Below are 144,179 nucleotides of genomic sequence, written 5' to 3'. Positions count from 1 at the left end.
ACCAGATTTCAAACTATATTGCAGAGCAATAGTGACAAAAACAGCATGGTACTGGTACCAAAACAGGCGGGTGGACCAATGGTATAGAATAAAGGACACAGAGACTAATCCACAAAGTTACAACTATCTTATATTTGATAAAGGGGCTAAAAGCATGCAATGGAGGAAGGATAGCATCTTCAACAAATGGTGTTGGGAAAACTGGAAATCCATATGCAACAAAATGAATCTGAATCCCTTTCTCTTGCCATGCACAAAAGTTAACTCAAAATGGATCAAGGAGCTTGATATCAAATCAGAGACACAGCGTCTGAGAGAAGAAAAAGTTGGCTGCAATCTACATACTGTGGGGTCGGGCTCCAAATTCCTTAATAGGACACCCATAACACAAGAGTTAAAAACAAGAATCAACAAATGGGACTTACTCAAACTAAAAAGTTTTTTTTTTTTTTTTTTTTTTCTCAGCAAGAGAAACAATAAGAGAGGTAAATAGGGAGCCTACATCCTGGGAACAAATTTTTACTCCTCACACTTCAGATAGAGCCCTAATATCCAGAGTATACAAAGAACTCAAAAAATTAGACAATAAGATAACAAATAACCCAATCAACAAATGGGCCAAGGACGTGAACAGACACTTCTCAGAGGAGGATATACAACCAATCAACAAGTACATGAAAAAATGCTCTCCATCTCTAGCAGTCAGAGAAATGCAAATCAAAACCACCCTAAGATACCATCTCACTCCAGTAAGATTGGCAGCCACTATGAAGTCAAACAACAACAAGTGCTGGCGAGGATGTGGAGAAAAGGGTACACTTGTACATTGCTGGTGGGAGTGCAAATTGGTGTGGCCAATTTGGAAATCAGTTTGGATATTCCTGGGAAAGCTGGGAATGGAACCACCATTTGACCCTGCTATTGCTCTTCTCGGACTATTCCCTGAAGACCTTAAAAGAGCATACTACAGGGATACTGCCACATCGATGTTCATAGCAGCACAATTCACAATAGCTAGACTGTGGAACCAACCCAGATGCCCTTCAATAGATGAATGGATAAAAAAATGTGGCATCTATACACAATGGAGTACTATGCAGCAATAAAAAATGACAAAATCATAGAATTTGCAGGGAAATGAATGGCACTAGAGCAGATTATGATTTGTGAAGCTAGCCAATCCCTAAAAAACAAATACCAAATGTCTTCTTTGATATAATGAGAGCAAGTATGATCAGAGCAGGGAGGAAGATCAGGAAGAAAAGATTAACATTAAACAGAGACATGAGATGGGAGGGAAAGGGAGAGAAAAGGGAAATTGCATGGAAATGAAGGGAGACCCTCATTGCTATACAAAATTACATATAAGAGGTTGTGAGGGGAATGGGAAAATAAACAAGGAGAGAAATGAATTACAGTAGATGGGGTAGAGAGAGAAGATGGGAGGGGAGGGGAGGGGGGATAGTAGGGGATAGGAAAGGTAGCAGAATACAACAATTACTAATAGGGCATTATGTAAAATTGTGGATGTGTAACCGACGTGATTCTGCAATCTGCATTTGGGGTAAAATTGGGGGTTCATAACCCACTTCAATCTAATGTATGAAATATGATATATCAAGAGTTTTGTAATTTTGTGAACAACCAATAAAAAAAAATACAAAATAGGGCTGCGGATGTGGCTCAGTGGTCAAGTGCCCCTGAGTTGAATATCCAATACCAAAGCGGGGAGGGGAAGAACTGGAAAGCATAGTTTTTGTAGAAAATAGATTGGAAGGAAATAAAGCACATAATTAGGACGCTGGAAAATTTAGGCAAAAGATAATAGTAGAGTGAATTAGTCAAATGATAACAGAGTTGGAATGTGGATAGTTATATGTGAGAGGTGGTGATGGTTTGGGGTAATAATGTATACAGGTCACCAGGTTGAGCAACAGAGTAGAATTTTATACTATTTCCTGGTTTAAGGATTGTGTAGGAGAAGAGACTAATGAGAAAAGTTAATGGGTACACTTTTGAACAATTTGATTTTGAAATGCTGTGAGATAAACAGGTAGATAGATGGTTGGATAGGGATCTGGAGATCAGGAGAAAATCTAGAGATATATTTTCAGACATATGACTTTTTAGTGTAGATGTAGCTATCCAAGCCACAGAAGTTCTGAGATAGTCTGGAGGTCAGTGTGTGCAGTGAGAGAAACTTTGGAGCAGGAACATAATTTCCTTTCCCAAGAACCTTCATTTTTTTTTTTTTAAATCATACTCTTTCCTAGTTGGCATGGTGGAAAAAGTCACAAAAAGCATCAGATATATAAGACTTTAAATAACTTTAAAGAAATATGAAGAGAGTACAGAGGGAGGATGATGCCATAGGACAGGGACCAGGATTACACACATAACAATGGAATGGTTTGAGAGAATTTTTTCTAATGTGGACTTGGTTGAAACTCAGAGTCCTGTCTCATCAAAATAGTGGTTGGTATAAGTAGGAGGGAACAATTAATTTTTTTGTCTCTGGTGGAGATGCAAATAGTCAAGTTCTGAAGTTGCTTGTTGGTCTCTAATTGTAGCCTTATGTTCTTTAAACAAAAAAGACAGTATTTTCAGGGTTTGCTATTGTTGGATTTACGATATACCTGAGTGATCTAAGACATCCTTGGTTCAATTTCACAAAACACTCATCCATTCATTCAAAATTTTTTTTTTTTGGTATAATGTAAAGATAACTTTGCATATTTTATTGTAGATTTAAACTAGACACCTAACAAATACTTCCAACTGGCTGCATTGTTTTCTAGCTCCAGAACAGTCTTTCTCCTTTGGAAATAGCTTGCCTGCTATTCTAGAAAAATGTATCAAGTATTTGGTGTTTTATGAGAAGCCAAAAGACCTTTCATTCTTAGGCAATAACCACTTGATAAATTAATGTGTATAGTGACAATGGAGCACATGTAGTACAAATGATCATAGTCCTGCCTGGCGTAGAGAACACATGCAGTTGGAGTATAATTTATGTATTTTATTTGAAGAAGTTATGATAGAAATAGCTGTCATGTAGGCATTAGAAAATGTCACCAGAGAAAGATTTCTGCTGCACTCAGACCTTAGGCAATCAGCTCTGAGTGAATTTGTTCTACCCATAGGGAGGATTTGCCCTGCCAATCAAGCTAAAGGAAGGCAGTGATCAGGGCTTGGCCTATATTGAAGTGAAGATCTTTTGGAAGATTCCATTATTGTCCTCTTTTATTATCTTTTTGCTCTTTTTGTTTGTGTAATGTAACATTTCTTATCTCTAAATGGAGTAGTCTCTTCCTTTGTCTATTCCCCTTTTAGAAGGAAAAATAAGCTTCTCGTCAGTTTGGGACATGAAAAGATAAAACTGTCAAGAGAAATGGGAAAGCATATAATGGGCAATGATATTGTGTCTTTCTTCTGGGGTACAAACAAGTCACTTGACATGCCATTCACTGGCTTGTGACTCAGCAGGGGTCCCTAGAAGTTTGCTAGGACCTCTCATTCCTGCTAACTCCTCACTCAGATTGTCATGGGGACAAGGGCTGGCTCCCCAACTCCCACCTCAGAGATTCCAGTGAGTTGAAAGTAAAAGTGAAAAATACCCTGTTAATCAAGAGAGCATGCAGAAATAAGCAAGAGAATTTTCATGTAAAATGATTTATATAAAAACATCCCTTGGTTTGGTTTGAATTTCCTTACTTTTAAAGGAAGCTTTTTGTTTTACTTTGTGTTTTTTTTGTTACAGTCTGTTTGGAATTGCTATGGAATAAATATAGGCATTTGAGAAGAAATTAAGTAGAACTTGTAAGGAATGGAATGAATGCAGATAGTTACTGGTTGATTTTATATTTGCACAGTGTTGTGAATGTTCCAGATAAAAATTCAGGAGAAGATATTTTCTTATAGATTATGGAGTCCCCCCCTCCCCCCACAAACATTAGAACCTTTTCTAGGCAACATTCACTCTATTACTCACTTTTATTTAGTTGTAGAGAATAAAGCTTTTTCAGAAAATAGAAAAATAAAATGAAAAGAAGGAAAAACATTCAATCAAATGGGTGTGCCACAGTTGGCTTTATACTTAGTTTATCCACATACATGAAAAAAATATCTCATGTTCAGGAAAATAAATGAAGAAAAAGAAATAAGTGCTACGATGGAACTGATGAAGCCCTTTGGTATTGAGGTAGTTGTAACAAAAATGAAGTGAGAGTAGTGGGTCTGCATTAGTATTTGGAGGTAGGTTAACATTGTTGCAAAATATGCTTTACATAGGTGGAGAAGATGGTACTCCAGTCAAGGAGGAAGGGTGGATTTTTTTTTTTATTGGTTGTTCACAACATTACAAAGCTCTTGACAAATCATATTTCATACATTAGAATCAAGTGGGTTATGAACTCCCATTTTTACCCCACATACAGATTGCAGAATCACATCGGTTACACATCACATTTTTACATACTGCCATATTAGTGACTGTTGTATTCTGCTACCTTTCCTACCCTCTACTATCCCCCCTCCCCTCCCCTCCCATCTTCTCTCTCTACCCCATCTACTGTAATTCATTTCGGAAGGGTGGATTTTTGAGAAAGAATCTAGACGTTCAGGCTGGGAAAAGCCTGGTGCATATTGTTGAAATGGTATGGAGGGAAAAACAAGATGTTTTACTGGATGGTAAATCATTGGTGCAAAACCTTTTGGGATATTTTACATTATGCATATAAGTGGTGGTTCTACTAGAATGCGTGGTTCTACTAGAATGCGATAATTCTTAAAATCATCTATCTACTCATTCACCTTTATTTTTGAAAATGAAGGAGGGCTGTCTTCATTTACTTTCAAATGTCCTTGAAACTATTCTTTTCTCAGAACTCTGTAGGAGTAGTGGTTCCGCTGGTTCCTTTCCCACACGATGGTAAGTGGCCCACAAAGTATAGATATAAAAACAGTCATTTCTTACCTAATGTGGGCTTTTTAGCAGTAGTCTAAAAGAAATAGTGCAAATTTGGTAAAAATTTGCCAAAAGTGTACAATGATTAAGAAGGCAGAGTATACAGGAGTGATGACCAAGAGGATTAGCTGTAATTTCAACGTGTGAGGATGTGTCTGTATGCAACACATAAAATACTATGGAATGCATATTTTTCTAAATCAAATTCTATTGTGCAGCTGAGGTATTTCCCCTGATCCATCTAAAGAGTATTTTAAACTTTTTTTTTTTTTCCCTGAAACATTAGGGCTGAGAAGCTTAATTTGAAAAAATACTGATTTAAGCAGAGAATCAGACTATATGACTGTCAAATGCAATTAAATATCTTTCCTATCCATATATGTGATATATTCTACAGAATAATAGGTTTTGCTTAGTAAAATCTAGACACCCTGTAAAATGTTCAATTTTCCGAGTCTCAAAATTCCATTTTATATAGATGGAAAGTAAGTGAAGCCATATGTGCATTTTGTTTTTGTGCAGTATAATTAGATTCTGAATTCTAACCTGATTTATTAAGCCATGGAATTTTGAATCATAAATTTGAATGAAAAGCCATAGCACTTCTCATTTCGATTTAATTTATGTACATATATATAATTTACATATATACATATATAATGTATAATAATATTATTTGCATGTGCCTCAAATTTGTTCATAGAAATAGATAAAAAGTTAATCCTACTACGTTCTCCTACCTCATCCAATGGTTCTCCTTGAGCATTAGCTTGAATTCACCTAACAACTATAGCGAACTTTCTTGAAAGGTTCAACTTCATCACTGTGCTCAGAATGGACACAGATTTCAGCAATGTTCTGAGCAGAGTAGAAGGGGATTCTCAGCTCCAGTATTTCAGACAGCACATTCAGCTGATAAAGTTCAAGGTTACTCCAGCTTCATCAGAAGTAACTATTTCATGGTAAAATAAATATCCCAAACTTTTTAACATGCTTGCATTTCCTCAGGGATGGGGAACAAATTGATGTCCTCTTAAAATCAGTTCAGTTTGAAATGTAATAAAACTCTTTTCAATCTTTCATAAATATTTATTATAATTATATACAAATGTTTAGTCCCAGAATTTGAGGTGATATGTAAGGAAACAATCAGGAGAGAGAGTGGGCTTGTAAGCTGTTTCTAGAATTAAAGAATATATAAGGAACACTTGGTGTTTATGGATGAGGGTAGAAAAAACTAAAATGTCAAGTGTTTTCACTTTCAGCTGGAATCATATCAACTCAATATTATGCTGCTTATTTTACACTGTTCTGAGATGTATATGTGTGTATATGTGCATATATATTTTACATTTGCTTAATAAATAAAAGAAGATAAATGAATGATTTTTAAATGAGTGCACCACATATGTTCCAAAATTTCCAACAGCTGCATTTTGGAATGAGTGTCATTAAAAGGTAGAAAATCTGAAAATATGAATATGTTTGAAGAGAATTTAGTAAAACTCCTGGTTGGAAATGACAACCATGGTTGTTAAAATATTCAAAGCTATTCCTCATCCACTGTGGCCGACAGTATATGAGCTGGAAGAACTATCTATATAGAATACTAATTTTGTGTCTATTTCCTCATGTGTGGGGTTAAGCTTATCTTTGAGATCCTGACAGATAAAAACTTTTCTGCACTTACCACCTAAAACACTCCAAAAAGGTCTTTTCTCAGTTGTCTTTCTTTCTTCTCTCTTTCTTTCTCCCCCCTTTTTCTTTCTTTTTTTTAACACACTTATGAACAATTATTTCAAAATTTTGGAAGAATAGCAATTTTTTCAGTTGTCTCCCCAAATTATTTGCTATTTTCCCTCACTTTAGTGGAGGAAGATTGAAAAATTCTATGATACCTAATTTAAATTTCAGGTAAATAGAGAAAACTGTGAATTTGCAATTCAGAAGTTTGTTTTGTCTTTGTTAGCACTCCAGCATTCCTATCAAGCGTTAGTGTCACTTGGTTTTAGGATGTGTGTTCAACAATGCTGGCCACCAGAGAATTCTCTTGCTCAGGGGTCCAACCCTTTCTGGTTGGGAGCCATAACATCTGCAATTCTGCTTTTTTTTATTGCACTGGGATCCAGTCACCACTATTCTTTTTTCTTTTAGTATAATCACAATATGCTAAAGTTATTATTCATTTTTTGTATATGTTATTACTCATACAGAAATCATTTATGACCATTGGGAGTAGCATAGGTTGTTTTGAAATTTTTTTCATCTTATTTTATCATTAATTACCTGTATCACCATTTTAAATTTTATGTCAATACAAAAGTTCTTATATATGTGCTTCTTTTTGCCTATTTGTGGATATCATTGTGAAGTACCATGCAATGATATATTATTAAAAACATTAAAGGTAACTAAATGAAATCTTATCTCAACAAGTAAGAGTTCTTTTCAAACTAAAAAATAAAATTTGACTTTTTTTAGAAAAAAAAATGTCAAGTTTTTAATTCTATGAATTATGTACACCTTCAAGCTACTCCTCTAATAGCATAGATTGACAGGATTTCCTTCTGTTGAAAAAGGATGCCAAATATTCATAGCCATTCATAGTGGCAGTAAAGGAAAAATGAATGGCAGGAACTGAGTCTGGAAGTGGGAAGTGACAATTGCAGAGGATTTTTGGGATGCCACAAGAATCTTCATCAATACTGTTAAGATTTAAGATTTGATTCTTCTGACTTTGAAAGAACTGAACTGCATCAGTGTTAAAATCACTTAAAAACACTCTTAAATCATTTTTGATGTAAAAGTGAACCTTATCTTTTGAGATTTTACACCAAAGGTGAGTAAAATAAAATATAATTTATTAAACAAAGGTCTTTTGTTTATGTTTTGAGACTTTTAAGACATTTTCAAATCTCCCCCCAACCCCGCCCGATTTCGGGGATGAAACCCAGGGGAACTCTATGCACTGAGTTATATCACCAGGCCTTTTTATTTTTTATTTTGAGACAGGGTCTCACTAAGTTGCCCATCTAGCTTTGAACTTGTAATCCTCTTGCCTCAGCTTCCCTAGTAGCTGAGGTGAGTCCCACCATGCCTGGCTTTACCTTCAAATGTTGAATTCCATTTTGAATCTCTATAAGTTATCATGACATTGGTATCTGCTCTTATCTATGCAATAACACAGATTGCAAGCATAGTGCGGACAACTGGGTTGTTAAGGACTTGGGGCTGTTCCTTGTGAGAAAAAAGACTAGCAAATTGAAACTATCTGTGGTGTTCATATGTGATAATGGACTTTTCATATGAAGAAAGTCTATTTGTAGATTCTAGATGGCTAGACTTGTTCAAGGCAGATCCATGTTTCATGACCACTTCTGATTCTAATTGTTCTACCTTCTTTGATTTCAGTTAAATTGCTAAAGAAATAGAATCTGTACTCAAATCCATGTTATTTATTAAATTCATCTGTTGTCTTAGAAATGCTGTTTATTTCATAGGACACGGCTGGTGTCTGTGTAGCCAAGGTGCTAGTGGTAGAGTGGGCAGTTAGGACTTAGCACAAGTAATCTTTACTTCGGACATGTTAATTAAGTATACTGGAACTTTGTGTCAGCTGAAAAAAAAATTCAGACATGCAAGATATTTTAAAGTACATCCTAAATTCTTTTTCTTCTTTCTTCTTTGTTTTCTTTGGAGAGTTACTGTGAAGTTTCTTTCTTTGGAGATATTTTCCTTTCATGTCTTTTGATGTTCAATCTTTTTAAGTTTAGAGGCAATTGCATTGCCTGTCTTTATTTCATTTCTTTTCTTTCCATCTACTTCTTCCTTTTTTTGAACCTGATTTCCTCTTGATTGTAAATTTGTCACCGGGGAATCCTTTTCTTGCTTTAGGCCAAGCAGCTGCTTTTTATTTTCTTTCTTTCTCCCTTTTTCCATTAGGGAGGTCATGTTCCTTTGGGGGAGAGAGAAACTTGAGTTCATTATGTTCTTTTATATCAACATGCACAACATCAAAATACAAATTGCTTTTGGTTTGAGAATTCCTGTATTTAGTAGTACTTACTTAAATGTTTTTGCGTTTCCAAATGGTAGCAATACTTCCAATCCTCCAAGCAGAGTAAATAGCTTATTATTACTAATTTATTATCATCTGTGATATGGAAAATACATTCTTATCTATGAGCTAGAGGGTTGCTGAAAAGAATGAAATTTGTTTAGCTTTTATTCCTAGTTTATTGTGCTTTCACATTTTATTTATGAGAACCTATGTGTGATTAACACAAATAATTAATCAAAAGCACATTTCTTTCAATCCCTAGTAACACACACACACACACACACACACACCAAAAAAATAAATAAACAAACAAATAAATAAATAAATAACCCTCTCAAACAAAAAAGAAACAATAATACACAGACCTATTTAGGTAGTGTGGTATATTACATAGTTTTCAATATCTTTAAATTGCTCATTGTTTCTGGTTTTGAGAACCAATGGGCTTCTTGAATGAAACTATGTAATCAGAATTAATGACTGTCAATATGAATTCTGTTCAAGAGCAGAGAATGTTTAGAAAATTACCAGGATAAATATTATTTTATATTTACCAGACAACAAAGACATGAATAGTGGAGCTTATGGAAGTTTGTCATATAGTTTCAAAAGTCAGGGTATTGTCCAGGCCTAAGTTATTTGACCTTCCTCTTTATACCAAAAAAAAAAAAAAAAGACAAATATAACATCTACTGATAATGATTTTTTTTTGTTCTTCCTTCTCACCCTCCCAAGAATTTGACCTGTAGATTAATTTAGTTCACTGGGATGTGTTTAATAGAAACACAAATATATTCAGTTGCAAATTGGATGGAAAAGTATATTTCAGCTTCCTGTACCTTTCTAATCAATCATACCTCTAGATTTGAATATAGGCAGAGAAATCAAAGGTGTATTAGCTACATGGAAAGACCTTGCTTTTTCCCTATTTTTTTCTTTGTATAAAATTCCAGAGTTGTAGATATTTCTAATTTTAAAAGTTTGTGATTCAGGAATTGTGAGAAATGATGTGATCATGGTGATACATGTATGGTTCATTACTTCTTTCCTCTAAAATATGAACCAAGAGAAAATATGCATTGAAACCATGGAAGTCACCAAATAGGAATTTTTCAGGATTTGGGCCAGATACAAAGTATATAAAAATCAGGCTAAGGAAAGGCACATGCTCATTAGATGCTATATTTCAGGTGATAGTTACACACAAAGCTATCTCAACAGTGTTGTTTACAGGTCAAGAAGGATGGGTTACCAAGTTGGCTTGTGGCAATTCTATTAATTGTGCTATAAAGTCATGGCACTGGAAGCTTTTGTAAAAGATGGCATAGGTATTGTGGAGAAAAAGTCACAAGAGTTGCTTTAATGAGCTTCTATCACTAGATAAATTTGGTTTTAGAAGTGACCAAGCTCTTGCAACATAAGGAGAGAGTACTAGTATTCAGGATCTGGAATTTCTACTGTGCTTCACAAATTAAGCAAAGGCACAGAATAAATTAAAGAAAAAATAGTGCAAAAAGACATGTAATTCTTCATCTGAAATTATTTCTGTTTTAAATAACTTTTTTCTTTTTGCAAAAGAAAACATGTACATTAGATATGTATACATCTATCTATCTATCCATCCATCCCAAATCTCCCTCTCCTAAACAAAAGAAGACAAAAATTTCTCTATGTATCAACTTCTCATGAACAGAGAAAAAGAGTTCCCTAAGAACCCAAGTAGATAAAAACAGATTAATCTTTGCTGGGGTCGTGTATTGGAGCTCTTTTGTCATATCTCTGCCTTACCTTGATTTCTTAACTATTGATATAGATGCAGCAGCCAGTTGCTTATTAAAATTGAACCAAATTGTTTCTCGATTGGAGGAAGCGGCTTGGACTGCGAGTGGGTATTTTAAAACTTCCTTTCAACATAAATTCATACACCCAGGTAGAGATGGACAGCTGGACACCCTATACTTTTCTTAAAAGGGCCTGAACCTGCCCTAGTGACATTATCAAGCAAAGTGGAAATCAAGGAACAAATTTCACATTTATAATCAGGCCCCTACAAAATAGCAAAAACAGTTGTTCTCTTACAACATGACACAGGTGAGCAATGATCTTCCACATACAATTCGCAGCCAGCAGAGGAGACAAAGGATGCCAGTCTTTTCAGCTGCCTTTTCAAAGGGTGAGAGTGACAAAGGCAGAGAGAATGGTAGAAATTATTTCCAGAATGTTTCATTGAGATGACATCAGTGCTGACTGAAGCTTCTCTTTTATGCATACATGCAGAAATATGATAACTGGAGTAGATCTATTTCCTTTTATCATGCTGGAGGAAATCTTGAACTTCAAACACTAAAGCAAAAATAACAACAACAACAACAACAACAACAACAAAATAATAACAAAACCCAGCTTATTTATATAAAGAGAGTAAAAAGAAGGCTGACTTCAGATTCGGCTAAATTAGATACCATGGGGCAACGAATGATACAGGGTACAGAAGATTCAAGAGTGTGCTGTTCATTTCAGTAATTTTCAAAAGCAACAAAAAGATAATACCATGTACTTCTGGTGAAGGAAGTTGTTTTTATATAAATCTCTATCTGAAATTACTGAGATAATCAAAGCCAAATAATACTCTCTTTAACTATAATAAAGACTTATTGTATCACAAAAGTACATACTACCTTTTTAAAATAATATATTCATTTATTTTTATATGGTGCTGAGGATCAAACCCAGTGCCTCATGCATGTGAGGCAAGTGCTCTACCATTGAGCTACAACCCCAGCCCCATACTACCTTTGAGAAAAAGTGAAAACCTGGGTCTAAATGAAGTAAGGTGTCAAGAACTAATGCATATCTCTCCAGAAACAAATTTATGGCAAATTTCTTTAAAGAAGTAATATAGGAATCCTAAATGTCTCCAATCAAGAATTCTTGGGTAGCTGAAGATTGGGGAATGAGCAGGGATCCAGTTCCCTATTACAGAGAAGTAGGGAAAAGAGGTACTATGAGGGGAAGGGCTAGGTTTTAGTTCCTTTGAGTTGGAAATAATCCAAAACCTGTGGTTGTGTTACAATCAAAATTATAATGCCAGTAAGCCCTCATAACATGGAACTACACAGAATGGAATTAAATTTATTAATCACTGAGCATAGAAAAAAAATTTAAATAGCAGGAAAAACAGCATAAGAAGTAATCAAAGGTATTGTGATAGAAATGAATCTAGGCTAGTGTGGAAGGAGAGATCTCATAACAGGGAGTGTCAAGATATGAAGGGCTTAAAAGATTGAAAAATTATTGCTTCTATATCCCCAATAATAAAGGAAGCCTGAAAAGGGATTGGGAAACAGTCCTTATGAATTTCTCACTTGAATAAAATGAATTGGTTCCATGAAGAAAAGGCAATTGAAGATATTATATTGTCTAGTCCACACCTGTTTTTTTTTTTTTCAAGTGGCCTCAAGGTAGCAGCAATGAAGTTGAGAGGGAGTTATAGTATCTAGAAAAAAAAACTTTGGTGTGGAAATTAGTATCCAGAACTGACTAGAAAGTGAGGGAACAGAAGCCTAGTGAGCATTTGATGGAAGAACATGAACTGGACATACATTTCCCTTTTTTAATGAAAATAATGTTTCACTGCATAAACCTTACAATAATCTTTGGGTTCCTTAAATGTTAGCTCGGGAATATTTCATATTTTCTACAGACTAGCAACTGTGCTGCTTCTCTTCTAAGGTTTTCCAAATGGCATTTCTTTCCCTCTTGCAGTTGTTTCATCTGGGAAGCAAGAAATAATTGGTCTTTTTAGTTCTTAGTCACTGGAGGTATGGGAACCTCATTCTAGATGTGATGCAGAGAACTGTCCTTCATTTAGAGTTTCTAGGCTTTAAGATGGGCATTTTGGTGGGAGGAGGGGGTGGGCATATGCTCTGTTTGGAAAGAAAGGTACAATTTGAAGATACAAGAAGAACTCATGGCAGTGACAGAAACAATGGTTTGGTGAACAGTTTCCTTTCATCCAGTGCATCTAGCTCAGCCATGGTTCCAGCCTCCCTAACAGTTATGGGTGGTCATGTGAACAGTTCCTGCGACTGGAATCTGAACTGGCCTGACATATTAGACCTCATTCAGGGCTTTTGCCTTTTGCCAGAATGAGACTGACTGGCTTCACTGGAAGTCATGGTTTAGAAATAGAGTCAAAAGTCAGAAAGAGCAAGGTCCTTAATCCCGAATTAGTGGAGAGCCGTCTCTAAACAGGAACACTTGCTTTACACTTTATTTACAGAACAAATTATTTTATATCTTCAGCATTGTATCTAGAGGGGTTACTTCTTCTTGAACTCATTTATCAATAAATGGTACATAACATTTTAATATCTTCCACTATTATTTTTCTTTTTCCTATATGAATAACTTATTCTGTGCTATTCTTGATCTGAATATCTAACTCTTTCCTTAGGTCTTCTATACAGGAATTTGCTGTATCAAATGTAGAATTAAAAAAAAAAAAAGATTTGCTATGTATCGCCAAAATTCATTCTAGAAAGATTGTGCCATTCTTATAATCCCATAAGAATTGAATAAGGGTTCAAATTTTTTTAGTCTAATATTCTTTCTACTTATTTCTGATGAAAAACCTATAACTTTATTTTTTTTTGTTCTAATATAATGCTTTGTCTGGTTCAGGGCCATGAATTCTTATTTCTGTGCTCTATAGACATAGTTCTTGCTTTTACAATTATTACTATTTTTAATAGTTTTATCATATGTCTGAATACGTGTTAGAATAGATCTCATTCATTTTCTTTTCTAAAATGCCTTGCTTATTTCTAGCCACATGTTCTTTCAATGAACTTTGGAAACACTTTGTTAAAATTCTTAAAAAGTTCCACAGGGAATATCAGAAGAAATGCATTCATTATAAATATTTTTCAGGAAATTCAATGTATTTACAATATTAACTTTTCTGAGCAAAAGGATATTTTGACATTTGTTTTGTTTATATACCTCAGTAAAATCTTGTACTATTTCATATATGTCTGCATGCTTTCTATTTATACTTTGAGTTTAATATTTAATACTTTAAGTCAAAGTATTTTATCATTTTATTGCAAGTATGAGTGGAATGCATGAGATTTAAACTTACAGGATAAACATATGTTTTACAAATCATGGAACTTGGAATAATTTTCAGTGCAAAAGATTTTTCTTATGTTTTCATAACTTCATATGATCCAACTATGACTAAAATGATAACAGATCCTTCTCTTCTATTTTTAAGCTAATCATCATTGCTTTATAGTTTAAAATACGGGAATTAGTAGTTTCATCACATTTTCACTGCTCAAATAACGAATATACTGTCTATCTATGGTGCCACAATTTATGGCAGGTTTTGGAAGGGAAAACTTGTTTAGGAAAGGAATATAAAGATTGTGAAAATCCTGGAAAATTTGCCAAATGTGAAATAAATAGCCTAAAAGAAACTGAGAATGTTTAGCCCAAAGACAGGAAGGCTTGATATAATAGATACAGCAAAATATGTAAGGAGTTATCCTGTGGAAGTAGTAGATATTTTAGGTCTTTGGTATGTGACAAAACTAAGACCAAGAGATATAGGTCGAATGGTAGAAATTTTGGTGTAAAAAGTTAAGTAAAACTAACTTCTAGAAATGTCTAAAAGCAAACAGGGCTATTTTCTAAGGTACTGACCTCTGGCTGGAGCTTCACCGGCCATCTGTCAGGGACATTCTTAAATTGGACTCGGGCCTGGCCTCCATGACCCTAGAGTCCCATCCAGCTGTGATTCTTTCATTAGAGTGTCATGCAGTTAAGGTGGTCCCTATGGTGGTGGAACTTCATTTTAGCCATCTCAGCAGTCAGTGCTGCTGCCAACTATGATTTTATTCCTCTCTTGATTAGTTCTGTGCTGTAAAAATTGTGTTTGTGCAGAACAGCTCCTCATTCCCTGCACCTGCATTTAGAACGGAGTTGCACAATCAGGACTTTCCTTCTTATGTTCAAATGGTTGTTCCAACAGCAACACCATTTCCTTTGCTACAATTTATCGTATTTAAAAAAAAAATTCTACCCTGTCATGTAGCAATCACTTAAATATAATCTTAGGTTCTTTGTCCAAAAGACAAACATTTTTTTTAAATTGTGAAATCCAGGAGAAAAATTATGAGAATAATAACTCTCCCATTTGAGAGCATTTATTATATCTAGTCCTTATATAAGAGCAGCTTATATAAAAAAACAATATGTTATGGGGCCATTTCTTCTCTACCTAAGCTTAAGATTTTAAAAATAAATCAAATCTGAAAATAATGCATTGAGTGGAATATTATGATTTCTATAACACTGTTTATGTCCTAATTTGGAGCACAAATAAAATGAAGATCTTTAGGAATTGTCTTATTGAGCTTGATGTAGGTATTTGTTGCAGGGAGGGCTGGTAGCATCCTTCACTACAAACAAACTCATTCATCATATGTGTTATGTGCCCAGGGCTCAGGATTCACCAAAGCAGCACTATGCTAGTATTGCTTTATCTACCAACCCATGAATGAAAAAGGCATCATTATTCTTTTTTTAGGACTTTCTTTTATTTCTGGTACTTAAAAAGAATACAATTTTGTTGAGGTTCTGACAGGTCTGGAAACTGGGTGATAGCACATTATCTTGGACTGTCATGCATGGCTCTCTGAAGAAGGAGATGGACATCCTTCCTGGATGAATGGGAAGAAATTCTGTGTTGCCTCCCCTATGATGTTTCTCTATTCCTTTTCCAGGTCTCCTTGCCTGGGACATGCCTCTTGTGCCTGGGTTCACCCTCCCATTTTGACTACATCGTTTATTGCCTTTTTAGCTTTAAAATACATTGAAATGTACAGACTTGTTCAAAAGCAGAAATTATTTTTAATTATTGACACTTTTTCTAGTAGTTTATTTTGGTAATGATATGCATCTCACTTTGCTATAAAGTGGATTTTATTATCTCTCAGGCCAGCCCTCCCTCACTACTTTTCACACTCGTACTTAACATTCTAACAATCTTTGCTCCATTCAATATTGTCTTATAACTGTTTAGTTTGGCCAGATGTGCAGTCTTGACCTGACAAGGATTATATTATCATTCATGGATATTTAAAAATAATTCCAATTATTATACTGATCCATTTTTGTTTTACTTTTGTGACTTCATAGGATGTATCTCTTTTTCAAATTATAGTTATTTTAAGAAATTAGCCTTTTATTATTAATTTCTAAACCTCCAGGATCAGCCTTTCCCTGCATCTTTTTTAAGAAAAAAATTTTATTGTAATTATTAGCATATACAATTGTACATATTAATGGATTTCATTGTGATATTTCCATACATCGATATTATGTGCTTTGTTCATATTCACCCTCTCTGCTATGTTCCCTGTCTCTTGATGCCAATGTGATATGGTTTCTGGATCCTATAGCATCCTCTGAAGAGTCTTCACACCAATAACATCCCTTTGGACATGCTTCATTGTATCACTCATATGTAACTTTGAAACTCATTCCACTAAACTCAGTATTTCAGAGGGAGACTTGTTTTTATCACTCATGCACTAAGGAATTGTGACAAGTTTAATGTCATAAGGATAAAAGTGCATGAATTGAGTTGGGAGGAAATAACGTTAGAAAAGTAAACTGGGGACATGTTATGAATCATCTCTTGTGTCTAAGCAAAGAAATCTTGGATTTATACCTATGCAATGAGGTTTTATATGGAACTGGCCAGCTCCCTGGCTCCTTCCTGTAAAGACACTAATCTTGATTCATGAAGTCTTCACTGTCATGACCTACTTACCTTCCAAAGGCTAAACTTTCATGAAAAACTGCAAGTAATAATCTCTTGTCATTTATGAATTATTATCCCTATTTGTAATTATGTAGTTTTTTTTATTCTTAAAGCTCTTTACATTTTTTAATTTCTTTTTTTTTTTTTTTTTTTTTTTTTTTTTTTTTTTTTTTGGTACCAGGGATTGAACCCAGGGGAACTCAACTACTGAACTACTGAGCCATATCCTCAACCCTTTTTATTTTTTATTTTGAGACAGGGTCTCACTAAGTTGCTTAGGGTCTTAGTTGCTGAGTCTGGCTTTGAACTTGTGAGGTTATTGCCTTGGCCCCCTGAGCCTCTGGAATTACAAGCATGTGCCACTGTGCCAAGCCATTTTCTAACTTTTCTGATGAAGTAAAAATGTGGCTTATTGAATTTTGTTTTATGTGATGAACTTATTTTATAAATTCTTTGGTTTAAATTACCAACCACCCATTTTTTTTTCTGGCGATATATTAAAAGCAAGCACAAGTCTAGTTTAAATAATATTTCTTCCATTTTAGGACACTTGAGTTGAGCTGTTACTTTGGTCTTTCCTCTCCATTCTCTTGTTCCCCTCTTTGGGAGCTACTCTTACATGTGTGTGTGCAATTTGTCTGCCTTTCATTTCTTTCATATTTGACGTCTCATCCTGTTTGACTGCCTTCTAGGGAATCTTTTGGCACTACACACACAACTAATTCGCTCACTAGTTTAATCTTCAAATGCATGCTACTTTTTGCCCTATCTATGATTTTTTCTTAAATATTAGCAATAATTTTTGTAATTCTAATTATTTTTTCTTCATGACAATATTTCTAATGATGATACATTCTATCCAAATTTCTCTGTGGATGCTAATAAATAGAATGCAGTTATTTTTTGTTTTGTTTTATTTATAATATATTTCTCAAATATAGTAATTCTGTTGATTATTTCATAATGCCAGTTTTCCTCAAATATTTAGAGATTCATAATATACTTTGTTTGGTATGTAAGTGCCTATATCAATCAGTTTTTGTAGGCTGGATATTTATTCTAAGCACCACTTAAAATTATGTTTTTTTTAAGCAGAAGAAATAATTTTTGTTTCTATAGTTTTGCTACCTCTTTACATATAAAGTTATTTATTTTTTTAAAACTTTTTTAAATAAATGAGATTTTGCATACTTTTTTTCTGTCACATTAGATTCTTCTAAGACCCATTTTTTGCCCAATACGCTATGATTAAGAAAAGGAGACTCTTTGCCTGCCCCCCCCCGTGTGTGTGTGTGTGTGTGTGTGTGTGTGTGTGTAGTATTTTCTCTACATTGCAGCCCTAGTCCTTGATTTTGTTTGTAAACTATTTGTCGCACTATATTTATTCCCTAAATCATGCACCAATTTGTGATTTCCTGTTCAATCACAAAACTCAGTTCAGCTTTTACCTAAGGGCCATTCTGACCTCACTCATCATGAAGAGGCAGAAAGCATTTGATTGACATCTCCAGATGAGAGCCATAATTCACTCATTTTCCAGGGCAATGCTGCCTCTGAACATTCAGGGACTTTGGATTTACCTGTCATGGAGCGTCCCTCTCTGTGTGTATTCCTCTGATCTATAAATTGGTTCTGTCTTTCAGGCTCTATCTGTTTTGTATGATTTAGGAATTCTCCACTCTTCTGCTCAGCTGAAGGCATGCTTCCAGAATTTCCAATTCTGCTATGCTTCTGTATTTCATATTTAAGTAGTAATTTGAAAGATATTTTTGAAATTCATGTGTTTATTTTATCAGTATTGGTAAATGGAACTGAATTTGTCTGATATTTTTACCTAGTAAAATACATTTTATCTTTGGTGATAATGGTAATTTCAACATGTTCTGATAATACAAGCTGTTTTTTTTTTTTTTTTCCTGAATGCTTAAGTGGTTTAAATTACTACGAAGGTACTTTGCCTCTTATGAGGCCTCTGACTGAAAAATCCATTATTCATACTACCACAGGAATTGTTCTAAGGCTGATCTGAATTTCCTTATGTTTCCTCAGGAATAGTATTGTAATGATATTAGACTACAAATGAAGACAAAACTTTCATTTGTAATAAAATGATCCTGAGATTGCCCTGCTTGTGTTGTGTAGGGCAACTTGCTAAGTTCTCTGATTTTTTTTTCCTTTTGGGTAGACCAGGCCATACTTTTCTGACTTTAGAATGGAAATAAATCAGCGGAGTATTCTGTTAACATGCTGATTGTATTTGCACACCTGGAACGCAGCCTAATGATCTGGATTTCTAGCAAGCAATCAGGTTATGGCATTGGTCTCATCTTTAACTCTTTGGAGTAGCAAAGATCTGAGAAGTAAGAAGTAATTGAACATAAATGCACTCTTAACTTTCCTCAAGCCATACACCATTGTCAATTAGAGTGAGCACTTAGTAGTATACATAGGGAAATTCAGAAATGGTTACCCTAATTTCTCATTCTCTGATGTCTCTCTTTTGTTCTCAGGGCAAGATAGTTTATATGTGGCTGGTGTTAGAGTAAAATAAAGATGTATCTTGGACCATCAGTTGATTTCAACCAACATTCTATTACAGTTGTGTTTTTCTCAAGTGATTATGTGAAAGAAGGAAATTCATTACCTATGGATTTTTCTAAGTTCTGCTCAAAGCACTACTGTGTCTTACTTTCTTTTGGTCCAGCAACTTCATCTTGCTACGTGACAGATTTTTCCATACCTTAAAATACTTGCTAAGCATTTCAAAAGTTTTATCTATTTTTTTCCATCAAGGTCCTTCTTGTCTGTAAACTTCTCTCTCTCTCTCTCTTTTTAATCTTTTGACACAGGGGAACAACAAACAGAAAAGGTAAGATTTTACCTGTTAAAACACTTTAAAACTCCAGTTTGGTAAATAAATATTTTTCATTGATACTTCATTGCCTCCAATTACAAAGAGTGATGAATAATTACATGCATAGCAATGATTAAATTGTATTAAAAGGTTCTCCTTAAACTGGTTTGTGACAGAAAAAACAAAAAAAACTAGAGTGGTTTACATGATGATTAATTGCTTATGCCAGATATGACTTACCTGTTTGTGTATGAGAAAGAGAGACAGAGAAAGAGACAAAGGAAAAAGCATTAAAAAAAGGATGAAGTCTAGAGAGTAAGAATAAGCAAAACTCTTTGAAATAACTCTTTCCACATGAGATATTCTCTTTAAAATGATGAAAAGAATGTTAAAACAGAGCCTCTGATTTTACAGACATTTATAAATGTAGTAATTAAAGCTAAAATGAAGTTTCCAAATTCATGGGCAAAGTAGAGAAAATAACAGCATATGCAAAAATCATTTAAAGTAATAATAAGATATAAAAGAGAAAGAACATTTTTATTGGGGACAATAAGACTCTACTAAATCCAGCAGAGTCTTTCAATTATTTCAATGTCAATTTCTTCAAAATCTACACAGAATATTCCTAGATATCACATCCTATAACTATTCTTTTTTTTTTTTTTTTGCGGGGAGGTGGGGGGGACTGGAGATTGAACCCAGGGGTGCTTAACCACTGAGCCACATCCCCATCTCTTTTTTTATTTTATTTAGATACAGGGAGGGTCTTGCAGAGTTGCTTAGGGCCTAGCTAAATGCTGAGACTGGCTTTGAACTCACAATCCTCCTGCCTCAGCCTTCCCAGCCACTGGGATTATAGGTGTGTGCCACTGAGCCCAGTTCACATCCTATAACTACTCTTTTAAAAACACATAGAGGTAGTGAATTAAAAATGCCAGCAGTTGGATAATCTTGTTTTCCAGGTCTTCCTTTGTATTTGATGGCTCCAAATAATCACTAATATCTTTTTTGGGGAGTGAGGGAGTGGGGGTTGGGTACTAGGGATTGAACTCAGGGGCACTAGACCACTGAGCCACATCCCCAGCCCTACTTTGTATTTTATTTAGAGTCAGGGTCTCCCTGAGTTGCTTAGAACCTTGCTCTTATTGAGGCTGGCTTTGAACTTGTGATCCCCCACCTCAGGCTTCCCAGCCACTGGGATTACAGATGTGTGCCACCGCACTCAGCAATGACTAATATCTTTTATTATTAAAACATCAATATGCTAGAAGGATAATAAATTGGATAATAACATTGGGCAGAAAAGGAAGGTAAAGAGAAATAATAGAACATATCTCTCACCATTAACTCTCTTACTAAGTATATTTTTCGCTGATATGGAGCAAGACTGAGTTTTCTGCTGAGCAAGAACAAAGAGAAAAAAATGTCTGCATCAAACTAAAAAGTTAGACAAAGAGGAAGCAACTGGGGGGAAGTACAGTGTTTGCTGTAATATGTCCTTGGTGAAGGAGTGCTTGGTCAAGATTGCTGACTCATGAGCTCATTGCCTTGAAAGCTTGGAGCCCATGGGCCTGACAGGAACAAGCAAAGTCTGTCTGCGATGCAGGTCAGTGCAAATCGAAGAGTCTGAGGAAACATACTCCCACGTGCCACCCACCCCTCTTCTTCTGGTTGAACATCTGTTTTTGTCTTAGAATCAGGAGAGCTAATATCACAGGAAGTAAAATCTATTTCCTAAGTAGTGTGTGGCCCAATACCACATCCTGAGGTGCTAAGAGGTGAAAGAACAGCTGGGAAGGTACCAAGCCAATGGGAGCCTGATTCCATGACTTTCATAATGTAAAGGAGGAGACTGTGGAGGTAAGAGCTTCACAGAGACTTGACTTCCAAAGATTTCTTTAGGAAAATAATAGAAGCAAAAGGCATATTTTATGAGGAACATAAAGTAAAAATTGCTTTCTAGTTGGACAGGGAAATTATTCTGTTTTTCATTTTGTAAATGTTTACCAAACCATGTGTAATCAAGAATTTATCTTGATTTTTGCTTTTCTAATACAGTCATCCCTCAGTATCCATGGGGGATTTGTTCCAAGACCCTCCAGTAGACATAAAAAATCTGAGAATATCCAAGTCCTTAATATAAAATGGCATGGTATTTGCATAAAATCTATACGCATCCTCCTGTGTACTTTAAATCATCTCAGTTTACTCTTAATACCTAATACAATGTAAATAGATGTAATCTTATATTCATTTTGTTTGTATCCTTTGTTGGGTTTTATTGTTGTGTTGTTTTGTTTTTCAAACATTCTGGGCCTGCAGTTGAATTCTCGGATGTAGAATACTTGGATACAGAAGGCCAACTGTATTGGTTCTCATCTTAATAAGAAGAGTTTTTGTTTTCTTCCACTTAATGCATATATTAAAAACCTTGGAATCATCTTTGACTCCTCTCTCTGACATTTTAATATTGACTCTTTATCATCCTTATAAGTTTCCTTTGGATCTATCCTTACAGGTACAATCATTTTTCTTTCTTCAAATACTCTTCGACACCGTTATTAACTAAATTTTTAAAAAGTTGTACTCTCCACTTTCTGGCTCAAAATTTTTTTTCAGTGACTTCTCCTTCATATTCAGATAATGTATAAATTATTTCACGGGCAAGGTCCTTCAAAATTTGGTACTAATCAACATTCCAATGAAATCTATAACTTATGTACATAAAGTCCATGTTATGGCAAAATGAGAATATTTAATATGATAAGGACAGCTTTTCAAATGACCTTCTGTCTAGTAATAACACATCCACCCTCTGCTCCAAATGAGGGAAACTATCTGATCTTCCTCTAAGGCTCCTCGACAATTGATACATCTGTGCCTTTACATCATATTGATCTTTCTTTTTTTGTTTGTTTGTTTTTGCTGTTTTGAAGATGGAACCCAGGGCCTCTAGCCACACAGGCAAGTTTTCTACCATTGAGCTACCTCCCCAACTCTCAGATTGTTCTTTCAGATTTCCCCTGTCCTTCCTATATTTGAATTATACATCATCTCTCTCAAATCCCAAAGCATGCTTTGGGCATTCTATCACATCAGCCAAGCAGAGATAACCATTTTGGGTCATCTGCATATGTGGTTCATTCATCTATAAACATGCTATAACAATGTCCCAATGTAATAACTTTCCTCACTTCTTTCTTCTCTCCTTTTTGGTAATCTATTTGGGACTGAAAAGTCCTAAATATTTATTTGTTTTTTACTTTTATTTTTTTGTAATGGGGATTGAACCTAGGGTTGCTTTATTACTGATCTATATCCTCAGTACTTTTTGTATATTTTATTTTGAGACAGGGTCTTGCTGACTGGTGGAGGCTGGCCTTGAACATGTGATCCTCCCAAGTTGCTGGGATTATGGACATATACCACCATGCCTAGTCATTTTATTCATCTTTGGAAGCTCGAAGTTTCAGCAGAGTTCTTGGAACACAGCAGCTTCTCAGAAAGTTAATGTTAACTGCATGAATACCCCTTAAACTTGAAATGCATTTTAAAAAAATTCTGAAGCCATTATTGAAGTAAATTTTTCTTCCTAAATGCCCTTTGAGTCCTCCTCTTGCTCCATTTCTGCTTTCAGCTGTTGACAGTAAGAGAATGCATGGGCATCTAATTCAAGCAACCTATAGTTTGGGGACCACCCTCTACTTGCAGCTTGAAGTATGTACTCTCCAAGTATCCTGTGCATGAATTTGTCGTTGTACTCAGTGTCTGACATTTTAATTCCTTCTTAACAACATAGTCCTAACCACTTCACTGGTGGTTACATTAATAAGAATTACGTTTAAAAAGAATCTCTATAATTTAGTGCCCTGAATATAAGAGGTGTTCAAGAACTGCTAATAAATATAATTTGGTGACTTTTTTTCCCCATCAACTTGACATTTCACTACCTAGAACAGCAATGTGATGCTGATCACATGAGAGATTATATTGTGCACTCTGTCTTTACTACGTGTATAAACTGTAGGAAATCTACTTGTTGAGATATTTATATCTTGAGAAAAATCTAGTTCTTCTCTTACCCCACTCTTCAATTCTATGACTATACAAAATTTCCACTTTTATATGTTCCCAATTTAAAATAATCTTTCATCTGAACTCATGTCACTAAACTTTTGAAAGTTTAGTCAAGTCTTCTTCACTGATTTTTTTTCCCATACATATATGTGTATATTTAGTTATTTCTGAAAAAAAATCCCCATAATTTAAGCATGACTTTTTTTTTCTTTACAGTAACTCTTGGTCTTTTTTTACACTATGTGTGTTCTATTGATCCATCCACTGATATAAGCACTACACATTTGCCAAGTAGGAAATTGATAGTCTTTCATCTATATTTATAAGTCTGATCTTTATGATAATCTATTTATTTGATTTGTATTAACAATGTCAGAATCTTATACCATGATGGAACAGAAATAATAAATTTACCCTTTAACCAAGAATTCCATATTTTCATATTTGTATTTTTAACCACTTTTCATGAATATTAACCTACCTTAAGAAATTCATCTGATAGACATAGTGACTTTTAAATCTGAGTATTTTCTCAACTGTAAATAAATATTTAGAAATAGGTGTTTGTCATATATTCTCCTCAATGAATACCAAGGCATGAAGTGAAATACCAACATCCACATGCCCAGCTCTCCTCTATTCCTCTTTATTTTCCATATGAGATATACCAATCTCCAGCATACTAAATAGTTCTCTTTTTATTATTTTTTGTTACCTTTTTCCTCATTGTAATATAAAGGCTTTATAGGCAGGGATATGGAACTGCTTTTTTCATTGATTTTTGTATTTTTTTAGTGTAGAGTCTAGAATTTTACTTCTATTAATTCTAGCATGTCTTCTACATATTGATCATTAAATATTCCCTGATATCTTTATCCCTCCCATTGATGAATTGAATTTCTTTTTTTTGTTCTTTTTAGAAACACATGAAAATAGAATGTATTTTGGCATATTATATATACATAGAGTATAACTTATTCTAATTAGGATCCTATTCTTGTGGTTGTATATGATGTGGAGTTACCAAGGTCACCTATTCAAATACAAGGCTAGGAAAGTTATGTCTGACTAATTCTACTATCCTTCCTGTTCCCCTCTCCACTTCCTTCCCTTCATTCCCCTTTGTCTAATCCAATGGACTTCTATTTTTCCCCTCTTTACCTTCCCTTATTGTGTGTTAGCATCCGCATATTAGAGAGAACATTAGGCCTTTGTTTTTATGGGACTGGATTTTTTTCACTTAGCATGGTAGGCTCCAGTTCCATCCATTTACCAGCAAATATAAGATTTTTATTCTCCTTTATGGCTGAGTAATATTCTATTGTGTATATATACCACACTTTCTTTATTCATTCATCTGTTGAAGGGCACCTGGATTGGTTCTATAGCTTAGCTATTGTGAATTGTGCCGCTATAAACATTGATTGTGTCTCTGTAGTATGCTGATTTTAAGTACTTAGGATAAATACTGAGGAATGGGAAAACTGGGTCATATGGTGGTTTCATATCAAGTTTTCTGAGGAATCTCCATACTGCTTTCCATAGTAGTTGTGCCAATTTGCAGTCATATCAGCCATGTATGAATGCACCCTTTTCCCCATATTCTTGTGAGGCAGAAAGTATTGCCCATGACATGACCCCTGGTAGAGTGGAGTGAAATTGAGCATCAATTACTACCCAAGGTGTATAACCATAACTGGGCTTACTAACATAAAATCCACAATTTCTTCTTGGGAACTACCATTTTTAAAATTGATGCATGGCATTTATACATAATAGTAGAGTTCATTATTATATATTTCTACACACTCACAATATAATAATATAATTTGTTCCATATTGTTCTGCAGTATTTCCTCAACCTCCACCATACTTTTTTTCAGTGATAATATATATGGTTAATAATATGTTTTTTTTATTTGTTGCTGTGTGTGACATAAAGTGAAATCATGGTTCTTGCATTAGAATACAAAATAGGGTAGATATCTCGATTTTTATAAATATTCATGAATATTACAAATTTTGACATTTTAGTTTTTGATAACCTTAAATGCACCATTTGAAGTCATTAAAAGAACTCCTTGACTTGATTTCATTCGAAATTCTTTATATTAAATGACCAGGATTTCTAATCAAATTGGTTTCCTTGCAGATACCTTAAGAGCCACATAAGATTCAGTGGGATTACACTGAACCTTTGATAAGGATTTGTGCTCCTGAAGCAGTGCAAAGACAAATAGTTAAGAGTTAGGCAAATTTACATGCATACCCAGAGGTAACCAATCTTCAGGGGTCCAAGCATGAAAAATAGTGAATTCCTATTTGTTTCTCTGCCAATTTCTTGCTATGTTTCTTCATTCAAGCCAGAATTGCATTGCTAAAGATTTCAGTGCAGCTAGTGAAAAGATGAATGGAATTTAGTTCTCTTTTGTGAGCTCTAAGAGGAAAGAGAAAGGACACAGTAAAGCTTTTATTGATCCAACTCCAAATCCAGTGTGTCTAAGTAGGAAATTGTTCGTTTAGATGAAAGCCAAAAAGCATCTCAGTCTTAATGTGGCTGAGACAGCAAAATCAATTTTAAACACAACAGCTCTGTTTAGTAAATGTTCAAAGGAGAAAAAGAAGCCTGCACAAATTACTAAATGATAGTAAGAATAAATGATAGGTAAACTATGCCTCATGTCCCTTTTATGATATTCCAAAAGCAAAATAAAGGCTGTTTTGCTAAAAAAATAAAATAAAAATGAATTTTTCTTTACCAATTAAAAAGGAAATACTATCTTACTAAAACAGAGTTTCTCCTGTGATGGTTATTCTTAATATCATCATTACGTGATGCCTATGACCTAGCCATTTTTTCCTAAAGGCAGGGTAGATGAACACTTCCTATTTCAGGTTTAACCTCCTTTGGCAAAACTATTCTTGTACATAATTAAGAGTACGTCTTCATCATTATTTTAGTTTGTATATAGTCTACTGATAACTTTTTTAAAAAGCATAAAACAATATTAAAATGGATTTCAGTGACTCATTCTACCAAGAAAGAATTTAAAATGACTGATTGCATGGTGTTATGTAAGAAACATGCCAATAGCTGTGTTACTTAATATATTCCTTGAACAATGGATCAGAGTGACTGTTAGTGACTGTCCAACTTCCATCACTGAAAAGATGCTGGCTTAAGACACATGTAATGTACTTCCTTACATTGTACATCTCTTTGTTATCCATTTTTTAATAGATAAGATCTTGATTTAGTAATTGTTAACTAGTACAAGCCTTTGAAAATATCTTTATCTAATAATCACATCTTCCCATGAAGTTCCTACTGAAAATGTCATCTTACTTCATTTATGCTTTCTTAGTAACATACTCTATTCAATATCATGATCATGATATGGCCCTCTGGCTGCCAAGCTGCGCAGCCAGCACAATAATCCCCAGTGAGAAGCAGCAGTGGAGAGGTAGTGGGGCAGAGTAGTGGTGAGCAGGGACTTCTGTTGGGGAGAGCCCTCCATGCTTCCGAAGAACAGTAGGAAAACAGAAGAGGAAGAGACCTCATTGGAGTACAAGACTGACTAAAAAGGTCCATGCCTTTCCAAACCCTAATTAGCATAATTTTGGAACAATATTGATACAATTACTACTTTTTAAAAACCCTGAGTAACATAAATTTTGACCCATAGGTTGACCAAAGGGCTAGATAAATCCCTGTACTAGCACACTCGAATGGAAAACCTGCTGTCGGGTTCCCTCTCACAGTGCAAGAGTTCTGTTCCTGTTTGTATTCATCAAGAAATCCTTCTCCTTTTAATTCCAATGTCTGTGAAATTTCATTCTTCAGATTCTAAGAACCCAGAAAGAAGAAATTGGTGGTGATTTCTCCCCTGAGACCTGCAGCCTATGCAGAACCCTCTACCAACAAAGGGGGAGAATTCATATCCCTTTCCCCCCTATATTAACAGTATAATATACATAGTTTGATAGCACAAGGTAACCAAGATCACTTAAATAATTGTCAGATGACAAATTTATTTATACTGGAGGGAACTGTTTTATAGGTGTGGATGGTTGCCTTCCAGATATCAATAAACAAGGACCAATAGGCTAGATTCTGGAATGTTGTACCCAAAATAGCACAGTAACTGATATTCACTGAAATATAGGATAATGTTTTATGCCATATTCATTTGCTTATTTGCACACTGAAAGTAAGGGGAGAAAAGATTGTTTAGTAATTTACTTAATCTAATGCTGTCTCTAAAAGCATGAACATGATTGGCTTGCATGTAAACTGTTCTAAAATGTCCATCATGTGATCATCGTTACAATTGGAAAAACTGATTAGATTGTTATTAGGTTGTTGAGAGTTTTATGACCAGAAAAAATGGTATTGAGTCATCACAGAATGTAATTTTGTAGTAATGTGATACAAAGTATAAAGTACATTTTAAGGGTCATATTGACATTTTTACTTCAAAATAAGTAAACAAGCAAATGCTGTATATATTTCTTTCACTTCATATTTTATGCTCCAGGTATGGTTCTATATGATCTTTACACACCATGTTTTGTCTTTCTTTTCTACTCTTATTCCTGTTTCTACTTGGAATATCTCCCAATACACTCTACTAGATTGTTACTTCTCAGTTTAAATGCTGTCTACCCCAGGAAATATTAAGACTCTGTCCTAGAACATGGGCTAGGGCTCAGATCGCAGAGAGTATTTCCATTACTGCATGCACCAGATCATATGTAAATGATCAAATACTATTTTCTCTTCACACATGAATTCTTAAAAACTATTTTAATAAATTCTATACTCAATTCTTAAAACAAGGCTTATCCATAACAGATTTTAAGAATCTTTTAAAATTTTTATTCTTTGGGGTTAATGTTTTTAATATAAAATAAAACAAACACATAAAGCCATACAAAATAAATATATAGCTCAATGAATTATATTGTTAGACATATTTGTAATCACAACCCAGGTTAAAAAATCAGAATGATGCTATCTATCCCAGAAGTCCCTGCATTTGTTGTATCCCAATCACAAACACCTTACTCTCTTTCAAAGCTAACCATTATAGTGTTCGCTTCTTGTTTTCTTTATATCACATAACTATTTATTCTTAAATTTTATAGCTTGCTCTTATTCATTTAATTTTAATTTTCTATGTGTTTTTCAGTCTACAGGTACCCTGTTCATTTATTTATTTTATTTTCACAGAATTTGCCCAAGTACTTGGGCTCTTTGACATAAAATATTTTCCATATTCTGCAATTTTCTGATTTTAAAATTTATAAGCACTTCGATAGATTATTCTATTTTCTGCAAGTTGGCAGTTGGACCTAGAGGCTTTCTCAGACTCAGGTTTGATACCTTTGGCAAGTTTCTACGTGATAGTGTGTTAATTCATTCAAGAGGCACATAATTTCTGCTTTTCATAATTTTAATTTTTATATTCATAGTCATTGATACTCCAGGCCTAGCTTTGACTATATATTGTAGGTTGAGAAATGATAGTACTGTCATTCTTATTAGATTACTAATTGTGATATTTTTAAAGACTTCATTTATATCTTACCTACTGATAAAATTTACATAAGAAAAACAAATTGTCTTATATTTTTTTATTCAATCATATCTTTATAGTACATTTATTTTTTAGTCTCCAAAATAGAACAATTAGTTTTTTAAATTGCATTGATAGTTCATATTATTTTTAAATGTCATTGACAGATACATATTTAATGCTTACTACCTGTGTCTGTATGTCAACATTCTCGTCTCTTTTTGAAAGGAAAGTGACCACAACACTTGGAGCAACCAAAAGATCTTTATTGCAGCAGTGCAACAAAGAGAAAAGAAAGAAGGAAAGAAGGAGAGAGAGAGAGAGAAAAGAGAAGAGATGAAGAGGGAGAAAGCAAGAGCAAGAGACAGACAGCGCGCGCAAGAAAGAGAGCAAGAGAGAGAGAGAGAGCAAGAGAGAAAGAGCAAGAGAGAGGGGGGCCTGGCAGGAGGGAGTTTTTATAGCACAAATCTAATGGGGCCTCTGGGTCTGCAAGCTGCCTTGTTGGCCCAAGGGGGGTTGAGTGCTCAGCCTTGAGCAGGACTTGACACAAACAGGTGATAAAGGACCAGATAGAGGTGGGGTTTGAGTGTGTGGGCTATCTTGCAGCCAACATCTGTTCAGCCTGCCCTGCAGACAACACAGTTCAGCCTGCTCTGCACCCAACACTTTTATTGTCTGAAGAGAATTCCCTAATAAATATCTCAGAAGGGTCTCACAAATGCAATATTCCCTGAGAGCTTGCATTTGCCTCTATTCTGAAAATTTAGTTTTTACAGAATACACTGCTGCAGTCCGGCTGCGGCAAAATAATGGGGGGGCGGTGACGAGGAACTTGTGTAGATTGATACAGCAGGAGTGGGAGCCATTTATTGTAGGACAGGAGCAGTATTTATATATTCCACACAGCTTATCTAATTAACATAAACTAGATACAGCAGTCAACCGATAAGGAATCTCCACACTTAATGGCATTAACATAAACTAGATACAGCAGTCAACCAATAAGGAATCTCCACACTTAATGGCTCGATGGCATTACTTCATAAACCGCTCCCTCTGGCATTTTGCCAGGCGCCATCCTGATTTGTTTACAGACTCTACACATTCTTGATTTATGTTCTTTTCACCAATAACTTACTCTGTTGTCTTTTGCTCTAAAACTTTCTTATTGAAAAATTCTTACGGGGCTGGGGATGTGGCTCAAGCAGTAGCTCACTCACCTGGCATGTGCAGGGTGCTGGGTTTGATTCTCAGCACCACATAAAAATAAAATAAAGATGTTGTGATACCAAAAACTAAAAAATAAATATTAAAAAATTTTCTGTCTCTCTTTCTCTTAAAAAATGTTTTACAATTTATTTTCTTCTTAAAAATCACTTAATCTTTTCCTACAAGTGACCAATTTCCCCCTTGTTTGTTTTAAGATAAAGTGATTTTATTAGAATATATTTGAATCCTCAAAATCAATTTTTTGATATTCAACATAGCAGTGCTTTTCAATTGTCAGGTCCATGAACATGGTATATCACTCCATTTGTCTACACCTTTCTGATTTCTTTCATAATTGTTTTATCGCTTTTAGCATGTAGAACTTGAACATGATTTGTTAGATTTTTATCTAAAAATTTCATAACATCTGGTGCTCTTATAAATGGTATTATTTTTAAAATTGAATTTCCAAATGTTCACTGGTAGTAGATTGTAACACAATTAATTATAGTATAATGACCTTTAACATTGCATTCTTTCTGAAAACATACCATTATGGTGTACAATTATAATGCATCAATTTTAAAATGTGGAAAAATAAGAAAATAAACATTTATTACCTCTCTGGGCTTTTCATTTTGTTTTTAAAATGTAAACAATCATGTATGCAAAGAGAAGCTTCTTTATTCTGTCTTTTTAATATGGATGATTTTAGTTTTGCTTTTTTGCATCATTACATTAGCTAGAATCTTCAGTACAATATAAAATGGGTGTTGTTTTAGCAAGTATCTTTCTTGGTTCCATTATTGGGGAAAGATATTAGGTCTTTCACTTATTAATAATGTTGTTAACTCTTTTTAAAAAAACTTTTGATAGATTACCTTTATCAGGTTAAGAAAGTGTTCTTTTATTATTATTTTTCTGAGTCTCTTTCTCTTCCAGAGGTACTTAATCATTGAGCTTACATCCCCAGCCATTTTTTATTTTGATACAAGGTCTTGCTAAGTTGCTTAGGGCCTTGGTAAGTTCCTGAGGCCAGCCTTGAATTTGTGATCCCCTTGCTTCAGCCTCCCTAATAGCTGGGCTTATAGGTGTGTGCCACCACACCCAGTCTCCCACTTTGTTTTAACTGAGATATACTATTTGTATATCTTCATGGTATACAGAATGTAATTTGACACATGTATTCAATGTGTAATGATTATATCAAGGTAATGGACAATCCAATTTCCTAAAATATTAGTTTATTCTATGTGCTGAAACTCTCATACTTTTCTAGTTATTTTGAAATGCATCATTGTTGTAAACAATAGTTAACTTTCTGTGCTGCGGAAAACCAGAACTAATTCTATCTAAAAGTGTTTTTGTAACCCTTACCTAATTTCTTTCTGTTCCTCCTTCCCTTGCCTTTCTCTTTACTTGCCATTATCCCAGTCTGTTCTTCCATGAAGTCAAAATTCTAGTTTTTACAAATAAGTGAGAATATGTTGTAGCTGTCTATGTCTGGCTTATTTCACTAAGCATAAATGGCCTCCAGTTATATCCATGTTTCTTCAAATAACAGGATTTCAATTTTTTTCAACTGAGTAATATTCCATAATGTACATAGACCACATTTTCCTTATCTGTTCATCTGTTGATGGACACTTTGATTCCATGTATTGACTGTTGTGAATCGTGCAGCAGTAAATATGGGCATGAAGGTATCTCTTTGATATATATAATGACACAATGATTATACTTCCCTTGGCTATGTACCCAGGAGTGGGGTTGCTGTATTATTTGGTAACCCTCTCTTTTTCCATAGCTGCACCTGTGATGTCTTTTATGTGTGGTAGTATTTATTTGTCCAAGAGTCCTAGAGTCCAAGTAGCATTTGGCTCCTTTGGTATCCCCAAGGACAGATTGGATGGTTCTCAGTCCCAAGGCAGTGATCAGGGAGGAGATGAGTGCTGGAATGACAACAACAAAGGACAACTTAAGAATAAAATTAAACCACGTAAACATAACCATGGACTTGAACTTAGGCTGCAGAGACAAAAGACTTCTTTGGTTCATTGAGAACTTTTCCCTGGTGTCTTTGGAGAGACTATGTATTTCCTAGTGATATGATTCTGGGTTGGGATGGGAAGAGGCAGGATTCAGGTATCTATGAAGAAAACAGCAGTAACTATTGGTTACCATTAAGCTTTCTGTAAAGACTACTACCTTTTTATCTTGTGTTATGTCTATATTATAATAGTTTGATTATTAGTTTTGCATTTTTCACAACATTGATAACCACAAGGGAATATCATCAGCTCCATTTTATATAGAGGAAAATTAAGATATGGAGGACATGCTCAAGACCACACAGCTAAAAAGTGGTAGCTGGGATTTGAACCTGGATATTCTTGCTCCACACTTCTCACTCGAAATTACTGTCTTGTCCTGTTGCCCGCCATGCATTCGTGAGTACTCAATAAAGAAACATTAGAGTTGAACCACAGTATACAGAAAATGAACCTAACAGTTACTGAATTTTTCACCCAACAGCCACAGAGTACACATTCTTCTCATCAGCCTATGGAATATTCTCCAGGATAGATCATGCATTAGGCCACAAATCAAGTGTGAATAATTTTTTAAAAGTTGAAATAATATCATGCATATTCTCAAACCACAATGGAATAAAAGTGGAAATCAACAAAAGAATGGAAAATTTACAATTACATGGAAATTAAACAACATATTCCTAAATGACCAATGAATAAAAAAAAAGAAAGGAGAAATAAAAAGAAAAACTTTTTGCCCAGAGCTACAGAATGCAGATGGAACTGTCTCTAGGTCCCATGGGGGAAGCCTAGGTAGCAGTAAGTCTTGTGATACTGGTATCCATGGATCTGGAGCCTCAGGACACAGAAATGGGGCCTGGCCCAGGTCCAGAGGGACAAGTATGGATGGCACCATGGCTTGTGTTCTAGTAGTTACAGATCTTGGAACTGTGGCATTCTGAAGGGCCTGGCCTTCCTCCTGTTAGCCACATAAAATCCAGGCCTTCTAGCAATATTAAAAGATCTGCTTCTGGCCTCCACAGCAGGCTGGAGCCTAGAAGTGGCTGTTATAGCAACTTGGGTTCTGATTGTTGGGGAAGACTAATTGAGTGTCTTTTGAAACAAAGCTATCACTCAAACCCCACCCAGTTCCCTAAAATGAATAAAAGCTGTGATGACTGTAGAGTTCTCTTATAGTTAAGACTGCCAGTCTGCTGCTCTGATGGTGTTGCTGTTACTTACCCAGTTTCTTTATCCCAGCAATGTGGAGTTCAGCCTTGGCAGGGGAGCAGGGGTTGAAGTTCTAGTGTGGTTTATGCCTCTCTCCATACTGCCTTCTTCCCATCACTTCCTCGCTGATTTCCAGAGTTCTCTCTGTCACTATCCTTGACAATCTTTCCTTTGTTAACCTTGTTTTTTCTCTGTGGCAGAGGGGGCAGCATATCTATATTCAGCCATTTTGGATCCACTTTTCTCTGAGAGTATTTAATCATAGATGGAATTTGAATTTTTCCAAATGCCTTTTCTGTATTTATTGAGATAATCACTTTTTTAGTTTGTTGAAATGGTGAACGACATTGATTGATACCCCTCCCCCTTATGAACTCAGGGTCTAATGCATACTAGGCAAGTACTCTACAACTGAGCTACATCCTCAGTGAAAAATTAATTTATTTTAAAAATATTGAGCCATGCTTGCACATTTCAGAATAAACCCAAATTGGTCATGATGTAATATCATTTTTATATATTGCTAAGTTTAATTTGCTGATATTTTCTTGAGGATTTTCATATATATGACTTTGAGAGATATTGATTATAGTTCAATTTAATATTTTTCTGGTTTGGTATCAGGGTAATTCTGACTTATTAAATATTTGGAAAGTGCTTATATGGAACTAATATTATTTCTTAAATATTTGGTAAATTTTGACAGTGAAGCATCTGGCCTGGAGTTCTTTGGAGTTGTTGATAGGTCTTAACTATGAATTAAATTTATTTGATATATATAGAGTTACTGAGGTTTTAAGTTTCTTCTTGAAGGAATTATGGTAGCTTTTATCTCTCAAAAGCCTTTTCCATTTTGTTATTGTATTTATAATTATACATAATATGTCTTTATAAAATGTAGTCACAATATATTCTTATAAGACTCATTATCTGTAGAATGTATAGTAAATGAGGATGTCCCTGTCTTATTCTTTTTTTGGAGGGGTATTGGGGTTTGAATTCAGGAGCACAGGACCACTGAGACACACCCCCAGCCCTGTTTTGTATTTTATTTAGAGACAGGGTCTCACTGAGTTGCTTAGCGCCTCACTTTTGCTGATGCTAGATTTGAACTTGTGATCCTCCCATCTCAGCCTCCCAAGCCACTGGGATTATAAGCATGTGTGTCTGGCCCCTCTTTTATTCTTGACATTGGTATTTCTGTTGTCTATTTTTCTTGGTGTGTCTCACATGAAGTTCATTGGTTTTACTGATACTTTCAAAGTGTTTAGTTTCCCCCCTCACTCTCATCTCTATCTCTATCTCTTATCTCTGTCTCTTGTTTTTAAATTAATAAATTTCCACTTTTTTCAGAACTGGGGATTGAACACAGGGCCTTATGTATGCTAGGCTAATGTTTTACCAATGAGCTGTATTCCAATCCCTACTTTTGTATTCATTATTTCCTCATTTTCTTTACTTGAGTGTATTTTTTTTTTCTACTGACTTTGGGAAAAATATTAGGTACTTGATTTAAGACTTTTCTTCTTTTCTACTATTAATATTTTTGCTATAAAATTTCCTCTAAGAAATTCTTTAGCTGCATTCCATAAAATTTGACTAGTTTTATTTTTAAGTCAATTCTATATATTTTTCTAATTTCCTTGGGAACTTCTCTGACACATTAATTATTTTTGTTAAATCCCAATATTTGGAAATTTTCTTGCTTTTGACTTGTAGATTGTTTCAACTGTTTTCAAAGAATATATTATGTTATGATCTCAATCCTTTAGAATTAGTTGCATTTTCTACATTTTCCCCCTGATTATGGTCTATTCAGGTGAATATTTTATATATACTAAAAAAATGTATTTTGCTGTGATAGCTCACTTACTATTTTTTTCAATCAATTACTGCAAAAGAAATGTTGAAGGCTCCAACTATATGATGCTTTCAGTCTGAAATTATCTGCTTCATGCAATTTAAAGTTCTCATATTAGATATGTATACCCTTGTCATTGTTATATCTTATTGATGAATTACATATTTCATCATTACAGCTTTGAGTTTTGTCATCTAATTTCTCTTGATTTTTATGTGGAAATTGAAATACACTATTGCTACATTTCCAGAATTCTTAGGAAAGGTTTCACGTGAATAAAACGGTAAAGGATACTGAACTCCCATGAGCTGCCTTCACATGAACTAGAGAGAAAAAATATCCCTTTCACTGGGCATGCTTCTATGAATATGTATGTAGGTAAGCAGATAATTCATTTGTGGGAATTAGAAAAGGGTGCCTCTTTCTACAGGTGGAGAAACCCTTTGTCATGCACACAACTTGGTGTGATGGAACAGGCTAGATTTTTGCCCCTGCTCATTCTTAATTTATGTGCTATTTAACATAAGGAAACTGCACAACTCCACCTAAATACATCCGTCCATCCTGGAAATTACTCCCAGTCAAGGTATTTCATGTGTTAGAGTCGCCTTCCTTTCCCATGAGTGGAAATGATATGTATCTTTAAGGAGTCTGCTTTACTCACTATAATCCTGTTCCCCTACCATAATGACTGTGAAGAAAATGTTGAAGCAAGCCTGTACCACACTGTGGTTAAGAGAAGGAAGATTGATTTAGTTTTTGATGCATTTTAAACTAAGTTATATTGGTGTTTTTAGCCACCTAATGGTAAAATCCAGTCTCAAAGGGATACATTGAAATAAAGCCATCAGAAATAGAAGATATGGTTAAGGAGTTGGTAGTGAATACTAGATCTATTAAAAAACAGAATCAAGATGAAATACTGTTGAATTTGTGTCCTAAAAAGAGAAAATTAAATTTTTGAAATATTCAAAATATAAAAACAAGAATATAACTGACCTGTCACAATGAAATAGTGAGAGTAGTGAAATAATTATATATAAATGGTAAACTCCATAATATTTAAGCTGATATCTCTTATACTAATGAATATCCATGTAAAATTTGGAAATTTCTTTGTTTTTAATTCATTTTCTCTTTCTTCTGTTAATTTTAAATAAAGTAAAACTTAAAAATTAAATTTCACCATAATATCATATATATTACATTTCAGGTTTTAAAAAACCATATTCAACCATTCCTCCATCCATCTACCCATTCATATTTCTGTTTTGTCAATCCACCATTCTATGTGTCTGTTCTATCCTCACATGGTAGTGTGGACATGTCTGGAATGCTATCCAGAGAGGGAATTCTGGCAGCTTACAGTGGTAGGATTTGTAGTGATATTTTCTCATATGTTTTGTACTTTTCTGGGTGAAATATTTTTATCATTTTCTTCAAGCATACACTTTTAGACCGAAAAAAAAAAGAGAGATGATTTTGTTGACTTCAAGCCTCTTATATAGGTAGAATTAAATCAGAGGCTCTGTCAGGGCTGGGGATACAGATTAATGGTATAGTGCTTGACTAGGTTCAAGACTCTGGGTTCAATCACCAGGACTGGAAAAAGAATGAAAGTTCTAATCATTTTGCTTTCCCATCAATTTTTTTCTCATAATTTTAACACAATTGAAAAGATATTTTGATTAGAATTAATAATCCATTGAATAGGGTTCTGATCCAGTGTTTAAACGACATGATAAAATACATGAAAATAATCTGAGAAGAGTTGGGGGGGGGACAATAAAAGTACATGTTTGTTTCAAGCTGCGTAGTAACTCAGCTCTTGAGAGTAACTATTCTCTAAGGCTTCAAGTGTTCCTCACTTCACACCTAATTTCTCAATGAACACATCCATATTTTGAATCATTGGATTTGGGAAATCAAATTATTACTAGTCTGCTGATTAAATTGCTCTCTCCATCTGCTAGTATGTTGTCATCATTATTTGAGCCCTAGCTCTTTGATAACAGAGATTGTAAATCACTTTCATTTAATTCAGGCAGTGATTGTATAAAATATTTTAGAAAAAAGGAATACTTGGACCAAACTTTTTCTATCTTAAAAGCAAGATAAAATATGTACTGCAATATAATCAAGTTGAAATTGAAGTATATTTTTAGACATGTTGGTAACCAATAAGGTCTATAAGTAGCTGCACTTTTGGGGGATGATATTTTGTTAGAAATTGAATCCAGACAGATATTTTGCCAAAGTGGTGAGGTTGTGATCTTTGTTTAATTAGCATGATTCGGTCTACTCCCAGAATAATTCCCCTGCTTTTAGTATACTTGTCAAGTTTATTTATTCACTGGGCTCTTTGTGATTTTAGAGTAGACTTTTATACCAAAAGTCACAGAACAACATTTGTGGTTATCATATAAAAATCAAAGTTTGATCTCCTCATCAGTTTTAGGATATACTAAGAACATGAATAAGACTAAAATGAAGAAGATGTGGTGAAGGTCTATTAGAACATTATTCTCATTGGCTTGCTGCATTATTGTAAAATGAAAAATAGCCTCATTATACAACCAGCTTTTCCACTTTATTATTACTATGAACTGAATTGATTATTTGAGTATCTTAAAAAATTATGTATCCATTTAGGAATGTTCTTTGAATGTCTCCTATTTATGTGAAGTACCATGTAGATGCTGAAAATATGTGGTCTTTTGCCTCAAAGAATTTGCCATTAGCAGTGCTTAACACAAGCATGCATCCTACAAGCTTTCAGACTATTCTTTTTTTTTTTTTGTAGGTAATGTCACTAGATTTATTTATTTATTTATTTATTTTTATTTATATATGACAGTGGAATGCATTACAATTCTTATTATACATATAGAGCACAATTTTTCATATCTCTGGTTGTATACAGATATACAAATATAGTCATACCAATTCGTGTCTTCATACCTGTACTTTGGATAATAATGATCATCACATTCCACCATCATTTATAACCCCATGGACCCTCCCTTCCCCTCCAACCCCTCTGCCCTATCTAGAATTCATCTATTCCTCCCATGCTCTCTCTCTCCTTATCTTTCAGACTATTCTGTATCTTCTTCCACAGAGCTTATCCACTCTTCATCATGCACTTATTTTTAAAAATATATTGAGGAATTATACTGTTGGGCTCTAAACTCCCCCATGAGTGGGAAATGTTTCTTTTGTTAATGGCTATGTCCCCAGTGTCTAACGATTAACACATCACTAATACTCCATTCATTCTTGGCTGACTCATGTAGATAGTAGGAATCATGGCTGGAAAGGTACTATGTAAAATAAAGCTATTAAAGAGGTACCAATTATTGTGTGGTGTTTGTGCTAGTACAGAAAGGTGGTTCAGATTTAGATGTATTGAAATCAGCAGAAAGGGAGAAGGAGCAGGACAAAAAGGAATAACATGTTCTACATTTTGAGACCTTTGAGGAATGAATATTTATGAAGAGATCATTTACTCACTTCTATTCCAACCCAAGTTAGATGTCAGAAAGTTGGATGTGTGTGTGTGTGTGTAGGTAGGTAGACAGAGACTGGAAAATCTGATTAAAATCTGATGGGCAGAACCAAGGAATCTTAATATTTTAAATGAAATGTTGAGAAAGTTCAGGTAGAATTTTATAATTTTAGTTAAATGGCTTATATAAACTACATTTAGTTGTTTGTTTATCTTTTCAATATTAAAAACACCTTTATAAGGGCATACAACCATTTTAAGGGCAGAAACTGTATATTTTAGTCTTCTCAATCACTGTTACTAGCATAGTCCCTAGTTCATTGTAGGTATTAGGCATATATTTTTGAGTAGATGATTATTTGGATTTGTTAAATGAAACCATAGTCTGAAAGTTATGATGTGAGTCTTTGCTTTGGAACATAGGTAGATAAGATGCAGATAAATAAGCAAATAGACAAAAAGAGAAATGGAATACAGTAAGACAGATAAATAAAACAAATTTACATCCGTAATACACACACACACACACACACACACACACACACACACACACACCTATCCCTTTGTATATCTTGCATATATACAGGCATAGGTGCAAACATACCCACCCAAGTACACACTTTTACATACAAATGCATATACATATTCACAAACACTGACATAGACAGCCACACAAGCCCATATGTGCATGAGAGACAATAGATAAAATGCAAGCATCATATTATAGAAAACATAAGCAAAGCTGACAGAATTATCAAGGAAGATAGTATCAGAAAGGCAGACAAATAACAGATGGAGGAGGATTTGAAAGGACAAATTAAAGAATAAAGAGTTTAGTCTCCATGAAGAGGAAGGGGTCCACCCTAAGTAGATTATCACATTGTAGGCAGATTTCCCAAACTCATATTGTGCATTGCCAAATACTTACTTACACATCACATGTTATCTACACCAGAATCTGAGTCTAAAGATGACTGTAAATAAAATTTGCAAAATTTAAAAATGGTTATTTTTTTTCTTTACAGAATTCAAATTCTTGTTTTAAAAGACAGTGGGAAAATAGAGTAAAATATAAAGAAAAAAAGAAATTCCATTACCACAAGGCAAAATTCAATAATATTAACATTTTGAGTTTTTCATTTTAATTTGTCAATCTATAGAGCAGGTGTTTTATCCCTACTTGTTGGGGCAGCACTATCTTGAGATGGACAGATTAACTGGTTTTGCACACTGTGCTGTTTCAGAATTTATCATTAGCCATAGTTCAAGGGATTCATCTGATTTGGCTAGCCATCTGTAACAATATTAGGAAGAATACTGAGAGTGAGTAAAGAAAATTTACCAGGAGTGACAAAACCAACATTCAAAATACATTATTGTTAGTTTCAACATTAATGTATGTAACTAATTTCATATGATTATGTACATTATTTAAAGTTAATGTACTTTCTCACTAGAAATAGTGAAAAAATTTTATCCCTGTTTGGGTTTTCTCTTTTTGTGTTGTGGTAGAAGGTAAACAGTGAAATGCTAGAGCAAATGCCTGGTCAGCTTTTCAGCTTCTGATATACAGGGTAGGTCTGGTTGCAATAATATCTCTTGTTTTTCTTTTTCTGAGAATATCTCCTTTCAGTCCTAAAATATATATATATATATATATATATATATATATATATATATATATATATATATATATAAAATTTACATTATATTTAATATATATTTCTATTTATAATTCTGAATTGTAGTTAATTTCTTTCATTTTTTAGAAAATGTGTCCATCCTTCTCATCTCTGTCATTTCTGGTAGGAAATCTGATATAATGTAAATTACTTTCGCACTGAAAGAAATTTGATAGCACAAATATTAGACTGCCAGCAAGTCTCTCACACTTTGTTCTTTTCATTTATTTTTTAAGTCGATTTTCTCTATATTGTTCCTATTTGCTCATTTCTGTTTTCTGTCTTCAAGGTCAGTGATTCTTTCAACTTCCATTTCCATTTTATTGTTGAGCCTGATTTAGAAGTTCTTTGTTTTTCCTCAGTCATTATATTTTTCTAAAGTTTCCATCTGTTCTCCTTTATAGTTTTATTCCACTGCTAAAACTTTCAGTTTCTTTGCTTAATCTTTATATTTTTAAAGTGTTTATACATGCTCACAACTGCTTATTGGTGCATTTTATCATGGTGTTTATCTTCTCAGTGTTCTATTGATTCACTTTTTATTCAGTTTAATAACATCCTAATTCTTTTTTTTTTCATTTGGAACCAGGGATTGAACCCAGGGTGCTCAACCACTAAGCCGTATCCCCAACCCTTTTTTATGTTTTTATTTTGAGACAGGGTCTCACTAAGTTGCTCAGGGCCTTGCTAAATTATTGAAGCTGGCTTTGAACTTGCAATCCTCCTGCCTCAGCTTCCTGAGACGCTGGAATTATAGGTGTGTGCCACCAAGCCCTGCAGAACTTCCTAATTCTTAAATACATGGGCAGAGAGTTTTTTATTATTTGCACAGGGTGGGAGTTCTGCCTCCCCATGAGTTCTCCACTCTTAACTTCATGACTGCGGAAGGTAGTGGGGCCTCACTACTTCTAGGAGGTGGTGAGTCCTGACTCTTCTGTTAAGCCTCTTCAGACACCACTCAGCCAATGGAGGGGATATCTCTGCCTTTGCTGGGGAGGATGGGGATGAGGCCACCATTTTACTTGTGATGTTTGGTTTGAGTAGAACAATTATTTTCTAAAAGTATTTTGCTAGGCTTATCGTACTGATACTTTTTTTTTTTTTTGAAGGATAGACTTTTTCCTGGGGCTTAAAAAAAAAAAATCTGCATCTGTTGGGTTGCCAGTTTCTTCAGCTCCAAGTATGGAAAATACATGGTGAAAAAGAAGATCCAGGAACTTGCCATCATGTCATTCTTTTGGATTCTGATATCCATCTGTTCTACCTTTTCTCTTTGTTTCTCCGAGACTGCCTGTGTTTGTTTTAATATAACATTGCTTGTGTTTTGAGTTGTAGGTAGTGGAGGAAATAGGGGAAAGTCTACTGCATTTTCCTAGATTTTGATATATTTTGAGCACATAGATTTTAAGAAAATCATTTGAGATGATTCATTGAAAATCAAACATTGAAAAGTAACTTAGGAATAGCCTCCCAGTCAATTCAAACTCTATGCACACTTTGGTAATCATTCAAACTTATTTTATTCAAAATTGTCCAAAACCAAAGCAAAATACAAAACAAAACCATTCTCAGAGCTTAGTTAAGACCACAATAGTAATTGTCTGACCAGTTTCCTTAGCAGGAATTTTTAAACAGTCTCTCTTGGAGTGAATCTGGCAAATAGAATAGATTTTCATTGGATTTTTCTGAAAGGTAGTTGTATGACTTGAAGTAGTCTTTCTGGATACCTTTCAGTTCTTTATTTATATAGATAATACTGTAATTCTTAATGTGTCATAGTGTTAAGTAGGTAATCAGCCATTTTACGAAGGCATTCTATGTAGAAAACATTTCCTTTCAAAGTAATAGTTTATAAAAGCAGCTTGAATTTATTTTATTTCTTTATATATCTTTCAAAAAGTAAATAGTTTCAGTGCTGGAATGGAAATGCATAATCTCCTGAGACTTCTGGGATGAGTAGCCAAAGGGAGAATTGTTTGGCTGGATGGATTACAACATATTTTTTTAGCAAAATCATAAATATCCAAATGTAGATTCTGGCAATTTGGGATGTCATGTCAATATGAGGAATTCCCAGGAGGATTCTGGAACTCACATGGAATTATCAGGTTATAGCAGTAAACATAGTAGGCATAGTTTTTGAATAGTCATAACAAAGTATGATCTGTGTGACATATTTTGTATAATAAGTAATACAAGTCTAATATAAAACAGGTGACTAATATTGCTTAACTATTTAAGTATACCATGTGTGATAAAACATAGCCAAATTTTAATTATTTCCATGAAAATATAGATTCCAACATTTAAAAACTATATGACCTCTGTTGTGAACTCTGAGACTACATGTGATATATATTGTGATGATGATTCTAGTTTATTTTATGTAATCAATTATGAAAAAGTAAATGAATATTCAAATAGTTTGGGAAGGAATAATTGTCTTTTTTTATGTGGAGAAACTGGTCATCCAAGAGAATATTTCCAAGAAATATGTTCTGCTATGTTAAGCTAAGCATTTAAATTATTTAACCCATTTGTTTCTCAAGGCTCTGAGGTTCATGAGCCCAGTTTCTGTCCCTTTGGTACACCTTAATCTGCTGCTGAATTCTATAGTTAAATTTTATACCCTTATCTGAAACCGTCCCTTGTAAAATGCAGCAACTTGTGAAGATCAGATGAGAAATATACCTTGAGCAACTAGAAAGTTTAAAGCATTTGTCATGGTAATTTGAACATTTTACTTTAGTATTGAAAAAAATTAAATTATTAAATGGATGAGCTGAGACATGTGTAAATACATGAGTAAATACATAGTAGAATTAATACTCTGGTTCTCATCTGCTATAGTAATCTGATCTCTGCACATATCTCACTTGTGTGAGATACTTTAGCTTAAATCAGTATCCAATATAATGAGACCATTATTTATCATTGTCACAATTCTGTGTCTTATTCTCTAAATTCCAGGAGTAGGATTAAGATATGGCTATATTTCACATATTATGTAATGTTTAGAGTTATAAATTTGCTTTATGAAAATGTAAAAAAAGAGAGATATGGCTGTATTTAAAAAATAAAAACAATTGTCAACTGTTGTGAATTAAAGAGAATTCTCATTTCCCCATTGTTTATAGAGGTTGATCTTGAAGAAGACAATTAATCATCCTGTCCAACCTGAGGGGAGATTTCGGAGCATTATCAGAATCTGGATATTCTAGAAGCTTCGAAATACAAAGTCACTTGAAGGCTAAATTCATATAATTTATAGTTTAAATTCAAAAAATTAATAAGTTTTTAACAAAACAAAATCTCAAAAATGTGCCTTTTTTATTCTCAACTTTCTTCATCCAAGGTATTACTGATCATTCATTCAAGTGTTCCACAGAATGTTCTTTAGAAAATTCAATTCACCAGGCAGGGTAGCACACACCTGCCATCCCAGCGACACAGGTGGCTGAAGGGAACAATACAAGTTCAAACTCAGCCTCAGCAATTTAGTGAGGCCCCAAGAAATTTGGCAAGATTCTGTCTCAAAATTTAAAAAAATAATAATCAAATAAAAAAGGGCTGGGATGTGGCTCAGTGGTTGAACACTCTTGGTCCAATCCCTGATTAAAAATAATAAGAAGAAAGAGAACAAAAGAAAGAAAATTCAGTTCATGAACAATTTCATCCTAAAAAGGAGGGTTTTGTGATCAAATACGTTTAGGACATGCTAAACACTGAAATCATTTCTTGAAGATTGAAGCACGCTCACTGGATCTCTTAAATGTGTGTGGCCTGCGCCTTATGTGGATGGATATGGTGTCTGAATATGCATGTATGTGCACACAGTTATATAATATCTACCAATATCCTTCAGGTGTAATTTTCTAAATAGAAATCATTCTGGGAAATGTTGAAAAATATGTTTGTATTTTCCTTATCTGGGATAGAATTAACCTTCTTTTTCCCAAGTTCTAGTGGTCTACATTTAACAGATACCCACCAATTGCTTGGTATTGAATCCTAAAGGGAATATCTTCTGTCTCTCCACTCACAACACTTCTGAAACCAAATGTGTAACTTTTCCACCTCAAGCATCCTCTAGTTCTCTGCAGATATCAACTGGGTATCCTACAACTTAATTCATTTTTGACACTATCTCCCTGGAGTTGGCATAGTAATCATGGATCAGATTCCATCCTATTCAACTGCCCCTCAAGTCAGATTCCAGCCCCAGTTACAGGGTCACATGGCAGATCCCAGGCATCTCCTCCACAGTCATGGGAGCCAATTTCTTATACTAAATCTCTTTCTATACACCTATCTATCTGTTTTATATCTGTAGACATATATCTGTTTATATCTCATTGTTTCTGTTCCTCGTGAGAACTCTAATTTGGCATTCTTTGTTTTGTAGGAGTATATTCTTCAGTAGCTTCCTTCCTCAGAATTTACTGCAAATACATTTGTTTAATTGTATCAGTGTCCAAATATTTTTATTCCACCTTCACATTAAATTGTTAGCTTATCTTATAATTTGCAGCTATTTTTGCCTGCAGTGTTGCTCTTGAGAATTCTGTTATTCGTGTACTTGATAATTTATATCAAGCATTATCTTGTATATTTCCTCTTTGTGAGTTTTTAATATATCTCCTAATAACTAGTGTTTGAAGTATTCAAATGATATCTCTTGCTTAGGTTCATTTATTGAAAGATCTTTCACTGAAAACCCAGAAAAAAATGTTATTTCTTCCTTAATAGTTTCCTCTCTTTTTTTCTCCTTTGCATATTTTATAAACTAGAGCACCTTGGCTGATCCTCTAATTTCACATCATTTTATTTATTACTGTTTATAACTTTTTGTTTTTAATGTGTTTTAAGATTATCTGAACTCGTGTCAGTTTGCTTTTTAAATTTTGGCTAGCATATTTTAAAGTTCCAAGAGTCTTAAGTATCTCTGATTGTTCCATTTTATGACTCTCAATTCTCCCTAAAGGGTGCCAATATATATATATATTTTGTCTCTTGGAAGTAATTAACAATAGTTTTATTTTGTTCTATGACTACCAGTGTCTTTGTTCTCTTTGAGTTTCTGTTTATTTTTACCCTTTTCTTTAATCTTTGGATTCTCCTCAAACATGTAAAGATTTTTGCCTATGTATGTGTCAAAAATATGAAATAAGTTAATGTGGATGTTCAGGTGGGAAGGATTTGTTAACTTGTGGGATTCTCTTCAGGGTGATTTGGTGGCAAGATACTTTTTCCACTGGAATGGCCCTCAAGTGTGTGTATTACTGTTTTCCTTTCAGTCAGATAAGAATCATTCAACTTTATGCTTAGAAGATCCAATATTTTCTTGTGAGGATTCTGATAACAGAGTGGGGAAGAAAATTATAGAGCCTAATATTAAATATGCAAACTTTTAATGCATTTTACTGCTTTGAGACCTGGCCCATATTTCCTTCTCTACTTCATCTGTTGTCTTAGACTCCAGAGTAAAAGTCCCCATCGTCTGTCACACATAGAAAAGATATGTTGTGGAAAGAGGTTAAAAGCTCTGACTTTTCTGTAAGCTTATTTTCAACCAAGCTATTTTATTTTCTATCTTAGCACTGTGTTCTTGTAGACCTTGCATCTCAGTTTAACTGTAATCCAATCTAAAATTGCTTACTGCTCTCTAACAAGGGAAACATTTCAAAGTAATTCCAAAATGACTTTGCCTCCATTTTAGTGAAGATTCAGAGGTACAAAGAATTAAGCATAGATAGCCCTACAAGCATGTTTAACTAAAAGTATAGGAAGCTTTCTGTTCCTCATTATATGTGTAACCCTTTCCTGGTTTCTGTCTTTTTCCCCTCTGGACGTAACCACTCCTAATAAGTAAAGTTAAACATCATCTGTCAATACACTGCAGAATAACACGAAGAATCATTATTCAACTTTAAATTGAATAATGACTGTTTTGGCAATGAATGAATTGAACTGAATGTTATCATGAGACAGCACTTGGTATAATTATTTAATTAATGGAAATGAAGTATAGCAATATTAAAGAACTTGAGTACACATTGAAGGATACTACGACTATGTGTGGCTCAAAGCCAGCTCAGGGCAATTCACATTTTAAAATAATGAAATGATGAATTTTTATCACTTTTTTTCCTTTTTCATTTACTAAGCTTTGCATCTTGATTGAAGCAAAGACATCTGTCTTTTCCCGGATAGCAAGAACTTTGGTTGCTGTGGCAACATATTGACTGGGGAACTTAAAATAAAGATGGCTCATTTCCAAATCTTTTTTTTTCTCCTTTTTCTTCACAAAAAAAAAGCACACATTGGCAAGAAAGCTCTACTGGAAGCTTTATAATCAATAAACCTGTTGTTTGTTGAAGGATTACATCTCTAAACTTGCATGTTAAGCAGGTAAGAAAATGTACATTTGACTTCATACACTTTTAAGCCATGAAACACTGCACTATCTCCTTTTTAACCAGATTCTTTCTTCCTTTCTTCCTACTTTCCTTACTTCCTTCCCTCCTTCCTATTTTTAAAAATTGTGATGGCAGGAACCTGGGTGGGTGTAGAAAGGCGGGGCGGAGGGAGGCGGTGAAAGAAACTCTTCAAAAGCCTTAGTTAAGAACACAGCCTGGTTGCTAGGGCTTGAAAAGATTGTTATTTGTAGCTAGCACAGAGTTATTCCAAAACGCACTCAGCCTTAGAAGCAAACAAGTTCTACATTTTTTAGAGAGGCAAGGAATGAATTTTCCAACGTATAAAAATAATCTTTTGACACTTTGGGATGCACAGAGGTCTGTGCATTCAATCTCATGAAATATCAAGGGGAGGAAAGGGTAGTTAATTTCATTAAATTGAGGCCATAAATCACAAATAACTCATATATTTACAAATGCCTGAATTTTTACAGCATTTCTTTCTAAAGAACTCTTTTTTTTTTTGGTGAGTTTTGTAGTTAGGTGGGGTTTATCAACAACAAACTGGCATGACAGAAAAACAAATGTGTGATTTGTACTTTAGTTTTATTTACTGATCTTCTTCCAAATCTAGAGTCTTATAATCTGTTTCTTTTCAATTTGCTGCATAAACTTATGTAAAGTAAATGATATTTGAATAATAAGTTAGATATTTGAACTTTTAATATAATTTATTTAAATTAATTATAGAAATACACCAAATTTTGCTGTGGGATGGGCAGGGGTAATTTACATGGAACATCACAATAAATTCAGAAAGTAAAGGAAATAAAAATGATAGTACCTTTATTAACTTTTGGTTGAATTATTTGAGATAGATTTTAAAATTTAAATCTATTTATTTATTTAGAAAAATAAATAAGTTTTTTAGAGAACTTCTAACTTTAAGAACTAACCTTCTGTAGTAATGATCAAATATCATCACAGAGTAAACATAATTTTAATCTTTCTTCTTTTTGCCTCTTTGGTAAAGATAAAGACTATTGTAATGCAATAGAGAACATATGATGCTTTCTTAGGTAGGTATTTTTAGCATATGAAGAATAAAGATATATTCTCCCTTTATGCATAAAAGTTATAGAACACTGAACTGACAAATTTGATCTCAAAATGTTATAAATCTTTCTTCCAAAGAAGCCCCTTAGAGGTACCAATAATAACAAAAGAGATTTCCATGTGATGAAGCTAAGTGGATATATTTAGAAGTTGATTGTATAAAATGCTTTATAGAATCTCCTGGTATTGACATTAAAGAAACTATTTGTAATGATTTTTCAGAAGGTATAAGAAAACATTGGTTGCACCAGTAAAAAAATGTGGGGATGAGGACAAGAAAATTTGGTAATTTCTGGTTTTCCTTTCTTGTCTATAGTTGCCTATGATGGACTCCCTTCCTACTTATGTTCAATAACATAGTTCTACTAACTTGGTTCCCCTCTTGTGACCATTAATCTTGGTTGTCAATTTGAATGCATTTACAGGCACTTAGAAGACTGGTTAAGCATACATCTGGGTGTGTTTGTGAGTATGTTTACAAAGATGATTGGCATGTGGTCAGTGAACTGTTGACAGAAAGAAAAAGTTGGGGGGCCCTGATGGAACAAAGAATAGAAAAATATGTAAATGTTTATCTGCAAGCTCCATTCTTCTTTAGAGGGTTTTTTTTTTTTTTTTTTTTTTTTTTTTTTTTTTTTTTTTTGGCTGCTGCCATCACCCTTGTACTCCGAGCTCTGGATTCTTTGGCTTTTCTATGTGGAGTTACGCCAGTGACTCTCCAGGAAGCTCTCAGGCCTTCAACCTCAGATGGGGACTTTGTCATTGCCTTTTTTTTTTTTTTTTTTTTTTTGAGGCTTCCAGCTTCTTAAACCGAGCAAGTGTTTGTTTCCCCAGTTCTCTACTCTACAGGTGTCTGTAGTGTGACTATCCAGTCTCTTATCCTGTAAGCCAATCTAAAAAAAATACCCTCTTACAATTACAAACACATTCTCTATAACCCTGACTAATCCACTTCTCTAGGTCTATGACACTTGGGATTTGGCTTTATTTCCTCACTCTGTGAACTTCTTAATTTTATAATTTTGATTTTTAAAATTATTTATGTTGTTATATCAGTGATCAGGCTGCCAAAATAAATTTCCCAAAGGATACTAGGGAGATAAGTTTAAAGACTCATTCATTAGGGGCTGGGGATGTGGCTCAAGCGGTAGCGCGCTCGCCTGGCATGCGTGCAGCCCAGGTTCGATCCTCAGCACCACATACAAACAAAGATGTTGTGTCTGCCGAAAACTAAAATAAATAAATATTAAAATTAAAAAAAAAAGACTCATTCATTGAAATGTTTAAGAGCAAATGTATCTACATTTACTAAGGACCAGAAGGTTATAGGTAATTAAGAAGTGCTAAACTAATTCTGTTAGGAAAAATTTGAATACTAGGTTCTGTGCAAAAAAAAATATGTCATTCATTAGATAAAAGATCAGTTGGTATTTTAACAATAGGCATGTTACCAGGGTAGTATACTAATCAAGAAGTGAAATAGTGCAAAGGAGCCACATGATTTATCCCACAGTTGATAGGACTTTCAGAAGCATGTTCATTGAAATATATTTTGGTGACATAATGTCTTCTCAGTTCATAGAATTATCTAGGGGATTCAGGTAGCCAGATCAATATGTTGTAGATTGAGTGTTAAAGGGCAAAATCAAGGAAACATCCAATGAGATTTTCTTGTTTATTTTTCTGCGAACGTGCTAAGTACTTATAAAGCACTGAACCAGTGCTATGAAGGATTGAAAAGTGAACAGAGTAGTCTTGAAGGACATTAACAATAATATCTTTGGCATTCGCCATTTTACCAGCCAGTCTCAGAGCATGGTTGAAACATTCACTGGAAGGATACCACAATGTTCTGAGAACTTAAGGAAGCCCTGGAGATGACATTGTAATTTCCTCTCTGCATCCTTGGGATCAATTAGGGGAATGATAATCATGTCTACATCTCAATAATGTCCATTCCAAATACTTCTAACTTTAAATTTTTCTTAATTTTTTTTAATGATCTAAGAAGTTATGTGTAGAAACTGTTTCACACCTTTTTTAAGTGGAATAGATACACATGGAATGGGCAAAAGGAAGATATTCACCTGACAAGAAAACTGACAAAACCAAACCAGTTAATCTATAAGTAAATTACACTACAGTAAAATCACTCTTAAATCAAGTCACATCCTCAATTTTATTGCCTTATTGTATTTAGCCTTAATGGCATATCTTTTTAAAATGACACTAACTCCAAAAGAGTTATTTTAAAAATATTGCTATCAAAAAGATATTTGCCCAATACATTGCAAATTTCTATGAACAATGACTCTATTCTTTTCTCCCTCTGTCTCTTTCTCTTTCTCTTGGCTTTATATATTTCCAGAACTTAGCATGGTATCTAATATAAGGAGCTTGGCTGTTATTGAATGAAGGAATTGACAGCATGGGAAAAGAAATTAAAAATACCCTTACTTGGAGGGATTATTGTTTGTTCTTTTTTTTTTTTTTTTTTTTTTTTTTTTTTTTTTTTTCTCACACACCAAGTAAGTTTATTAACAGATTAACAGCTAGGAATTTTATATCAGTTCTTTTTCTCTTTTTTTTTTTTTTTTTTTGTTTTTTTTTTTTTTTTTTTTTTTTTTTTTTTATTGGTTGTTCAAAACATTACACAGCTCTTGACATAGCATATTTCTTACATAAGCTTTGAGTGAGTTATGAACTCCCATATTTACCCCCAACGCAGATTTCAAAATCATATCATTTAAATATCCCCATTTTTACAAAATGCCATATTAGTAACTGTTGTATTCTGCTACCTTTCCTGTCCTATACTATCCCCCCTCCCCTCCCCTCCCCTCCCATCCTCTCTATCTACCCCATCCACTGTAGTTTATTTCTCTCCTTATTAATTTTCCCATTCCCCTCACAGCCTCTTATATGTATTTTTGTATAACAATGCGGCTCTCCCTCCATTTCCATGTAATTCCCATTTTCTTTCCCTTTCCCTCCCCCTTCATGTCTCTGTTTATTGCTAGTCTTTTCTTCCTGCTCTTCCTCCCTTCTCTAATCTTAATTGCTCTCATTATATCAAGGAAGTCATTTTGTATTTGTTTTTTAAGGATTGGCTAGCTTCACTAAGCATAATCTGCTCTAGTGCCATCCATTTCCCTGAAAATTCTATGATTTTGTCATTTTTTATTGCTGCATAGTACTCCATTGTGTATAGATGCCACATTTTTTTAATCCATTCATCTATTGAAGGGCATCTGGGTTGGTTCCACAGTCTAGCTATTGTGAATTGTGCTGCTATGAACATCGATGTGGCAGTGTCCCTGTAGCATGCTCTTTTAAGGTCTTCAGGGAATAGTCCGAGAAGGGCAATAGCAGGGTCAAATGGTGGTTCCATTCCCAGCTTTCCCAGGAATCTCCATACTGCTTTCCAAAGTGGCCTAACCAATTTGCAGTCCCACCAGCAATGTACAAGAGTACCCTTTTCCCCACATCCTCTCCAGCATTTGTTGTTGTTTGACTTCATAATGGCTGCCAATCTTGCTGGAGTGAGATGGTATCTTAGTGTGGTTTTGATTTGCATTTCTCTGACTGCTAGAGATGGTGAGCATTTTTTCATGTACTTGTTGATTGATTGTATGTCCTCCTCTGAGAAGTGTCTGTTTAGGTCCTTGGCCCATTTGTTGATTGGGTGATTTGTTATCTTGCTGTCTAATTTTTTGAGTTCTTTATATACTCTGGATATTAGGGCTCTATCTGAAGTGTGAGGAGTAAAAATTTGTTCCCAGGATGTAGGCTCCCTATTTACCTCTCTTATTGTTTCTCTTGCTGAGAAAAAACTTTTTAGTTTCAGTAAGTCCCAATTGTTGATTCTTGTTATTAACTCTTGTGCTATGGGTGTCCTATTAAGGAATTTGGGGCCTGACCCTACAATATGTAGATCGGAGCCAACTTTTTCTTCTATCAGACGCAGTGTCTCTGTTTTGATATCAAGGTCTTTGATCCATTTTGAGTTAATTTTTGTACATGGTGAGAGGAGAGGGTTTAGTTTCATTTTGTTGCATATGGATTTCCAGTTTTCCCAACACCATTTGTTGAAGATGCTATCCTTCCTCCATTGCTTGCTTTTAGCCCCTTTATCAAATATTAGGTAGTTGTAACTTTGTGGGTTAGTCTCTGTGTCCTCTATTCTGTACCATTGGTCCACCCGCCGGTTTTGGTACCAGTACCATGCTGTTTTTGTTACTATTGCTCTGTAATATAATTTGAAGTCTGGTATTGCAATACCGCCTGATTCACTCTTCCTGCTTAGTATTGCTTTTGCTATTCTGGGTCTTTTATTTTTCCATATGAATTTCATGATTGCTTTATCTATTTCTACAAGAAGTGCCATTGGGATTTTGATTGGCATTGCATTAAACCTATAGAGAACTTTTGGTAATATTGCCATTTTGATGATGTTAGTTCTGCCTATCCATGAACAGGGTATATTTTTCCATCTTCTTATTGTTTGTTCTTGACTGTAATAAATATGTGCATTTGAACCCCAATGTAAATAAGTGCATGCACATCATACATAGGGAAATCACATAGAAATCAGAAAAAAACACCATTCGTGAAGAACTGGGTTAATTCCTTTAACAAAATAAAAATGCAATAAGAATAGAAATATCATGAGAGGGATTACTAAGAGGCTAAGTATCTATGGTAGTTGATGTGCAAAATTTTCTCTATGCAATTTTGGTTCAAAAATCAATATATACAAAAATATAAAAATGAAAACAGTGGAAGACTCATATATTAGCACCAGCACAAGCAGGAAGCACTTTTTATTAGGTTCTTGTGTTTTTCCAAAAATGTAGGTAAATTCAATCAAGTATAAAGAAAATTTATGCCCATCTCATCACATCATACTAAAGTGACATTGCTTTTTGCTTATTCTATCTTAGAGATCTCTCCCAAATTAGTACATCTTTTTTTTTAATGTAACACTGAATGTTCCTGTTTGTGAATATATTTTATTTACAAGTCCGGAATTGAATTTTGTTTATTTTCAGATATTGCTTTTATAACACTTTTTGCAACTATAAAGTTTTTTACATATACTATTTTGAAAGTTTATATTTGTACCTGTAGCCATATAAACTCCCCCAAAGAAAGATTGATGCATGAAAAGCATAATCATCTTTGCTTTTAATGAATATTACCAAATTTACACAACAATTTATGAAAGACACAAGTAAGTCTTGGAAGACAGTCTCTGATACAGAAGGCCAGTGAAGAATGATTAGAAATTTAGGTGTGGAGTCGGGTGTGGAAAAGAGACATGCTCTCAAAACTCTGCAGGTAGAGATAGGAAGGATTTCAGTTGTTGTCTCAGTCTATTTCTATAGAAAATAGTTCAGCAAGAGTGTATGTGACGAATGCAGAGAATCACAACTTCAAAACAGCAAGTATAATGCCATTCCAAGAGAACCTGATAAATTCCTTAAGGGATCACATAATCTGAAATGGCCTCAGACTCTGAGGAGAGACAAATCTTCCGTATAGGCTGATTTTTAAATTTATTCCAACTCGGACCCCAGCTTCAAGAAGATGAAACTTTTTTCTTTGCAGAAAACTTAAGACAATTAACCACCAGCCTCAGGTGCAACTTCAGTTTTCACAAAAATACTTTTCTCTGCCCATGTTCACATCCTGGGGAACAAGCTTCCTTTCAGAGGATGCATAATCTAGTGATAGGGAGGCTGCTCATGAAGCCAGAGGTTTCTTTTCACAGTTGTGCTGCTTGCAAGCAGAGTTCACCAGTGCAGAGGTGCCAGTCAGTAAAGAAGGAGAAGGCAGTAAGAAAACTAGAGAAAGCCTATAAGAATTTTCTTCTGTTTGATTACTGTACCTGCAAAAAGTAAGCTTTCAATGATTACCTAATATTAACAGATTTTCCAGAGTAATGTATTTCAGGAACAAATTAAATCAATCAGATTTGGTAAAAACTCAGCAGACTTTCTTAGTTTTTTTAAAAAAAGTTTATGTAAAGAAAAAAAGTACAAAATGTCATGGTAAGATTACTATAAGGCAATAGTAATTAGCATAATAAATATGAATGTTATAAAGACAGTTCTATAAGTTGAACTGTTTTTGAAGTTATACCTAATTGAATCATACAAGAGAATGAAGTACTATAGTTACTAGAAATAAATGTTTAATTTTATGTATTGTTATATACTTTGAAAAAATCTTTAATAAAGTCATTTAAAAATCTGTAGCTTTATATTTAAAGCTTATAAGAGATTCCTATGTCACAGCAGGATGTTTAATAAATACATTCAAATCAGAAACTTTCTTGTAGGGTAGTAAAAAGGTTTCCAATGAGAAAGAAATATAAAATGTAAACCATTATAGTAAGAGCTAATTCATGAAGTAAGATCCTATTCATGACCAGGGCACAGGAGCAAAAGTAACTAATTACTCTCAAATAGTAATTTATTTTCCAACAGTCTTGCTAAAACAAGAATTTTTGTTTTTAGCATGAATGTACCTAGAGGATATTGTGTTAGGTGAATTAAGACAGGCATAGAGAGACAAGTAACAAATGTTTTCATTTGTATGTGGAAGTTAAATAAGTTTTTGGTGTTTGGTAGGTTAGCTATATTAAATGCATTTTCAACTTAGTTTATTTTCAATTTACAATGGGCTTATTGGGACATAACCCCTTGGAAGTTGAAGAACTTCTATATTTTATATTCATTTTGTTAGTGTTATTTAAGCTGCATTTACATAACTTTGGAGTAAAAATGAAACTCATGTTGGCCCAATGCAAATCAAACCATAAATTTAGCAAATATATTATTCACTCTTCACCATAGTGGTATCTGTCAGGAAAAGAAAATGATGCACGAATATCTTTTTTAAAACCCAACTTATCCATACATTGTTATGGGGTGGATGCTCCCATTCTTGGAAGAGCCATCCTCTTCCAGCACAAGAGAAACTCAGGGCCAAGTCTGGAGAGAAGAAATTCAAGCCTCGAGCTGCAGCACTTACAGGCCGATTTGGCATCATAAATGCACTTGGGAATATCTGATCCCGAAAGTAATTCTGACATTCTTTCTTTACTAAGAATCTATTTAAGAAATTGTTTTGGAAAGCCCCTATTTCAAATTTCAAGGATGTATATAATTGAAGGATAATAGTTATACTTTGAAAACCTATTACAATGAAAGAATAATTATGTTTTCTTGGAAAAATAGCTATATTTGGCATCACATTCATTTCCATCAACTGATAATTTGTTTTCTGCCTCTTTATATATGGCATAGCCCTATGATTGGGATTCAAATCTTGATTTTGTGAATGTTATTTTTCATGAAATAAATAGATTATATTAAATAGTTTTTTTTTGCTTAAATGTCATTTTAAAAATGTAATTACATAATTAAAGACCCATGACATTTTGAAGTTACTTTTATAGTTGAATATATTGTTTCTTTATTCTCTATCTGTATCTCTCTGTATTTCTTTATTCTGTATCTCTAATCTATTACCTTTAAAGCTGCTTAAATAGTTCTATGCATTTTTTCTTATCTCTTCCTTTATTATAGTATCTGGAAAATGATACCAACCAAATCAAAACCCTTTGCAATTTCAAGCATAAATTAAATGAGTGTATAATTATGAAATGAACTTATTCTTCAGTTTCAGACATTTTAATCTGAATGGAGGCTTCTAAACTTTTAAATGTGTCTATTGTTTTAGGAATCTTAATCTGATAAATTTTCCAAAATTAACTGTTTTCTTATTTAATATTTTGGTGTCTTAACTTTCTGAATTAACACACTAGTTTAAGTTTATTAATCCCATAGCAGAAAGAACTGAATTTTAAAATTAATTTGCCATTAGGTTTATGCCAGTAGTTTTTTCATCCAGGTATTTGGTAACATCTGGAAACACTGTTTTTTGTCATTAAAATTCTGGGCAGTCAAGGACCTGAACAGACACTTCTCAGAAGAGGATATACAATCAATCTATAAATATAAGAAAAAATGCTCATCATCTCTAGCAATCGGAGAAATGCAAATAAAAACTACTCTAAGATATCATCTCACTCCAGTAAGAATGTCAGCCATGATGAAGACAAACAACAAGTGCTGGTGAGGATGAGGGGAAAAAGATACACTCATACACTGCGGGTGGGACTGCAAATTGGTGCAGCCAATTTGGAAAGCAGTATGGAGATTCCTTGGAAATCTGGGAATGAAACCACATTTGACCCAGCTATTTCTCTTCTCGGACTATACCCAAAGGACCTAAAAACAGCATACTACAGAGACACAGCCACATCAATGTTTATAGCAGCACAATTCACAATAGCTAGACTGTGCAGCCAACCTAGATGCCCTTCAATGGATGAATGGATAAAAAAAAGTGGCATATATATATAATGGAATATTACTCAGCACTAAAAACGAATAAGATCATGGCATTTGCAGGGAAGTGGATGGCATTAGAGCAGATTATGCTAAGTGAAGTTAGCCAATCCCCCCCAAAATAAAAACAAATCCCGAATGTCTTCTTTAATATAAGGGGATGACTCAAAATGGGGAAGAGAGGAAGAGCATGGGAAGAATTTTACCTCTACATAGGGAAGAGGGGTAGGAGGGAAAGGGAGGGAGAAAGGGAATTACATGGATGGTGGAAGGAGACCCTCATTGTTATACAAAATACATGTATGAAAATGTGAGAGAAAAAAAAAAGAATAGCATTACCCTAGATTAGGTAGAGAGAAGTGATGGGAGGGGAGGGCTTGGGGAGATAGGAAGGATAGTAGAATGAAACAGACATTATTATTACTGTGTGTATATATGTGAATGCATGACCAATGTGATTCTGCAGCCTGTACACTCAGAAAAATGAGATATTATATCCATCTGATTCAAATGTTTGATATGTCAAGATCATTGTACTGTCATGTGTAACTAATTAAAACAAAACAAAACAAAAATATTCCTGAAAAAAAATTCTGGGCAGTGACAGAGATGGCACTGATACGACAAAGAATTGGGGCACTGCTGACCTTCTACAATGCATGAAATGGAGCTCTGCACCTGTGAATGATCTGATTCAAACGGTCAGTGCCACTGTTGAGAAACTTGCTTGATGTAACAGCTTCATAAGCAGCATGGTTTCTGGTATCTAGGTTTAATAACAAGATGAGGCAAATGTAACCTTTCTTATCATGAGTGACATGATGAGGAATGACATGAAGATCAAAAATCAAGATGGGGACAGAAGATCAGTAGGTTATAATAGCAAATGTGAAGAAGTTTGATTCCAATAAGTTGGAAGAAAACTTTTAGATGCTTTTTTTAGAACAAAATCTTGGCTGTCTCAGCACAACTGAAAGCTAAGCTCACTTAATCCCAATAGTTTGATTCATGTGGTATGTGAAATAGAAGAGAACGAGCAGTGTCTTCTAATACTAAGGAAAGTAAGGTTTTGATTTAGGCAAGGAGGGAATGTGAACATGTCAAAAAGGTCACGCATATAAATTAAAGCTGTTTAAAATCAACGTAAGTTTGGCGAAAGTTGTTGAAAGAGAGGCCCTCCAAAGAGAGAGAAAGAAACAGGAGGAGGAGACAGAGTTTATTTGGGGATGGTCTTTTTGTGTGTTCAGAATTATGTGCCAAATAATAATTTCATATTCAATATGGCATTAAGATAGAGGAAATAAATTTACTTGGCTTATTTGCATCATATGTGACAACTTCTAAAAATTAGCTAAATGTTCTATGGATAAATTGAAATGTGAGTGGAGATTAGCAATAAGTGAGGGGCATTTTGGCCAGAAGTGGCCTAGCATAAAAGCAGTAATGAACATAGCTTATTGGTTATTTTTCTTGAAAAACATGGAAGATTCAATGCAAAAGCATCTTGTTTTTAAAGACGTTTCTTATACCACTTGTCTACATAAATTTCATATCACTGAGAGATACAGAACAGCTTGAGGTTGCTGGGAAGACTAAACCTTTTGGATATTCTTTAAAACTGATGACACTTTTATGGGCTGGAGGAAAATATCTATTGAGCAGAATTCTCTATAAATTATTGAAGAAAGTTTTAGACACTTATGTTTTGCTGGAGTCACTTAATCCTTTAATAATTGGGAAGAGGGGGTGATGTGGTCCACTTTTAAGAACTGAATCAGAGATAAGGAAGAAAAAGTGGCAAGGATTTTTTCGCCAAGGGAAACAGATTTGAAGAAAAAGAGGGCTTAAATTCAAGAAAAACAGGATTTCTATATCATACAGTTGATGTACAAAACTGTACATTGAACAAATTAGGTTCTGTATATTGAACAAATTATTCTGAATTAGTTTAGCAAATGTGGGGGAACAGCACTGAAGTACGTCTTCATTCTGGCAGAATGTTGGAGTGGAATGAATCTTCAAATGGTGTGGACTCAACTTTGAGGAAAGAGAAACAGAGTAGAATGATAGGGACGTACCAACTGTGTGCTGAACATCATTCCACGTGTTTCCTCATGTATCCCATTAGTGAGACACATCGTATTTGGGGACATTTTGCTGATGACAGAACTGGGAACTAGTAAATGTCATTTTCCACACATCTAGCTCATGGAAAAACTGGGAGAGAATCTTAGCCTCTGGAGAAATAAAGCAAAGACTGATGATGTCTACAGCATTTGAAGATTTACCATTCAGCTTTAAAATGATTCATTTTTTTTCCTGCATTTTAATCAGGACTTTTTCTATTCACAGGGACTACTTCTTAGACTATTCATTAACTGGAAAGCTCATTCCTCTTTTTCCCTCTGTGATTATGCCTTGGTACGTCTCCAGAGCTCGCCTGGTTTATGTTCTTCAGGTTTTCTCAGAGGCATCACACAAATGTGTCCAAGTTGTCAGGTGATGTATGGTTTCCATTATCACCTTTACAAACTATATCTCAGATAACATTCTCCAAAATTCCAGATGTTCTCAGGGATAAAATCTTGGCTGTTTCAACACAATTGAAAGTGAAACACACTTAATTTTCTGTTTAAATATTTATTCCAAAGTGACTTAATCACATAATAAGTTTTTCTGCAGTCATTGAATAGTCATTTGGCAAACAAACAGAAAAAGAATAAAAAAATCAGAAAATATGCATATCACAGAGTAAGACATGTTAGTCATAAAGTATTAAAAAGTGTGGTATAAGATTATATATTTTCAAAATGAACACAATATTTGTGTATAGGTAACTACTACTTAAGGCAACACAAGCTAAGGGTGAGTGGATGATCTTATTCCATTTAATTATATTCATTTCATAAGACTAAATGTTTGAAAAATATTAAACATAATAGTTGTTGCAGTAGTATACTTTCATAATTTTAATACTTGTTGCAGCAGTATAAATGTGTAATTTTTACTGATTGGTTTACTCTTGGGCAAAGTTGATGTACAAAACTGTACATTGAACAAATTAGGTTCTGTATATTGAACAAATTTTAGTTTGTTCAGTTTATTATAATGAAAACAACATAGACTGGGTAGTTTATAAACATCAGAAATTTCTCATAGATCTGGAGGCTGGCAGTTTGAAATCAAAGATTGGCAGAGTCAGTGTTTGGGGAGGGCCTACCTCATAAACAGGGGTCTTTTTTTATACCTCATGTCGGGGAAGAGGACTCAGAAGTGACTAGAGAGACAGGGCCTCTGTGCTCTGCCATCATTAACTAATCACTTTCAAAGTCTCTACCTATTAATACCAGCACTTTAAGGGTTGGCCTTAGAACTTGTGGATTTGTGGGGAGACAGACACAAATATTCAGCCAATTGCACTTTAGAATATTGTTTTTACCCTATAAAGGACCAGCCAGATAATGTAATGTGGGAGGAAGGCTGGGCTATCAGAGCCTGCAGGGAGAGACCGGGAATATGATGGGAACGCAGGTTCTGGTTAAAGGTGTTACCATGGACTCATTCCCTGTTGCCTGTGAACAGGGAATAAGTGTGACCAATTTCTCACTTTTTTTGAGCGAGATCATAGCTCAATTTTTTAATGAACAAATTTCTTACTTTTTAAGTTGTTCTGAAAATATGTCTAGATTTCTATTCCCTTTGTGAAAAAAATAAGCATTTCTGAGACATAAAATTGCTTATCATCCTTCTTCTTGACAAATGTTATACATTGTTTTAAGCTCACAATCTTTGCTTTTCCTGTTTAAATTTACTTTTTCCTGAAACCAGAACCAGTGTATGTTGGTAAGTGAAAATGTACTTATTTCATTCCTAGATCAAAAATTACATTGGATAAATAATGGATATAATAAAACATTCATGATGGAGACTTGGAATTCATTTAAAATATTGAAAATAATTATATATATGAGAATTTCACTGATTTATAAAAATGTTTTGGTTTATTGAATCAACTATATTACAGTTAGTTAAAAGTATACTAAAAGAAATTTTGAAAATGCAAAAAATATCGCCCACTTTAAAAATCAGTCTTGCAAAAAGAACAAGAAACACAATCATAAATGATACTTTTCTGTTGTAACTCATCAAAATCTATAAAGCCCTCCCACAATTTATGAAAATGGAAATCAGATGAGGATACAGCAAATGACTAAACAAAGAAAGTATGGTGCTAATTGCTTACAAAAAGGCTCAAACCAGTGGGCAACTAATTTCAAAGTATAGAAAATAAAGTGGTGAACAAACGGGACTCAGAGCTAAGTTTGGGAGTGAGCTGAAATAGTTGCATTATTTGAAGTTTTTTTTTTTTATTAGAAGTTAGACCTCCAGGGTCATACCTTTACCACTTATGCTCAGATTACTACCCCTCTTTCCATCCTGAGGAGAGATGACATATGTTTTCTAGAAAAATTTTATTGAGAATACTACAAACTCAGTTTTATATTTTTTAAATGTCTTTTTGGTTGACGCTAGGCTCAATCTCTATAGTACAGGGTGATTACTTAAGATTTTGTTTTGAAAAGATTTTTTTTCTTTCTGTTTACAGTTGTTTTTGTTTGCTTTTAAGGAAGGGTAAGTGGAATGCCCTGCAATGAAGCTAGGAAGTCTCCTTGCTTAAGAATTTGGAAAATGTAGCTGGGTGCCATGTTGTATGTCTATAATCTAGTGGTTTGGGAGGCTGAGGCAGGAGGATTTCAAGTTCAAAGCCCTAAGCAACTTAGTGAGACCCTGTCCCTTAAAAATCAAAAACAAAAACAAAAATTTCTTTCTCTCTCTCTCTATATATTTATATATAAAAGGCTGGGGATATGGCTCAGTTGTTAAGTGCCCCTGGTTTCAATTCATGGTACTCCCAACCACCCTCTCCCCTAACTGGAAGATGTAAAGAAATACAGTGTGCTCTAAAAACGGCATTGCTTTGCTTGCATAACATGAAATAAAGTTAATTCTATGAAAGAAAATTTTATTATTTTATTGAGTTGAGTAAACACACACATATATGTAAATATATATTACTGTGTGACATACTCTAAATGATTTTAAAATATTTACTCATGCAGTCATCTTAATAACTGTATAAGATGGTTATTCTATATGAAAAAAAAACAACAACAACCTGGCACAGAACTTATCATACAGGCACACTCCAAGGATAGAGGCATAAGCAGATTTCTTGTCAGGCCCCTGACAGGCTGCTCTGCTCAGAGGGAGAAAGAGAAGCAGCAAGCCAGGGAGAGCAGCAGCAAGTCCCCCTTGAGCATTACCTTCTATAGGCCAGAATCATGGCCGTCCATTAGGGGCGGGTTTAGCCCTTGCAACTGGCATAGCAAACATCACCTGATTTGGGGGAAAGCAAGTTACTCTTTCTTAAGAACAGAGAAGAGCAACTTTTTCTCTCTCAAGGAGAAAACAGAGACTGGCAGGTTTGTATCTCTTGGGAAAGGAAGATGGCAGCAGTTATGCCAATACTATATATTTATATACATTTTATAGAAAAAGTATGAAAGCACAGAGAGATTCAATCACTTCCCCTAAGAAGTGGCCAAGGCAATACAAATTGATGGTGTAGCAAAATGCTGCTGCCTTCCCCGAATTTCTTACAGAATATATTGTGCATTATGGATCCATGACAGTGTTTCACTCCAAAGATTATGAGCAGATTCTCCTTTAATCAAAGCTTTGTGTAGACAAGTCTCCTTTACTTCTTGGTTTGAACACAACTCAATTTAGGAAGGACATGACATTGTTAAAGACAAAAATATTCCATGATACTTGTTAAATCATGATAAGCAAGATGCATTCAGGGCCATTGTGGTAGGTTACAGGGGCCACTATAGCAAGGTGTGGCAGAGATGGGGAGAGATTGGTTCACTTTCAATAAAGTGTGAGCAAGTACGAATTTATTGCCATGGGGCAGAGTCAGGGTGTGGGGATTGGTAGGCAGATAATTGCTAAAGGCATTATAAGAGGTAAGAGAGATTCTGTCTAAATCAACCTAATAGGATGCTTGCTGATACAGATCAGAGTAATCTTACATCTCCTCATCACTTAAGGTGAAGGGTGAAGGACTTTATCAGATATTGAGGATGGAGGAACACATATGATAGATGGTGTGAATTGCATATGGTTTGAGTATGTCCTTTTAGGGTTCATGTGTTAGAAGCTTAATCCTCAGTGTGGCAATATTAACAGTTGGTAGACAAACAATTAAGTGGTGAAACCTATTGGGAAATAATTAGTCATGGAGGATACTCTCCTCTTGGAAGAAATTGATGTAGTTCTCATGGAACCTTGATTAGTTTTTAGGAGAGGGTTGTTAAAAAACATTGAACTTGGTGTCTCAATCACTATTTGGCTTTCTGTCCTGAAGTGTGAGCTCTCCCTCTTAACACACATACCACTACTGTGATGCCATCCACCATGAAGTATGCATCTGACACTAGTGCCCTGTCCTTTGATGTTTAGAACTATGAGCTAAATTAGCCCCTTTTCTTTCAAAGTACCCAACCTCAGAGACTTAGCAGCATTCTTCACTAAACCTAGATTTTACAAAATTTTGTGCATAGGGTGGGCCCATGAGAAGTTTCAGAAGCCTAACTATAGTTTAGCCAAGCAAAGAACTTTATTAATATTTAATTAAAATTCTAGCCTGTATTTTTAAAATGATATCACAATTGCTCTGTATATTCTTTTCACATATTTTAATCACTTTAAGTCCTATTCAAGCCAGTGACCTTGCCTGGACTTGTGCCAGGGTTGGACTCTTTGCTGAGGACCATGTGACCTCTGTTCTCCTATCTCTACCCCACAGAGCATGGCCACTAATGCCATCGGGGACCAGTACATTCTCTGTCCTCTTTCATCTCAGGGATCCCTTGCCAGACTCTCAGGAGCTCTCCTTTTCTCGGGCTTTGAGAATTTCCTATTTCTTTGTCTGGGAGTCCCTCTCTGAGAATCCCTTCCCCGCCTCTTCCTGCTTCTTGTCTTTGCTGTGTTTCCTTTTCATCTCTTTCCTCAGTCCCCTTCACACAGGGACTCAAAGTTTGCCCACTAGTTGGTCCTTTGCCAAATCCACTGTTCTCAGCAATACTCTTTAGTTCTCTGGGCTGCTTAGTTCAACTGCTTTTATAAATATATATTTTACCTCACTCCCTTGGGAGAGCCATTAATGATGAGAATAGTCAAGTTTATTTTCGTAAAGGATTGATGTTTCACAACCTTCCTGGCTATTCAAGATTTATGGGAAAAGTTTTAACTCATACAAAGTAGATATTTTCTTGGCAGGAAGAAAATGAGTAAAATAATGAAAAGGTACCCTATCCCCCACAATCAACACAACATAAAGGATTACCTAACTAATCACAATGAAATTATACAGAAAGGTAGAGAAAGAATGAAACTTCAAACCAACTCTGCACTTAAATTATAGAATAAACTTAAGGAAAATTAACTTTTATTCTCAAATGCCTATAGTCTAATAAGGAAAAGTTTTGTCACCTTTTAAAATTTTCTGTGTAGTTTTGCCTTTTATATTGTTTTAAAACCAAAATCTCTCTGGGTAAAAATTTGTGTACATTCTATTTATAGAAAGAATTTTTCCCCTTAATCAATTCTTGTAATACGCAAGGATCGGCAAGTCAGGTATAATTTTCTCTTGGTTATGGCATTCATATATACTCATGCAAAAATAGTAAAATGTTTTATTTTTCTTTCTTCACTTTACTGAAATTGGTGACTTACATCATACAGAGGCCCACATGAATATTTGTTTTTAAATTAGGACCATATTCTCAATTCGCTACACAATAAAGGGATTATACATTTAAAAGAACTGTAAGCAATCAGGAAGAAATTTTAATTAATCACAAATAGAACTGGCCCAATGGAAGTAATTTGACCCGACAGTTTGAGGTTTGATCAGCACAACACAGAGATTAAGAAGACTTTTGACCTGAACAGAGCCGGAGGAGTTGGTTCAGTCTGGAACTTTAGAAAGGGAAAGCTAATGGGTTCAAATCACACAATATCTTTGTTTCCCATAATGCTACCATCCCATTAGCAACCAGGGAGAAACTTGCTTAGTTTCTGTAGAAACCATCCAGTAGCATATATAGCTCTGGTCCACAATGAGGCAACAGAGATTAGGCCACAACAAACTATAATCTTTCTCTCATGTTCTCTATGTGTAAAACACTGAGCCAGCTCCTTTGAAGCACTAATTGACTGTCGGTCTCAATTAGTGGCCTGATTGCTTTCTAGCTTACATTTATGTCTCCACAGTAACCGAGTCGGCATTTAGGGTAGAATGAGAGTACTTACTGGGAAGTACTTAAATATGTACACTATAAAAGAATAACTGAGATTTTGGGAAAACCATCTGGAAGGACAGGGCCCAGCAATTCATATTTCTGTTTCTCAAGAGTGACTTTGTGCTGAAAGCACTAAAATGGAATCTTTTATGTAGTTAACAGGAATATGTAAACATATACATTATACAGCAAGATTGTTATCAGTGATTTAAAAAAAATGTAATAGACTTAACAAATAGACAAGAAGACTCCTATGATGAGTCTAAGAATCCTGTTTTAATAAGAAGAATGCATACCAAAAATTCCACCATGAAATACAGTAAAATGCAGAGTAGATTGTGGGGAGAACTTAGCTTTGATGCCAGAGAAAACCCAGTGTGCTTGTTTGCCTAGCTGGTATGACTTTGGGGAAGCAGTATAAACTCACTGAACCTTGGTTTTCTGATGTTACATGAGGATACTGGTATCATCTTTGTGATTCTACTGGGGAATTATAAAAGCTAAATCATGCAAAAGGTGATGAATCATTTCTGACCATAATAGGTGCTCAGTTATTGGCAGTTTTATAATCATCATCATCATCATTGCAAGACCTGGAAAAGAGAAAACTGAAGTGTGGTATTAATGACCCACTCCTGACCTTGGCAACAAACAGAAGTAAACATTGCTTTGAGAAAATGAGGAACTTACTCTATGGGTCTCCAAAGGTAAGAACTAAATCCAATGCATTGAACTTATAATGGGAAAACTTAATTCCACAAAAGCAAATACTTTTCAAATAATTTGTGGATTAGCTCTATCAGATTGTCAGAGATAGGAGAAAGCCTACATTGAAATAAAATGAACCAAAATGAACCTGAAGTATCCATTAGTTAAAAATATTTTATAACTACTGTATTTCCTACTAAAATGAAAAAAAAATCTATAGTAGCCAGGCTTTTGAAAAAGTTTTTAGTATAAACACTGAAAATTAAAAATGCAGCAGCTATAAAACCAATGACAGAAAATGTCACACATAGAAACCTATGAGAAATGAAATTAATATAGAATTACAATAGAGACTAAAACATTTTAAATAGACACTAGTATAATTATCATTCTAAAATCATATAGTATATACATCAAAGAATAGCATCAATTAAAAGTCATTTCAGTAATCAAAAAGATAAACAAATAGCAATTCAACCCAGATATTAAATAGTTGCCTGATTATCAAAATGAAAGAATTTTTACTGACAGCAAACCGTGATTCTTGTACCTTGGCCACTAATAATTTTCATAGCTTTATGTCATTAGAATTTTGGAAAATATAATTCTTTGGAAAATCTGTAAATGACTCAACTGTATGTTTTAGAATAGAAGAAAATGAACAGCCACTATGTTCATCCTATGGTCAATCAAAACCTTTTATGACAAACTTGTTGAATAAAAAATCACACAATCAGGATTCTGGAAGTAGCACATGCTACCTGCAATAACAAGATAGCAAGCATAAAGTTTAAGGGCTATGCTAAGGAAGGCTGAGCAGAATGCTGGAAGGAGCGTCACAAATCTACAGAACAGCAGATGATTGTGTGGCCAACCCTTTTAGGTAAGCATAAGCCTGACATCAAACCTAGAAACTCAGAAACCTAGACCATTCTTCATGGTTTCTCTCTCACATCTTGCATGCACCTGGTTCCCAATCCCTGATCATTTTTATCTCCATATTATCTGTCCAATCATTTGCACTTTTTCAGACCCTCCTGCCACTGTCTTAGTTTGGGCCCATGTCTTTTGGTTTTTCCATTTCTCTGATGACAATGCTTTGTTAGTTTCAACTTACAGCCAAGTTTTACATGGCCTCTGTTGCCATGTAAAGAATGAACCAGCAACTTCAAGTGAAGCACTGGATCTTAGTATGTAATCTGAATCTTTTTGTCTTTTTAAAATTTTTTTTAAAATTTATTTTTTATTCTAATTTGTTATATATGACAGCAGAATGCATTACAATTCATATTACACATTTAGCACAATTTTTCATATCTCTGGTTGTATATAAAGTATATGCACACCATTTGTGTCTTCATACATGTACTTAGGGTAATGATATCCATCTCATTCCACCATCTATTTTACCCCCATACCCCCTCCCATCCCCTCCCACTCCTTTGCCCTATCTAGAGTTTGTCTAATCCTTCCACGCTTCCCCTCCCAACCCCACTATTAATCAGCCTCTTTATATCAGATAAAACAAATTAGATTTTATTTATTTTATTTTTAAAATTTTTAAAATAATTTATTTATTCTAATTAGGTATATGTGACAGCAGAATGCATTTTGATCCATTGTACACAATTGCAGCACAACTTTTCATTTCTCTGATTGTATATAGCAGTGCACCATAATGCGGTGGTCATATATGTACCTAGTGTAATGATGTCCATCTCATTCCACCATCTTGCCTGTCCCCATACCCCCTCCACTCCCCTTTGCTCAATCAAAGTTCCTCCATTTTTTCTGGCCCCCACCCCCTGCATTATGGATCAGCATCCACTTATCAGAGAGAACATTTGGTATTTGTTTTTTGGGATTGGCTTACTTCGATTAGCATAATATTCTCCAACTCCATTCATTTACCTGCAAATGCCATAATTTTATTCTCTTTTAATGCTGTGTAATATTCCATTGTGTATATATACCACAGTTTCTTTATCCATTTTTCTATTGAAGGGCATCTAGGTTGTTTCCATAGTTTAGTTATTGTGAATTGAGGTGCTATAAACATTGATGTGGCTGTGTCACTATAGTATGCTGATTTTAAGTCCTTTAGGTATAGGCAGAGGAGTGGGATAGCTGGGTCAAATGGTGGTTTCATTCCAAGAGTTCTAAGGAATCTCCATAGTGTTTGGTTAGGCTCAGAACTGACCCCCCGACCCCTCACCCCCACCCCACCCACCCACATGGCCCAGGCCTGAACTGCCCTGCAGACCCTTGCAGGAGCCCAACTCCAGATCAGGCCCAGGACTGCCTCTTTTTGTCTTGCTAGACTGTTTTCCAAGCATATTTCTCCTACCCTGCATGCCAAACTGCTACATGAAGTGGTCTGACCACTGTTTGGGGAACTTTTCTCTCTCTCCCGTGCCTCCTAAGATAAACTTCATCTCCCTCTTCATCATGACAGGCACCTTCTCTTTTTTTTTTTTTTTTTTTTTAAATATTTATTTACTTATTTATTTTTAGTTCTCGGCGGACACAACATCTTTGTTGGTATGTGGTGCTGAGGATCGAACCCGGGCCGCACGCATGCCAGGCGAGCGCGCTACCGCTGAGCCACATCCCCAGCCCCGGCACCTTCTCTTAATACAAGTTATATATCACTCTTTTAGGCTTCACTGATTCAACTACTCCCCTGCTTAAACATGTAAAAAAAAGGTAATTGGGGGATTAATAAAATGATTTGATTTTTTTGTTGTTGTTGTTCAGGGATTGAACCCAGGTGTACTCAACCACTGAGCAACATTCTCAGCCTTTTTTTATGTTTATTTAGAGGCAGGGTGTCATTGAGTTGCTCAGGACCTTGCTAAGTTGCTATAGCTGGCTCTAAACTCATGATCCTCCTGTCTCAAGACTCCCGAGCCACTGAGATTATAGGCCTGCGCCACCACTCCCTGCATGATTTGCTTATTTTTGTCTTTTATGAAAATATGGGTTTTAAGTGGATTGGTCTACACATACCTTTGGACTGCAGTTGGCCCTTCTCAGTATGGTAATGGTTGTTGTGGACTATGTGCTTGGTCCAAATAGATCAGTTACTTGGTTTTAAAGGGCAGCAGCCATCAGTCTGGAGTTCTCTGAGGATACCTGAAGACTTTCTAACGATCATGTGAGCGCAGTTAGTTTTAAGGCAAACAATTTCTAGATTCTCAAACTTCATACCTATTTGTATTTGAAATTGAACTGCCTAACAACCAGCTATCACATTTATAAAGGTTGCTCATGGTGATATCCACTTTCCAAAAGCTCTTCGACAACTTTAAAGTGAAAGCTAAATCTCCCACCAGATAGATTTTTCTATTATAGCTTATTACTATGTAATTGCAGACATAATCACTTCACATGGTCATGTATAATAAATTTGTAAATTTATTAATTTTATGACTTTATTTCACTATATATACATATTAATTTAACCCAGACTATTTTAAACTAATTTCATTATAGTTGACAGAATAGCTTGTGGATTCCATGGTTTTGTTATATAAAAAATAAAATGATGCCATAATTTTAAATTGTAGAAGTTAATTGTGCATACAAGAGAATAGTTTGCAAACTGGAAGACCTCAAATAAAAAAAAATGATAAGATGCTTGCTCATAGCAGTTACTGTATCATTTATAAAGCAAAGATGAGGAAGTATTTTGATTTTTTTTTTAATCATTGGCTTTTAGATATTAGCATTCTTTTGGGGACAAGCAGCACTGTTTAAGCTGATTCGTCTAATAGCTGATTGACTTGGTTTTATTAAATCATGCTGACAAGAACACAAAGCTTCTGTTTGTGTTTGGTTTATGAATAGATAAAGCATTTTAGGGAAATCAGAAAGACTTAAGTTTTGTTTATGTGGTTGTGGGTGCATGGCTTTGGGGTACCTCTCAAATGCAACCTCCATTTTTATTATTCCTAACAGCTGAAACTGACAATATCACAGAAGCCAATGGTAAAATGGAATCAATTCAGTAATTTCTAAAATTCACTTATTAAATTAGTGTCATTATTTTCTATGTCTTGGCATTACTGTCAGTTTTGTATAGTGAGTGGTGGTTACCTGTCTGACCGATTTGCTTTATTTAGGGCTAAGCACAGCTTTTTCAGCATGTCAGCATTTAATAAGACACCTGGGGACAATTGTATACTAACAATGTCAATTGCCCATTTAATCATCAGAATACAAACACCATCATGCTTTATGTATTGACTATATATTTAATGTTGAGAAGAGAGAATGATGCCCAGATGTTTGGCTATATTAAAATAAATGCTGCTGGGGCTGGGGATGTGGCTCAAGCGGTAGCGCGCTCGCCTGACATGCTTGTGGCCCGGGTTTGATCCTCAGCACCACATACCAACAAAGATGTTGTGTCCGCCAAGAACTAAAAAATAAATATTAAAAAAAAATTCTCTCTCTCTCTCTCTCTCTCTCTCTCTCTCTCTCTCTCTCCCCTCTCTCACTCTCTGTTTAAAAAAAAAAATAAATAAATAAAATAAATGCTGAATTTGAAACAAAAAAATTGCACAATCAGAAGCAAGATGCTCTTATTCTGTTGGTATGAAAAAAAGGTAAGATATCACTTTAGAGTTACAAAACAAAGCATGCCATTTTCTTAAAACAAATGCACGAGTGAAAATGTCCTAAAACTTACAGGTGATTCATTGGCAATATTAATAATTATGAGAGCATGAGGCAGACTGTTATGATATATGAAATATGAGAATAAGTGGTAATGATCATGAATTCAAGTTATGATCCTGGGACTAATTCAACATTTAATTAATTATTAATGAATGAATTTGGAAAACCACATAAACTCACTGATTTCAATTTTTTCATTCATAAAACTATTGTACTGAACTAGATAACACCTTAAAATACCTTCTGATTAATTTTTTTTCTAATTTTTAAATTAAATTAAATTAATTTTAAATTAAAAAATAATTTAAAAAATAATTTAAAATCCACTAGGATCAACTGCTGCTAATTATAACTTATCAGAGAGAGAAGTTGTTACACAGAAACTTAATGTCAAACTTAAAAAATGTTCTCTTGTTTTTTTTTTCCTTGAAGATCTGTCAGTGTTAAAATAATGTTTGTAGATCATATCTTGGAAAGCTATTTCTCTTTAGGGTTGAAAGCTTTAGGTTTCTAGAATCCAGATATTTTAGCTAGAAAATTGTTGAGGCAAAATCTATACACTCTTTTCTTGAGTTTTTGAATAATGGAAAAAAGACTCATTGCACAAGTTGCCAGTTATATTTCTTCTTCTGTGAAGTGTCTGTTCAGGTCCTTAGCCCATTTATTGATTGGGTTATTTGTTTTTTTGGTGTTCAGTTTTTTGAGTTCTTGATATATTCTGGAGATTAGTGCTCCACCTGAGGTGTGTATGATAAAGATTTTCTCCCATTCTCTAGGCTCTCTCTTTGTGTTCTTGATTGTTTACTTTGCCCACAAGAAGTTTTTTGGTTTGAATCCATCCCAGTTCTTGATTCTTAATTTTACTTCTTGCACTTTAAGAGTGTTGTTAAGGAAGTCAAGTCTTAAACCAACATGATGAACATTTGGTCCTACTTTTTCTTCCATTAGGCACAGAGTTTCTGTTCTAGTGCCTATGTCCTTAATCCACTTTGAGTTGATTTTTGTGCAGGGTGAGAGATAGAGGTTTAATTTTAACTTGTTTCATATGGATTTCCTGTTTTCCCAGTGCCATTTGTTGAATAGCCTATCTTTTCTCCAGAGAATGTTTTTGGCGCCTTTGTCTAGTATGAGATAACTGTATTTATGTGGGTTTGTCTCTTTGTCTTTTATTTTGTAACTTTGGTTTACATGTCTGTTTTGGTGCAAATAAATGCTTTTTTTTTTTTTTTTTTTTTTTACTATGTTTCTGTACTATAGTTTAAGTTCTGTATTGTGAGGCTTCCTGCTTTACTCTTCTTGCTAAGAATTGCTTTGGCTATTCTGGGTCTCTTATTTTCCAAATGAAAATCATCATTGTTATTTCTATTTCTATGAAGAATGTCATTTGGGATTTTAATAGGAATTGCATTAAATCTGTATAATTCTGTCTACTAAGAGCATGGGAGATTTCTCCATCTTCTTCTAAGGTCTTCTTCAATTTCTTTCTTTAGCGTTTTGTAGTTTCCATGGTAAAAGTCTTTCATCTCTTTTGTAAGATTGATTCCCAAGTATTTTATTTATTTATTTATTTATTGGGGGGCTATTATGAATGGGATAATTTTCCTAATTTCTCTTTCAGTGGTTTCATCCCTGATGTATAGAACACATTTGATTTATGGGTGTTGATTTTATATGCTGCTGTTTTACTGAATCCATTTATTAGTTCTAGAAGTTTTCTCGTGGAGATTTTTGGATCTTCTAAATACAGAATCATGTCATTGGAAAATAGTGATAGTTTGAGTTCTTCTTTTTTAATTTGAATCCCTTTAATTTCTTTTGTCTGTCTGATTGCTCTGGCTAGAATTTCCAGGACTATGTTGAATTGAAGTGGTAAAAGAGAGCATCCCTGTCTCGTTACAGTTCCAGTTTTTAAACGAATGCTTTCAATTTTTCTCCATTTAGAATGATGTTGGCCTTGAGCTTATCATAAATACCTTTTACAATGTTGAAGTATATTCCTACTATCCCTAGTTTTTCTAGTGTTTTGAACATGAAAGGGTGCTGTATTTTGTCAAATCCCTTTTCGGCAATTATTGAGATAATCATGTGATTCTTGTCTTTAAGTCTATTGATGCAGTGAATTATGTTTATTGATTTCCATATGTTGAACCAACTTTGCATCCTAGGAATGAACCCCACTTGATCATGGTACATTATCTTTTTATATGCAATTTGCTAGTATTTTAGTAAGAATTTTTGCCTCTATATTCATCAGGGATATTGGTCTGAAATTTTCTTTCATTGATAGGTCTTTGTCTGGTTTTGGTATCAGTGTGATACTAGTTTCATTGAATGAGTTTAGACGATTTTCTTCATTTTCTATTTCATAGAATAATTTGAAGAGTATTGGTGTTAATTCTTCTTTGAAGGTCTTGTAGAACTCAGCTGAAAATCTGTCTGGTCCTTGGCTTTTCTCTCTTGGTAGGCTTTTGATGGCATCTTCAATTTCATTGCTTGAACTAATCTGTACAACAGGGTCTTTACAGAAAGTAATCAAATTAAAAATGAGGTCCCTAATTTAGTATGGCTGGTATGCTTATAATAAGAGGAACTATTGATAAAGAAAGATGATGTGGAAATCAATAGGGAGATTTCATGGAAAATTAAGAATGGAACCACCATTTGACCCAGCTATCTCTCTCCTTGGTCTATACTCAAAGGACTCAAAAACAGCATACTACAGGGACACAGCCACATCAATGTTTTTAGAAGCACAATTCATAATAGCTGTGGGACCAACCCAGATGCCCTTCAATAGATGAACGGATAAATAAAATATGGTATATCTACACAATGGGTTATTACTCAGCAATAAAAGAGAATAAAATCATGGCATTTGCAGCTAAATGGATGGAGTTAGAGAAAATAATGCTAAGTGAAGTTAGCCAATCCTACAAAACCAAATGCTGAATGTTTTCTCTGATATAAGGAGGCTGATACATAGTGGGATAGGGAGAGAGAGCATGGGAGGAATAGCCATACTTTAGATAGGGCAGAGGGGTTGGAGGGGAAGGGATGGGGCATGAGGTTTGAAATGATGGTGGAATGTAATGATCATTATTATCCAAAGTATACATGTATGAAGACACCAATGGTGTGAATATACTTTGTATACAACCAGAGATATGAAAAAAATGTGCTCCATATGTGTAATAAGAATTGTAATGCATTCCATTGTCATATATAAATTAAAAATACATAAACAAACAAACAAAAAAAGAAAGATGATATGAAGATACATGAAGAAAGTGGGCATGTAGAAGCCAAGGAGAGAGGTCTATAACCCATCTTCTCTTTTAAGAGCCCTCAAAAGAAAAAAAAAAATAAAAACAAAAAACCTGCCAACACATTGTAAACTTCGGAACTATGAGACAAGAAATTTCTGTTGATTAAAATACCCTGTTCATGTTGCTTTGTTACATTAGGAGACCTATCAACCAAAAGCACCATGAAGTAAACATCTTTGGCTTTGTGGATCACATGATCTTTGTCAAAATCATTCAATTGCATGGTTATAGCACAAAAACAACCACAAACAATGTGAAAACAAGTGGGTAGAGAGGAGTTCCAATAAAATTTATTTCCAAAAGCGTCCATGTGGGCCACAGTTTGTCATTGCTATTCTACAATTTTTCAATAATGGGGCCAAGGAACTAAACAGCCACTTCTCAGAAGAGGATATACAATCAATCAACAAATAAATGAAAAGATGTTCAACATCTCTAGCAATTAGAGAAATGCAAATCAAAACTACTCTAAGATTTCATCTCACTCCAGTCAGAATGACAGCTATTAAGAATACAATGCAAGGATGTGGGGGAAAAGGCACACTAATACATTGCTGCTGGAACTGAAAAATGGTGCAGCCAATATGGAAAGCAGTGTGCAGTTTCCTTAGAAAACTTGAAATGAAACCACCATTTGACCAGCTATCCCACTCCTTGGTTTATACCTAAAGGACTTAAAATCAGCATACTATAGGGACACAGCCACATCAATGTTTATAGCAGCACAATTCACAATAGCAAAATTATGGAACCAACCTAGATGCCCTTCAGTAGATGAATGGATAAAGAAAATATGGTATGTATACACAACGGAATAGTATTCAGCAATAAAAGAATAAAATCATGGCATTTGCAGGTAAATTGATAGAGTTGGAGAATATAAAGCTACGTGAAGTAAGCCAATCCCAAAAAAACAAATGCCAAATACTGAATGTTTTCTCTGATATGTGGATGCTGATCCATAATGGCGATTGTGGGAGAGCATGGGAGGAATGGAGGCACTTTATTTTGGGCAAAGGGGAGGGAGGAGAATGGAGCGGGAATGGGGGAAGAAAAGACAGTGGAATGATATGGACATCATTACCCTAAATACACATATAACGACATGATTGGTGTGACTCTATTTTGTGTACAACCAGAGACATGAAAAATTGTGCTTTAAATGTGTAATATGAATTGAAATGCATTCCGCTGTCATATATAACAAATTAGAATAAATTTAAAAATATATATAAATAGGTTCAGCTACCCTCCTGGAAAGACTATATGGAGAGGGAGAAAGAAGGCAGGACCAGGGGAGGAGGTGGGGAGAGGTCCAGTGGGCTACTGAATACTCCCACCCTCACAGCTGAAGCATCACAGAGGAGCATAATGCCATCCTGGACCTTCCTATACTCTCAGGTGAGGGTCCACTGAATGGAGGATCCCGAGCTGACAGCACAAAGAGACAGACCATTCCTGCCCAGCCTGCCCACACTGCAGAATCATGAGTAAATCAATGCTTGTTGTTTTAAGGCACTCAGTTTGAAATGTGTTTAGGCAGTAGTAAGTACCTAATACTAGTGCTGCCTTCCAGGTGCCTGGATTTTCCCTGTTGGCTCATCATAATCTTTCCTGGTCAGATTACACTTTTAAGATGTGTCTTAATCGTGAGGTGTTAATAGGCATTGAATCTTTTGCGTGTTTGTATAAATTGGTGCAACAAACCATTATACAGAATTTAGTTCACAATTACAATGACACCATGCACTTATATGGTCTTTCTCTCTCTTTCTTTTCAAACTAATATTTTATTAAATACAGTATCATCTAGCTACTTTTATCTTTAGAAAACAAACTACCTTTTTTTTTTTTTTTTTTTTTTTTTTTTTGTAAAATTAACCCCAAACTGCTGGCCCTTCTTAGGCAGACCTTGAACTTCTGTGGCTGGCTCTTGGCCTTGTCACCACCTCATATCCCTCAAAGTTAAGCATGTTCTGCTGGAAGATCTCCTGGGGTTAGACGCAGCCTTGGATGAGTAGGGCTGGCTGGATCCATCATGTCTGCTTGAAACAGCAAGATGCAGGGCAACACATGTGAAGGCCTCCCTCCAGCAATGACACCTGTGTCAGAGTTGGTGGGGAGCAACTTCTTCACCTCTCACCTGAACTATCAGGACATCAGTTGGGCAGCATGCCCATCAGAACTAATCCTAGTGCCTCAGGAGGCTGAGACAGGAGAATTGCGAATTTAAAGCCAGCCTCAGCAACAGTGAGGAGCTAAGCAACTCAGTGAGACCTTGTCTAAATAAAATACAAAATAGGGTTAGGAATGTGGCTCAGTGGTCAAGTACCCCTAGGTTCAATCCCTGGGACAAAAAATAATAATAATTGATTTAGAAAGGGTTGTTTAGACAATTTCTCACCAGAGAAAGGCTAGATGTAGAGTTTAAGTCAGCTATTTTATTCCTAACTCCAACCCAGAGTCACTGCACAGAGATTCTGAAATGTAGTTTCAGGAAAATGAAGTTATTGTATTTCTGGGGATGAGGCTGGTGGGACAGGGAGAAAGACCACATTAGAGAAGATGAAGCATCAGAAGGACCTGGGTATATGGCCATCAATGGAGAGAGAGATGATGTCCCAGGGGAACTACATAAAAAGTGAAGTGAGAGAGCTCCTAAGGCATAGTTTGTCAATTTCAAAACACTAAAATACAAATTTAATTAAAAACTCTTGTGAAATAATCCCCGCATTAGCTCTGAGGAAGAACAGCTTTTCTTTGTCCTCCTTCCCTCTTCCTCTCTGCCTGGTTGGTTCTGGTCTCAGGACATAGATCTTAGGCCACATTTCAACTATATTAATAATTATGTCAATTTTGTGCAGTATTTCAGCAATGTAATTACTCTGTATAAGCAGTCAGTTGTAATAATTGCTTTTTTGGATTTTGGGAATAAAGCCCATTTGTAAGCTGAGGATTCCCTACTGATATTTTAGGGTTGGTTTCTTGTTGTTACAACTCTGAAGACGTGGACCTCATCTTAAAAAAATGTTACATTTTAGAAAAAGCATCTTCTGTCCATCAGTTCCACAAACTAGGGATAGATAGAGGCATTTTTTTTTTCATCATAAGCTCCTTCAACACTTATTTTAAAAGCGAATAAAAGATCAATTTTATAATGGATGACTTTGCAATTCATTAGTTTACTGATTGTGATCTTTAAATGGGGAACGACCTTACTCTACCTGTTCATAAGTATCGTAGATATAACTGCTATAACATAGTCCCAGTAAATGGAGGGAAGAGAGTTAATTAAAGCTCAGTATATAATTTTTTAAAATATTTTGTTTTAGTTGTGGTTGGATACAATACCTTTATTTTATTTTTTTGTGCTGCTGAGATCGAACCCAGTGCCCTGCACGTGCTAGGTGGGCACTCTACCACCGAGTCACAACTCCAGTCCCTCACTATATAATTTAAATGAAAATAAAATATAAGTGCCTCTTAGTAAACCTTTAATCCAAGGTGATAATAGGACAAAGACCAGCAACTTGGTAAGACAGCCATGTGGGTGTGTGTTTATTATTTTGTGTGTGTGTGTGCGCACAACTTTTTTTCTCCTAGATTCACTTGAGAATGATTAACAACATGACTTTTCTTTTTACATGCCTAGTTTAAATAATAATTATACAACTTTATTTATAAAATATTTGTAAAATGATTTTTGATGCATAAATGCACATATTTATGGGGTACCATATACTGCTTTTTGGGCAGGTACCAGGAGTTAACTCAGGGTCCCTTGACCACTGAGCCACTTCTCCAGCCTTATTTTGTATTTTATTCAGAGACAGGGCTTCACTGAGTTGCTTAGCACCTCGATGTTGCTGAGGCTGGCTTTGAACTCGCCATCCTCCTGCCTCAGCCTCCCAAACCACTGGTATTACAGGCTTGCACCACCGCGCCTAGCCTATACAATATTTTGATACATGCATACATTGTACAATATTTAAATCAGAGTAATCATATCTCCTCAAATATTTATCAGTTTTCTGTGTAAAGACATTAAAAATAATCTCGTTAAGATTTATCAAAGTAAACAGTACATTATCTATAGGCACCCTAGTGTGAATTAGCACACCAGAATTTATCTCTCCTACCTCACTCTAACTTCATCCCCATTGACAAACATTTACCCATACTTTCTCCTCTCTACCCTCCCCATCCTGTGGTAAGCACTATTTGATTCTCAGCCTCCATGAAATTAACATTTTTAGGTTTCCAATATGAATAAGATCTTGTGGTATTTGCCTATCTGTGCCTGGCTTATTTCACTTAACATAATGATCTCCTTGTTGTTGCAAAGGACAGAATTTCATTTTTTTATGACTAAACAGTATTCCATTTTGTAGATGTGCCAACTTGCAGAAGTGATTTTTGATCTGATTATTAATGTTTAGACACTTTGGGGGGAGTTCTTTTAAGCATATGTTGCACTATGTGCATTAATATTACTTCTTTTTCATGTTCTGATTGAAGTTTCCACTTTCGTCAAAAAGTTCTGATTTGTGTCTCGTCAGAGATTATAATTCAGAAAGCCTTTTCATCAAAGGAAAGGGGCAACTTCAATCACAACATGAAAAGAAGTAACATTAATACTTATAGCACAGAAGTTTGGACATGCGCAGGACTTTGATGTTTATCTTGGCCCTTGATTCAGTGAGGTTTGGGTCCTTATAAGTAGATCAGGGCGGGGCACGTGGTTCAGTGTGGTTTATGTCTTTATAAGGAGATCAGGGTCCTTGGCTGAGAGTGCCTTGTGTTCTTATAAGGAGTGCAGCCCAATCTTTGATTCAATGTGACATGCTTCATTATATGATTCTCTCCCTCCTATTTAGTTAATGGTTGTAGTAAAACATTTCAATTCCCTCACCTCTCATTTTGAGTAAGCGCCACAAGTATGTCTTTGTGGTTCCCATGGGAGTTAACATGAGAAAGAGATGCCAGTCTGATGTGAATCTACAGCAACATGACTTCAGTGGTGTACAGATGGGGCAATTGTACCTCTCCCACCCCTCCTGACCCCTCCCCCTCAGCTACTAAAGTTACAGTGCTATAATTGGTATTTTGTCTATACCATAGAATAAAATTGGGGTGTTTTGATAACATTAGTCTCTTACATTTTGTAGAAAATAAAAGTAGCATTTTTATGATTGTAATGAATTTGCTTTACCAGGGATCTTTCTGTCTTCATCAATATCTGAGTTTTTATCTAATCTCCTTCATCCTGAAGGACTCCCCTCACACAGGGTACATCTAGTGGGGACCAATTCCCTGGGCTCTTGTTTATCATGTGCTGTGGTTTAAATGTATGTATCAGGAATTTGTTGACAATGTATCAGTACTGAGCTGGTCAGGCCAGGAAGCTCCAATTCCAGGGATGTGAGGTGCACCTTAAAGAGAGCTTCTCCAGCATGTGCAAGGACCTGGTTCAAATCCCAGCAACACAAACACACACACACACACACACACACACACACGCATGCACACACACAAGTACATTTATCAAGCTAGGTGCAATAATGTGTGACTGTGTTTTAATTAGGTTTGTCTGTCTATAATCAAAACAACCAACAAGAACAACTTGGAGGAGGAAAAGCTTCTCAGGGGCTAACAGTTCCAGAGTCTCAGTTCCTAGACGGCTGACTCCATGGCTCTGCCCAAGGTGAGGCAGTCCATCATGGGGCAAGGGCCCAGTGGAGGAAAGCTGCTCAGTTCAGCCAGCAGAGAAGCAGAAACCTTGAGTGTAGATATGATGAAAAAGCCACAAAGCCACAAAGTTATTGATACAAAATGCTCATGTATAACAAATGACCCCCAATATATTTATGCACATAGCAGAGGATCCTCTGCATTTGTGTGCCACCTCTTGACCCCACAAACACCCCCATTGAGGCTCCTGGCTGCTGTCTTGGTTCCCATAGACATGTCACCTATGAAACCTTTCCCTTTCAACTTAGCACCTGTGAAGATGGTATCAAATGGATGAATCACATGAACTAAGCACAAATCCAGGTAACTGGAGAACATTTTTCCTTGATGAAGTTTGAGTCTTACATAATTTTAGAAACAGAATATTTTTCCATTGGAAAACACACAAATGTTTTTCTTACAAACATTTTGGGCACTCTTCCACCTATCTAAATGATTAGGGGATGAGATGCTATATTTCGTTTAACATAGTTTAATATATATATAATTCAAGTGGTAGAATTGCTTATGGGATGATAAATATATATGATCCTTATGTAATTTTCTTTAAATTCTTCCAAGGGAAACACCAACACACAGTTGAGTGAAAATGCCTTTCAATACTTGCTTAACTCTTTACAATTGCAAAACATTAATCTTGCACAATCTTAATTACATCCTGTCTAACTGAAGTTGTTCATATCTAACACAGGATGATTTGAAAAATATGAGAAAATGCCTAGAAGTAGTCATTGCTTAATTAATGATGCTGTCTTTTAATTTTGTCCAATGATTTACTTTAACAAATCATATTTATTTTTTATTTTAGTGTGAATGATCAGGTATATAAAATTCTTACTACTCTTTTGTATTGTCAAAATAATTTCTGATTTGTGTATTAGTATACGTATCCAATAGGAAATTTATAAATAGATAAAATAAAGCCAGATAATAAGGTAAAGGTGAATACTACTGCAATGAATGATAATTTATATAGTAAAATTATGAGGCTGAAGACATTCTTTTTGAATAAAAACCCATATATGCATGATTTTTCCAATGGTATATTCTAGACATTCTATTGTAGAAAATTTGGATATATGTGTGGTTAAAAGTTGATAATATTTCTTGTTTGGCATTTCATGAGTGGCAATTTGTTAAGTTGCTATGTGAGTTGAATATGATTTTGGTACAGAACTGATATTTTCATCAAGACTTAGTTGATGTTATCTGATAATTAAACATTTGATGTAAGATATGCATCAAGCTTTGTGGAGGTAATAAAAATAAGACAGAAACACTGAAATCAGCAAGAATTTAGGTTGAAGGGAAAGATAACAGGCTTCTAGGAATGTGAACTATTAGAACATATGTGTATTTTGTATAGTATTTTTCTTTCACCAACCTGATCTTCTTTTGTTTTTTGTTCCTGGATGTATGATCTTTAAGGTCAATAGACAAACTCATTCCAAATAGGGAAATTTATCAGGCTCCCTTTTCTGGAACAGGAAAGCCAATCATTCCAGATAAAAGTTCACCTTTTCAGAAAGCCCAAAGAAGTTGGGGACAGTAATGCTATTTTGGAAGCTACAGCAATTAGTGTCACAGAATGGTTTTAATTTCCAATAGATGTTGCATCAGCCCCTCCCTGAAGCCTGGTGACTGTTTGCACAAGTGCACAGCAACAAAACACAACAAAAAGCAGAGGGCTCTGTTCAAGGTCCACATCTTGCAAACTTCTATTTTAAGCAAGCTGGATTCATGACAGTCATTTGCTTGGAACAGTTCTGAAAATAGCAAATAAAACATTCAGTACACATTTGGGTTGCTTAATCTCACTGGCTGGATTCTGAACTAGGAAATTTCTTAAAGTAGTTTGACGTTCTCCATACTGCCCAGAATTATATATGTGTACAGCCAAATTCTAATCAATTAGTGTTTTCTTTACCTAGTCTTTTATTTCTGGAGTAATCATGTTTTGTAAATAGTTTCCTACTATGTATTGTAAAAGAAAATAAGCATGAAAAGTGACATAAGAAAAACACAAGAAACTAATTAACTTTGCTTAGTGTTACGAAGCCCTATGTAATAAGGCAGAGTATTGGTTGTTGACCTTTGCTATTGCATTGCTGCCTGGTGACACAACAGCACATCACACTAACTTGGAAAATATCAAACTTCAAAATCTGAAGTATGGCTTATACTGAATATGTATTGCTTCATACTCTTAAATTTTAAAAATCGTTAAGTCTAACTTTCACATAATGGTGTGTTAGTCAACTTTTTGACACTGGGACAAAATACCTGAGAAAACTACTCAGAGGAGAAAAGATTTATTTATACTCAAGTTTTCCAAAGTTTTATTTCACATATATTAACATGCCTAGGGAAAAAAAAACACCATTGCCTTGAATGGGTCATAAGCATTTAAGAATAAACAAAACATTATTTTATGTATACATTTCCATGTTGTTGTTTTTTCTGTGAATTCTCCATGTAATATTATGTCTTTCAGCATGGTGAGGTCTAACATACACAACCACTTTATCACTTCTTTCCTGTCATTCTTTCAAAGATCAAGGATGGAACATTCATAGAATTCAAGGCAATGACAATACAGGCCACTGTACCATTTACACATAGGTTCCAATGCTAACAACTTCAGAGTTCTTTTCCTGCACTCTCTACCCTGGGTATTTCACACATTAGGAGATGTAAAGAACTTCAGAGATTCTGATGATCTCTATCTTTGTCTTTCTTATCTGTGTTCGTAAAAGACATTGCTGTGGAATCTCAAACCAGTACTTTATTCATGAGAAGGTTAGCTATTGCACAGGACATAGAATAAACCCAGCACATCTTCAGGGATGAGAATCTGATTTTGGTGATGACAAAAAGTTACAGGAAGGTTGAAGTGAATTCATCTTAAAAGAGACGTGGCTGCAAGTATAAGCTTTTGGGTTTTAGACTAGTGGTGCCGGACAAATCTTAGAGATGAAAGATTGGCTACCCAGATTCCTTTTCCTTCTTCTTCTTTTAATTATTTCCTTTCTTCATCACTGTCTTCACAACTTAGAGAAACAAGGAGGCAACTTTGACAGGATCAAACTAATAAGGTTCAGGTGGTACCATTGTGAGAGAATGGTACCCTACAATGTGCTCTGAAACTCTTGTTTAATATTTGTGTGTGTGTGTGGTGGTGGTGGTGGGGGGGTGATAATTGAGTGAGAAGGAGATGAGAAAGAAGACAAAGTAAAAAGAATGAAAACTCTAACAGTAATTTATCTGATGTCTCCACATCATGTAGAAAGATGGATGGCTGTTTTGGCTAAAGACTCTCAATGAATATTGGGTAAATATAGCTTAAAATTTTAGCCAAAGGGTGTGAATTAACCAATACGAGGTGGATGGGATTAGTTAACAAGCTAACAAAGATAAACAAGAACTCATATTCATATCACATATAGCATTTGCTATCCTAATAACATCAGGAGTGGGAAAACAAAATCAAATTAGCAGAAATCCAAGAGTTTATCTTCCATGGAACCATTCAAATCTGGGAGTAAGACTTAAAAAAGAGACAGAAAACTGTGGTCAGAAAAAAAAAAAAAAAAAAAAAAAAAAAACTTTTCAACTCTGTAAGTGAACCAAAAATGATTGCTGAAATTTTTGGAAGATTGGGAAAAAAAACTCAGTGAGGTACAGAACCATCTTTACACACAGGGTTTGATGTTTTAGCCAAATGACAATCTGTGTGGTAGAAAAAGAAGACTAAAAGATCAATGGCCATATGCATTTACCCTTTAAGTGAAGGAGAAACAGTCTCAAGGTCAAAAGCATGCTGAAGTTTACAAATACCATCAGAACATCCATTTAAAGAGGTTAGGAGAATCTCAAGTTCAGTTAAGCTTTTCTAATTTAAGGATAAAGTTTTTACAGATGAAAATTTGCTACTAAAGTTGCAATAGTCACATGATATCTAAAAAAATCATACGGAATAATTGGAAGATGTTGGGGAGAAGAGCAAATTAGAGTTCATAATGCTTAAGAGGGACTTGGGCCACAGTCCTGGTAAATACAGGTAAAATTTAAAGTTGATAGTGCAAATTTCCACTTCAGTATCTATGGGAGGAGGCTCACTAGATGGACACATGTACATAAAGGGCAATTAATTCAAAGAGAAGACATTTTTTTAAAAGGCTTTGTGAGGATTCTAAGTGTGTAATATCTATGCTAATCACTAGGAAATCACGGTTACTGAGCACTGGGATTTCCCATGTTTCTCTGAAACTCACCTTGGAAGCTTAAGTGTTGGTTTTAATGATTCAAAGTTAAACCCTTGCATAACTCGTTGTCTTAATATGCTGGTTACCTTCCATCTGTGAGCCAACAAGGTAACCACAGATGAGTGAAGCACTAGAGGAAATTGAAAGGAAGGGATTCAAAAGCTCAGAGAAGAGCTGACGTCATTCCCCTTCGTCCCAACTGTCATAATGCCAAATCCAGGTTAAGGGTGAAAAGGAGGGCAGAATAACACAAAAACTTGGTTTTAATTTACCTTGTCAGAAATACAAATAGCTTATTAATAAAGTAATAGTTGGGCAGAGGTGAGGAGAGAGCCATACCATTTAGGTGTTAGTAAGAAGAAATAAGGAAATATTTCCTAATAATTCATTACACAAGGATAAAATTTTAATTAAGCAGAATTATTAGAAACTTTTACTGGATTTACATTTTTATTAAATATGACTAGGGTAACCTGTAGGAATATTTTGCATATATTGGCATAGAACTTTTTTGGTAGAATTTCAAAATTACTATATGTGGATTTTCATTAGCTAAAGACTTTTAGAGTTCCAAATTATTTAAAAACACAAGTAATAGTTAAAGAAATTATAGCCTTTTTTTTTTTTGGTACTTGGGATTGAACTCAGGGGCACTCAACCACTGAGTTCCTTGCCTTATTTCGTATTTTATTTGGAGATAGAGTCTCACCAAGTTGCCTAGCGCCTCGATAAATTGCTGAGGCTGGCTTTTAACTCACCATCCTCCTGCCTCAGCCTTCCGAGCCACTGGGATTACAGGCATGCATCACTGTACCCAGCTTGAACTATTGACTTTTTAAACTGATACTTTGATGAAATGGAATTCTTGATTCCAGAAAAAAAATTGTGAAATAAACAAAATGAACCTATCTAAGGAAAGATTTAAATAAGTGCATTGCATTGGAATCTAATGACTTTGGAGATGGTGTTGAACAAACCTGGGAAATAACTCTCATAAGTTCCATTTCACCTTATTCCACTCTCATTTCTTAATCTTCTTCATCACTATGAAAAATAAACATTCTATTTGCATAAATTAAATACACCCCAAATTTTCTCTTTGTCCCCAAGCCCCCTTACTTCCCTTCATGTCTCCTATACTAATGTTATTCTTTTATTCAACACACACCATTATTCAGTGATATCTGAAGACCAAGCAATGTTCCAGACACCAGATCATTTGCTGGAGAAACTTGTAAAGCTTAGTGATGAATTCTAATTAAATAAAACTTGTTTATTAAAATTGTTAAATTATTTCATAAATAAAATAAAATTGATATTTTACTATTGGGGAGTTGGGAATGTAGCTCAGTGGTAGAGCACATGCATAGTAAGCCTGAGTGTGATGCCCAGCACTGCAATAAAAGATAGGTAAAAATGAAAAAAAATAGAGACAGAGAAATTTGGGATCAATGCATATCATGAATAAATGGAACAATTTGAAGACTCTGCTGATTCTTTTTCATTTCTTGTCTCTCTTCTTAAAATTTCTGCAGCATTTTATTTATTTGCCAAGCCCCTCTGTGGTATGCTCTTTTATCTTGGTTTTCACAAAGACTCTTCAAGTTCTTCTGTTATACTTTTCACATTTTTTTTTAACCTCCGATTCCCTGACTACTTAAATATGTGTATTTCCCAAATCTTCATTTCTCTCATAAGCCCATTCAATATTAAGGATTTAGTTAAGATTTCTACAATTGCCATCAACTGTATTTTATTAACATCTCAAATCAAATACCTAATTTTCCCAGCTAACCCAGCTCTATCTCTGTTATAGTTTGGATGTGAGGTGTCCCCCACACAAAGCTCACATGCGAGACAATGCAAGAAGGTTTGGAGGAGAAATGATTGGACTATAGCCTTAATGCAATCAGTTAATTGATCCCTGATGAGATCAATTGAGTAATATCTGGAGGCAGGTGGGATGTGGCTGGAGGAAGTTGTTCATTGGAGGGCGTGGCTAGAGGGTATATATTTTGTATCTGGAGAGTGGAGTCTTTCTCTCTGCTTCTTGATCATCATGTGAGCGGCTTCCCTGTGCCACATCCCTCCCAGATGTTCTGCTGCATCTTGAGTTGTGAGGAATGGAGCCTGCTGTCAGTAGATTGAGACCTCTGAAATTGTGAGCCCCCAAATAAACTTTTCCTCCTCTACAGTTGTTCTGGTTGGGTCTTTTTAGTTATAGCCTTGGAAAAGCTGACTAAAACCATCTCCATCCTCTTGTTTATCCAACTTCAATTTGAGAGCCTTGTAAGTTTTTGCCTCTGCCTGGCTCTCCACCATGAGTTAATGATCTTTAGCATCCCAATCAATTAAATCTTCAAAAAGGTTCATATGCATTTCTTCTCATCTCCAAAATCCAACGTTACATAGAGTCATTTGGTCTATATTATTTTAATGATATTTCAGGATTTGTCTCCCAATGTCAATTTTTGCCAGCACCTGTCACATTCTTTGAAATTTATCTTATGGAATATTAAAACATTTTTTTGCCATCTGTCTAAGGTATTGTCACTATATTGTTCCCAAACTAATACAGGACAGCCCATGTCTATAAAGTAAATTCCATTATCCTTGACAGAGCATTTAAGGATCTCCATCGTCCTACCAAAGCTCACGGCAAATGTTAAAACATAGTATGTGTGCACATGTCTTCTCTATCCCCCAGACTAGACTAGATTGCTGGATCGCACGTTTCATATTTAATTCATCATTGTTTTCTCTGAGTGACATAGTGCCTGCCCTGGTGTTGTTGACATATGTTTGTTCACTAAACAAATATGTTGGGAAGACTGAGCCAGGAAGTTTATTTTATCTTCCCTTTCTTCTTCCCTCTTCACTTCACTTAAAAACAAAAACAAAACAAAACAACAACAACAAAAAACAACAAAAACAAAACTCCACCCTTTCTTGAAGATGTATTTTGTGATATAAGGCTTAATTAAATATATTTATTTGGGGGGGATGAGGGGTACTGGACATTGAACTCCAGGGCACTGGACCACTGAGCCACATCTCCAGCCCTAGTTTGCTATTTTATTTAGAGACAGGGTTTCACTGAGTTGCTTAGCGCCTTGCCATTGCTGAGGCTGGCTTTGAACTTGCAATCCTCCTGCCTCAGCCTCCCAAGCTGCTGGGATTCTAGGTGTGGGCCACAGGGCCTTGCTTAAATAAAGATATTTCTTTTAGGAGATGGCTGAATAGGCATATTTTGTGACATGAAAATGGTTTTTTAGCTTCCTAAATTGGAATTTGGAATGCATTTTTCAGGAAAGAAAAAAATGTCTATGTTGATTAGATGTAGTTGAAATAATGCAATTGATACTAAATTTCAAGGCACATACATGTTAGAAAGTGTTAATGACTATTCTGGAAACCAAACTGCCCTTAATTTGGTTTTGATAAATAAATTTTTCCAAAACTTCAAAACTGGCTGTCAAAGAGCTTTTTAATTAATATATTTATAACTTGGATTCCCGTCATGAAGCTACGATAAATATAAGGGGGATTATTATTTTACAGTTGATCATGTTTACAAACAAAATTCACCAAAAGTTTTCTATAAATGCAAAGGTTGCTGAAAATATTAAAGATTTTATGATTTCAAAACTGTTTCTGTCAATCTTCCAGTATGCATTATGTATTCCAGTATGCATCAAATGCAATATCCTTACCTCAATTTCAATTTTCTAAGGTTCTTATAACTAGCTTAAATGTGATATTTTCAATTTCTAAGACTTAGCCCATATTTAGAAATAACTCTTTGCTTACAAAAATAGATTAAAAAGGTAATTGTACAAGTTTTATCTGGCTTTGTTTGAAATTGTGGCAAGAGTCAGAATTCATTCTCTTTGGGTACAAGACTCACACCTTTTACCCCTTTGCTATTTTAAATTTTGTTTTGTTTTGATTTCTTTAAGAATATGAGAAATAACTGGCATTATTTTTTGTGAATAATTTTCCAGATGTTGTACCACTAGTTATCGGTATAAATATGCTTGCAGAAAAGTTTAATTGGTTCTGTTAATTCAACTCAGGTTCCTGTTTACTTTCTTAATTGCTACCAGACATTGAATGGGTGGTTAATATATTAGAAACCTCCTGTTTTCCTGAACTTTGCCTTACCCACTGGCAATTTTGTTAGGGAAGAAAATCTGCTTTTAATTTATTTTCCCTACCTTAAACACACTTGCGTAAGCTCTGGCAACACTTTTAAATTTTTCCTGAAGATACTACTTGGGAAACATTTTCCTCTTGCGTCTTTCTGTATGACAATATTATCTCATTCCAGTTACCACAAATATTTGACACATATTAATATCACTATCACTCGTGTATTATATAATAGTTTTATCCCCACCACAATCAAGGTGCTTTAAAAAGCTTAACAATTTAACATGGTTAGATACTGACCATAAGCTGTTCTCCCTGGTAACAACGATATATAAAATAAGGATCCTGTCATGGGCAGGGGGTCAATGATGTAACCTGACTGGTAACACATGAATGGGATATACCTTAGGAGAGATGGCCACAGGATGCCAGAAAGCATGAAGACATTTGATCATTAGTGTGGCTATCTAGAACATTCTATCTAATAACATTTTATAGTTAAGATTTTGTCCCATATATTGACATAAAAATAAATTAGAATTTTTAATATCTCTTTTCTAACACCATTACATATTTCTCTTTATTTCAATGATTCTTAATTCTGAAGTGGTACTGTTAAAGGAAGAAAGAATTTTCCTAACTCCCTTCATCTTTCCCACTATTGCCAGATAAACATTTTTCCAAGATATTTAAAAATAAAATATCAACAATGTCTTATTTTAATTACTCAATCTATTATATTTTAGTCTTGCCTTTTTTCATTCATAGAGGGAGGTCAAATTCTAATTACATACCTACTCTGTATGTGTACAAGTTCTTCCAATGAGTTCATTGCTCAGATTTTGGAGAAATTTATTTTTTTGGGGGGAGGTTTACTGGGGATTGAACTCAGGGGCACTCAACCACTGAGTCACATCTCCAGCCTTATTTTATATTTTATTTAGAGACATGGTGTCAGCAATTGCTTAGCACCTTGCTTTTGCTGAGACTAGCTTTCAACTCAAGATCCTCCTGCCTCAGTCTCCCGAGCTATTGGGATTGCAGGTGTACACACCATTTCTCCCAGCTAAAAGTTTTTTTCTCATTGGAAGGATTATAACAAATTATTAAGCAATGTATTATCATATTTTCTTTCTTTCTTTTTTCCTTTTTAAAAGACAGTCTCTTTAATAAATGGTGCTAGGATCACATTTGTTTTCTTAATGAGTTATTTAATTTTGTTCTCAGGTTCTCTATTTTTTATTTTCTATGATCAACATATTCACCTTTTGTTTATTGTAAGTGAATAATTTTGTGTCTCCCTGTCCCCATGCCTAATTCTTTACCCAGATCTCCTTCATTCAGAGCTCACGACAATATCACAGTTCCCAAGAAAGTTCTCCATTCCTATTGCTATAAGTCCCACTAACTGAAATACCTGATCATTCTAGCTAGGAAATTCACTTTATCTGCCTGGCACTTACTTGCAATTTTTCATGTGTAAAAATAGGGCTATAACTAGTGGACATCTGGAGTCTAGATCTAAAGATTAATCTTTAGATTGGGGGTATCATCTAAAAGGTGTAATGGGAATTTCTAGCACACATCTCCCTACAGAAATAGCTATTTGAACAACTATCCACGGGAAAACATTTTTCACAAGGGCTAAAAAAGTTCAGGTGAGGTTTTACAGCACTTGGATGAAGAAACAAGACACACTGAAGAAGCTAGGAAGGATAGTTTTCACATTACCGCACATCATATCACAGCCACCCCAAGCAGCACATGGTGGAGAGAGATGCCCTGCCCTTGGGGTGGGGGAGGGAAGTGAGTACCAGAACTTAGCCTCAGACCCAGCCATGGGGTCTGTCCCAATGAAACCCAGAACTGAACAAGTCCTCACAGCTCCAAACTGTAGACCAGGGTGCACACACTGATCCTTTAAACCCACCCTGATGGCAGGGTAGGCCTTCCAGCACCAGTGTACAGGCCTACCTGTTGGACCTACTGAAAAACTGTTTTTTCTTTAAGTTCAAGAACAAGACAAGGATGGCTACCTTCACTATTGCTATTCAACATAATACAGCACCATAAGTCTTAGCCAGAGAAATCAAATAAGAGAAAAACATAAAATGCACTCCAATATGAAAGGAAGTTGTTAAATCATCCCTGTTTGCAGACAACATGAGAGAGAGAGAATTTTTTTTTAATATTTATTTTTTAGTACCCGGGCCGAACGCATGCCAGGCGAGCGCGCTACCGCTTGAGCCACATCCCCAGCTCAACAGACAACATGATCTTATATATAGAACAGCCTAAAAGATCTACTCCCCATATTGTTAGAACTAAATAAATGAGTTCAGTGAAGTTGCAGGGCACAAAATCAACAGACAGAAATCAGTAGTGGTGCTGGGGGTGTAGTTCAGTGGTAGAGTGCTTGCTTAGCATTCATAAGGCCCTGGATTCAAATACCCCCCATACCCCGCCCCCCCAAATAGTCACTAGCAGTTCAATTCACTAATAATTAACTATTCCAAAAATATCAAGAAAACTGTCGATTTTGAATAGGTGCAAAATAAATTAAATACTTAGGAATAAATTTAATCAAGGAGGTGAATGACTTTGTTATGGTCTAGATATGGAATGTCCCCCTGATGTGTTAAAGACTTGGTCCTGTTGCAGCCATGTTCAGAGGTGGGGCTTTAAGGAAATGATTTGATCATGAGGGTTGTGACCTCATCAGTGAATTAATCCACTGAGGGATTCATAATTTGGTGACATTAGTGGGCTGTGGTCGACCCTCTACATAATGGGGCCTAGTTGGAGAAAGTAGGTCACTGGGGGAGTGCCCTGAAAGAATATTTATTTTACCCAGCCCCTTTGTCCCTCCTGCCATCCCACCCCTCTCCACTTCCTGGTTTCCAAGAGCTGAGAAGCTTTCTTCCATCATGCCTTTCCATCATGATGTTCTGCCTCATCCCAGGTCCAAAGCAATCGAGTCAGCCAACCGTGGACTCAGACCTCTGAACTGTGAGCCAAGAAAAATATTTTCTCCTCCAAGTTGTTTTTTTCATGTATTTTGTCACAGTGATGCAAAACTGACGGAACTTCTACATTGTAAAGGGGAAAACATGGATGAAAGAAATTAAAGAAGGCCCAAAGTAAATGGAAGTGAATCTCATGTTTATCAATTGGGAGAATTAATATTGTTAAAATGAAATGTTCATATAAATCAAAGCAATCTACAGATTCAATGTAATGTCTACCAAATACCCATGATGTTCTTCACAGAACTTGAAAAAAACAATTCTAATAATCTCATAGAGCCACAAAAAAAACTCAAAAAGCCAAAGTCATCTACAGCAAGAAGAGCAAAGCTGGAGATCACACTAATGATTTCAATGTCCACTAGGAAGCTATGGTAATAAAAATAACATGTTATTGTCTTAAAAACAAACATGTCATTAAGAAATAGACAACACATCAAACAATACAACAGAAGAGAGAACCCAGAAATAAATCCACATGTTTACAGTCAATTGATTTTTTAAAAAAGGTGCTAATAATTCACAATGAGTAAAAATGGTGTCTTCGATAAATAGTGCTATAAAAATTGAATTTTCACATGCAGACTCTCATTATATTGTATGCAAAAATCAACTCAAAATGGAATGAAGTCTAAATATAAGACCTGGAACTTTAAAGTGATTAGAACTTTAAAATTATGTAGTGGAAAAGCTGCATGGCATCAATGAGTTTTGAATATGATGCCAAAAGCATTCACAATAAAAGCAAAAGTAGACAAATGGGTCACATCAAGCTAAAATCCTTCTGCACAGCCAAGGAAACAATCAATAGAATAAAGAGATGAACAGTGGCAAGAGAGAAAATTCTTTGCAGACCATACATCTGATAAGGGGTTAATATATAAGATAATTAGGGAACTCAGACACCTCGAAAAAGAAAAAAAAATAGGGCAAACAACCCAATTAAAAAATGAACAAAAGATCTGAATAGACATTTTCTCAAAAAGAGGACATATAAATGGCTGACAGTTGTTTGAGAATATACTCCACATCATTGCTTAGTCATCTGGTTAAGGATAGTGAGAACCACAATGACATATCACCTCCATATTGGCTATGCTCACAAAGGCAAAGAGAGGAGTGTTGTGGAGGTTGTTCGGAAAGTGAACATTTGCACACTGACGTTGGAAATATAAATCAGCAGAATCATCATGGTAAATGGTATGGAGGTATACCTCCCAAATTAAAAGTGGAACTATGATATGACTTAGAAATCTCACAACTGGGTATATACACAAAGGAAATAAAAACAATATCTTGAAGGGATATGGCATTTAATATTCAATGCAGTATGATTCACAGTAGACAAAATAGGGAATAACCCAAGTATCAACGAAGAGATGAAGGATAAAATGTGGTCTATTTCCACAGTGAAATACTTTTAACTTTTAAAAGAAGGAAATCCTGTCCTTTATGATAATATGGATAAACCCAGAGGATATTATGTTAAGTGATATAAGCCAGACTCAGAAAGATGAGTACCATGAGATCTCACTTAGGTGTGGAATCAACAAAAGTTGATTTTATAGAAACTGAGAGGAAAATGGTGATTACTAGAAGCTGGTGTGTGACAATGTTGGTCAAGGGATACAAAGCTTCCGTTAGACAGGAGGAATAAGTTCAAGATATCTATTGAACACCAGGTTGACTATAATTATCTAGGATGTGTTGTATTCTTGAAAGTCACTAAGGCAATAGATTCTAAGTATCTTCACCATAAAAATATAAGTATGTGAGGTGATACATTTTATAACTAGCTCAATTAGCTATTCCACAATGTATACATATTTGAAAATACCATGCTATACCCCCAAAGTATACACAATTTTTGTCAATTTGGAAAACAAATTAATTATGCTGTGTGTGGTGGTGTACTTCTGTAATCCCAGTGACTTGGGAGGTTCAGGCAGGAGGTTAGCAAGTTCAAGGCCAGCCTTAGCAACTTAGAGAGGCTTTGTCTTAAAAAAAATTAAAAAGAAAGAAAGAAAGAAAAGGAAAAAAGAAGAAAGATAAAGAAAAGGTCTGGGGGTATAGCTTAGTGGTAGTAATGTGCCACTGGGTTCAATCCCCCATACAAAAAAAAATAAATAAAAATAAAAAAATAAACTAATAAGGTTAATTTTTATTCCATATTACCTCTTATTTTCCACAAACACATTCTGTGAGGCTAATATAATTGATACTAACTGCCATTAGAAATGCTGTCATTTTCATTAATCCTAAAAGCTACATATTTTATTACCTCATTTAATCAGTGGTTTCTAAAATTACTATATTAATAATTTCTAATTAGTATTCTCCTAAATTATTTTTGTTTGATTTTTTTCTTCATAAAAAATTGATCCATTCTTTCATATGTTTCTAGTTGATGAAAATGAATAGTTTAATATATCGTTTCTTAGGTATTCCTCCTTCTTATTTTTAAATTCTCGGTAAAATCCTACCCATATTTCAGAAAATAATTTAATAGGCCTTCTGTTTTTATTCATTGTGTTAATTAGATTTTCAGAGCCCTGTATTTTTGTTATGATTTAATAAAAATATACAATCTTTCTCTTAAACACACACATATTATACAAGTCATACAGAGGCATATTCAAGTTGTGCTTTTATTTTTGCAACAGTAACAATCTTTAATATAAAATAAATCACTTCCTCTGCCCTGCATATGTCAGTGCTTACCACTTGTGTCATTTTCTTCACACCTTTTCACTAGAGAAACAGATGTTATATGCCAACTGGAAGAAATAGTGCTAGCAGGCATTTGAGGACCACCTGGCTACCAGGTCAGAGTTTTGTGTTCCTGTGCTGGATTTTCCCCCTTTGTGATTCACTTAGTCTTGTTTCATGTTCAGCTCTATAATATCCAACATTCAAAACCAATTGACCTTATGCAGAGAAATGACAGAGTGAATGTGATGTGTTATGTCACAGGACAGCAAACCATGCTGGCCCTTTACCATTGAAGATTTAGCCTGAAGGATGTGAAAGACCTTTTTATGTCAACAAAATTCCTTAAGGATGAATACTATTTACAGATGCAATTGTAAAATTTTCCGAAGGAATAAGACATCTCTGAAAATTCTTTGTGATTTTTTTTTCTATTATATGCTACCTTCCTAAAGAATAGAAAGTAGGGCTGGGGCTGTAGCTCCGTGGTAGAGTGCTTGCCTTGCATCTGTGAGGCACTGGGTTTGATCCTCAGCACTACATAAAAAAGATAGTTTAAAAAAAGAAAAAGAATAGAAACTAGCAAGACAATTGATTTACCTATCATAACTAGTTATGCCTAGCATACACAGTATCTGTTTCCCACACACCACCTCCCCAGTGATAGGCAGTTTGGCTATAATTTTCTCTTTCCTTTACTCTTACCTTCGTTTAAGCATTTTGCTTGAAATCTCAGTTCCCAAAGCTCAAATCTTTATTTACATTTCTTTTCTTCTCTTCTTTTCCCCATCAGTCACCAAATTTTTTAAAATTCCCTTCAAATTCTTTCATGTGTTAAAAAGAATTTGTAGTTGGGATTGAAACCATGGCTGCATACATGCCTCACACTTGTGATCTTCCTGCATCTGGCTCCCTAGTAGTTGGGATTTTCCACCATGGCCCCGAGGCCTTACATATATATATTTAGTTTTTTTTTTTCCTGAGAATATACTTGTAGTTCTCTAACTAGTAGTTTCATGCCTGTACAGTTGTATCTGACATATTGATGTCATGATACTTTTTCAAAGTTTATATCTGATATCATTTTATTATTTGAGATGTACACAAGCACAGATCAGACTCCAGGGTATTTGAATTCTGACTCCATTATATGTAACTTTAGTTAAGATACTTAAGCACTTGGTGCTTCAGCTATCCCAACTGCAAAATAGGAATAGTAAGTGTCTCTTATATAAATTGTTAGGGTGAAATGGGTTGATATATAGACTTTTTAGAATATTGCCTAGCACATACAAATACTAGATAAATCTTATCTAGTATTATTTAAAAAACTATCAATAGGTTCCCATTGGTTCCAGGACATCTTAATGGAGTAGTCTAAATTTTGGAGAATTTGTTCAGATATTCTGATCCAATACACATTATTCAATGTTCAAATGAGAGCAGAGGGTATCTGAAAGTTAAGTAGTTATTTGAAAAACTGATAGAATGATATCTTGGTAATAAATACTTCTTTGGAATCTAGATAATACAATTTTGCATGTTGGGATATGAAGATTGCCAATTATGTGTACACAAGTATTTTCATCATTGATTTTTTTTAAAAGAAGACAGCACTTATCAGAATTTCATTGAAATGCATTTCAAATGTTTACATCACAGTATATTTCAAATGCTTACTTGTTTGCCTTTCCCAGTGGAACCTGAAAAGGCCTTGCTGTGCAGTCTTCTCATCAACAGCCTTACTGGGTAGCAATGGTATACAGCATGTGGCAAGGGTGTTGATACAGCCGCTATCCAACATTTGAGGAAATAGTCATTTAAGTCCTATCTGGCTAATTAGCTTTTACTTACCTTGTATTTTAAGTGTCTTAATATATGCTTATTTTCAAGATGCAGTGAGATTGATATTGAAAGGTACTCAGTAGAGTTTTATTTTTTTCCTCTTCAGTTGGGATTGAAGTAAGATTTCAGAGCAGGGATAGCATAATGACTATAATTGAAGCTGTTGCATTGGTCCTTATGAAGTGTCTGTACATTTAACACTCCATATGGTAATTACGACTTCCTTAGAATGAGTCAGGGTTGTTTATGCTTTCATAAATCAAGCAGCTGCAGCAGAACAGACAGATTCCATATTAGCACTTCCTCCTAAGACTGTGAATGTGCTTAAAAGATTTTTGCAAATTTCCCTTAAATTCAAGTTGTTTGTTAAAAGTGATAGTTTTATGAGACTGCCACATGGAAAATGTCCTCTGCTCTCAAATTTTCCATTTGTGATATAAATCCACATTTAGTACCATTTTTAGAGGCATTAAAGCTGATATAATAACCCCCAGCTGAGTTTGATAAAAGGAGAGCTTAATTTGCAGGTAAGACATGGTTATATGAAATGACAGCTGGGAAAGTTATGAGTAAGTCCTGAAAAAAAAATACACACTAGCTGGTTGATAATTTATTTCCTGCATCCAACCTTCTGACTTTACCATGCAGGGAAAGTCTTAGTATAATAAATGTTAGCTGTCCAGATACTTTCTTTAGCACAATAAATAGGCTGTTTTGAAATTACATGGAAAAATATAAAACTTCCTTGGTGTTTCAAATATCTTTCATTAGAAATATCGTTTTGCATTAAGTATTTTTTAAAAATTTGAAAAGATTTAAAAATAATTATATTTTTAACATTTGCAAAGGTAGCATATGTATATTACTAGATGATTAAATCTAGCTAATTAACAAATACATTCTTTAACATCAGTATCATTATTGTGGTGAAAGCACATAATACTCAGTCTCTTGACATTTTTCAAGAATATAATTTATCATCATTAATTACAGTTATCTTCTTATTATAACAAATCTCTTGAAATATATTCCTTCTATCTAACTGTAATTATGCATCCTTGAATCAACATCTTCCTATTCCTCCCTCTTCCCTAACCATTCCAGTTTCTGGCTACCACCACTCTACTTCACCTCTATGCAGTCGACTTTTTTGTTAGATGCCTTACCTGAGCAAGATCATATAGTATTTTTCTTTCTGTGTCCAACTTATTTAATTCAATATAATGTCCTCCAGGTTCATCCATGTTGTCACAAATATCAGTGCCATAACTTGGATATTGAAGCTCCCCCAAAGACCCATGTATTAAGGGTTTGGTCTCCAGAGTGTCACTATTGGGAGATGGTGGAATTTTTAGGAGGTGTGACCTAGTAAGGAGGTCCTTAGGTCATTGGATGTTTGTCCTCTACTAAGACGGTTGGACCTCAGCCCCTTTCTCTTCCTCTTTCTCCCTGGCTCATTAGATAAGTAATTTTAGTCCACCATAGATTCCCTAGACCAAGCTATGTTGTGTTGTCACAGGCCCAGAGTTAAAGAGTTATTCAGTCATATACTGGAAGCTTTGAAACCATGAGTCAAAATAAACTTTTGTCTTTGTAAGTTAATTATCTCAGGTATCTTACTATAGTTACAGAAAGTTGACTAACACAGTCAAGATGCCGTTGTTTTTATGATGAATAGTATTCCATTGTGTATATATACTATATTTTATTTATTTAATAATCCATTGATGGAAACTTTAGGGTGCTTCCATATCTTGATTGTTATGAATAGTGCTACAGTGAACATGGAAGTACAGCTATCTCAACATACTTATTTCATTTCTTTTAAATATATACATACAAGTGGGATTGCGAACAATACAAAAGATCAGCAAAGTGAAGTGTTGACTTTTAAAAATAAACAAAAAATTTAGAAAACCTTGAGTCTGAAAAAAAGAAAGCTCAAATAAAATCAGATAAAAAAAAGTAGACATAAGAACCAATACCACAGCCAAGTGTGGTGATGCATACTTGTAATCCCAGTAGCTCAGAAGGCTGGGGTAGGGGGATGGCAAGTTCCAAGCCAGCTTCAGCAACTTAGGTAGGCCTTAAGCAAGACAGCAAGACCTAAGCCAGATCTTGTCTCTAAATAAAATATAAAATGGACTGGGGATATGGCTCAGTGTTTAAGCACCCCTAGGTTCAAACTCCAAACACACACACACACACCACCACCACCAGCACCACCAACAACAACAACAAACAAACAATTCCACAGAAATATAAAAGACTACTATGAATAATTCCTGAACACTCTGCAAGAAGTGAACTGTGAAGAAACAGGAAATCAGATCAGTGAGTTAGAAGACTGATTCAGTAGGATAAGAATCCCATCAAAGAAAAGCCCAGGATGATGTCTTTATACTAAAGTCTACCAAAACCCTGATATCAATTTTCTGAAACTACTAAAAAATTGAAGACATGAGGATTCTTCCAGAATCATTGTACAAGGAAAATGGTACCCTTCTACCCAAACTAGCCAAAACAGCAGTAAAGGAAAACTGCAAGCCAATATCCCTGATGAATATAGATTCGAGAATTCTCAACAAAATATTAGCAAATTGAATTCACACCACATTAAAATATGATATTTTGAAGTGATATATGTAATAATTAAGGCAAAAAGGATGTAATTACACATATATGTATTATCTTTGCATGGAATTTAATCATGTCACCTTTGATGAATCACTTTATATTTCAGAATTCCATGTCAGCCATAAAGTGAAAGTCTCCAACTCCATCATAAAATCGCAGATTAGAAACCTTGGAAAGATATATTGTTATAGTTAAAGCTTCGTCCCAGGGTTTCATAAACTGACTTCCAGACCACTCACTTATAATTGAATCAAGCCTTTATTGAAGCACACCGGTGGCGGCTGACCAGAACATAAGGCTGTTCCCCTGATCAGCCCCGAACAATTGCAAGGGCACTCCTTATAAGCCTGAAAACCGCAAAAGGGTTGTTGGGGGGGGGGGGTCTAGCCAATGCAAGCAAGCCAGGTTACAGAAGCAGCGGGACAGTGCAGTCAAGTGGAGGGAAGCCTAACCAATCACAGTTAGCCCAGTCACCCCAGTTACAAAAACAGAGCCCCGTTACCCTAGTTACAGAAACAATACCCCATTAGGTATTGCCGTGTTCTTAAAGGTTTCTATACCAAAAGGAAAAGAACATCTTGCCCAGTCATGACCCTGCTACTTGGCATGGTTGGTTTACAGGATGAAGTCATAAAACAAAATGGAGTCACATTTGCGTCTACTATCACCATATAATAGTATACATTAGAAAACAAAGATTCTCTTTAAGAGAAAAAGGAAGTATGGTGGAAAAGTTATAAAATTAAAAATATGCTTAAGGAAATAAGCATTTAAATTATTTTCAAAATGTCAACCAAGAAGGTTTTATTTATTCTTATTAGTTATGCATGACGGTGGAATGCATTTCAACACATCATACATAAATAGAGTATAACTTCTCATTCTTCTGGTTATTTATGATGTAGAATTACATTAGTTGTGTAATCATGTATGTACATAAGGTAATAGTGTCTGATTCATTCTACTATCTTTCCCACCCCCGTATCCTATTTTCTTTCTTTTATTTTATCTAGAAATAATTCTAAAACACAAACTGTATGATTTTCATTCATTTTATATGAAGAACTGAAAGGCATAGAGGTTAAATGAATTCTCTGAGGTCATCTATTGACAAATGGTAAAGCCTGGACTTGGAAGCAGCTTTCCTGACTTCAAGGTGATTGTTCTTTCCATTACTTCATTCCAAGACCTGGGTCTACATTGTAGTATATTTGAGATGGGATAAATGACTTCTCTCATAAATTAGGAAAATAGTGATCAGAAAAATAAAAGATCAAGGAAATGTGCGTAAAACATGAAGTTGAATTGTACACATTATAACTTTTCTTCCCAGAGGAATATTTTCTAAGTTAGATAAACTGCTTTCATTTGATCAAGCCTTTGAAAATATTTTAAATTCTACTTTAAACTGACAAATAATAAATATACATATTATATATTTATAGACTACAATGGGTTGTTTTGATGAATGTTTAAACTGTGGAATGATTGAATCAAGCAATCCTCAACACCACACACACACACACACACACACACACACACACACACATCAAGCTAATTAGTACATTCAATTTTGTATATTTTTAATTTAAAAATATGTTAAAACATGCTGCAGTAGGTATGACATATTTTGACTGAATCAGTCATTATAATTAATGTATTTAGGATATACGTCCTCCTCTGTATCCTCACATACAACTTTGAAAACCAAATGTATGTTCTGCCATTCATACAGAGCACTGATTGCAACTACAAATGCAATGGTTATCTCAGTGACATTCAAAATTGATTTTACTAAGAAGGTAAGTGAAACAAATGCTTCCCAGAATGAAGAATTTTGGAGGGTGTACTTTATGGAAAGAGGAAAAACTCACTAGTTATTCAAAGAGCGTTTTGCTGCTTTTACCTCAAAAGTTCAGATCTTTCATGCTGGTGTAGCTTCTGTTTCACAATTATCAAGTAGAGTTAAGATTTAAATCCTGGGACAGAGGACTCAAAAAGTATATTGTCGGTTATAAGATGTCCTGCTACTACCCATGGAAGTTTTGTTCACAGTACAAATTTATATGGAAGCTTTGCACCTATTTGAAAACACAATAATAATGTTGCCCTAATAGCTTGAGTGGACCCCTGTATCTTTTTGCCTGATTGTTAGTTGGCTATTGAAAAAATCTGCTGCCAATATTTATCAACAACTGAAAGTATGCATTACTCTGCATTTGGAATACTTATATGGACCTATTTATGTTTAAATATGTAAAAACTGGGCTCTGACCATTTTCTATACAGCACTAGCCATGATGTTAGTATAACTAAAACAGATTTTTGCTCATTTCTTGATTTGTTTTGGTCACAAAGTTTAGGTTGGGGTTTATGAGCCCTCCCAAATCTTAGGTGTTGTCTGAATCATCTGTGTCCTCCAAGTATGTATCTATGAATGACTTCCCCCCAAATATTTCTGTTTGAGTTCTTTGTGAACTTTAATAGATATATTTTCCCATAGATTTATTTATTTATATGTATGAATATGTAGTCATATTAGTGTGTTCTTGCTACAGTCATCAGAATCTTAAAGTGGCACAAATAAGAAATCATCTTAGAGACAATAACACAATCTCCAAAAATCACCTATGATGTAAAAATGAATTCTATCATTTTGCACTTTAGGTGTAATTAACTAGCAATGAATGTACTAAAATATATTATAATTTATCTACAATTTTCTTCTTTGTGTGTTATCATAGAATAAGTCATTGCAATAGTAGATTTTTAAAATCTTTATGAAAACACCCCTGGCTCATAAATCCAGTAATCTCACTTAGAAAAAAGATGAGTCTATCAACTTGCAAAAAAAAAAAAAAAAAAAAATCCTTTTCTACCTCTTCTACTGCTAGGAAAGGACAATATTCTGTCTGCACATTTAATCAGGTTTTTGAAAGTCTTCATTTCATTCTTAACCTCAGTTAAATCTTAGAAGGGCAGAAATTTCAGAATTTGATTTATCAACTGATGCTGGAGAAAATAGGAATTACTCCAAATAATGCCCCCCCCTTACCTCTTAGTGTAAAGAAAATAAAAGAGTAGTTAGATTAGCTAAAGAGAGAACAGAGAAAAGGGGTCTAATATTGCAGATAGGCCAAAGGACTTCTATAATTGGAGATTAAATTTTAGTTTGTTAGTGATAACTAATATTTGTGAGCTCTATCTTTGTGACTAGTCATTGGGATAATAGAACATACCTTATCTCATAGCTCCTTACAACAGTTACTTGATTTAACATTATCATTTTACATGGAAGGTGGTAAAGATCACACAGTCAGTGGCACTAAGTTTGATTGGTGTTCTTATCCAATTTTTTCTTCTGTAAATTCCTTGACCTCACCTGCTTTTTCTCTTTTCATACATAAACAACTAGTACTGTGTGTGTGTGTGTGTGTGTGTGTGTGTGTGTGTGTGTGTGTGCTGGTTTATCTGTGTTAAAATTAAGGAAAATTCTTTAGTTATCTACTTGCATGGATTCTGGGTAAAGAGATAATTGCTTTGAGACGTTAAAAAAGGAAAACAGATTTTAAACTGGCATAATTCAGAATCAGAAACCTAGAACCAGATGGAACCAAGATAGTGAAACTTCTCTGGAGTTCCTAGAAATCTTGTGGAGTGCCTGAGATTTTTCTACAAGACATGAATTGAATAAAAATATTCTGTATATTAAAAGACACTGTGACCTCAGTTGAAATACAAGACATAGTTGGAATTGAAAAACCTGGCCTCTGTGAGCTTATGCTTATCTTTACTAATCTTTTAAACAATCTTTTCTGTTTTATTATCTGTCAATTTTATGTTAGAGTTTTCCTGGTTTACAGTTTAAAACTCGATATCATTACTGTTTTGCAGATATGGTATATTATTTATCTCTGGTGTTCGAAAAGTGATCATGTGTCTCAGTTTGCTCAATATAATCTTGGTTTATGTTTGTTGTCCTGGAAAAAAATTCAGAGTCCTAGTTTGAACAATAAATTACATCATCATTTTATGTTTTATCTACATGTCTCTTTTGTATCTTTTTAAAGAATTACTAATAGCAATTCATCAGTTTCACCTGCAAGTTTTCTATCACAATAATTCCATTCAATTAGATGAAAAATACCAATTTGTTACTCATATTGCAATTTCTCAGGAACATGAAGGTCATATATTTATAATTTGTTATAAAGATGAGATGAGAGAATTTATCCCTTATGTTTCCCTATAATGAAAACTATGCAGCCTGATGGATGAATAAGGTGCCGATATTGCTTTTGATGATACCGCAGTTCAAATCTCAGCTTTGGTAATAATTAATTATGGGAACTTCAAATCTAACTTTTGAACTCCTATTTTTTCATTCTAGATTCCTTTGTTGTTAATGTGGAAATACTGCAACCTCATTAGGTTAATAGGTTGTCATAAAGTAGGAACAATCTTTACCAAGTGGTCATTTTATTGCTTTATTATCTACCTTCTTTCAAGAAAAGCCCTTAACTACCATTCAGATAATGAGTAAGTTACATTTGTACCAGCAGAGAATGAACATCCAGATTTAAACAAACCACTTTTATAAACCATTTTTAAGGTACAAAAGTATTTTCTTAATCTAAAAAATAAGTTCCATTGTTGAAATAAATAATCAGAAGGAAATTTTAGAAATATATATTCTTAAATGAAAACTTAGTTTTCCACGTTTGATATTTGTTTAAAAGCACGTTTTTTCTTTTTAAAGCTAATCTAAACTATTGGATTATACAATTGTGGAAATCTCCTTCTCTATTTTGCAAGTTATTTCCTGAATTTTGAAAGATGATTCTCAATTTGGAAATGTTTGTCAATCATCTGATTTCCACATTTTAAGAGAAATTAATTTTTAAAACAAGATTTTTTTTAAGAAATAATTTTTCCTCAATCAGGAGCAGCATTCACATAAGACAATATTGTGTTCTTTCACCAAACAATAGGACTGGGAGGGGTTGGGAATGTGGCTCTGTGAAAGAGTCCTTGATGGAAGGAGCTGGGTTTGATCATCAGCACCTCAAAAAAGAAAAAATAAAACTCAGTGAGCATTAAAAATGTATACCCCAAATTGTGGAAATAAATAGTAATAATATAGCAAAGATCTTATCAAAAAAGAAAATCCTTTAATTCTTTATTTAATTAAATAATTTAATGTACCCCACACTATATTTAAAAGATCATGGTTAATTTTCATGTTTTGCTTGAAAACAATGGAGACATAGAGAGGTTAAGTGAAATTCTAAAACTGAAATATCATTTTTATGATCTTTCAAATTTAACATGAATTTATATAATTCCTATTAATTGCAGGTACTTTTAAAAAGCAGTTTATGAATATTAAGTTACTCAATATTATTCTATGAATAGATAATAATTATCATTCCATTTAACTAATGAATGCAGAAGATAATATAAATGTGTTTGAGAAAGCTCATACTTAGATTTCACATGGCTTTTTAGTGAAGTTTGAGTGTTCTTATCATATTTAATTAGAATTAGTCTTCATGAGGATTTTTCTGAAGCATTATTTATGCTAGAGTTGATTACTAGATTTTGTTCTGACTTGTACAACTTGAGTTTGGTCAATAATTTTTATGCATCTTTGGGTGGAAATCACGTATTGGAAAGTAATTCTGGAACATTTCTACAATGGAAACCTTTAGATATTGAGTAACAAAGATCTCCAAAGAGGCAGTTTAAGTGGTAAACCATGATCAAGACTAAAGATGCGTTCTCAAAATGCAGATTCAGGTGATCATATTCGGCTTGAATACACAGTCCAAGTTACCTAAATCTTTTACTTGTTTATGCCCCATGAGAATATCAAGACAATGTATCTTTGCCTATGTGTGTATATAAACACATACATATGTATATATGGAAGAGATAGGAAGAAGAATGTTGAAATGAGAAGGGGGAAGCAGAGTAAAATTTTAAAGTCTTCCTAGATACCAATAACTTTCCCAGTATATTGATCCAATGATCTTAGTAAGTATAGTGAATTAAGAATGTTGTTATTGCTTAGGGTAGTGATTATCAGAAATCAGGAAATTAAAAACTTGAAGGGATGTGTGACAACTTCTTTTGGCAGAGAATATTAATGTGTAAATAATTGTATCCAAGTTGGCAATATACCGAGCTAAAAAGACACTTTTCTAGTTATTGAAGACATGTTTCTTGCTAATAAATATAGGAAATATTTAAAGAGAATTGATTTATCTGGGCAGTGGACATTTTTAGTCTTATATTCTTCCTATTTTTTTTTTTTGTTCTTTGAAATACTGAATTCATAGTTGGAACTCCATTGACTCTTTTAAACAATGAGGTAAAACTCAAGTACAGATGGCATGAGGTAGAATAATAGAACAGAGAGAAGTCTGGGTGCCTGATGAACAAGGAGTCACCAAACCTGCCCTAGGCTATGTTCTGTTAGAGTTTTGCTATGTATAGATCAGTGCATGTAAGTATTTAAACTACTGTACTTTGGGAGTTTTTGTTATATGTAGTCTAACATAATCATTACTTATTTTTCCTTTTGACCCTTCAGAAGCTTCTCTTTGTATGCCTGAGCTCAAGAAAAACAAAAATCACATTTTAAGTGGTAAAATTTTTTATTCACTGTGACTAAACCCATATCTTTGGTATATGATACCTGCCATAAAGTTGATGGATTATTGACTGTATCATCTGGATACCTAATAGAAAAATTTGCAACAGGGTTGGCTTGAGATATTTTGTGCTTGAGCCATGCATACTAATGAAAAGTTTTCTTTCTCTCTGTCTTAGGAATTCAGAGATAAGGGTTTATCAAATGGACTGACCAGTGATGGAGTGGGTGGCTCAGAGATATTTCAAACAGGCTACAAGAATCCCCCAATGAAGTCCTACCACAAATTCATTGTTGATCATGGATTCGACCTTCAGCATGCAGAGAGGAAATACAGAGTTCAAAGCAAGGTGAGGAGGCTCATGGCCAAAAAATTCCATATGCAGAGAACGACTTATGGCCTACTCTAGCCCATATGGAAGTTCACTACTTTTACCATTTAGAGTTCCCAAGAGAGCCTGTCTGGAAGAAGAAATAAATCCCAATCCCCACTAACACCAGATCCTGCTTACTGCATGTGGGATATTACTCAGAATGCACAGCTGTGCTTGAAATTTTATATAAACATCTGAGGCCTTTGCTCAAGTATGAGTCTCACTCTTTTTTAGAGCACTTTACTCTTAATTTTAAATTCCTTCCACATATATGTTCTGCAGACGCTGGGCCAAATGTAAATCATGCTAAAGGGTGAAAAGAGATTGTATTTGGGCCTGGATCCAGAATGTCAACCAATTGAATCCTTCCCGCAACCCACACTTCCCAAAAGCAATATGCCTGATAGATATGTGAACAGAGGGCAAGGCCAAGTGAAGGCATATTTTTCATCATTATATGGCTATTGCCCTGAATCCTAATGTGATATCAGCTCCTCAGGCAGTTACTAAATGAAACTGGCTCCAGATTTGTCTCACCTGCCAAACGTGTGGGAGAAGATCCCATCACTACTGACTTGGAGTTTAACTTCACAACAAAAACTCTCCACGCATTAGGACTGAGGCCAAATAACACTGCTTGCCTTTGACAGTGACTCAGTCTTCATGGAAAAGGATGAGTGAGTAGGAGAACGCAGGGACTAATCCCATTTCATTGGTGGATGTGCAAGGAATAGATTAAGAACATTAGCTTCCTGTAAAAAGCTAAGTTTAAGAGGTTACATTCATATTATTTCTACATCTTTATTGAGATGAAACCTAAGTACTGTTCAGTCAAAAATCTCTCTCTCTCTCTTTTTTTTTTTTTTTGCTTGCTGGGTATCTCTCTTTTATTAGTAACAGTTTGCTGATTTTTCCTTACTCATTCTAAATTATGTGGTTCAAGTGAACTTAATCCTGTCTCTTTGAATTCAGATGGACAAATTTGTTCCATGCCCAGGTAATCAGAGTATTCCATCCCCCTAGCTACAGTGATTCAGAGAGGGCAATGAAACCTGATAGAAGCCAGTGTTCTTCAATTTTGGAATTTTGTTAGACCTCTGGAGAAAGAAGTCATACTTTAAACTAGTTTCTAGAATTACCAGCAGCCTTTTTTCTCACTGTTAAAATCTTCCAGAGAATAGAGCCAATACAGAAGGAAAAGATATTACCCCTGGACTTTTTCAATTTAATGATATAATGGCCTCCTTCCTTCAGATGCCTTCCTTCCTTCCTTCCTTCCTTCTTTCCTTCCTTCCTTCCTTCCTTCCTTCCTTCCTTCCTTCCTTCCTTCCTTCCTTCCTTCCCTCCCTTCCTTCCTTCTCTCTCCTTTTTTTTCCTTTTTTCCCCTTCTGCTGAAGCATATTTAGGTTACATTTTTTTGTTATTCCTGCCTAAGAGACAGTTTTCAGATATTTGCTGTATATCATGTTTTCTAGATGAGCTGCCTATTCTGCTTATATGCCTTGCATCTTCTACTCATATATGCTATTTTTTGAGGTTGATAGGTCACACCTGGCACCCAATCCAGAGTCCAGTCGTGATAACCAAAATCACTGTGATGAACTATCATATATGCGGAACTGAGGTCTTATTTGTTGATTTAAGGAAATTGACCCTGAATCTATTATTCATGTTCATTTCTCTCATTCCTGTAGAAGTAAAGTTATTTTGAATGGCTACTCTGCCATTTGGGATCTTCTTTGGGGCAGTGATATTAATCTTATGTCAGTGTTATTCCTTCATTGATCTATTCTACATAGCCCAGAAAAGGCTGGTTTGTTTCCATGGGTAGGAGATTTTCCAGATATTTGGGGGCTTTCTATTGTTCCATTCAAGTCCTCTGTTGAAGAAAGTTCATTTTGACCCACTCGGTAAGAAACTTGAGACCCATGTTGAGTAGAGCCTAAACATCCATATTGCTTTTTTTTCAGGCCATTTATACTTAGAGTTGGCAGGGTATTTAACCATCACTTAATAGAATGTATGCTACTGAGATGTTCCATATCCATGGTGAAAGAGTGATCTTTAAATATGTACTTGCAGCTTTTCAGTGAATTGAAATCAAGAGCTCCAACTTGTAGAGGTATCAAGTCTCATTATTTGTGAGTCTCAAGCTGGCAAACAGAAGGGTTTCTGGCAAGCCCTGTTTTCTGAGTAAAATGATCTCCGGGCTAAGCATGAAGTCATCTGTAACAGCTTAAATTGCTTCCTTAGTCACCAGGACAAAGTAATGGCAAGAGTAAAATAGTTACTGTAAGCCCTTTAGACTTGCTTTTACCTCCAGCCTATTCTTCTTGCCAGGAGGGTTTGCTTCAGTCTGTTCTTCTTGTCCAGGCACTCTCCTCTGCCTTTTTTCTGGCACTAACTGTCCCTACATTTTTTTTCCTGAAGGTCCAGAGCCTTCCTTCATTTTATAGAAACACTTCCCCAGCAGATTGCACAAAATTTATAGTAGAAAAGCAGCCTGGGCTGCATTATGTGCTCTGTGGTCAGCAATCTGGAAATGCACTTTGGGTTAGGTCAGTGCCCTCTCACTCCAAAACCCTGACAGATTGGCCATAGTCTTCCCTTAAGTCTCCACAAAGCCTGGATTTGTGTTAGTGTATTGTCAGTTTCCAGTCTTTCTATCCCCTGTTACTTCTTGGGAGATTTTAAACTTCATCAGCTTAGAAAAATCACAGAGCAGCATACAACTTTTCCATCCTCCCACATATTTTTTCATATTTTATATATAAGATGTCAACACAGCCTCACATAGCCCCTCATCACTGCCTAACAGTGCCCCATGGGTTTGCTGTGCTTGTGGACATCTGCATTCCCTGTCTAGAATGGTCTTCCAACAATTTAGACTGTATTCTGCTATGTCCTATTACCACCCATATGGAGGAACAATAAAGCTGGAATCCCACATTATTTGAAAATTAGTAGGATATGTTTGCCAAATAGTATCTTTTCCAAAAGAACAAAAATTTAAAAAATTCCAGGACAAGTTTTCTCATTCTCATGTAAGTTAGTAATATGAATTTTTTCATTTGTCCTAAACATTATAAGCTTTCCTTATTTCCTTTGTCTAACAAGATTCTGACCTTTCAGACCCTTCCTGTCTCTCTCTCTCTCTCTCTTTCTCTCTCTCTCTAATAATATAAAATAATTTATATATGTAAATAATTAAGATTAATTGTATATAATCATAATTAATATATAATACATAATTATATATAATTAAGAGTATACAGCACTATTCATTTTTTAGGTTTAACTCTGGGAAATTGTACTTGTGTAAGCTGCCAAATATCTGCTCATCCCTATTTTTTCAGTGGTTTATTATGATTAGTGACTGTGAATAATGTAAAAAGGAGAGGTATATAAAAATTTCAGGCAGACTTTTTTTTCATTTGGTACCTACCTGAACCATCTTCTCTGTTATCTGCTGATATTTATAGACAACTTACTTGAATCTGGCTTCTTCTAACACTTGTGGACTCTCATTGCTTTCTCACATTCCGGGGCTTACTTTACCAATTTCCTTAGGGCACAAGGGTCTAAATCTTGCTATTGTGTGTCTCTAATTTACTTTATTCCTCACAACCCTATTTGCATGCTTGTTGTTTATCTCCAACAAATTCAGAATCAGTACAGGTATAGTAAGAGTTCCATTTATAGTTTCATCTAGATTATTATCTTGCTGATTCTTTTTGACAGCTCATCTAGCGCCAAAGGCCTATAGTGTGGAAAATTTATACTACTGAAATAATAAGCTCAGGTTAGCATGAGCTAACCAATTCATTGTATGACTTCAATGTTTATACTTGATTGAAAAGATACATAATAGTGCTCAGCAGGTTTAAAAATATATATATATATATATTTATATCTATATATACTTAATATATATTATACATATATGTACTTAAATAATGTAAAATATATTTATACATAAATATATACTTTATATATGTGTATATATATATATATATATATATATACACACATATGTGTATGAAAATGAGAGACATGAATCTTTTCTGGAGAAAGAACCACTGTTAATTTGTGCCTATTAAGTACTCAGAGATTAACACAAATGGCTAAAGTAATCTTTATAAGAACCTGGTGAGTGGTACTACCATTTTGTTGATGAAGGAATACAGATTCAGAGAAGCTGATATACCTAGGCCACTGCCCTTCTGCACTCTGGATTGCTGTACCCTGTTGATTCATTAAGTCTGTGGTTTTAGAAATGAATTTCACCTACAAGATAAAATGGTTTGGTCTTTGGTTTCCCTTTAAGAGGTGCTTTGATTCATTCATTTACTTCATTCATCCATCAAATGGATTTATCAGGTAACTCTTATATGGCAGATTACATTAGAACAAACATTCAGAAAAATAGTTCTTAAACTCTAAAGAACATAAAAATAGTATGTTAAAGATATAAACATGCAGGATCAGACTTCCTAAGAGAAGAAAGAGGGGATTAAACCTAGGGTGTCTGTTTATATTATCAACAAATTTCCGAGATGATAATTAATCACAATTACAGTGATGAAAACCATATTAAAAACCTTCAAATAAAGGATAAAATATTGTATTAACTAACATTGATATTCCATAATCCCCTTAATTTTATTACAACTTCTGTATGACTAAAACTGAACAATATTTAGTTATACACAAATTTCTACTAGTTCTTCTTCCTAGAGATTTTTTTAGGTGATGAACTTGGTGTGTCAACCAAACCCTCTAAAAACATAGGAGGAAGAAATAAAGGCCATGTTTACTACAATTTACTGAGAATTAGACTAACATCCAGCTGAAGAACTCTACAACTATTGTGTCTTCAAAAGCTATTCAGGAAGAAGAAAGTTCTTAGGAAAAAATATTTTGATCCAAAGTTTTATATTTGAATAAACTAGCTTTTAAGTAAAAGAACATATTTTATCTATATTTGAATATACAATGGAAAACATGTTAACCATTATACTTCCTGAGAAAAATTATCTTTGTATGTAATATAAAATTTCATGCAAGAATTCCAAGATAAGGAAATACCTTATGGCAATAAACAACTATTTAAAGAAATCCTGGGAAGCTACCTAAATAGTACTACCAGATGGCATCCTTTGTAGATGAATCTATCTTAAGTCTTAAATCAAGGTCCCAATCAAGGAACAAAAGATGTATACATTGGCTTATGTTCAGAAACTATGTCAGAAGCCATGGATTTCCACTATGGTGACTCAAGTCACTATCTCATCAGACCTAGAGGTTTGTTTGTTTGTGTGAGTGAATGGGAAGTGGTTGATTTTATGAATAAAAACATTTTTTATTCATTCTACATATATTTAATTTCTACCATTATCGTCATTAATTAGCCAAAACCACAGATCCTTGAAGATCAGAAGTGTGTTTCTTTTTTTATTATAGTAATTTTTCCCATCTTATTTTTGAAGATCAAATGATTGTCTCAGTCTTTTCAAGCTACTGCAACAAAATGTCAAAGACTGGGTGGCGTAAACAATAGACATTTGTTTCTTATAGTTCTTTAGGCTGGGGAGTCCACAATTAAGATACCCACAAATTCAGTTCTTGGTAAGAGAACGCTTTCTAGCTTGCAGATGGACATATAATCACTATATTTTCAGGGGAGAGAGAAAGAGCATAGGAGAGAGGGAGAGAGGGGACAGAGAGTTTGCTGATCTCTCTTCCTCTTCCTATACTAATGCTAATGGGATACTAATGTCATCACAGAGGCGCTTCTCTTAGGATCCCATTTAAATCTAATTACCTTCTGAAGTCTAATAACTAATTTTGGGGATTGGGGCTTCAACATATAAATGTGGGAAGAGGCACAAACTTTGTCCTATAATAATGTGAATATCTGGTCTCTTAGTATAATTCCCTTGTCCCTACTGTAATCAATCAGTGAACCCAATTTTATGGCATCATGTCCCACTGCCATTTTTGGTTTGCAGAAGATAGCTACCACTGATCTTTAGAAGGAGGCTCTTGCTCTCCATACTGATATATAAATGTCTTCATGATGGGAATCTCTTCAAAATCCCCTTCAATGGGTACAGTTGATGGTTGCTGAATATTTATTGCCAAGTACTTGATCAACTTTCAATCTTGAATCTATTTGAAACTTTGGATTTCTTCATCTGTAGTATTCCAGGGAAGTTCCGGTGTCTTAACCACATGGACTAGAGGCCATTCTTGACACTAGACCTCAGTGAATCAACCAAATGACTTGCTACTCAAAATTTATACATTAACTTCAGAATCACATTGAATCTGTGGTTACATCAAAGAGATCTAACCTCATGCTCCATTATATTTAACTTATTATCATCAGAACTCATTCATACTCTGTATTCCTCAGACATTTTATGCTACACTTTAGAATTTTTTTTAAAATTTTTTAGCATATACACTGCCTTTTCCCTGGCTAGTGTACATGACAAATCCTTTCTCCCTCTGGGATATTCTAAGAATTGACTCTATTTCATGAACTTGGAGGTAGTAAAAAGTGGTAGAATTTGAATATAAAGTGAGGATGAGAGATCTTCCTCTGGGCATAAATAATAAAAAATCCTAATAAAAACGTCAGTTTATTTAGAAATGAGGAGGTAACCAGCTATGTAATTTTGCATACTACATAATTAGATTTGGTGCTTTACCTTTAGCCATTGTGGTAGGCAGAAAAATTCCTTCCTCCCCCATGCTAAGAACTTGTGAATTTGTTACATTATATGGCAAAATGCAGATATGATTAAGTATCTTGAGATGTAGAGATTATACTGGATTACCAAAATAGGCCTATTACAATCACAAGAATCCTTATAAGTGAAAGAAGGAGGTGTGAAAATCAAGGTCAGAGCAAGAAGGAGATTTGGTATGTTCCACAGTTGGCTTTTGAGGTGGAAAAAGTAGTCAAGAACCAAGGAATGCGGTCCATCTCTGGAAGCTGGAAACGATAAGGGAAAATAATCTTCCCCCAGGTCCACCAGAAGGAAGATAGTCCTGCTGATGCACTTTGATTTTAGCACAACAAGATTTTCAGGATTTCATCTATAAAGATAAAAATATTTGTGTTGTTTTAAGCAATTACATTTGTGGTAATTTGTTATAGCAGCAATGTTACAGTCAATATATAAGCTTGATGCTTTCCACAGTGCTTTGAGTTGAGAGATGATGTCTCTGAGCTTTTTGTTTTATTCCATTTTGTCACCTATGCAGTGCAATTAGGAGTGACTGTTCTCCCTCCCCCACAATCTTTGTCATCACTGTGTCACCATGATGATGCCCATTAGCCACTTGATCACTGAAGCCTTGCCCTCCTTTATTCTTCTGTCCTACATAACTATTGTGATATTTTGAGTGATCAGGATATCTATGTACCAGGAATTTCCCATGACCCATTTCTGCAGGACAAGCTGGTTTGCCTTGAGTTGAATGAGTAAAACGCTTATCCCTTAATCCCATTTTGAAACTTTTTCTTTCTTAAACATCATCCTGGTATGAAATACTACGTCATTATGAGGTGTGGCACATTATGTAATTTACTCCAGATGTTTAAAAATGGCTGCATTAAAAGGAAAAGCATTAATATGGTAGAAGTAGCAGAAAATTATCACCAAGCTATTGATCAATGGAATTTATGGAAATAAAGAGCTACTAGAGATCAGTGAAATCCAAAAATGTCAAGGGTGGGTCACCAGTCAGCTGGAGGTCTGGACTAATGCAGAATGTGAGATGCAACATGTTGACCTTTCTTTTTCCCACCCCCTGGTCTGTAGCTGATTTCCTATTGGTCAACTTCATCAACCCCCAAATTTATATTCAGTAGTTTCAGTAAGCATAGGAAAGGACAATAAAGAAAGAGAAAGGATAAGAGGCATGCAAATAATAGCAATCACAAATATAAACATTATTTAAAATTCTTTTAATGATTTAGTAAATAAAAGCAAACATGGATAAATATGGAGACACTGAGAGGCTGTGGCCTAAAGGGTTATGGGAGTATAAGGGGAAATATAACAAGATCTATTTATGCATTTAAAAAGAGTATTTACTATTATTAAAAATCTTAAAATTATTCATCAATGTCATTTAAAATTAAGAAAATGTGAAGTTTAAGGAAAAAAATTTGAAAAACACCAAATAGCATACAGAAAAATATATTAAATTATAAATAATTCTCTCACCCAGAAAAAAATTATTATTGACATTTTGATGTATTTCTTTATTCTCTTTTCCTTTACTCTCATATATGTTTATATATAAACATATATGAGAGTAAGTACTGATTTATACATTTTTAAAGTTAATATAAATGTAATATAAAGTTTCAGATTCGAAATATTGCTAGAAATATATTTTAATGGTTATATATTGTTCTATACACATATAAATCTTTTATTTCTACCATGTACACATGAATATATTTTATGTATCATATATACATATATCAACATACACATTAAAATTTCAATATCATAAATTCTTTAGTAAATCCCCTGAACATAAATATTTCTGAATATTTCACTTTTTCCTTAGGTGAAATCACAAATTTTATTTTTAACTTCCAAGTCTCCAGTTTCTTATTGTCATTACCAGAAGTTTGTAATAACAGTATTATATTCTTCCATTGTACCGCCTAACCTACTTCCCCAAACTGCCTTTTTATTTGGCCCCCTTTCCCTCTGTCCTCTAATCTCAGGGTCAGTGCCTTCTCTGGATCTCATCTCACTGTTCCCCTCTCCTTTTTGTAGCTCTTATTGGGATTCACCATTCATTGTGGGCTAGTATCATGGTCAATAGTATCCTTGCTTATCCTGACTGTCCTATCTTTCATATCTTCTCTTGGAAAATTGATCTCTTTAGAATTTTTTTTTCATCATTCTCTTTTTTACAAATGGAAATGAAACTACTTCTGGATTAAGTGCCAATAAAAAGTCAGTCACATAGACAAATCAAACTTCCCCACCCCCATTTCCTCCCAACCCTATCAACCCCCCACCAACCTTGCTTCTTTTACAGTTACAAGAGACAAAACTGTTTAATATGTAAGAACTAATTTAAATGGAAAATTTTCCCAGTAAATAGTTATTTTTTCACTTTCTTGAAACCATTAACCATCTTAAATATTTCTTGCCATCAATATTGAACTTAGAAATTGCACCATCTAAATAAAATGCTGAAGTATATAATACCTAAAATTATTCATAGTAGAGATGACCTTTTAGTCATTAAAAGAAATCAAAGGCAGTGGCAATTCTGCTACATTCTAGACCATGAGTTTCAGCCTCATTCAAAGCATAGTTTTCCAGCAATTTTTTATTATTCTCTTCAATATAATCAATATGAGAAAATAATGTAATTTCTAGGGCCTGGACAGTGAATTACCTATTCATGTGACCTGTGGATTTTGTGGTACCAGAAAGCTGACTTACATTGATGGACTAGCCACTCTTAGGACCCAGGAGGGAATTTGTGTCCATGGGGAGGAAAGTACCACTCAGGGAGGAAAGTCCTGCTCTCAATGCCTGGAGACCTTGCCTGGCAAGTGGTGCAGTGACCTCTGGTGGAGCAGAGGTCCAAAGAGCCATTAGGCTCTGTAAGGGACAGCTGGGCCAGAACTACTGAGAACTGTTATTTGCAATTCCTTAAGATACACATCCTGCAATTAAATTTATAAATTCCAGTGAGATTGTATCTTAATATTTAACCTTATTTCAGATTTACATCACACCCCTAATTTTATGTTTTTCTGACATGACAAATAGCCTTTAAAAAAGAAATGTATTGATTTTGTATGTTTGTTATTATTATTTTTTAGTTCTTTAAATTGGTTCACTACAATTATATATAACAGTGAGATTTATTGTTACCTATTTGTATATGCACACAATAAAACAATATAATTTGGTCAATTCTATTGTTATTTCTGTTTTTTGAAACTTAGCAAATATTAATCTATTTTATTTTCCTTTTCATGTCCACTTGCAAAGAGGAAATAGAAATTAGTTGTATGATAGGTACATATTGTTATGGGTTTAGATTAGCAATATGAATATGCATGTGTAAAATGCCAAATAACTAACAAACTTTCCATTTTAAATTACTGTTGAAGCATTTACTAGATGGGTGAAATCCAGCTGGTTATTCTTTTAGTTCCTTATCTGTAAAATTAGAATAATAACAATTAGTTCTCCATAGGAGATAATGCTGTAAAATTCTTAGTTCAGTTCCTGACACATAATAATCCTCAATACTATTATTATTATTATTAGCCTATCTACTATACTTTCACAAGCACATTGTGATTAGAGTTGTGAATATTAATGTTGATTACTATCTCCCAGGTTATAAAATCTTTCTTCAATTATGTGGTTACTTTATTATTTTATTGATCACAAACAACAATAATAACTAATAAAATTGTTTTTCAGCTTATAGAATATTCCCATATTTCATCTAATTTATACTCCAACTAAATGAGCTGATATAAAAGTTCTATTTTCCTTTAACAAACGAATATAGGTGACTTAAGTTCATTCATTTATTTATTCCCGTATTTTTAAATTTCCATCATTAATGTCTTATGGATTACTTCATGACCTTACTCGACATTAAAACAAAGATGTGGCAACAGTAATATTTGAACTCTGTTCTTCTGACTCCAAATACCATACATTCCATTGCCTGTTGAAATAACCCTTGGAGCCCCCCAAAACTTGCCAACCATCTATATCATGGCCATCTGGAATAGTCTTTTCTCTTTACCAAGTTTTGGCTAGATTTTTCATAAGCTATCTCAGACAAATGAGAATCTCTTAACATGATTTCATAATTTCCCTAGGTTCTGTTTTTATACAGTGCTTCAATGCTTCCTCTACTACAAAAAATTGCAATTGGATTCAGTTGTATCCCTTAAGCTTCAGTCTATTGAATATGTAGCATGTTGGATAGTGAGGCAAAGTAAGCAGGTGGGATAGAAAAGGCTGGACTATAAAAAGAGTGTTGCTATTTTAGATGTGAAGACACTGATGGCAAAGGCCCTGCAAAATTCTGAGAAGGAAAATACCAGGTAGATGATGCAGAAAGCACAGACAGTCCCATAATGTTTGAAGGATGGTGAGAACAGCATGTCAGGAGCAGAGTGGGTGAGATCCTTCAAGGGAGCAGTAGGCTTTGTGAGGTCTTGGGGCCAAAGGGGGGGATTTTGCCTTTCACCCTGAGATGAGATGCTCTGACAGTTTTAGGCAGTGGGGTGACATGGTATGCCTTAAGTTTTTAAAGATGAGGGTGATTGTAGAGAGTGGGGCTACTCCCTCAACTTTCCACATGCCTTTAGCTTATTTGTAAAGATCTTATTTCTAATAATTTTTACAAAACATTTAAAACAAAAATAGTTGGTGAAACACCCTAAGCTAGCCTTTGTCTATTTAGAAGAACTATTGGATAAGCTCTCCTGCATTCTCACAGATCCCCAAGATCTGTAAAGCAAGACACACTACTAAGATAATGAATTCCTGACTTTTAAAATATTTTATCACTTACTACTGTTTACCTAATCTCCTGAGACCATGATTAGCAGATATACATACATATTCAAGTGTGCAATGTCTGTCTCTGAAATATTATGTATGACCGAGATATATAAACATTTTAGTTTAGTAAATATTTATTTAGTACCATAAATATATGATTATCTTTTAGTAGACAATGAGGCAGTTAGAAAAATCCTCTTGTACTTCAAAGAGTCAATTTTAAGCACTCAGAGAATAAAAATAACATCTACCTAATTTTTATATTCTCTATCAATAGAAAAAATCTTTCATTAATTTGCCAATAAAATCTGTTAATGACAACAGTAATGACTCAATTGGCATTGGGTGTTGTTCTAGTTCACCATGACTTTCATTTTTCATAAACTACCTTCAAGCTAAAGGGACACTCTGCCCCATACCAACTGCCAAGTCATATTTGGGCAGAATATGACTTTGGCTCTTCTTTGTAATTGATTGGTCCAGGAATGAGTATCTGAGGGTCAACAATAGTCTTTCTGTAACTTTTAAAATGAAGCCTGCGTCTATATATACGACATGGAAGAGTTTGATCCATCTGCCCTGTAGATAGAAGAAAAAAGGTGAATCTATTTAGAGAAAAAAGAATTGAAGCAATGTCATTTAAGAGATGCAGTGAGGTAGTGAGTAGTTTGAGCAATTTACTATTTCCTGTTTCTAGAAATTTCAGAAGCTTATTGCAAGAGAACTTTTATAAACATATATTGTGTTACTACTTTCTTTTTTTTAATTATTTTTTATTTTTTTTAGAGAGAGGGGAGAGAGAGAGAGAGAGAGAGAGAGAGAGAGAGAGAGAGAGAGAGAGAATTTTTAATATTTATTTTTTAGTTCTCGGCGGACACAATATCTTTGTTGGTATGTGGTGCTGAGGATCGAACCCGGGCCGCACGCATGCCAGGCAAGTGCGCTACCGCTTGAGCCACATCCCCAGCCCCAAACTACTTTCTATCTAAGCTAAATCGGGTTGATTTCAATTACTTATCTTAGTTTATAAAACTTCACCTTCTTCTGATAACTCTTTGAATATTACTAGAATCAACAATATTTGTTTATTAAACAGACATAGTACACAGATCAAACTTTATTAAAGCCAAATAGATTTGATTTAACACTTCTTTGTTAAATTTCAGATGTCTGGAGGGTCAACTAATCATAATAATAGTACCAATTATTTACAAACACATTTATTTTTTCCAACATTCAGTGTCCTTGTCTTTCTATCGATTGTCTTTTTAATGTAAATATTCTGAGCTTATGAAAATCACTTAAGATATCATTTATTCTTATGCAATAGTTATCCTATTTAAACATTAATAAATTACTGTATAAAAGGAAAATATCAAAATGTTAGCTTATAATACTGTATTACAAGTGAATTTAAAGCATAAAATGGATCAATAATACTAAAATACTTTAACTGGTTGATGAAATCTCCATTTTAGTGAGTTTTTATATCAGCACTTCAAAATGTTTGTAATACTAAGTTACAAACAAATAAATAGTCTACTCCTCAGAACCAGGGGTCTGGAATTATGGACTCTCCATTGAGAGTCATGCTGCATGCATTCTGTTCTGTAGTTATGGGGTTGTAAGCAGTTTCTGTGTAGTTTTTTGTCTAGACTTATAAAAAATTTCAGTAAAGTCAGGGAGACATTCAATTGCTTTCCGTCTCATAGAAAAAGTTGTAGAACCTAAGTTATGCTACATAAGGCAGTTTCTGAATTTGTGGCCTTTCTTTTAGTGCTTCATCTGAATCAAAGAAAGGAAACCAGAGACTATTACTATTAATGATACAGTGAGGGAATTGTCTAGAATATTTGTGTTTAGCAAGGTTTTTAGTTGTTTTATGATAAGAAACATCATTATGAAGCATGGACAGAATCTGGTATTTATTAATTTTATGAAAGTATTTTCATAATGATAAGTAAAATTTTAATTGCAATAGTGTTGAAAACATGTTCAGTCTGTCAGTCAACTCAAGAGCTCTATCCTTTATTTTTTTGTTGTTCTATCTTTTTCCATGAGATATGTTAAGCTAGCATCATCTTGGAGTTAAGATCAAACTTTTGCAATTGAAACACTTAAAGTAAATTACAGGCAATAAAGTTATTTCCATGTCTTAGAAAAGTTCTCATTTACTTGTTGTACTTATTGCTTTCATTTTGCTATAATAGTTACTTGACTTATAAAATAGTTAATGCTTAATAGTTGTCAGGATAGGTTGATATGGTATTTTTAAAATACCTGGGTAGATGAAGATCAGAATTTAGAAGAGTTGTCTTTGATTCCTCTTTGATTTCCAATCTCATAATATTTGGAGTGAGAACATAATAGAGTTTACAGAAGAACTCCTTAAGCAGGCCTTTGTCTAAGCTATGACAAAATAAGGATCACTTTCAAAGATGGAAAGACCTGAAACAAGAAGGCTGTAAATGTTTATCAAGAATTTTCAGGTTAAGAAGAGAAATGAAAATAAAATCAGAAAATTTTTACATCAAGAAAGTAAAAGCATCACAATGCAATGTGAATGTAATAAAATTGCTTTTGTTTCAAAATTCTGGATCAAGGTAAGAATGTTTAGATAGATGGAAGTAAGAATTGACTATCTTAATCCTGATCAGTTCCTCAAGCAAGCATCTAAGGACAATAAAGAGAATAAATCATAGTAATCATGTCCCTAGAATAAATTTGACTTTTGTTGTAATCACAAAGATGTATAGGCCAATTATAATTGGTCTGAGAATTTAACCACTGTTGAATACTTTCTTCTCTTCTAGTGTTAAAGGTGCTAAAAATGTCATGGCAAACCCTGACAATCAGCTCTGTACCTTACATAAATGACTTCTCCTCTCATTTGTACTCTAAAAACTATGGGGAAATGTACGTAAGTACATGCATAGTTGTACATATACATAGATGTAGATATATTAGGCAATGAAAATTCACTAACTTATTTTTAAAATACTTGTCTAATGTATGTTAGGCACTATATTGGGTATTTTATAAAATTCAAAGACATCTACCATGTTCAATGACATAGACATGAAAAGGATGAACTAGACATTTAGAGAGAAGGCAATCAGTGAGAAAGATTCAAGAAGCTAACACCAATTTCCAAATGAGAATAGTGGAATTTTATGAAAAGCAGATTTTCCTAAAGTCACTGCAATGATATGGCTTTGACAGTTCTGTTGTCAGTTTCTGAGTTTGTCATCCTCAGATTATATCTTCAAAGTCAGTTAAGTTTGTCTTATTAGCTGATTCAATCTGTTTCTCACCATTTACTAAAGTACTTGAAAACATTAGGTAATCAATAGTTTCTGACCAAATAACCACTAACTTTACACTATATATATATATATATATATATATATATATATATATATATATATAGCTAATACCAATGGTAATGTTAGAAATATTAACATTTTAAAACGACATTAGGTTATAAGATACAAAGATATTTTTCTTTACAAATTTTTGACATTTTTTTCTGTGACTCAGAAAATGAAAATTAGAAAAAGTTTTTTCGCATGATGCAGACTATTGAAAATTTAAATTAAAAAATATAACACTACCCAGGTGTGGTGGTACATGCCTATAATCCCATTTACTTGGGAGGCTGGAGGCAAGTGAAATATCAAGCCAGCCTTGATAATTTTGAGGCCAGCCTGAGCAACTTAGTAAGACTCTGTCCCAAAATAAAAAGTAAAAAGGGCTGGGGCTGTAGCTCAATGATAAAACATTCCTGGATTTAGTCTCCAGGATTGAAATACAAAAAAACAAACAAACACAATACAATAATAAATAAATAAATAAAATATAATGCTAAAATCATTACCAAGGTCAAAATTACTTTTTCATCAGAGTTCATGTTATGAAAAAGCAATCAGTTTTTAATATCATCACCACCCATAGGAATTGACATTTCTATAACATGAAGTAACTAATTTACATGATAGTATTTCTATATAATACTCTTCAAATATGAGAAACATGACAGAAAGACTACAATAGAATCCAAGAATTACTGTATATAATTTTCAAGAATATTTTTAATGTAGATCCAGTATAAAGTCAGGTAAAATTTTCTTACGCTTACAGTTATTGACACCACTAAAAAACAAAAGTTAAGTCAAAACTATAAAAACAAAAAGTGAAGTTGGAAACATTAATTTGGTATGACTAACTGATGATGATGGAGTGCTTTGTATAAATTACTTCGCACAGCTGAATGTAATGCTGACTGCTCCTATGTGGATATTTTGAATTTGACATACTTAGTATGGAATGGTAATGAGTTATAAATTCTCATACAACTTTTCTCTCTTCAAATTTCTTTTGAATTTGTGAAACGTATTAGAATGCTCTAACGTCCTTCAGATGTTTCTTATCTAACACATGTAATTTTTGTGTTGGATCCTTGTCTGCTCTTTTACTGTCATTAAGACTTGCTCAGTTATACACCAGAAAAGCACATGTTTGGATTAAAATCCCATGTAAATTAGTTTAAGGAAACAGAAAGTTATGGAAAAGGAAGTTTCAAAGAAACGGCCAAGAAGTATATACCAGAATTTCAAGAGAAATTATATTCCAGAGGCACAATTCTTTCAAGGGGGATTGAGCAATGATGCCAAACCCTGCTGAGAAGTCACATAAGAGAAGGGTGGTCATGCTTAGGTACTATTGCAAACTCACAGAAGTTCCAGTCAGATCTTTTGACCTAATCAATATTCATCATAGTTGCTATATTTGGGGTTTGTTTGCTCTTCTACCTTTTTCTCAAAAGAGGGGCATCTTTAATCTTACTTCTCAAGATTATAATTCTTGGCAACCCATTTCTGCATAGGATGGGAAACTAACCTGACTCTCTTTTGGACACACTCTTTCCTCTTCACAGTGCTGACCCTCCTTGACCTCAGGTGTTGGTCATTCAGTCTATTTAACTTCATTGTAAGTATTATGATATGGGTATGGGCAATGGGTTGTTCTGGAACCTGTGTTGTGGCATGTTTGAGACAAGAATTTTTTATGCTTCCAAACTGAGCCTCCTTTAGCAATTTTGCCTTTACCATATTTGCTATGATGAAAGTCTCTATGTTTTCCTCATTTTTAAATCCACATTAGCTAAGTATTCCTTTTATACTGCTGCCTTAGATTCTCCAAACTCCTGTATGTGTGGTGGTAATATTCATCATTGGTGGATTCTAAGATATGGGGAATGGCAAAACCCCCTCCAACTACACACATTCACAATTTAGAATCATAAACACATTCTACATATATTATCTCACTTTACCCTCATTATAGTCCTAACTATGGATATTTGCACCTAACCTTTAATGTGAGGAATGAGATAGGCATTTATTAGGTATGGACTATATCTCAGACCTTTATAAGGGAAATACTGTTTAAAGAAAATGTGAACAAAAATCCATATTCACACATTCACCAAAGCAATTGGAAGTTCATTGGTAAAGATATGCACAGATATTTACTATAGCTTATCATGTGTGCAAGATATGGGGGAACCTTTTGCTCAAATCCTTTACTGTTTTTATATGGGGGCTTTTTAAAAATATTTTTTAGTTGTAAAGGGACATAATACATTTATTCATTTATCTTTATGTGGTGTTGAGGATTGAACCCAGTGCCTCATGAGTGCTCTACCACTGAGCCACAACCTCAGCCCAATATGGCTGCTTTTGATAGTAGCAAACTGTGTGAATAAAATGGCTCTAAGAAGAATCTAATCAAGTGTATACCTTGTAATTTTTAAATTAACCTAATGAGTAATAATTGAGTGCTTACTTTATGGTGAGAATGTGGCTATGATTTTTTCTAATTTAAAAGCATGCATATGTTAAATTATATTACCAAGCTAATTTTTGATTTATTCAAGAAGTTCAATAACCATAAAATTTGCATTATGAAAAATTGACACTGTTAATATCATCATACAAGGAGTAACCTATTAATAACTAATACTTAATTGTAAAACTGAATGTGAAGACTTTTTTCATAAACCTTTAATATTTACTTAATGAGAGATACTTTTTTCCTTCAAAGAGGAAGAAATATGAACCATTTGTAAATATATTATTGATTCTGGACAGCAAATAAAAACAAAAATTCCAATAATAAGCTTATTTCATAAAAGTTAAATATGTATGGTGACTAAAATAGGCAAAGTAAGGGATGCTAAACATATGGCTCAGATAATACTAGCTAATACAGATTAGAAAAATGTTTTAACAGATACGTAACATAAATTGTTTAAGAACGTGACTCAGAAGAGACCTTCCATCCTTCACAAGTTGGTTTAAACACCATCTCCTTCTACAAGCCTTTTCTGGACCCATCTGGACGTAATTGTTTTCTTTCAGTGATTTATCGTACCTCTGGTATGATAATGAGTACTTTCATCATGCACATCTCCCACACTGGACTGTATAATTTTTTTTAAAGCACGCTCCATATTACCCAGAACTATGGGCCTTACATAACAGAAACATTTAAGTACTCATTACAATTGAAAAAGAATGCAAGGGATTTATTTGGTACATACTCTTGTAAATATGAGTAGAAATTTTTTTTGCATAAAATTATCTTTGGGTTGACAAGCACACTTTTAGAGTTATTTAGCAAAGCCTTTCTTAGATTTTTAAAATGAGTAATGAAATGTCCCATCAGAATTCTTTTTACATTTTTATCATTATGGTTTTAATATTTTAGAGAAATAAGTAATAAATGATATCAATATAAAATATCATAGGTGATATAAATTTATAAATATAAGTCAAAATAAAACTGGATATAATTAGAAATTTTTTAAAAAAGCACACTTATTGATTACATGACTTTCCTTGCAGACAATATATATACCAGAATTACTTCCTAGGAGACTTCATAAGGTGGTATTTGTCAGCTTAATAATGTTATAAGGGTCGAGTGAATGAATATCAGCTCAGAAGTATCTGACACAAGTGAAGTATATATTTTTTACCATGCTATATCATAAAGTAAGGGCTTGAGATTGAGATATAATTCCAAAATTCTAGTAAATTAATTTGTAGTGATGACTTGTAGCCATTTAAACATGATTGAATGGGCCCTTCCAACCTCATTTTCTCTCTAATAGAAACAGTTTCTCTCAAATAGATCCTTTTAGGATCCCTATACTCTATTGGCTAATATTAAGCATAGAAAATGAGAAAATATGCATGGTCAAATTCATCTTTACTTCCTTTTATGTAGATGTTCTGGCTTATCATGAGCTCTTGCATGACAATAAAGAATTTGAGATGAAGTTGGTTCAAAAGTATGCAAAAGAAAATATGTTGAGGTGTGAAAGAAACCAAAAACATATGTTGGAGAAAAGATATCCTTTAAACAAATGTTGCTGGGAAAACTGGATATACATATGTAGAAGAATAAAGCTAGATCTCTATCTCTTACCCTGCACAAAAAGTAAAACTGAAAATGTATCAAATGCCTAAGAACTATGCCAGAAATTTTGCAACTGCTAAAATGTAGGGTCAACACTCCAAAATATATGTGCATACAATGACTTCCTTCTTTAGAACTTTAGTCCCTAGGACTCCTAAAACTCAAGAAATAATACCAAGAATGAAATGGCATCAAATTAAAAAGCTTCTGCAGAGCAAAGGAAACAAAGTGTGAAAAGAGCTATAGAATGGGGTATAGAGCTATAGAATGGGATAAAATCTTTGCTAGCTACTCTTTTGACGGATTAATATCCAGAATATACAAATAACTGAGTAAAAAACCCCTAGCACCAAAAATCCCCCCAAGTAACCAGATTAATTGACAAATGAGCAAATAAATTAAGCAGACAATTTTCAAAAGAAGAAATACAAAGTGCCAACAAATACATGAAAAACTGTTCAATATTTTTATCAATTAGGGAAATGCGAACCAAAACTACACTGAGATTTCATATATATCTCAACATAGCTAGAAAGGCAGTCATGAAGAATAAAAATAATTGGAAAGCTGATGGGATTAATATAGGAAAAAAGGAACATCTTTACACTGTTGGTAAAATTATAAATTAGTGCAATCACTATGAAAATTAGTATGGAGTTACCTCAAAAGTCTGAGAATGGAACCACTATTTGAGAAAGCCTTACCTCTCCTTGGTATTTATCCTAAATAATTAAAATAAGCATTCTGTGGCCATATAACAGCACAATTCATAATAAGCAAATCACAGAACCAATCTTGTTGTTAGTCAATGATGAGTAAAGAAAATATGGTATGTATACACAATGGAGTTTTCTTCAGCCATAAAGAAGAATGAAATTGTGTCATTTGTAGGAAAATGGATATAACTTGAGAGTATTATGTTAAGTGAAATACACCAAACTCAAGAGTCAAATGGTGTATGTTTTATCTTATATGTGGAAGTTAGAGAAGGGGAGAAATTGTGGGAAAGATATCAAGAAAATGGAAAGGGACCAATAGAATAGAAGAAGGGGACCAGAGGGAGGGAGAAAGGGAGAGCAAGGGAAGTACTTTAATTGACCAAATTGTATTGTTCTATTGTACACATGTATGAATATGTACAACAAATCCCCCTATTGTGCATAACACACCAATTTAAAAAAGAAAAATTAAAACTTTAAGGTTTGAATGGAGAAAAAATAAATAAATTAATTTTTATTTTACAAATGATTACTATTTTCTATATTCAAGCATGGAATTATTTCTGTTTTTTTAATTTAGTAATTCATTACACTATTTGCTGTAAAAATATATTTTAATGTTTTAAAAATTAACTTTCTGTGGTCTTATAGTTGGCACTTTTATGTATTAAAGTGGAAATAGGATAAGTTTACATTAAAAATTTTTGATTATGGGCTGGGGATGTGGCTCAAGTGGTAGCACGCTCACCTGGCATGCGTGGGGCACTGGGTTTGATCCTTAGCACCACATAAAAATAAAATAAAGATGTTGTGTCCATCAAAAACTAAAAAAAATATTAAAAAATTCTCTCTCTCTCTCTCTCTTTAAAAAAAAAATTATGGTTGTACTGGGCATGTACTTCAGTGGTAGAGCATTTGCCTAGCATGCACCAGGTTCTGGGTTCAATCCTCAGCACTGCAAAAAAGTAAATGAATAAAATAGTTTATGGTTGGTGCTCCTAAAAATCTTACAATAAGTTGGTGAATTTTTTATCATTGATAACTGTGGTATCTATTTATGTCAATATCCATATTAACTAATTTTATTTTTATTAATAAATGAAATAAATATCATAACATGAAGGAACAATTACAATACATACAGATTGTATGTGTTTTAAAAAGTTTGTTTACTTGTTTCTTTCTCTCTGTTTTATATTGAAGGTGTATAGCATGGGCTCTGGAGCCGCTGGCTTAGTTTCATATCCAGATCTCTTCATGGAAACCTTGACTAACAACCCTGTGTTCTTATCTCCTCCTATGTAGAACGGAGAAATGAGAGCATTTATCTCACTATGTTATCAAGGCTCAATGAGGGGTATGATGGGATGAGGTAACATAAAATCCAATAGTCCAATACTTACTATAATAAATAATAAATGTTAAAAATGTTATTACTATTTTAAACATTTTTCATTTCATTTTGTCCTCAGAGAATCATGTGAAACAGGTATTGTTATTTCACTTTACAGATCATAAAAATGAAGAATCAGAGAAATTGAGTTGATGTCTCATATCTGTTTAATTACAGTTCTGTTTGGTTACAGAACCCTTTCTTATGGTTTGGATATGAAGTATTCCCCCAAAGCTCCTATATTATAAAGAAGGGAAGTTGGGATATGAAATGACTGGATTGTGAGCACTGTAGCCTGATCAGTCCATTCCAGTTTAAATGGACTGGCAGGTGGAGCATGGCTGAAGGTGTGCAGCTTCCCCATGGCTTCCTCCCCGTGCCATCTCCCTGTTTTCTGATTACCATTAACAGAACAGTGCTCTCTTCCATCTCCTTCTACCATAATGTTCTGCCATACCTTGGGCCTACAGTAATAGACTTGGTCAACCATGAACTAAACCTCTGGAACCATGAGCCAAAATAATTTTTCCCCTCTAAGTTGTTATTTTTGGATATTTTGGTCACATTGACACGAAACTGGACTAACACACTTAACTTCTACTCAACTATATTATATACATGCCTATAATACTCATGGTTCTCTAGAAGGAACAGAATCAACAGGACACAGACACACACACACACACACACACACACACACGGATAGCCATAGGAACCAGTAGCTGTTCAGTCCAAGGAGCTGGAGCTTCAGAACAAGAGGGGCCAAAGATGCAGTCCTTGTCTAAGGTGGAAGGAGGCCTGGAAACTTTCTGGAGAAACACTGGTGTAGTTCTGCTTTAGAGAAGAGAAGGAGCTGGATTCCTCAGATGATTGCAGTAGATAGAAGTCCTGCTGAATAAGAAAGGAGCTTTTATCTGTGTTAGCTTGCTCCTTGCTCCAGCCCATAGGACTGTGCTGCCCACATTCAGGGCAGTTTCCCCCCTAAATTTGCTGTTCCACATGTCAGTCATTTCTGGAAACTCCCTCATTGATACACCCAGAAGTCTCTTAATCCTAGGCATCTATTCATCCAATTAAGTTGACAATCCAGATTGTCTTTCACAGAGTTTTATTCAGCTCCCTCTTTTATATCAGCTTCAGTGATACTTTTTAACTTCAAGGACAGAGAATTCTTTTTATTTTAAGGAAATTTTCTTGTTTTCCTCTGGCTGACATTTTTTACCAATGTTTAGAGACATTAAGCCAAGATTAAGTCTCAAGCAATTATAAAATGACTTTATGAATCAAATCCTCTTGTTACTACATAATACTCTTATTTCTTATTTGTAAAAAAAACTATTGGAAGCAGAAAAAAACTGTTCTGTTGAAATATTCTCCTTAAACAGATATTTTAGCAGAGTTTATCTAATTTTTCCCTCAATGTAGAAAAAAAATATTGTGCATTGCCACAAAAGCATTCTTACAATCATTCCAACTTCATTATTGGTTTGGATTTTACGGTATCAATCATGTTATGCAATCTAATCTTTGAGAATTTAGAGACTGCAGTCATCTCAGTTTCAATTTTCAGCTTTTGTTTCTTGTTTTAAACTAATTCTCAAGGTATCATTTTTTAGAACACAACAAGTGGAGGCCATCAGATAATTACACATTTCCTTGCGGTGACACCATATTTTGTTATACTCTTGTTTGCTTTCCCTGTAGCTGATTGTCTTCTCTACTGAGATTTCTGCTCTTTAAACATGTGTCAATAGATAAATCCATTATTTAGCCAAAATGTTTAATTTGGAAAGTTTAAAATACTTATGAATATATTAGAGGTCCTTATCATTTATTTTTATCATTAATCAAAGCTAACCCTTAGAGTATGTAAGAAATTGTATTGTATTCTATACCACTGCTATTTATTTTATAACAAACCACTTTACAAAAGTAATGAGTGTTGCAATTAAATGTGGGGAAGTATTAATAAGAAAAGATAATATTCATTAAACATTACATGGTGAGCATTTGGTATTGACTCACGATATTTCCACAACAGCCCTAATCATTTTATAGTTAAAGAAGCAAAGATTCAAGCTTCGCCTAAGATCTCACAGCTAGGAAGTAACTGGGCAGGGGATTAGGTTCAGTCTTGAATGAGATTCCTTTACTAATGAACTAAACCAGTGATTCTCAAATTTGGAAAACTTTGTTCCTTAAACAGAGAGTGATATCATGATTTCTGGAAAATGAAAAAAAAAAAAAAAAACAACTTCCTGACTTTAGAGTGTTGTTTGGGACACTGACGTCTATGTATATATCACTGGAAATCTTTGGCAGTGTGGAAATTAAGAAACAGGTCTGTATCATGAATGTGCATAAAATTCCCATCCTTCAACCATTAGAAAAGGAGGGAAAGAAAACTTATGAAGGGCAGGAAGGGATGTGAAATTAAGGTTAAAGAATGGTTATCCATCTCACCCTCCCACCATCACACTGCCTTCCTTTGTCCATCCATTTTCAGTCAGATATAGTAGTATATTTACATAATCATTTGGATTGCTATATTTCTAGAATGTACTTCCGTGCAGAATTTCTCCTGTATAAACAATTTTCCCTGGTGAAGATTGATGTATGTCTTGTTTTCTTGCAGAAAAGACCTGTGGTTGCAAATTTGTCAGGGTAGATTGGCAGCTCAGAAAATGAATGAAACAGAGAAAGGGAGAGAGAAGGGAAAGCATATGGAAATGGTAGGAGACCTTCAATGATACACAAAATTATAAGAGGTTATGAGGGGCAAGGGGGAGGGGGGAAAAGGGGAAGAGAATTGAACAACAGCAGAGGAGATAGAGAGGGAAGATGGGAGGGGAGGGGAGGGGAGGGGGGATAGTAGGGGATAGGAAAGGTAGCAGAATACAACAGTCACTAATATGCCATTATGTAATAATGTGAGTATGTAACAGTTGTGATTCTGCAATCTGTATTTGGGGTAAAAATGGGAGTTCAAAACCCAATTGAGTCTAATGTATGAAAGATGATATATCATGAGCTCTGTAATGTTTTGAACAATCAATAAAAAAAAAATACTAGCATGGGACCATGAGACAATAAACTAAGTATAAAACAGAAAAAAAAAAGAAAATGAATGAAACATGTTCTGTCTTCTTAGGCAACAAATCGATCCCAGGCTTCACTAAAGATGTATATACAGGGACTGCCACATGTATATAAACAATGTCCTAACTCCAATCTCTAAGTCTGGAAGTGAGTCTTCTTTAGGGTAAGCAGAGACCCATCAGGTATTCCTGAGAATTGGCAAGATTCAGAAGTGGGTATTGTCATAGATAGATGATAGATAGATAGATAGATAGATAGATAGATAGATAGATAGATAGAAATAGATAGATAGATATGTATGTATGTCATTGACCTCATCACCAGTGTCTAAGTTAAGAGTTCAGGACTGTATCATGATTTTGTGTATCAAAATTTTGTCTTATCTTTGTCTAGATTCCTCACATTTAAGTTTAGTAGCACTTATAATGTTCCCTCAAACATTAAAAAAAAGAGAAGGAATAAAAGGCATGAAAGGTGGGGAGAGAGGCAAAGATATAATTGTGTTGTAACATTCTTTTAACAATTGATTAAATGGTTATGCTATTTCATATGTACATGTAGATTATGTAAATAGAACTACAAACACAAGAGGCAGTACCTTGAAGACAAAGGGAAGATTATGTTTCCCCAAATTGGATGTACTTCAACTGTGCACAGAGGTTCTGGCTGAAGCCTTCAGTCCCTTAACTCTTAGTCTGAGGCTCTCGTCATATTCAGCTGTCACTGTTGTCTTCTGTCAGGCTGCTGGTGTCACGTTCTCATCAGCTTCATTTTACAATATGGGACATGCATAAGAGAAGATCTGGGCATTGTGAAGAGGGTTATGAGTGGAGAATATTTGGAAAAGCAAATTTTGAGAGTAAGACTTGACAATATCCAGGACACAACTAAATATCCATAAGTGTTTTAGATTTTATTATTATATTTATTTACACTTTCTTTTTCCTACCATGACAACTTCCAGATAATATCTTGTGACTAAGAGTTGGTGACTTCCACAGAAGTGACATTATTCATTAATGACTCAATGTTCAAAAAGGTAGGGAAATTTGCAAAAAGTGATTTTTGCTGGAGGATGGTGTAAATGTGATGCTAAATCAGATAGTGTGAAAGGAGACACTCACTGGTTCACAGTGATACATATTTGGTCTTTTCATGCATTCATTGATTTGTGAAGTAGAAAAAAAAAATCCATACTGGACATGTTTGAAATTGCTCTGCTTGAATTGAGAATTTTGTTGTGACATTCTGTTTACAATCGATTTATCCGAATATGCTATTTAACATATGCACGCAAAAATTATATAAAATACCATCTTCATATATAAATGTATGTGCAAGGAAGGAAAATTCTTCAGAGGATTAAAACACTGTTTGGAATTCTGCCAAAGTCGAAGAGGTTGCTGTCTTATGCAAATTAAGAGACATAAAGCAGAGTATTTACTGAGCAGATTCATTTGGTTTGTGTAATCAAATATTGGAGCAGATTATCTATGTGGGTAAGACTTGTGACTTGAAATTAAACTATAACTTTCAACTTTTCATCCATGAATGATGTTGAAATGAGGTAGGGAAAATTAGATGAAGTAAATATTCTATTGCATCTATATACTGTAAGCATATGAGTGGGTCTTTGCGTTTTCTAGAAATGTGTATTTAAAACCAAATACTAAAATTGTTATCACTTTGGTTCACATTTACATGTTATGTTCCTACTTCCACTCCTTAATCTCCCCCACCCCGCACTAAATACCTGGAGAAAAACAGAGAAAAGCAATATTTTTCTTCATTTATTCTAGCCCAGATATTCCACCAGGAAACATTGCATGTATTACCTGAATAAATCCTCACAAGACTATGATAGCAAAGCAATCTAACTCTTCCAAGGGAGGAAATTGAGGCACAAGAACAAACATGTTTACTGACATCACTGACAATTTAAGACTTGGAAATAAGAACCGGCTCTACATGACTCAAACAACAGTGATCTTTCTTACTGATACAATCTTATTTTTAAAATATCTAGTCAAAATTTATTCCTTTGATTTAAAAAATCAGAAGACTCAACCGCATATTATTAGAGCATTAAAATTTCTTAATATGATATTCAATATCCTCCTTAATACAGTTCTATGTTTTCTTATTAAGTCTCATGACTCTTCTTCACTTGTCTTAATAATCAATTAATATGGACTTATTTTGTAAACAGAGCCCTTCTTTCCTCTTTTTTTTCATTCTTTGATGATTTATGCTGTTCACTCCCACTTAGATTATTTTCTCACTATATATAGCATGTCCAACATATTATTCAAGTGCTAGGATTACCACCACCTCTTCCGTAAAGCCTCTCCTGGTCTTGGTTAGCCAAGCCAACCATAGCTTGAACCTCTGATTTGGAATTTACACAATCTGATCCGTGCTCTAGTTATTTGTATTTCTATCTTAACTCCTTTGTCAAATTCTTGGTGGAAAGAAACATGTCTTATTTCCCATGGTAGATGGCATAATTTTTGGTCCATAGCAGAAATTCAATAATTATCTTTGAATGATTTAATTAAAATGATAAGTGACTGAAGAGAAACATATTTTATGCTTTAAGTGACAAGGTTCTTTTATTGTTGATTCTCATGGAAATTTTTAGAACAGTTAAAATGAAATTTGTCCACAATAGAATCTCCAAGTGTTATTTCTAAGACTGGTCTGGAATAGTAATATATAAAACCCCCTTGTAAACCCCTGGAAAGCATTCCAAAATGTCAAAGATCCTGGATTTAAAAACAATGATGGTGACATTAATATGGAAAACACATGCAGTAATTAAGAATGTAAATACATTTGCACATGTAATATGTTAGCTTCTTTTTTTAAATTATTGGATTGGTATACTTACTTACCAAAGAATAGAACCCATTTGTGACACAGAATGTTAGTATGATTTGTCAGTAACACATGTATCACTACAAGTTATAAGGGCAAACAAAAAATTATAAATTAAGGCACCCGTGGGTCATTCAACTCAGCTGGCAATACACCTGAATAAAAAAGGAGCACTGGACTTAATCTCCAGGCCTGTCATTTATTTCTTTCACACAAAAAGTATGGGACACAGGTGGTCAGAAGTCAAAGATCATACTCTGCCTGAATGCTTCATAAGGCATGATACAAATGTACGGGACCTGCTGGGTAAAATCAAAAAGTCACGAGAATGGGGTGCCTATTTAGTGATCCAGGTCAAAGGCCACTCTGCTTTTGGTGTTTTACAAATGTTTGACAGATTAAATAGCCACCTCCTAGGGATAGCAAATAGGCCATGGAGCTGAAAGTATTCATAAGCATTAAAGCTTCATTCAGAATTCTCCTTATGAAGAATGTGGTCATATAAGATCAGTAATATGGTTAAAATGATTTGTTCCTTGGCCAAAAAATATCACTCTATACAATATCCCTGAGTGTAATCACAGATGCTTCAAGGTGAAGATTAGAAAAAAAAAAGGAAAAGAAAAAAGAAATAAAGAAAAGAAAAGCAACAAATATATCCAGACTCTTCATTCGTTGAAATGAAGAAGTACCTTTTGAAGCTTTATTCCTTTAAATATATATATATATATATATATATATATATATATATATATACACACTCATTTCATCATTAATCTATGGAAATTATTTTTCTGATATCCAGCAGTTTTTAGAGTTCAATATGTTATAAATTTGATATTTATAATGATATATTTTGACCAATAATCTGGGAATGTTCTAAGACAATAAAGTAGGTAATTTAAAGAAAAAATATTTTATACATGCTGTAAAATGCCCTAAAATTAAGGTGGTATCATTATTTGACACAGTAGCTCTTTATCTTTGTTAGAACTCTTTGTAAAAATATGCACAAAAATTAGTTTATGTTGTAATGTGCCTCTCCCTTTTTTAGTATTCTTTTACAATTTGAAATGATATTAATTTAGCTTCCTTGGCAGTTTTATCTTAGCGAATGGTGTAAATTACATGAGTCAGAATCACCTGGAGGGCTTGTTAAAACACAGACTGTTGGGCTCCACCCCAGAGCTTCTGATTCCTATGACCTGGGTGAGGATTGAAAACTGGCATTTCTGACTGGCGTCTACAGAATGCTGCTGTCCCGTCTGGAGTGCACGCTTTGAGAACAACTAACGGAAACATTGCAGCATCCATAAAACAGATTGCAAAAAGAAAGACTTCACTTGATAATATGGATATGCTCAAATAGACTAATAGTTGTTGTATTACAGATTTAGTTGTAATGCTTTCTTTCACTTACACTTTTATTGGTTATTTTATCACAATGTAGATACAGAATATGTCTTTTTCTCTAGCTATGTTTCATCATCAACATCATTTTCGTTAATATTGACTCTTAGAAGATCTAAAAATAATTTTGAAAGAATTTTTATTAATGAATTTACCTGAAACATGCTAAATTTGCCATCAGCATTGTTGCTTTTGGTCTTTGACATCAGATAACCACAATCATCTTTATACCAGGTGGGATTTGACAGAAAAACTCAAGTCATTCATTTGCAGAATTAAACCACATTTGTCTGAACTCTTACAGATTTACTGTTATTTTTCGTATTTCACCATGTGTAACTTCTTTTTCATCAAAAGTGCTTACCACCTCTGCCTCTAATGTCTTCCTTCTTTTTATATTTGTTATCATCCCCCCTTGGCCCCTCAGAAGTCCATGCCTTTGCCATATAGATTTTACATCTTTTACAGTAATCCCAGTTTACTGTGGTTTTAACATATACTATGCTATGGAAAGGATGTGGAGAAACTGTACCCAAATCACTCACCCTTCATATTCACTTTAGCACAAGTGAAAGAAGGTAGGGATGTAGGGACACAGAATGTGAAATAATTACAATACCCTTAGCATATAACAAAATTGTATAATGGATATTGTTTTTGGTTTGATAGTGCAGACTTTATGATTCTTTTTCTCTCTAATTATGTAGCTTCCTTTCAGACTATTTATCTGTTGATTTGTTTATTTATTTATTTATTTTTTTGTCAATGAGATGGAGGAAAGTAAATGGCAGTCTCAGTACTCACTCATAATTTTCTAATTTACAGTAATTCTCAATATACCACTTGTAAATGAAAACTAATTTATTTCATGTAAAAGATACTGGTTTTCAAGTTCTCCTATATTTTATCTGTGCATTCACATACATGCCCAAACACAAAAACAAACCCCAGGGCTGGGATTGTGGGCCAGTAGTAGAGCACCTAGCATGTGTGAGGCACTGGGTCCAATCCTCAGCACCATATAGAAATAAATAAATTAAATAAAGGTAATGTATCCATTTATAACTAAAAAATATATTTAAGAAAAATCTATAGTGTTTTCAAAACTATGAAAAGAAATAGGAAAGGATTAGCAGCAAGGAAATAAAGGAAGACAGTCAATGTGAAAGCACATGCTGAAACATTTGTGCTTAATGTTGCTGTTTAATAACCCTTGGAAGTCTTGATGTGAAATCTAATTTTAGATTTTCAAATACATAGATATATATGATTATCTCTAATTGTCTCTCTATAAATAATTAGAAGGAATTCAAAGAAATACTTATATGATAATATATCAATTGAGGATAAAGACAATGTGAAAATTGTGTAAGACAATGTTCTACTCAAAAGTTGTAAAAAAAAGGCTGGGGATGTGGCTCAAGTGGTAGCGTGCTTGCCTGGCATGCTTGAGGCCCGGGTTTGATCCTCAGCACCACATACAAACAAAGATGTTGTGTCCACCGAAAATTAAAAAAAAAAAAAGTTGTAAAAAGAAACATCAGAATCATTATTTTTTTCTTTCTCTTCTAAAAATGTTATTAAGTATAATAACTATGAAAATAAAGATGATAAAAATGCCATTTTCTGAAAGTGTCATCAAATATTAATTTTGGAGATGGTGCACCCTGTAGGGTGTGCTCAGTTCCCTCATTCTCCTTTTGCTCCACCCATAAATCTCTTCCCAACCCTCATCTAGCTTACCAAACATCCTGGGTAACATCCTGGTTTGCAGCAGGTGTAATATCTACTGACATTTCTTTACAGGTTACAGATAATTTTCTTATAATCTTTTTATTTCATTTTCACTAGTTTCCTAATTGTTAATTTATTTAGCAGTTTCTTCTGCAAATCATTTATATTTCAAACTTACCTGGTATATTGGAAAAGTCCCCCCCCAATTCAGAACATGAATGAGCAGCAGGGAAATGGTGGTTATACACAGAGATATTTGTGTGTATGTTTGTATGTGTGTGTCTGTGTTTCCATGAGTGTTTGGATGTGGAGGGATGAGTATCTTGAGAAGAATCAGGGAAGGGCTGCTTGTGAGGATCTCACAACTTACTCAGTCTCATGGTAAGTGCCATCTTAAAACATCATCCTAACTCATCAATACTTTGTATTGATGCTTGTGTGTACTTACTCTTAATGCTAATATCCTTCATTGTTCCTATTCTAGTTTATTGCCTTGGCGCTTGCTGAGTCTCTTCATCCATGAGCCTATAAAACCTGATTCATTTTCTCCTGAAAAATAATCAAAGTCAATATTATAGGTTCTGCATGTAGGCAGCAAATTTTGACTAGCTGAATAATTATCCCATTTCAGTCTCACAGTTGTGTTCTCTAAAGGTGTATGTGCAATTGTATATCTAAGTTTCTCAAAGAAATAGACAAAGGGAATAATGTTAACAAATTGAATATTTGGCAATATTCACACCATGAAATTTCTCATTTGATTTTCTCATCTTTTCTTTTCCAGACATCTAAGCAAACACATGCCTTTTTTAAAACTTGAAAATTAATGCTCAAACTGATTTCAAAAAGTATAGTAAAGGTACCTAGGTTAAATATTTCTAGGATAAAAATAAATCTAAAAGAATTCTAAAACAATTATTTTTATTCAACATCTGACTTGATACAATAGTTTTTAAAAGGAACCTTCTTATGAATGAGCAAAAGAGATTTGCAATTTGATACCCTTTCATAAACCAGCCCTCCAACCATGTAGGAAGCATATTCACTATGGTTGTTCCTCTGTACTATTCTGAAAAATAGCTAACTGGGTTTTGAATATCTGATTCTCTGGTCTCCCTTTTCCTTCTTTCTTTCTTTCTTTCTTTCTTTCTTTCTTTCTTTCTTTCTTTCTTTCGTGTTGAGAAAGAATGTTTGGAATAGTTAAGGAAAATGGGGATGGTGGGGAAGGGATTACAGTGACCCAAACCAGACACAGGTGTGGTCAAAGCTTTTGAGTTAGTGGAGGCTGAAGTTCAAGTACACGTGTTAGGAGCTGAGGGATGATGAACTATGCCTGGGCAGGTTGAAACCAAAGGAAACTGGTCCTGATATGCAAATCAGTCTGCAGCTCTGGGTTTAGGGGCAGAAGACTAATCACACCATCTAGTAGCTGGTTCCCTCTGAAGTTTCCCTCAGGATAGCTGGTGCTCATAGTTTTATCCAGACTTTATTTGGTTCTCAGTTTTAACAATAATGACAGCAACATAATCCTTGCACACATTATGTAATCGGAGAATTGAAATGTTTTTCCATAGATGGTTATAAAACCTAGCACAATTTCATCACTTTATTTGACATAGCTGTTACACATAGGGCACATATGTGACTCTTCAAGGAATAGAGGACAAATGAGTCTTCATATACTTTCCCTTTCAAGAAAAGCATCTGGTTGTTTCAGTGCACATCTTGTATATTGAAATATACAATGTATCTTAGACTTTGCTTAAAATGAGAAACTTTGATTTAACCCAGTCTAAATGTGCCTAACTCCTGATGAATTGTTATTTACTGGATACATTTTGTTTGTTTTGCTTTATTTTTAAGATCCACAAATATTTATTAACTATTTTTATTGGTGTGTTATAATTATACATATTAGTGGGTTTGTTATAATGAATGCACTTTTAAAAAGCCAGTTTTCTTCTGTTGCTTGTTAGGAAAGCAGGTTTACTTTAGCAAGTTTACTAAAGCTAGTTTACTTTAGCAAGAAAGGAGTTTATAGTATCTTTAATTTTGTATCTATCAAGTAAAGCCAAAGAAACTTTCTACTTGTAAAATATGAGAATAACCAGGAGTTAGACATGCTTAATGAGGAAAGGAGTATGTACTGGAGAGGTAGTCAGGCATTCAACACAGATGCAGGTACAGCTTTAAGGCAGAGATGAATTTGCCATTAGTAGAATAGTCCTCATCAGCAAATTCCTGGTTTTGGCAGCAAGGAAATTTTTCTAGGTAGGTGAAACACTTAACCCTGCTGTAACCCTTCTATTCTATTTTCCTCATGGGCCATGGTTCCATAGCCTTGAGTTCCTGTGAGACCTGGACCCACGTTGGTGGCTGCAGTTTTCTTTCTATCCATACCGATTCTGGTACAAAAATCACCCATTACCTGAAGTCACAAAGGGAACTCTTTCTTACAACCAAAAGACCATGACTACAGCAATGTTTATTCATTTTATAAGTGGTTGCTATAAAAAAGGTGTCAGTATACAACTTAAGTGAATATTTTTGCCTTTATTGGTGTAATGTACTAAAGGTCAGTCTGTAAAAAAAAAATCCAAATCTCATTCAAATTCTAGTTATGAATATATTTTAAAATATATTAACTACTAAATTTCAAATTAACTACTAAATACAAAATTGACCCATACTTGTGAATGTTCTAGATATCTATATTAACTTTTCAGAATTTGATCTGAAATTATTATAAAAGGCTGAATTGTTTACATTGAACTTAATGAGGTGAATATCATAAGTGAGCAACTAACAAGACCACAAAGAAATGAAAAGATCATTAAAGTTGAAAAAAGGGAAGGTTAAACTGGGTGGTTGTTCCACAGAGTGTGTAAACCCAGTATTGAGCTACTTGAGCCTAAGCAGTATGGCTAAGCATTTCTAACTAAAAGGCACTATTTTCCTCTTAGTTTCCAAGCACAGAGATTATTAATGACAAGTCCATTTAAGTCTCTTAGCACTGAACGGGTTCAAGAGTATGCATTCTCCAGGTCAGAAGGGGAGAAAGATCCTCTTTAACCCCTTTGGGGGGCTCTTAACATGATTAGATTTAAATTCATAGTTTGATTCCTTTTACTGAATCAAAACCTCTTGCAGAGTAGTTAAGAACATGGGATTTGGTATCTGCTTCAGTGGGCCCTTCACCTCTGCCAGCTAGTGATATTTTTATTTTGAAACCATATCTCCATTTCCATGTTAAAAAAAAGTGCAGCTGAGGAAGAAGCCTACTTCATAGAGTTAAATACAGATCAGGAGAGGTAAATAGATGCAAAGTATCTGATACACATTAAGCACTTACTGAAAAACTACTAATACTATGAATGAAAGATATCATGTGCACATATTCAACATATCTATCTATCTATCTATCTATCTATCTATCTATCTATCTATCTATCTATCTCCCATCTACTTTCCACCTCATAACAAGAGGCTTTCAATGTTGACAAAACCATTCTAACAGAAGAAAACCTATATGTCTTCCTGGCAATTATTAGGTGCTCAGGAATTTTTTAACAGCTTCCTGAATTTGATGCTACCTGTTATGAAGTTTGCCCTGAAAATGTTCTATGTGTTCATTAATGTATAGGCCATACACAGACAGGAACTCACACTTGTGGTGTCGGGTAAATTCCTTTCGGTGTAGTCTTCTCCATGGAGCAAATAATGTTTATTGAGCACTATCACCCAGATTTGTAAGGTATTGAATAAATTGCTTTGCTGTGCCTGTACTTCTCATTGTAGTTTGTGGAAGGGCTGATATGACAGGAGATACATGATTAGGAAAATAAAATCGGAAAATACAGAAGCGGCCACATTATAATGTACTGAAAACTTGGAAGTTAGCAAGAAGTGGGCAGATGACTCTGCTTGGTGGAAATAATCATTAACTGCAGTTCCACATAGGCCTCATTCAATAGTATCTAGATGGATGGTTTTAGGTATTGAATTGGACAAAAACAGAGAAAAGCAGCAAAATTCCAAAAGAAACTTTGTGGTCGTTGTGAACTTTGCTATTTTTTAGCCTTTTCCCAAGATTTGTATGTGATTAGCAACCCCAGATGAAGGGATTTGCCTCAGAGCCATACTATAAATCATCATTAGACTTGGTTGTGATAGTTACTATTTATTAATGCCTCTGTTCCATACTTAAATGTCTTTCTTTGCTTACTTTCTCGTCTTTCTTTGCATTCCACTGATCATCAATCACAAAAGCAGCTTGGCCATTTCTCTCTGTCTTGCCTCAGTGAACCACTTTTCCTGACCGTTAACCCCTCACTGGAATGCACACAGCCTGTGTGCCTCTCTGGGCTCCTATTCACCTCTCTCAATGAGCCTCCCTTCTTGGCACAGAGCTGCAAGGCAATATTTTCTATCTGTTGAATGAAGAGCATGACACAGGCAGTTTGATATGGTTTCAGAGACCACGGCAAACCAGTGATGCACAACTCACTTTTCTTCCACAAGCCTGTGGGAGCCCAAATTGGTGGCTAAAAGGAATCTGAATTCTTACTTATTAAATGCCTTTTATTTTTGAACTTTTTGGTTACTCACTTTTGCTTAGGATTATTTTTTCAGACCTAGAGTTTTTTTTTTTAATCTTATAAAATTATTTTATCAAATGTAGGTGAAATTTATTGGCAGTAAGCATTGAGCATATTTTTGTAAACAAATGAGACTAACATTATTGAGAATCTAATTGCATTTATAGAAATTACTGGGAGAAAGCTTAAAAATAACATATATAAAAATAACTATACCTACAGGCAAAGAAATACTATGAAATATTCTCTATTCAAAATCTATATCAGAATGTGCTGCCTCTTAGGCAAGAAACAATTATGTTAACTTAAATATGTAATACATTTATTTCTATTGTTAAAGTCTGACTTACAAATGTGCATTTGCTAACTTCAATTAACTTAGGTGTGCATACATTCATGTGTATTTGCATGTGTTTACATGTTTAATATTAAAAGTATTGACAATTGTGCAAAGGTACACAATATTTCAGTTTCTTTCCATTTTAAAATGTCATAAAATTTACTTACATTATAAGCTGAGTATCCTTACAAGTTAAGATTTATGGCACTGTCATTTAGAAATAAAATATGTATATATAGCATGCAGTCTTATGCCATCAAAAACCTACCGGTTATTTTGTACATTCAGGTAATTATTGAAAAAGAAAAAATATTTCCCCTGGTTCTTGTGTTTTTTTGCTTTCTATCCATCTTTATTGCTAGAGAAACTTTCTTAAAATACAACCAATAATATCAAAATAAACAATAATATAATGCATTCTTGTTTAGAGTCCTTCATGAACTCCATATCTTGGGTAACAAAGTTCTAATTTGTTGATTTAACAATCTAGATTGTTTTGGACATGATTCCTATTCAGTTTTAGAGTTCTAATGTTGTAGGGACAAATGAGGCAAGGCACCGAAAATAGCAGGAAACAGTTTTATTTGGCTGCAGCCAGCTTCAGAGGGCACAGCTATTGCTATAATCAATCAATCCCCTGGTCCCCGAGTTTAGGTAGTTTCAGAATTTTATACCCAGCATGTAAGGGGAGGAGCTCAGAAGTTTACAGTCTCCAGAAGTTCACATAAAAGCAGTTTTTTTCTTTCACTGTTCTGGGCAAGTTAACCCTTCAAGGACAACACCTGAGAAGGGGAGAGCTTCTTCTTCCCTTTCTTTCCCCCTCCTGCCAGCTGTTACCATGGAACTCAATTGGTAACTTCTCTTATCTTAAAACTGTAGACATCTCTGTGAAGCCCCAGCTCAAGGCCAGAGGCCTGTTTACATATTTCTACAAACTACTGTACTAGATACAGGTTTGTGAAAAACTAGTAAGGGGGTGTCCAGCACCTGGAGTGCTGATTTGGCCAGTAGCCAAGTAAAACAGGGTGACACAAAAATCGGAAATTTATCTACATTGAACTCTTTTTAGAGACTCTTTTGTTGACAGTCCTAAAATCAGCCATGGTGACGATTTCTGGAGAAGACCAGTTCAGACTTTTCTATGGAGAAAGGGGGTGCCACTATACTAATATCACTCCAAATATTTCACGAATTCTTCATGTTATTTGAAGGTAATTTGGATATATTTAATGAAGGAAGTGATTTTTAAAAGAAGTAATCATATTTAATTAAACATGAAATACATTTGTTTCTCTTGTTAAAGTTTGACTTACAAATGTACTATTGATAATTTCAAGTCGTGTTTGTGTATGCGTATGTGTGTGTATATGCTGGCACGCGCGCAAGTGTACACGCACCAGGTAGGCAAGCATACCCAGATTTTCCTCTTTTGCACACTGCACCTTTTGCACACACCACCATGGTCTTCTTGGAAAATTCTGGTTTGTGCTGTTCTGCCTTAGTTCCTGTTGAGCAAGTTGCTACAGGAGCAGGTAAGGCATGTGTGAAAACCAGGGAGGGGTTGCTGCTCTCCAAGGGCTGTTTAGGTGACATTTTGATAGAATTCACTTTTATAATTTCATTTTATGTTAAAAGTATTTCACCAAGATTATTTTTGTTAATATTTCACCCACATAACTTTGTTATACTTTTATATACTAAGTTATATTCTTAAAAGCATGCAAATAATTTCACATTTAGCATTGTGAAAGTATTATTATTTCATGTTTAAAACTCTGCAGGTAATAAATTGAGTCCAAGTGTTGTATCCTAAATTTTTGAAGATAAAGCACATGTCATAGGAACAAAATCTCACAAACATATTCTTTTAATTATTGAGTAGGGTTTCAGTTTATGACTTTTTTTGCTGATAATTATTTAGTATTGTTGATATAGGGGAAGTAAATATTTTAAAAATACGGTAATGTATTCCTTTCCTAAGGTCATCATGGGATTTCATAGCTCCTAGCTCCTAAAAACTTCCTCAGTATTTACAAAGAGCCTTGAAAGGGAACAGAAGGAAAAGCTGATTCTTATTACTCTTTTGAAGTTGAGACTGAAAAGATAAGAGTAGGAAATTACTTATATCCGATCCAGTTTCCTATTATCATTAATGAAGTTATCTTTATCTCCATGAACTAATAGTTTATTATTCTGATTTAATATAGAAAGTTGATGTTGTTTTAAAGACATCTTTATTTTATTTTGAGGTAGATAAGCCATTCATAATTTTTTAAAAAAATAAACATATTAATCTGTGAAGTTTTAAAATATTCCTCAGATTTCTTATATTCCTTATGTATCGATCCTGAATTTCATATTTACATGAAGTTACTTTTTCAAGGCTTTGAATTAAATTATGGTCATAAAATAAGCTAATTTTTGTTGTTTTTAATTACAAATGAATCTAGTTTATACGTTTTTGTTCAGCAGGTTTCTGTTAAATGCATCAAACTACAAAAAAACTCAAAAATCTACTTTGATGGAATTTATTTAAAAATCAGAATTTTTAACCATTAATTTACAAAAACGCTTTTATGGAAAACAAAAAAATAGGAGCTCCTGTATGAGGAGGGTGACTCCCCTTTTCCTCTATTATTCAAGATAATAGGGTACATGTAGAATTCCCATAGATTCTTTCTGTATTTTATTTTGTCTTCTAGAGCCACCAGTCATAATTACTATATAGACAATTTAACTGTCTTGGTGATACACATCTTTATTTTAATCCAGAAGGCTCAATCTTATTAATTGAATTGGACAAAAATAACTGAGTACACAGATGACAATATATTAATTATTAATTTTAACGCTTGTTATCCTTTTTCCAATAATCCAACCCAAAAAATCATCAATGGAAAGCGCTTTCAAATCATCTTGTCATATATTGCATGCTTTTTAGCATTCTTTTAAAAACATATATTTGCATATTAAGTCTCTCTGAAAATCAGTTATGGAGAATCAGGTCCTTTGTTCCAAATTTTATGTTTAATCTGACATTTTTATCCCTCACTTAAGATACATGAAGTATCTACAACAAAATGACATGGAAAGCCCACAGTCTCTTGATCAACTCCTGCCTTGTTGGACATTTTAAACAGGAAACTTCTTCTATGGTAGGTAGACTGCACTCACAAAGACCATTTTTACACTGAAACTAGGATTTTGTATTTAAAGTATTTCAAGGACTGTCTATTGGGTACAGATACACAATTTTCTCTTTTGTTTTAACTGCATTATAATTTGTTAATTAGTTATAGAAAAAATATAATACTTTAGTGTACATTTTTCTTGGAATTGTAGAAATTAAGCATAACAAATATTTAACATTTTACATGTATAACAATATACTCACTTATTACAATTAATAATACAAATGGATAAATCTTTCAGCTTTCAAAAAGTTTGACTTTATTTTCTAGCCAGAAGAGTTAGTTTTCAATATTAGGTTGACAAGTAACATTGCAATGATAGAATATAAAGCTCAGAGAAAAGCAGATTTTAGAAGTAAGTCAACCATGTATTTAATGCTTTGCTAGCTAC

The 144,179-nt window shown here is 34.4% G+C and overlaps 1 protein-coding gene across 1 annotated transcript; it reads left to right on the top strand.

Moving 5' to 3' along the window:
• Positions 1-47,205: 47,205 nt before the first annotated feature.
• LOC308641500 (uncharacterized protein) lies at positions 47,206-126,451 on the top strand (the record flags this gene model as incomplete). Its single annotated transcript, XM_081280192.1, has 5 exons — positions 47,206-47,307; positions 59,204-59,350; positions 65,764-65,927; positions 105,157-105,327; positions 126,350-126,451. Exons 3-5 carry the CDS (start codon positions 65,898-65,900, stop codon positions 126,449-126,451), a joined length of 303 nt encoding a protein of 100 aa, XP_081136318.1. The 5' UTR covers positions 47,206-47,307; positions 59,204-59,350; positions 65,764-65,897.
• Between the last annotated feature and the right edge of the window lie 17,728 nt (positions 126,452-144,179).

Source organism: Spermophilus citellus (assembly GCF_964194105.1).
Source record: "Spermophilus citellus genome assembly, chromosome: 1".
NCBI classification, from domain to species: Eukaryota; Metazoa; Chordata; class Mammalia; order Rodentia; family Sciuridae; genus Spermophilus; species Spermophilus citellus.
Note: the sequence above shows the minus strand (reverse complement) of the source record. Positions and strands in the feature narration are given on the sequence as shown.